This window comes from Saccopteryx leptura, chromosome 3, assembly GCF_036850995.1.
Source record: "Saccopteryx leptura isolate mSacLep1 chromosome 3, mSacLep1_pri_phased_curated, whole genome shotgun sequence".
In the NCBI taxonomy this organism is placed as follows: Eukaryota; Metazoa; Chordata; class Mammalia; order Chiroptera; family Emballonuridae; genus Saccopteryx; species Saccopteryx leptura.
Window position 1 is genome coordinate 70,456,066 of NC_089505.1, and position 102,535 is coordinate 70,558,600.

At 43.2% G+C, this 102,535-nt stretch overlaps 3 protein-coding genes across 12 annotated transcripts; 2 read left to right on the forward strand and 1 right to left on the reverse strand.

Moving 5' to 3' along the window:
* Positions 1-16,105: 16,105 nt before the first annotated feature.
* Positions 16,106-26,379, forward strand: LOC136397431 (N-formyl peptide receptor 2-like). Of its 3 annotated transcripts, XM_066371938.1 has the most exons (3): positions 16,117-16,143; positions 21,795-21,873; positions 24,558-26,379. In XM_066371938.1, the coding sequence occupies exon 3, from the start codon at positions 24,569-24,571 to the stop codon at positions 25,565-25,567; it is 999 nt and encodes a 332-aa protein (XP_066228035.1). In that variant the 5' UTR covers positions 16,117-16,143; positions 21,795-21,873; positions 24,558-24,568; the 3' UTR covers positions 25,568-26,379. The 3 variants fall into 3 exon arrangements, with proteins under 3 accessions (XP_066228036.1, XP_066228035.1, XP_066228037.1); XM_066371939.1 differs by lacking the exon at positions 21,795-21,873 and having other exon boundaries at positions 16,106-16,143; XM_066371940.1 differs by lacking the exons at positions 16,117-16,143; positions 21,795-21,873 and adding an exon at positions 16,918-16,962.
* Positions 26,380-33,110: 6,731 nt separating this feature from the next.
* On the forward strand, positions 33,111-34,156 carry LOC136398208 (N-formyl peptide receptor 2-like). The gene is given in 3 exon segments (XM_066372579.1): positions 33,111-33,770; positions 33,772-34,022; positions 34,024-34,156. Coding segments are annotated over 3 exon segments (1,044 nt in total).
* Positions 34,157-55,288: 21,132 nt separating this feature from the next.
* On the reverse strand, positions 55,289-70,992 carry LOC136399209 (endogenous retrovirus group K member 7 Gag polyprotein-like). Of its 8 annotated transcripts, none has more exons than XR_010750113.1 (3): positions 70,740-70,992; positions 61,783-61,903; positions 55,289-58,544 (listed from the first exon to the last, which is right to left on the reverse strand). XR_010750113.1 is itself a non-coding variant. In XM_066374176.1 (3 exons), exons 2-3 carry the CDS (start codon positions 61,734-61,736, stop codon positions 58,527-58,529), a joined length of 1,260 nt encoding a protein of 419 aa, XP_066230273.1. In that variant the 5' UTR covers positions 61,737-61,903; positions 70,740-70,992; the 3' UTR covers positions 55,289-58,526. The 8 variants fall into 8 exon arrangements, 3 of the variants coding, with proteins under 3 accessions (XP_066230273.1, XP_066230271.1, XP_066230272.1); XR_010750115.1 differs by having other exon boundaries at positions 55,289-60,599; XR_010750112.1 differs by having other exon boundaries at positions 55,289-56,686; positions 57,225-61,903.
* Between the last annotated feature and the right edge of the window lie 31,543 nt (positions 70,993-102,535).

Here is a 102,535-nt window from a genome sequence, read left to right on the forward strand (position 1 = left end):
ATGGCTGCATCTGGCTCGCAGACAAATCTCTAATAAGAAAAATAATAACATTAAAAATATAAAACATTCTCATGTATAACAATCCATTCATTTCCTACCGCTCATGTTCATGGTTGCGGGTGGCTGTAGCCAATCACAACTGTCCTCTGGGACTACACCAAATTTTTATTGGATAATGTGTAATGTACACGGGTCATTGTATGGTGCTCGCAGAATTACATTTTAAAATATGTGGCGTTCATGGCTCTCTCGGCCAAAAAGTTTCCCGACCCCTGATGTGGATGAACTTGAATAATGAAAGAACCCAGACACAAAAGGTCACATATTGTATAATTTTGTTACCAGATGGGACTGGACCCAGAGTCAGTCTGCCTCAGGTTGGCTGGTATTATAGGGGTTCTTGACTTTGTGCAGGAAAGATTTTACAACACAAGTCCAGGTGATTTTTTTTTTACAGGGACAGAGAGAGAGACAGACAGACAGGAATGGAGAGAGATGAGAAGCATCAATCATTAGTTTTTCGTTGTGACACTTTAGTTGTTCATTGATTGCTTTCTCATATGTGCCTTGACCATGGGCCTTTAGCAGACCAAGTAACCCCTTGCTCAAACCAGGTGAACCCACGCTCAAGCTGGTGACCTCAGGGTTTCAAACCTGGGTCCTCCACATCCCAGTCCAACGCTCTATCCACTGTGCCACCGCCTGGTCAGGCAGTCCAGGTGATTTTTAAAGTACATTTATTAAAGCTGGGGAGAGTGAAACAAGGAAGGACTTAGGGTAGAGGAAGCAACAGGTGAGAGACTAGGCAGGGCTCACTGGGAAGTCAGAGAAAAGGGGGCCTTGGAGCCTGGTTCGAGGGTTGGCCCAGGGCGTGGTGCTCCTGCCTTCTGCACCCCTGGTTGCAAGTCTCATGGGAACCATTAGAGATTAGAAGAACACAAGTTAAAAAGTTCATGCCCAAGAATGGGCAAGGGCATGCTCTAGAGTGAGCCCACACTGGCTCTTTGTTTTGAGGATTTTTATTTCTTTTCTGTGGTTGAGAGTCTCAGCAAAGGGCCCCAGCAGAACACTCACGAGCTTTCCAGATGTGTTTTTAATATGCAGATGCATCAAAATGAGCGTATAGAGGAGTTTGGGATCATTCTCTGGTCAGTTTCATTGTTTTACTTTATCTTGGGTCTGGCTAGCTCTAATCAGGTTTTTGTTAGTTGTTCCCCTGACTACATCCGTCCTTGGGTTGGGCTGGTACCAATGGCATTATTGGGTCTCTGCCTCTATCTCCCTGACCGGTGTGATTTAAGCTGTTTATTCTCTGGGAAGAGGGGAGAGGTAGACACCACTTGTTCTCAGGCGTCCTTGGTTAGGGAAGATAAGGTCTGGTGATTCACTAGCTGCCTGTAAATTGGTCAAATTGTTTGGCCTTGTTTAATTATCGTGTCTGTTTCCCCATTCCACTTGCCCAGGAATTTCCCTAGCCTCTTACAATCCTGCCTCAGTTCCACTTAGATGAAATGTTCACAATAGACAAACTCATAGACAGAAAGCAGACCGTGGTTGCCAGGGCTGGGGCACAGGAGATTACTGCGTGGTCAGTACAGTGAACTGTTTGGGGGGATGAAAAAGTTCTAGAGACAGATGGTGGTGTTGATTGCACAACAGCCCAAATGGACTCGGTGTCACTGAATCATATATTTACAGTGGTCAGAATGGTAAATTCTACACCGTGTGTATTTTACCACCATTTTTATGAAGCAAAGAAGGAAGAGAGTGGCTATCAAAGCATTGATGGCAGACAGTTTCAGTGGCTCAGAATTAGGCAGCGATGAGCTGACCTTCTTCCCACGACTGTCTGTCTGGGGGCTATAACATATGCAACTTCTCCATCTCGGATTCTTCCCCCTCTTTCTTTGGGAGCATGAAAGCCCCTTTTTCTCTGCCATGGTGAGAGGTCAGGCTTAATATTTGATTAGTTTCCAAAGTTGAGCAAAATGGATCAGTGAGGGCTAACAGAGGTGTGTAATTAAGTATTATGTCTTGTGCATTCTTGTGCTAGCGGAAGTCAGAGCAGGAAGGAGACCTCCATTTCTGCTCTAGTCTCTATGATTTCTTCACCAGGTAGATAGGAAGCTCTTCCCCATCCATTGGGTGGGCCCAGTACTCCTGGGGTTAAGAAGAGCATGATAGTAATCAACAGTCCAAATATGTGCTGGGTATGAGATTTAGACTGGGTTCTCACAACACGTGCCAGGCTCTTGCAAAGAGCTCATCTTCCCTTCTAAACCTTGCACCAACCTTCCTCCAACATTTGTTGTGATAGTGAAATAGGTTAGTACTGTAAAGCCTGGGCGAGTGATTAACAAACAGTATGTACTAAATTATGTTAGGTTTTCACAACTGTTTTTGCAGATGAGGAAACTGAGACTTAGAGCACTTAAGTTAATTGCTCAAAGTTAATCAAAAGTTCAGGCTATAAAATACCAGCGAAGGTCTGACTCTGCCCTGCCTGGCCGTACTGCTCCTGCAGTTGGGCTATCTAATACAATAGCCACTTGCTGCACAGTTTGAGCACTTGAAAGAGGGTCAGTCCTATTTGAGATGGGCTGTAGGAATAAAACACACCCGATTTCAAAGACTTAGAATGAAAAAATAATGTGAATTACTTGTCAACAATTTTTATATTGACCACATGTTGAAATGCTGATCATTTGGCTATATGAGGTTGAGTAAACTATTTTATAAAAAAAATAAACTTCAGCTGTTTCTTCTTACTTTTCAAAGTGCCTACCAGACAACTTAAAGTCACTTACCTGGTTCACATTTGTTTCTAACTTTGATGCTCTACAGGATGGAAAATATTTTGTAGACGTTTCTTCCACCCCTATCATACCACAGAGACAGCCTGACCAGGCGGTGGCACAGTGGATAGAGGGTTGGACTGGGATGCAGAAGACCTGGCCGGGTTTGAGACCCCGAGGTCACCAGCTTGAGTACGGGCTCATCTGGTTTGAGGAAAAAGCCCACCAGCTTGAACCCAAGGTCGCTGGCTCCAGCAAGGGGTTACTCGGTCTGCTGAAGGCCCGCAGTCAAGGCACATATGAGAAAGCAATCAATGAACAACTAAGGTGTTGCAACATGCAATGAAAAACTAATGATTGATGCTTCTCATCTCTCTCCGTTCCTGTCTGTCTGTCCCTGTCTATCCCTCTCTCTGACTCACTCTCTGTCTCTGTAAAAAATAAATAAATAAATAAAAATTTTGAAAAAACAACAAAAAACCACAGAGACACCCGAGGGTGGTTTGCCCTCAACATTTTCTTACGCAATCATTTGAAAAGGTCAATGCAATGAATAAGGAAGATTCTGCAACGACAGGAGACGCACCAGAAAGGAAATGCTGTGCAACTCGGGGCTCCCCCAAGTGATCGCCGACCAACACAAGTCATGCTGGTTGCCATTTTCTAAGCCCCTTCCATGGGGCAGTCACTGGATCAAATCCTCACCTCTCTTGCCTCTGAGCTAAACAAGCTGGGAATCAACTAAATATCACCGTCACCGAGTGAGAGAAGAAGCTCGGGCTTTAGAGGGGAAGAGACTGGTCTACAGGTTGAGATTGCAGTTTGATGAGGCACAGCCGAGACCTGCTGATGGATCCCGCACAACATCCAGGACCAGTCTTCTCATATGGAGACACCTCTCTGCCCTGGGATGCTCCCCTCTTACACTCATTTCCTCATGACCCAATATAATAATAATTTTGGCCCTTCTGCTTTCCCCCTACAGCTCTGAACCACCTCCATTGTCCCCACTCACAGCTGATGGCCTCACCTTTGATTCACAGTCCTGTCTGCTCTTGCACCTCTGTTCTCTGCTTACACCTCCATCACCAGGAAACAGGTGTCCCTACCCATACTCTACTCGTCCCCAGAATCCGGCTGCTTCATTTCCCCCAGAACCTCCTTCCTTCCCTCGTCTCCTCTCTCCTGCAGCAGCAATATTTTCTCTCTGTCATTCCCATCAACACCTTAATACAGTCTAGAACCTCTTATCTTTAAAAACATAGCCTTCAACTCCATATTGTTTAGTTTTCAACCTATTCCTGGGCTTTCTCTCACACAGGAAAACAGAGTTGTGTGTGTTTGCTGTGTTTGGGGGGTTTTTTTGTGTTCTTTTTTTTTTTTTTTTTTTGTATTTTTCTGAAGTGAGAAGCGGAGAGGCAGAGAGACAGACTCCTGCATGCACCTGACTGGGATCCACTCGGCATGCCCACTAGGGCGCAATGCTCTGCCCATCTGGGGTATTGCTCTGTTGAAACTGGAGCCATTCTAGCACGTGAAGTGGAGGCCATAGAGCCGTCCTCAGCACCTGGGCCAACTTTGCTTCAATGGAGCCTTGGCTGTGGGAGGGGAAGAGAGAGACAGAGAGGAAGGAGAGGGGGAAGGGTGGAGAAACAGATGGGCACTTCTCCTGGGTTCCCTGGCAGGGAATCAAACCCGGGAATCCACATGCCGGGCTGACACTCTACCACTGAGCCAACTGGCCAGGGCCACTATATTTATTTCTTCACCCTGTATTTCTCTACAACTCGCTCCAAAGATTCCTTTGTCCCCACTATTCTACAGAGTGTGCCCTGCTCGAGCTCCTGAGTGCTTCCACAAACTGTGGTCCTTGATCGGGACAGTTCTCCTGAGGAGAGTGACTCTGGCTCTTATGGTCTTAGCAGAAGATACACAAGAGGGACCAGTGAGTGAACTGAACTAGCTAGTGAACTGAAAACAATTGGGTAACAGGAAACCAGGGCTCCTTGTGTTTCTCAGTGGCCCCAGCACACCAAGAATAAACCAACATGGCACTTGTTTTAACAGCATTTAGAGAGTAGACTTAGCCTCTTTAGACCCTTGAGTACCTGATTCTCCCCCTCGATCTTAATCCTCGATAGAATGCCGAAGTTCAAATCTCTCTCAACATCAAGGTCAAAGGATCTGGGTGTCCAGGCCCCCTCTCTCTCAATGAATCAGGATAAATTAAAGAGCAAGCACCGAAGTGAGAAGAATCAGAGGTAAGTGATGAAAGGCAGAGAAGACAGTGAGAGAGACAGGAACCAGAAATGCAGAGAGAGCTCCGAGACGGGGGGCAGAGAAGCTGAGACAGCTGGACAACACAGAGCACTCCCCGCTCACCCACTGCTGCCATGATTAGTCCCATAATCCTCTGCTCCTGTGGAAGCTCACTGGTAGGCTCCTAGCCCAAAGCAATGGTGGCCATCTCCAAAATTTAAGTATTATCCAAAGGTATCAGAATAATATAAGGAATTACGAGGAGATGGAGAGAGATACAGAGGTAGGATGCTTTCAATTATAACTAATTTATAATTTACAATTACACCTAACAGTGGCTTAAACCAAGACAATGTTCATGGTTTACTTGACAAGAATTTTGGAGATGGGTAGTGCTAGGTCAGGTTCTGTCTGAATATCATCAAGAATCACATTTCTCTCAATACAATATAGTGGATTTCTTCCTGGAGATTGTCACCTCATGGCTTCAACATAGCTGCCATCACTCCAGACCTCACACTACAGCATCCAAAGCCAGGAAAATGTGGATGAAATGGGGAATCACTGAAGATTTTTCATCAGAAGTGAGATGTGTTCAGATTTGTATTGTATACAAATTTCTTTGGGGGTCCTACATAAAAGACAAATTTTAGAAGGCTGCCGTGGAAGGAAGGGTAACGTGGGGATGTGACCAAGCATCAAAGAGAAGCCAGATGAAAATGAACAATATGGCAAAGGGCACTGCAACAAATAGAGAAGAAGGGCCTAGATACTGAGGAGAAACAAGAGGCATAGGACCCCAAGGAGAGTAACTGATGGACTTCTGGGTATCTATAAAAGTCTACTAAGTAGACATATTGAAAGGTACTTAATGTCTCTCATCATCAGGGAAATGCAAATAAAAACCACAATGAGATTCCATCTCACACCTTTCAGAATGGCTATCATCAATAAATCAACAAACAACAGCCTGACCAGGTGGTGGCGCAGTGGATAGAGCGTCAGACTGGGATGCAGAAGACCCCGGTTCGAGACCCCGAGGTTGCCAGTTTGAGCGCGGGCTCATCTGGCTTGAGCAAAAAGCTCGCCAGCTTGGACCCAAGGTCGCTGGCTCGAGCAAGAGGTTATTTGGTCTGCTGATATGAGAAAGCACATATGAGAAAGCAATCAATGAACAACTAAGGTGTCGCAATGCGCAACAAAAAACTAATGATTGATGCTTCTCATCTCTCCGTTCCTGTCTGTCTGTCCTTGTCTATCCCTCACTCTGACTGTCTCTCTGTCTCTGTAAAAAATAAAAATCAAAAAAATCAACAAACAACAAGTGGTGGTAAGGATGTGGAAAAATAGAACCCTCATCCATTGTTCGTGGGAATGCAAATTGGTGCAACCACCATGGAAAACAGTACAGAGTTTCCTCAGAATATTTCAAATAAAACTACCCTGTGACTCAGCAATTCTACTTCTGGGTATTTACCCAAAGAAACCCAAAACACTAATTTGAAAGATGTATGCATCCTCATGTCCACTGCAGCATGATTTACTATAGCTAAGATATGCAAGCAACCTCAGTGCTGTTGGATAAAGAAGATGTGGCCCTGGCTGGTTGGCTCAGTAGATACAGCACTGGCTCAGCTTGTGAACATCCCAGTTCGATCTCTGGTCAGGGCTCACATGAGAAACAACCATCTGCTTCTCTCACCCTTTCTCTCCCCTTTCTCTCTCTCTTCCCCTCTCTCAGCCAGTGGCTTGGTTGGTCCAAGTGTCAACCTCGGGCACTGAGGATAGCTCAGTTGATTCAAGCATCGCCCCCAGACAAGGGTTGCCTGGTGGATCCTGGTCAGGGGCGAATGAGGGAGTTTGTCTCTCTATCTTCCCCTCCTCTCACTTAAAAAATAAATAAAAATTAAAAGATATGATGCATATGTACAATGGAATATTACTTTTTTTCAGCCAGAAAAAAAGAATGAACTCTTCACTTTGAAATGTAGCAAAAAGTTTACCTTTGCAGGAATGTCAGGAAAAGCTTACATTAGGGAGGGACCAGACACTTAGGGGAGTTTAAATCACAATGGTTGTTTGTAAAAGCCTAGCCACAGGCCCAGGGGCACCAGGACCCAGCTGTTCCTGGGAGATTCCTGACCCCAGCTGTCTTGAAAATTTACCAAGGACACCAGAATGGACTGTGGGGGACCAAAAAATCAACAGGGTATTTTGCAGTTTGGATTTTTGGGACAAAGGTGTGGGGAACTGGCTGCTGCCCAGCCCCCCCACCCCCCCACTAAGTTGCAAAAGGCTGTGCTTCAATACTCATCCTGCCCTCTGTGTTCCCCAGAAGGACTGGAAGGAAGTTACTTCTTTGTGTAGGTTGGGATGTTTGAGTGTGGTAGGAGATTTTTACACTTGGTGGAGTTATTGGGTTGCCCTGAAAACCCAATTGATTTGCTAATGGCCAACTTTGCCCTGTAAATAAAGAAGGATGCAGTTTCTGGGGGGAAGTCATGTTTTCTCAGCTCTGGTAGGGCGGTAATTTTCTGCTAGCAGGAACTGTGAAGCCCCTCTCGAACCCACCTTTATATTCTTTAATTCTTTGTGTCTATTGTTTTCAATTCTGTACCATTCCCCCTCGGGACCTGAATATACTCCTCACAGCTGGCCTGCGGCAATGGACTACATTGATGAGCCTCTGCTACAGTAGAAAAAAACTTGCAAAGAAGGTGTTTCTTCAGCTGAACCCCCCTCATCCTGCTCATTGTCAAGTCAGTGACCAAGGCCACAAACCAAGATATGCTAATCTGAGCATGTCCAGTAGCACCCAACTCCATGCCAGCAAACGCCTGCAGCAACCCCTATATCAGACACCCCCTTGCAGCTCGGAGCTGACACTCTTTGTTGGTCTCAGCCCATCTGCACCCAGGCATTTTTAAAACAAACTTTCCTTTTAGAACACACTAGCCTTGTGTTTTTGGTTCGGCTCATGGTTTCTGCCTTTCAAAAACAAAAATGGATATACAGAAAACAAACTGATGGCCTCCAGAAAGGAGGGGCTTTAGGGGACTGGGTAAAAAAAGAAGAAGAGATTAAGAAGTACAAACTGGCAGTTACAAAACAGTCACGGGGATATAAAGTACAGTATAGGGAATATAGTCAATAATATTGGAATAACTATGTGTGGTACCAGGTGGGTACTAGAATTGTCAGGGGGAATCACTTTGTAAGTTAAATAAATGTCTAACCACCTGAAACTAATATAATATTAAAAGTCAACTGTAATTGAAAAATAGAAAAGAGAATAAAAGTCCAGCTGTTCTTCTTAGAACTGAGGTATATGCCTGGCATGTTTCGCATAAGCCTTCTTTACTGAAACATGAGCAGGTTTTGTTCCTTGCTACCAAATGGCTTCTGATTAACCAGGATTTGCAGAAAATATGCAAAGACAACATGACTAGGGTGAAGAAAAGTAGAGGTCCTGGCCAGTTGCCTCAGTGGATAGAGCGTCGGCCTGGTGTGCAGACATTCCGATCAGGGCACACATGAGAAGCGACCATCTGCTTCTATCCCCTTCCCCCTCCCCCTTCTCTCTCTCTTTCCTTCTCACAACCAGTGGCTGGATAGGTCTGAGCGTCATCCCTGAGCTCTGCGGATAACTTGGTTGGTCCAGGCATCGCCCCCAGACGTGGGTTGCTGGGTGGATCCCGGTTGGTGCACATGTGTGAGTCGGTCTATCTCCCCTCCTCTCACTTAAAAAAAAAAAGTAGAAACATCTCAAATGGACTCCCATTCGAGAGCAGCCCCACTGCCTAAACTGGGTAAGGCCAAAGGGGAAGTGTCATTGGGGCTAACCTGGGGCAAGTTCTTGCCTGTGCTGCAGAAATATCACTGTTCTGGTGGCAGAGGTCTGAAATGGCCTCTGTGAACAGCCTTGGCTTTCAGTAAATCGTGATGCCTGGGACGGTGAAGCCAGACCTCCGGGCCTGGGCACCCAGGTCTGCCCTTGCCTTGTTCTGTGACTGGTCAAGTTATTCAACCCAGAGGTCAGCATATGTTTTCTGTAAAAATCCAGATAGTAAATATGTTATGTTGTACAAGCCCTCGGTTCTCCATCACAACTCCTCAGCTCGCTGTTGTATCACAAATTCAGCCATAGAAATATGCAAGTGATGGGTATGGCTGTGTGTCAATAAATTTGTTTTTAAGTGAGAGGAGAGGAGATAGAAAGACTCTTGCATACCTTCCAACCAGGATCTACCCTGCACCTTCAACCCCCGTCTGCGGCTGATGCTAGAATCAACCAAGCTATCCTCAGTGCCTGAGGCCAATGCTTGGACCAGTCGAACCACTGGCTGCAGGAGGGAAAGGGGGAGAGAAGAAGGTGAGAAGGGAGAGAGAAGCAGACAGTCACTTCTCTTGTGTGCTCTGACCAGGAATCAAACCCAGGACATCCATATACCTGACCAATGCTCTGTCCACTGAGCCACCAGCCAAGGCTTGTTTTTACATTTTTTTAATGGCTGAAGAAAGTAAAAGAAGAACATTCTGGGACAAATAAAAGTTATATAAAATTTAAATTTTAGTTTTCTTAAATAAAGTTTTATGCCCTGGCTGGTTTTGCCAAGTGGATAGAGCGTCAGCCTGGCATATGGACTTCCTGAGTTCGATTTCTGGTAAGGGCACACAAGAGAAGTAGACATCTGCTTCTCTCTCCCTCCTTCTCCCCCCCTCTTTCCCTCCTGCAGCCAGTGGTTAGACTGATCCAAGCATTGGCCTCAGGCACTGAGGATAGTGTGGTTGATTCTAGCATTGGCCCCAGGGTTGCAGGGTGCATCCTGATTGGGGGGAGTCTATCTCCCCTTGTCTCACTTAAAAAAAGAGAGAAAAAAGTTACCATAGTGTGGTGATTTGAAAGAAAATGGCCACAAAATTTTTTGACACTTCTCCCACTGAGGTAGTATCTATTCCCTTTGTCCTTGAATCAGGGTGGAGTTGGGACTGCTTTGACCAGTGGCATGGGGTAGAAATGATGCCACATGACTACCGAGGTTGGGTTAGAAAAGGCCTTGAAGCTTCTACTGGTTGTCTTGGAATAATCACTCTGCAGGAAGGCAGCCTCTTGCAAGAAACCTGACTGCCTCGAGGCCACCGGCTAGAGGGGCCTTGTGTAGGTCCTCCAGTCAGCGTCATTCCAACCCAGGGACCAGATGTGTGAACGAGGGAGCCTCCGGATGACTCCAGTCTGCAGCCTTCAAGTCACTCCTAAACATTTGAGTCTTTGAGGCAGACACAAACATCTCCTCTGTTCCTTAGTCTAATTTCCAGGATCCATAATTCTTGAACACAATAAATTAGTCATTGTGAGATAATAAATGTATATACTGCTCACAAAAACTAGAGGATATTTAAAAATGAATATGAAACTATAAAATCCTCTCTCTTTTTTGTATTTTTCTGTAGTGAGAAGCGGGGAGGCAGAGAGACAGACTCTCGCATGAGCCCAACTGGGATCCACCCAGCCTGCCCATCAGGGGGCAATGCTCTGCCTACCTGGACCGTTGCTCTGTCACATTCTAGCCATTCTAGCACCTGAGGCAGAGGCCATGGAGCCATCCCCAGTGCTGGGGCCAACTTTGCTCCAATGGAGCCTTGGCTGTGGGAGGGAAAGAAAGAGACAGAGAGAAAGGAGAGGAGGAAAGGTGGAAAAGCAGATGGGTGCTTCTCCTGTGTGCCCTGGCCAAGAATTGAACCTGGGACATCTACATGCCGGGCTGATGCTCTACCACTGAATCAACCAGCCAATTTTTGTAAAAATCAACCCCTAATTTTTGTGAGCAGAAATACATATATGTATTTCAAGATGTAGTATATTGTATATGTGTACATATGTCTCTGCTCCAATATTCACATACACATACAGATATATATATACATATATGTATGTACAACATATATGTGTATATATTATATATATCAATACATATGCCTCCTGGCACAGAGCTCCCCAAACCCTTATAAATTCTCACCAGTACTAGAGCACTAGGAGCACCTTTTGTTCTAATGAGGTAACTGAGTGTGGTCCTGGATGGGGCTGGTCACGAGAAAGACCAAGCCATGATTAGAAGCTTGGAATGCCCAACTAGTGCCCCCGACCCCCACTTGTCCAGAGACAGGTGAGGGTCTGCAACCAGAGTTAGTATTGGCCATGCCCATATGAGAAAGCCTTAGTACAATCTCAACAGTACACAGTTTGGGGAGCTCTCAGGGGGGTGGACATGCCCACAGCTGGAGGGTCAGATACCACAACTCCACAGATACAGAAGTTCCTGTGCCCAGACCATGCCCTATGTATGTCTCCACCTGACTTTCATCTGTATTATCATATCCTTTAATAAAGTGATAAACGTGTTTCCCTGAAATCTGTGAGCCACTCTAGAAAACTAATCAAACCTGTGGAAGGGGACATTGGAACCTCTGATCTGTAGCTGGTTGGTCAGAAACACAGGGGACACGAGGTCGTATTTGACATCTGAAGTGTGTGGGGAAAGGCTGTGGGCAATCTTGTCAAACTTGAGCCCTTAAACTGTGGGATCTGATGCTACCTCCAGAATTTAGTTAGGAGACCTAGGTGGTGTGGGAGACTAGCTTGTTATTCTGGGGAAAATCTCCACACATTTGGTGACCCAAAGTAAAGTGTTCTATGTAAAAGCAAAGGAAACACAATTAAAAAAAAGCACACAATGGGGGGAAACTGGGATTTTCCCTACTCAATTGTTTTACATAACTGTTTCCCGATGGTTTATCATGTAGCAATAGAAACCGAAACCCCGGGCCTGGCCGGTTGGCTCAGTGGTAGAGTGTTGGCCTGGCCTGTGGAAGTCTTGGGTTCAATTCCTAGTCAGGGCACACGGAAGAAGTGCCCATCTGCTTCTCCATCCCTCTCCCTCTTGCTCCTCTCTCTCTCTCTCTCTCCCCCTCTCTCTTCCTCTCCTATAGCCATGGCTCAATTGGAGCGAGTTGGCCCCAAGCACTGAGGATGGCTCCATGGCCTCACCTCAGGTGCTATGAAGAGCTTGGTTGCTGAGCAACAGAGCAATGCCCCAGATGGGCAAAGCGTCATCCCCTAGTGGGCTTGCCAGGTGGATCTCGGTCAGGGTACATGCAGGAGTTTCTCTCTCTGCCTCCCTTCCTCTCACTAAATAAAAAAAGAAAGAAAGAAACTGAAACCCCAATCAAGAAATGTAGCCCTGGCCGGTTGGCTCAGTGGTAGAGCGTCGGCCTAGCGTGCAGAAGTCCCGGGTTCGATTCCCGGCCAGAGCACACAGGAGAAGCACCCATCTGCTTCTCCACCCCTCCCCTCTCCTTCCTCTCTGTCTCTCTCTTCCCCTCCCGCAGTGAGGCTCCATTGGAGCAAGGATGGCCCAGGCGCTGGGGGTGGCTCCTTGGCCTCTGCCCCAGGCGCTAGAGTGGCTCTGGTCACAACAGAGCGATGCCCCAGAGGGGCAGAGCATCGTCCCCTGGTGGGCAGAGCGTCGCCCCCTGGTGGGTGTGCCGGGTGGATCCCAGTCGGGCGCATGTGGGAGTCTGTCTGACTGTCTCTCCCCGTTTCCAGCTTCAGAAAAATACAAAAAAAGAAAAAAAGAAAAGAAAAGAAATGTGGAATTCGGCATGGCCAGGGTGGCACAGTGGATAGAGTGTCGACCTGGGATGCTGAGGTCCCAGGTTCAAAATTTCAAAGTTGCCAGCTTAAACGCAGGCTCACCAGCTTGAGCACAGGATCACCAACATGAATCCAAGGTCACTGGCTTGAGCCCCCGGGTCAATGCACTTATAAGAAGCAATCAGTGAACAACTAAAGTGACGCAACTATGAGTTGATGCTTCTCATCTCTCTCCCTTCCTGTTTCTTTGTCTCTCTCTCTTTGAAAAAAAAAAGGAAAAAAAAGAATTGTGGAATTCATAAAGAGCTCTCCTTCTTCATTTCTCATAACCACCCAGTCTCCAAGGTTGTTGGCTAAGCCTGGACAACTCACAGAACCACACCCCCCATCACATTACTCCTGACGGGGTGGGGGGTGGGGTCTTCAACAGCTTCACCCTGATCTTTTGCAAAGTCTTCCACTCTAAGATCTCTGCCTCCGGTTGGGAACATTCTCAATTCCATCCCTTTGCAGGACTCTAGGACTTCATTTTTCCCTGAAGCACACATCCAATAAGGCCCTATCCTGCTTAAATGGCTTTTCATTTTCTTAAGGAGAAATCCCAAATCATTCTTGTAGCATTCAAGATCCACTAAGCAATGACTCCTGTCACCTTCTACAGATTCGTCACTTATTGTTCTCTCCCTTACCACGTGCCCAATAACCACGTTACCTACTTCTTGGCCCTTTCCTGTGAGTTTTCATTCCCCTGGGCCAGCAAGGCAACCCTCTTTCTCCTCTTTGCCTGAGTCTCTATGACTCAGCCTAGGTGTCACCTTCTCCTGGAAGTGACCCTAGACCATCAGTCTGAGTTGGTTTTTCCTTTTGGGGGATCTCATAGTGACTCAGTTATCTCTCTAGCACTACACAGACTCCCACTCTTCTGTGACTAAGCACTTCATTCTCTAATATCTGCACCTGCTTGGTCAGCTTCTCCAAGGTAGAGCCTGTAACTGATTAATCTCTATATCCCCAGAAGCCAGCAAGGGAGCACCTCTTTTGAGCCAACACCTATACAATACCTACTACCCCTAGTTCCTTGATAACTGAACTCCATTTTATTCAAGCATCAATGTACCTTCATCCTAAGCCAATTCAGTCAATCAAATTTTAAAACAAATTTGCCAGAGATTGATCTATAGATGGGTATGTCACTCAGTTCTGCTATTAAAAGGTAAGAAGAGGTCCTGTATAGCTTCTAGAAAGATTTTCTTCATCATTAAATGAGAGAGGTGTGTGAATAGAGTCAATTCTTCTGACTCTGGAAATTATGTTGATGTGATGTCCGGAACAGTGGCAGCCATTTTGCGGTCATTTTCAAGAAATCCCCCCAAAAAGAAAACCAATAGGATAATAAAATGGAAGAATTAAATTAAACTCAATTCCTATTCAGACTCAGAACGTACTACCTTCAAATTTTTCAAAATAATAAATTTCTTCATGGTTTAAGTGATTCACAGGTTTGTTGTAACTTAGACCTGAAAACATCCAATTGGACAGGGATTTGGGGAAGACAAAAAAATTGTATTCTCTGTTTCTCTTGAACTCTTGTTTTCTGTCTGTCCACCTTTCTCCACAGTTGTATCCACTGGGTTTGAGAACAACACTATAATATATTCTGATAGTACTTAAAAGTTCAGAAAGGGCTCGCCTAACCTGTGGTGGTACAGGTGGATAAAGTATCAACCTGGAATGCTGAGGTCGCCAGTTTGAAACCCTGGGCTTGCCTAGTCAAGGGACATGTGGAAGTTGATGCTTCCTGCTCCTCTCCCCTTCTCTCTCTCTCTTTCTCCTATCTAAACTGAATAAATAAAAAATATATTAAAATTTTTTTTAAATTTTAGAAAGGGTTCATTTCCTCAGGTTCATAAATTACCTTCTTCAGGGGCAGAAGTTTAGAAGCTCAATCTTGGCCATGGTGTCAGGTGAAGGGTCCGTTCTCTGTATTGCTGGTTACTGTTTCTTTTAGCACCACCATAATATAAAAAGGAACCTGGTCTTTGTCTCAGGTTCTTGGGACAAAGCTAAAACCCTTGCAGATTCCTGAGCAATAGAAGGGTCTTATTTTACTCATAAGAAGCCTCTTTTGATCACACCAGGATATTTGCTAATGAGGTGAGTTTTGGTGGGCCCTTAGATAAGCCTCAATGGGACCAAGTGTTTGAAGATTTGGAACTTTTAACCTCATACATCAACTTCTGGGAAGGGGAGATGGGATAGAAGCTGGAGACTAAGCTCTATAAAAACCCTCGAACAATGAGATTCTAGGACAGTGAACACATCAAGGTACTGGGAGGGTGGTGCCCCAGAAAGAACATGGCAGCTCCACAGACACACTCCCCCCATGCCTTGCCCTCTGTGTCTCTTTCATTTGGCTGTTGATGAGTTGTATATTTAATTTCTTTTTTTAATTTTTAAATTTTATTTAGGAAATTAACATTAACATGGTGACATTGATCAATAAGAGTACATAGGTTTCAGGTAAACATTTCTATAGCTTTTGGGCTGTTGATTATGTTGCATACCCATCACCCAATGTCAAATAATTTTCCCTCACCTTATATTTGTCCCTCTTTACACCCTTCCTCCCACCCCCTTTCCCATCCTCCTTTCCCATATCCCCCTCCCCCTGGTAACCACTTCACTTTTATCTGCATACTTTATAATACGCAGGTCAACATATGTAAATTGTCCTAACTTCTATGAGCCATTCTAACAAATGATCAAACCCAGGGAGACGACCAGGGCAACACCTGATTCATAGATATTCAGTTAGAACCGTTTGCAACCTGGGACTTGCAATTGCCAACTCAAGTGGGGGCAGCCTCATGCCATGGGGCCCTGTACTTTGTGGGATCTGAGCCTAATTCCAGACAGGCAGTGTCAGGCTGAATTGAAGTGTAGAACACCCAATTCGGGTCCGCAGAGAACTGGAGAATTTCTTAGTGCAGAACAAACCCACACATTTTGTGTCAGAAGTGTTCTGTGAGTACGAATATAAATTTTTGTTTAACCGTCATCTCTGTTTTTTTGTTGCCTGTGTCTCATTCTCCTTGGCTCAGTAATTGTTTCTTTCGTTTTCCTGAATTTCTGAAAGAGAAAGGGCCTGAACTCCCAGCATCCCTGACCACAGGCTTTTGGAGGACTGAACTCCCGTCTCTCACGGAAGGTGGGAGGGGAGGGGAGTAGACAGACATTAAATTTCTAAGGAGACTATGCTGACCACATATTGAGAGTGCTATATGGAAATTGAAAGAAGCTCTGAGTTTCTGTCACCTGATTGATTTGAGCCCATTGCCCCTCCCTTGACCTTCAATAAAGCATTTGCTAAAGCGTTCTAGCCCCAGTTATTCCATAGGAAGCCAGAAACTGGCCACAGGAACAGAATCTCAGCTGGCGGTAAGTTGGAAGACTGACAATTTAAAATTTTTTATTTGAACATCTCCTAGGTGGCAGACACCTCCTGAACTCTGTGGCAGGCTGTCCAATACGGAATCCACGGCACAGAGGATCAGTGAGCTCCTGTTAGTCTGACCTGAGAGGTGCTGTAGGCAAAAATCAATTTAGTATAGTCAAGACTTAGTACAAAAAAAAAAAAAAAGAATACAAAATAGCTCATTGATGATTCTTATATTAGTTATATGGTCAAATTATATTCTTTTTGCTATGTTGGGTTAAGTCAAATATACAATTAAAATTAATTAATGTGTTATTGACATAAATGTCTTTTACTTTTTAAAAATTTGCAAGTCACACATGTGTCTTGCATGTAGGACTCACACTGATGTTTTCATTAGACAGTTACTATAGAAAGATAGCACTGAAAAAATGGTGATTTTGGGAGCATGCATACTAATGTGGAGGGTATTTAAAATTTTTTAAAAAGCAAAATGGACAAATAAACAAGGACAGTACATGGCGAGACAGGCTGTGTGTGGGGTAGCTGCTTTGCACTGTGGGTCAGGTAGGTCCCCTCTGCGGATACAGTATCTAAGCTGAGATAGGAATGTTGAGAAAGAGCCACATGTGGGAAGCTTCAAAGAAACGGCATAGTGCACAGTGCGAAGAAGGAACAAAGAATGCAAAAGCCCTGCAATGGCAGTGAGCTCAGCACACACACGAAATCGGAGGAAATGAGTGTGGCTCCGTCACAGCGTGTGAGATGACAGCGAATGTGTGAGTTCCAAGGGGTACCCAGGGCAGACCCAGGAGTGCTCGGTAAGCTTGAGTTAGGACTTTAGAAACCACTGGAGGGTGCTGAGAAGAATAATGTTATGCTATGATTTGTGTTTCTAAAAGATTATTTGGCTTACACTGAGAGAATTATGGGGGGGGGCAGCATTGGTGGTAAAAAGAAGCTATTTGCAGCTCTGGCAGGTTGGCTCAGTGGATAGAGCGTCAGCCCAGTGTGCAGACATCCCGAGTTTGATCCTCAGTCAGGACACACATGAGAAGCAGCCATCTGCTTCTGTTCCCCTCCCTCTCCTCCTTCTCTTCCTCTTCCTTTCTCTCAGCCAGTGGCTTGATTGGTTCGAGTGTCGGCTTCATGAGCTGAGGATAGCGCAGTTGGTCCGAGCATCAGCCCCAGATGGGGGCTGCTGGGTGAATCCAGATCAGGGTGCAGGGTGCATGTGGGAGTCTGTCTCTATATCTCCCTTCCCCTCACTTAAAAAAAAAAAAAGAAGGAGGAAGCGGAGAAGAAGAAGCTATTTGCAGGGTTAGTGCAAATGTGCAGCCAGATGAGAACCGTGGACAAGGGTAGTGGTGATAAAAATGATTCCAGGTGTTGACTCAGTTTCTTTGTAGATAGAATCAATTGACTTGGATTGGATTGGATGGTCAGGGAAAGGGAAATCAAGGATAAGTGTTAGATTTGAAAATTTAACAGATGTTTAGGCTCCACACCGACACAGAATATTGGTAGAGTGGCAGATATGAGAGGGGAGATGAATTAGGAGTTTGGTTTAGGCAATGTTATGTCCGGAGTGCTTATGAGATTTCCATGGGGAGATGTCAAGAGTCAACTGGTCAGCCTGACCAAGCGGTGGCGCAGTGGATAGAGTGTCAGATGGGGACACGGAGGACCCAGGTTCGCAATCCCTAGGTCATCGACTTGAGTGCGGGCTCATCTGGTTTAAGCAAGGCTCACCAGCTTGAGCCCATAGAGTGTCAGATGGGGACACGGAGGACCCAGGTTCGCAATCCCTAGGTCATCGACTTGAGTGCGGGCTCATCTGGTTTAAGCAAGGCTCACCAGCTTGAGCCCAAGGTCGCTGGCTTGAGCAAGGGGTTACTCGATCTGCTGTAGCGCCCCGGTTAAGGCACATATGAGAAAGCAGTCAATGAACAACTAAGGTGCCACAACGAAGAATTGATGCTTCTCATCTCTCCCTCTTCCTGTCTGTCTGTCCCTGTCTCTGTCACATACACACATAAAAAAGAGTCAGCTGGTCATATATCAGGCTAGAACTGTGGGGGAGGCCAAGGCTGGTCACATCAATCATAAGTTATCTATACCATACTACAAGCATGACACAGGTGACATCACCTCTGGATCAAGTAGAGAAGGGGGCAATCAAGTAGAGAGGGGTACGAGTCCTGGAACACTCCAATATTGAGAGTTAAATTTAGAGGAGAAAAAGCAAATAGGTAAAACTGAAATGAGGTGGCCTATGGAACTATCAAGACAATCAAGAGTGTGTACATTTTATCCTCTAAAGGCACAAGAAAAATGTGTTTTAAGGAGGAAGGGGTTTGTGGGTTCCACGTCGCTGAGATATCAGGATAAGAACCAAGAAGGCATCATTGGAGGTACGGCATGCGGGCCATGAGCATCCTTACAGGAAGTGTATGTAGTTTGTGGAGCGCTCAGGGCCCAAGTCAATTTGGAGTGAGTTTGCGAGAAAAGCGGAGGCGACAAATGGAGACACTGCCCTCTAGTGTTTGAATGTGAATCGTCTTCACTGAAAGAAGTTTCTTGAGAGAATGGGGCTGACGCTGGAAAGGAACAGGGGCCAAAGATGGTTTCGTTGCGAAGGGAGGGGATGTGATCGTGTGTCTGTGACAGAATGAGCTGTAGAAAGTCTTGGGGATGTGTCAGCAGAAAAGGAAAATGAGACCGCAGGAGGGAAATTCCCGGGAAGGGGACAGAGAGAGGGACCCAGAGCAAACGTGAAGGGGGACATGAACAAGAAGTCTTGATTCACTCACTGAATGAACGGGGATGAACAGGAACCCTCTATTCACTGTAACGGGTACAGTAGATTGGAGGGTGTGGTTGAGAAGAGGCTAAAAATTTCACAGTTATTACCATCTTCTCACTGAAATATGAGGCAAGGGCATCAGCTGGGAGCAGGAATGGAGAGGAGGTTACGACGTGAGAAGATAAAGCAGAACTGAAACAATTATTTCAAAGCATGAAAATATGAACATGATGAAGAAAGAGTCAAATAACAGGGAACTGCTGTGTCTCCACGTGAAATCTGTGGTCACAAATCCAGTTGCCCCCTTAATCCTTGTGACATTGGGCAGGCTACTTCCTCTGCCCAGGTCATGGATGATGACACTGTTCCCAAACCAAAGGTGGTGTTGTTGGAGTCGATTAATCATCCAGTGAATGGCACCTTTTAAGAGTCACCAAATAGCAGCCATCATAATCCATCCGAGGACCAACTGCGCTCACAGGTTCTCACCCAGCCTGCAGTGATGGGGTGGGCCCATGATGTCACAACTCTGCCCCGCTGGCCTTTCCCCACTTGTCACTGCACAATCATCCTCCTTGTTGTACCAAGATTTTTAAGTGGATAACATAGAGCTGATTAAGCTGATCATACCTTCTGAGGTCCTTGTAGGATTTTGACTGGGTAGGTAGAGAGAACTGGTCCTGTTGTGGGTAAGTTATGAGCACATTTCTGGTGGAATCCATCTACCCAAACTCAGATTCAGGCTCTGCCTCCTTTTACCTGGGGGCTTTAAATGACTAATGTAACTAGCTTCAGTCTTCAATTCCTCATTGGTACAACGGTTATGCTAATTGTCACTAACAGGATCCAGTATTTACAAAGTCACAGTATGCTTAGCACTTTCCATAGTCACACATGCAGTCCTCAAGAGCCATAAGAGAGGAGTTGTGATGCAGGTTCACAGGGGAGCTCCTGTCTACTCTGCCATAAGAAAGGACGAAATTCTGCCATTTGTGACAACATGGATGGACCATATTATGCTAAGCAAAAAGGTCAGTTAGAAAAGCTATAAATTATATGATTTCACTCATATGTGAGACATAAAACTGAAACTCATATACACAGACAACTGTATGGTATGGTGGTTACCAGAGGGAAAGGGGTGGGGGGAGGTGCAGGGGGCCAAATACAAGGTGACAGGAGGTGGTTTGACTTTGGATGTTGGGCACACAAAGCAATATATGGATCATGTATCATTGAACTGTACACTTGAGCCTGACCAGGTGGTGGTGCAGTGGATAGAGCGTGGGACATGGAGGACCCAGGTTCAAAACCCCGAGGTCACCAGCTTGAACTCATGCTCACCAGCTTGAGCACAGGGTCACTGGCTTAAGTGTGGGATCATAGACATGACCCCATGGTGGCTGGCTTGAGTCCAAAGGTCACTGGCTTGAGCCCAAGGTTGCTGGCTTAAGCAAGGGGTCACTCGCTCTGCTATAACCCCTGGTCAAGGCACATATGAAAAGCAGTCAATGAACAACTAAGGTGCTGCAACAAAGAATTGATGTTTCTCATCTCCCTTCCTGTCTTTCTGTCCCTATCTGTCCCTCTCTCTGCCTCTGTCACACACAAAAGAAAAATAAGAGAAATGTACACTTGAAACCTATATGATCTTATTAACCAGCAAATTTAATAAATTTACCTAAAAAGAAGGAAATATGAGATAATTATACATTGAATAAAGTAAAAAAAAGATAAAAATATTGGAAAAGAAAAGAAGAGCCTGTGGCACATACAAAAGGTTCATAAGTACCAATTATGATTATTATGAGCATTATTCTTGACCTGATGGTGAGCTTCTTCAATGCGTGGTCCAGGATTGAGTCCCAGGACACAGGACAGAGGCTGGTCAGCACCAAGACTGTCCATGTGTTAAAGACCCTTGGTTCAGCATAAGAGATGGATTCTCATCTAATCCTCATCTAATCCTCATCTAGAGACCAATTTCACCTGAAAACCACCCCACTCTTCCTGTAGAAGAGGAAACTGTAGTTTGAAGAGATGTCCCTGACTAAACACTCGTATCGGGCATGTGTCAGAGAGGAGATTGGAATACAGACTGACCTAACTCCTGAGCCCAGCACTCGACACTGTAACAGTGATTCTCAACTGGGGATGATGTTCACCCCTAGGAGGCATTGACAGTTTGGGTTGTCACATCTAGAAGGGGTTGCTACCGGCTTCAAGCAGAAGGAGGCCAGAGATGCTGATAAGTTTCCTACAATGTACAGGACAGGCCCTACAACAAAGAATTCTCCACGCAAATGTCAGGAGGCCAGGACTGAGAAACCCTGCACTTTGTTACACAATACCTCATAGGAGACTGGGTGGAAGGGACTAGTGAAGACAGGAAGAAAAGAAGAGAGACTAAAAAGGGAGGGAATGAGGCAAACTGTTCTACTAGGGCCAGATCATCTCCAGGTAATCTTGGGGGACCCTTAAAAGGCAGTGTTTACAGTGGCAAAGGCAGGGGCTCTGGGATCGGTTCAATCTGGTTTTAGAGCTTGCTGTGTCCACAGATGGGTTGGGCTCTCGATGGTGAGCAAAGTGCTGGAACCCCTGGGCCATGGCTTCCCCTTGCTCAAAGAGGGACCATAATGGAAGTCTTGTAATGTTATTACAAGCATTAAATGTACAAAAGTGCTCAAAAACTGCTGTTTCTAAGCTGGAGGTGGAATAGCCGAGGTTAAGATGATTCTCAAATGTTGAGGCAGGCCGTAGCAAGTTACCCCAGATTTTATGCAAAGAGATGCTAGGATGGGTTCGTGAATGTGCCTTTTCGCAGCCGCCCTGATGTTTCCCATAAAGCTCACAGCCCACACTGCGAGGAAGTCTGGCCAAGTGGAGTGGAGAGGTGAGTCGCACAGACATCGGGTTGAATCTAGAGGTAATAGTTATAGGTGTGATCTGGTCAGGAGGCAGGCACTATATTTTTGTGGGTTCTAATTTTTTTTATTTTGGGGGGACAGAGACAGAGAGGGACAGATAGGGACAGACAGGCAGGAAGGGAGAGAGATGAGAAGCATCAATTCTTCGTTGCAGCTCCTTAGTTGTTCATTGATTGCTTTCTCATATGTGCCTTAACACAGGGGCTGCAGCAGACCGAGTGACCTCTTGCTCAAGCCAGCAACCTTGCGGCTCAAGCCATTGACCTTGGGCTTCAAGCCAGTGACCATGGGGTCATGTCTATGATCCCATGCTCAAGCTGGTGAGTCCTCACTCAAACTGGATGAGCCCACGCTCAAGCCGGCAACCTTCAGGTTTCAAATCTGGGTCCTCCACGTCCCAGTCTGACACTCTATCCATTGTGCCACCACCTCATCAGGCTGGGTTCTTATTCTTAATAGCAAGAAAATTTATGCTGAAAGCTCACCAGGATATCTTGCCCTGGCATTATTGTCCAGGATTTAGTCATATCCCACTGCTAAAACACTCCTGTGCAAAGCAAAGCAAATTACAACTGCCAGTGAGACTAATCAGGATGTGGCTCCAAAGATGGAGAGGAACATCTTCCCTGAAGAATTAGAACCTAAATAAACTGAGTGTGATCAGCACAGAGAATAGAAGAACAGAGGTCAGGTGGGAATCCAGCAATGTCTGTCACAGCTCTGTGGTGGAGGGAGGACTTGGAAGCCAGATCAAGCTGAGGTGAAGTCCTTCCTCTACCACTTACCAACACAACTGACCTTCTAGGTCTCATAATTGCTCTGAATATCAATGTATCTTTATGAAAGTTAGAAATAATAGCCATTATACAACAGAGTGGTGCCGCGGACTAGCACAGCTCCTAATAACGGTGTGGAATTAAGGAAACACACTTACCAAAACAAAAACGATGGAACCGGGAGGACTCTTCAAAATGCCTGGCAGTATCTGACTGCCCCATAGCCCCAGTTCGCTTTATTATATAGCCATATGCAAATCAAGGACCCTGATACAAAGTTGCACATCCAAGGCTAAGACAGGAACTCTCCCAAGCCATAAAACAGGATTCATTAGTGAAATGTACCAACATCCGAAAACAAAGAGTCAGAGGAAGGGCATGTATATTGCTTCCAGCAACCCAAGGAAGCAAGTGGAGTGGGTGCAAATACTCAGCATCACAGCCAAATATGGAGATGGAGGGGGGAGAACTTAGCCTTTTGCTAAGCCTCAAATCTACAATGGCTTTTTGCCATTTATGGTCCACAACAGAGTAGTATGTAGGTCAAACTGGATGCCCATATACAGGCTGACTTCGGGTTATGAACGATAAGGTTTGGTAGGTTTGTTCTTAAGTTGACATTGTATGTAAGTTGGAACAGATATATTTACCTATTAAATGCAACTTAGATAGATGTTTGTCTTAACAGAGTTTTTAATTTTTGTGTACATAAATACTTAAACATTTTCAAACCTATAGAACCTATCTCACTTGTAACTCAGAACTTCCTATATATACAACTTGACCCTCACTTAATATAATGCATGGTCTCTAATAAGACCTCACAAATATCAACCAAACTTATTACTCTCATATTCATTATGCTGCCAACACTAGAGCTGTATCATGGGTGAAACTCTTTGCATCTCAAACAGAGAAATGCTCCATATCAAACAGAGAAAATGAAAAACAGAGGGTTGAATGTAGAGAAGGGCCCCCTTCGCCGACCTCCTCTTGCACAGAACCACAGGGCTACATATTACCAGCAACTATTCAAGATCCTCTTTAAGTATAAACTTAAACCACACTCTAAAACTTTAAAGACTAGCCAAATAATAGGTCAGAGCTTCTCACAGAGGGGAGGGCTGGCGCTGAGAGGAGTCTGGCAGAGGCTGCAGAGCCTGCCAGCGTCTATGCTTTGTGTCGTGGGTGGAAGAATTGTGACCCTATTGACGTGAGTCTAGTGCTTCCCTCACTCCCATCAGTTTTCTATTGTTTATACACGCTCAGCTTAGGATTCTTATGGGGGACAGAAGCCTTGTAACATCCTTGGTTAACTAATCAGCCAATAGGTATAATGCATATTAATACTCATGGGAGCCTGACCAGGCAGTGGCACAATGGATAGAGTGTCGACCTGAAATGCTGAGGACCCAGGTTCAAAACCCCAAGGTCACCAGCTTGAGTGAAGGTTCACCAGCTTTAGCACAGAGTCGTTGGCTTGAGCGTGCGATCATAGACATGATCCCATGATTGCTGGCTTGAGCCCAAGGTTGCTGGCTTGTGCAAGGGGTCACTGGCTCAGCTGGAGGCCCCTGGTCAAGGCATGTATGAGAAAGCAGTCAATGAACAGCTAAAGTGCCACAACTACCAATTGATGCTTCTCATCTCTCTCCCTTCCTGTCTCTCTCGCTTTAAAAAAAACAAACAAAAAAACAAAACAAAACAAAAAACTCATGGGAATATGGAGAACTGTCCTTTCCCAAAAGAACAGCCAAAAGTATGTCAGACGTGTAGTGACTAGTCACCAGGTTCCTAGAGTGGGTACCCTGTTTGGAAAGAAAGTTATTGTGGAAGTTGATGTTGGCCTGAACAGAAATGCTATAAGGGGCTTTCACTGCTGACATTCTCACTGTCAAATGTTTCAGGTGCAGGCAAGATGGCAACTGGCTACACTGCTCCACAGATCATCACATTGGTGGCCCAAGGGATTACCTGTGTCCTCGGCATCCTGGGCAATGGGCTTGTGATCTGGGTGGCTGGGTTCCAGATGGCACTCACAGTCACCACCTTGTGCTACCTGAACCTGGCCATAGCCGACTTCTTCTTCACTGCCACTCTGCCATTCTTCATGGTTGCAAATGCCATGAGAGCACAATGGCCTTTTGGCTGGTTCCTCTGTATGTTAATTTCCTTCTTGGGGGACACAAACCTGTATGGCAGTGTCTTCCTCATTGCTTTCATTGCCCTGGACCGCTGTGTTTGTGTCCTGTATCCTGTCTGGGCCCAGAACCACCGCACTGTAAGTCTGGCTAAAAAAGTGATCCTTGTGCCCTGGATTCTTGCACTAGTCCTTACCTTGCCAAGTGTCATCTTCACCACTGCAGTACACGATGAAGGGAAGGAATACTGTGGTTTCAACACTGAACTCTGGGGTAACATCACTGAAGAAGAGAAGTTGCAGAAGTTCTTCACCTCATTAGCAAGCATTGGGATCAACCGGTTTGTCGTTGGCTTCACTATACCAATGTCCATCATCGCTATCTGCTATGGGCTTATTGCTGCCAAGATCCGAAAAAAAGGCATGAGTAATTCCAGCCGTCCCTTACGGGTCCTCACTGCTGTCGTGGTTTCCTTCTTTATTTGCTGGTTTCCCTTTCAACTGTGTCTTCTCCTATACACAGTCAGCATCAAAGCACTATTGAAAGGAAAGTACCAAATCCTTTTTCTCCTGTTAGGCCTAACAGGCTCCCTGGCCTTCTTCAACAGCTGCCTCAACCCAATGCTCTATGTCTTCCTGGGTCAAAACTTCCGAAAGAGACTGATCCAGTCCCTGCCTGCTAGTCTGGAGAAGGCCCTGACTGAGGACTCAGACCCGATCAGTGAAACAACCAAATCTGTTTCACCTCCTACAGAGGCCGAGTTACAGGAGATCTGAGGAGGTGATTGGGGTCATTTTTGAGCTCTGACCGCTCCTACTTTGCCCCCCATTCCAGCTTCATCTTACCTTGGGTCATACTGAGTGTTAGGTAAAATTTTCCCAGCAAGACACCACAGAAAGAGGCTGAGAGCCCCATTATTACATTCAGAGTTTATTAAGAGAACATATATGAGGTTCATCTTGGGTGAGATCACATCAATGTCCTTTATGCCACATGGCAGGCAATAAGGAGTTTATAGGACAGGGCAGGATGGCTGGGGGTACTAGGGAATGACCACTTTAGATAAGGAGAAACTGCTTTATATATTTTCCCAGGTCACGGTGAGGGCCTATTGTAGGAACCAGCATGCCTGGGGCACAGGGGAGGGGTTGGACAGTCTCTGAGGGGATTTATGGGAACCATTCTCTGTTCTGGCCTGAATCTACCTGGATTTAGCTAGCAATGTGGCAGCAGACATATCAGTAAATAGTCTATTCTCCACACTGAACCACTCATCATAAGAAAACACTTTGGTGCCCAGTTTGGGGGAAGAAATGGACATATGTGTATATTGCTGTCATTTCTGGTTCTGGCACCTCAGCCTATACCCTGGGGTATGTGGAGGCGGGAAAGGTGCAAAGGGAGAGAAGAGAAAGAATGATGGGAATCTGTAAAGCTTAGAAGAGAGAGTATATTAAGGGGAAATTTTTGGTATTTCACCATGAAGTAAGATGTTTGCTATATATTGTTTTCAGCTATTTTTTTTATCTGACCACAGAAGTTTCCTAGTCCTGATATACTAACAATTTTCTTCTTTTCTTTATCATGAATAACTATTGAATTGTATCAAATGCATGTTCTGCATATATTAAGATGATCATATTATTTTTATCTTTTTACTTACATTATCATAAACTATATTCATTTTTTAATGTTAAACTACCTTTATATTCTTAGAATAAACCACACTTGATCATGATGTATTTTATATATTTCTAATTAATCTCACAAAGTAGGTTTGGAATTTCTGCATTTATTTTTATGTAAAGATGGATCTGCTCTATTTTCCTTGAATGTTTATGTCAGGTTTTACATCAAAAGATGCAAAAACTGCTGGAAGTGATACCTTTAATCCTATTCTCTGGTTTTGCATCCTTTATAAATGTATAGAGAAATTCATCAGTGATGCCAGTTGGGTCATGGGTTTCTTTTAAGACTTCTAAACATGTTCAATTTCTTTAATACTTATTGAACTATTCATGTTTTCTATTCTTCTACTGTCAATTTTGGGGACTTTCAAGAAATTTAGCCATTTTATCCACACTGTCAAATTTATTAGTATGAAAAAGTATGATAACTCTGTACAGTACATGGTATAGATATCTTTACATATTAAGAATATAATCTAAGGACAGGGTTTGGGCTTTATTGTTCATGAACGGATCCTGATATTGTATATGTAAAATAGTGCCTGGCATGTGATAGACATTCAATAAGGAATTATATAATTAATGAACCAATAAGTAATAGTACACCCAGGTATCAACTGAGAAACTATCTAATTTAAATTAGCTCTGAATTAATAATGACTTGTGCCATGTTTATTAAACTGTCAATCTCATTTCCAAAATTTTTATAAACCCTCCTGTGGTTAATATACTTATGAACACCTCAGATTTTGACTTTATGTTTCATATAAAGTACTGTGGCTAACTGTTGACTGATGTCTTTGTTTTGAAATAAATCAACCTGCATTAGTACTCAGTCTTTTTTCTTGGTTTCTGCAAGTAATTATTCCCACACTGCTAACTACTGTGTAACATAACATTCTGATACATTGGCAAAATATGAACTCAAAATAAATATTCAAATACCAAAAAATTATTTGGTCTTTGTTCTTGTTCTTGCAAACAAACACTTGCAATTTTGGCCCTGGCTGGGTTGTCCAGTGGGTAGAGAGTTAGCCCAGTGTACCAACATCCCAGGTTCAACCTCTGGTCAGAGCGCACAAGAGAAGCAACCATCTGCTTTTCTTCCCTGCCCTATCCCCCTTTTTTTCCTCTTCCCCTCCGGCAGCCAGTGGCTCGATTGGTTCAAGCATGTCCCCAGGTGCTGAGGCTCTAGCTCAGTTGTTCCAAGCACATCAGCCTCAGGTGCTAAAATAGCTTGGTACTCAAGCATTGGCCCCAGGTGGGTGAGGGGTGGATCCCTGTCAGGGCACATGCAGGAGCCTGCCTCACTATCTCCCCTCCTCTCGCCTAAAAAATAAGTAAAAATATAACTTGCGGAACCTAACCCTAACTCCAGAGAGACAGTCTCAGAATTGAATTGAATTGTAGGATTCCCAGTTCAGGTCCACAGAAAATTGGAGAATTTCTTGATGTAGAACAAACCCACACATTTGGTGTCAGAATTTTTGTGTGGGCAGAGAAACAAGTATTAGTTTAATGATTATCTGGTTGTTGTTTGTTTTTTTTTTTTTTTGCTTGCTTCCAAATCCTGTCATCTCAGTAATTGTTTCTTTCATTTTTCTGAATTGTTGAAAGAGAAAGGGCCTGGATAACCAGCATCCTTGACCACAGACATTTAGAGGACTGAACTCCTGTCTCCCATAGCAGGTGTGAGGCAAGGGAAATATTCAGATATTATTTCTAAAAAGAATGAGCTGGTTACATATCCAGAGTACTTCACGGAAATTGAAAGAAGCTCTGAGTTTCTGTCACCTGATTGGTTGAGCCCCATTGTCCCTCCCTGTTTTACTTCAATAAAGCTTCTGCTGAAGTGCTCCAGACTAAGTTACTCCACAGGAAGCCAGGAACTGGCCACAGGAACTGGATCTTGGCTAGTGCTAAGTCCGAAGCCTGACAATTTAAAATTATTATTTGGACATCTATGTGGCAGATACTTCCTGAACCCCACAGCTTGACTGTCCAATATAGAAGCTACTCGCCACATATGATTATTGCTCTCTTGCTAGTCTGACCTCAGATGTGCTAGAGTCAAAATGTATTTAGTAGGTTCAAAGGCTTAGTATGAAAAAGAAATGCAAAATATCTCATTGAAAATTCTTAGATTGGTTATGTGTTTAAACTACAGTCTTTTTTTTTTTCAGAGACACAGAAAGAGAGTCATAGAGAGGGATAGATAGGGACAGACAGACAGGAACGGAGAAGGATGAGCATTAATAATTAGTTTTTCGTTGCAACACCTTAGTTTTTCATTGATTGCTTTTTCATATGTGCCTTGGTATAGGGCTACAGCAGACTGAGAAACCCCTTGCTCGAACCAGTTACCTTGGGTCCAAGCTGGTGAGCTTTTTTTTTTTTTTCGCTCAAACCAGATGAGCCCATGCTCAAGCTGGCGACCTCAGGGTCTCAAACCTGGGTCCTCTGCATCCCAGGCCAACGCTCTATTCACTGCGCCACTGCCTGGTCAGGCTAAACTATATTCTTTATGTGTTGAGTTAAATAAGATATATTAAAATTAATTAATATTTTATTAAAATTTATTTCTTTTCATTTTAAAAAACACTGTAACTCACATATGAGGCTTACATTTATGGTTCTATGATACAGAGTCACTATAGAGATACAACATGGAAAGAACTAGGCAGTCGTCTGTAGCATACTTAGTAATGTGGAGGGTCTTTTAAATAAAAAAAAAACAATGAATGAACAAATGAACAAAGACAGTGCCTGGTGAGATAGCTGTGCCTGGGGAATGATACTATTCCCAAACCAAGGACACTGCAACTGGAGTTATATTGTCCATGAATAGCACCCTTTAAGAATCACCAAATAGCAGCCATCATAATCCATCCGGGGACCATCTGCAGGACACAGGTTCTCCCCCAGCCCGCACTGAGAGAGTGGCCCATAATTTTACAACTTTGCCTCACTGGCCTTTCCCCACCTGCCATTAGAAAATTATCCTTTCTTGTTGTATCAACAGTTTAAAACCAATGCTTTAGACATTACTGAGCATGTTATATCTCCTGAATGACTTGTGAGGTGCAGTGTGGGAGGGTAGAGAGAACTGGCCCTGTTGAGGAGTCTGAGGTGAGAGGAGGTTAGGAACGCATTTCTGGTGAATCATCTAGCGGAGCTCAAATTCCAGCTGTACCTCTTTCTAACTGGGGGCTTCTACCTCTTTCTAACTGGGGGCTTCTACCTCTTTCTAACTGGGGGCTTTCAACAATTGATATGACAGTTTGTCTTCACTTCTTCATCGGTACAATGGTTACACTAATTGTAACTATGTGGTTCCATATTTACAAAGTCGCATATATTCACATGTGCAGTCCTCAAGAACCGTAAGAGAGGAGTTGTAGTGAGGGTTAAAAGAGGAGCTCTTGGCACGTGCACTGTGTTCTTGAGTAGTAATTACCATGATTATGAGCATTGTTCTTGATGTGAACTTGAGTTTTCACAATGTGTAAACCCGGACTGAATCCCAGGGCACAGGACAGAGGCTGGTGAGCACCAAGAGCTCCCATGTGTTAAAGACACTTGGTTCAGCTAACAGGATTTCCATGTCTCTTCGCATCTAATCCTCACCTTTAAAGCAGTCTTCACACAAAATCACCTCATTCTGTAGAGGAAATGAAGTTCAAAGATTTTTCACTGTCACTGGGCAGGTGTCTGTGAGATTAGAATACAGACTGACCTAACTCCTGAGCCCAGCACGCCACACTATAACAGTGACTAACTTTCCACCAGGAGACATTGTGAAAAGTCTGTGGAGACTTGGTAATGGCATCTAGCAGATGAAGAACAGCGGTACTGCTAAACTTCCTACAATGTACAGGACAGTCCCCCACAACAAAAAATTCTCCACCCAAACGTCAATGAGGCCAGGACTGAGAATCCCTGCACTTTGTTACACAATATCCCATAGGAGACTGGGTGGAAGGGACTAGTGAAGACAGGAAGAAGAGAGACTAAAAAGGGAAAGAATGAGGCAAACTGTCCTGCTAGGGTCAGATCATCTCCAAGTAATTTGGGGGGATCCTTGAAAGGCAGTGTTTACAATGGCAAAGGCATTGGCTCTGGGATCGGTTCAATCTGGTTTCAGAGTTTGCTGTGTCCACTGACTGGCTATGCTTTCGATGGTGACTAAAATGCTGGAACCCCTGGGCCATGGCTTCCCTTGCTCAAAGAGGGGCCGTAATGGAAGTCTTGCAATGTTATTATAAGCATTAAATGTACAAAGTGCTCAAAAACTGCTGTTTCTCTGCTGGAGGCGAATGGCCGAGGTTAAGATGATTCTCAAATGTTGAAGCAGGCCGTAGCAAGTTACCCCAGATTTTACGCAAAGAGATGCTAAGGTGGGTTTGTGAGCGTGCCTTTTCACAGCCGCCCTGATGTTTCCGATAAAGCTCACAGTCCACACTGTGAGGAAGTCTGGCCAAGTGGAGTGGAGAAGTGAGTCGCACAGACATCGGGTTGAATCTAGAGGCAATAGTTGTAGGTGTGACCTGGTCCACAGGCAGACACTACATTTTTGTGGGTTCTCACCTTTTTTTTAAATTCAATGAGGGGAGGGGAGGCAGAGAGACAGACTCTCACATGCACCCCGACCAGGATCCACCTAACCTCTAGGGAACGATGCTTTCCCCATCTGGGATGTTGCTCCATTGCTCAGCAACCAAGCTCTTAGCGCCTGACAGAGGCCATGGAACCATCGCCTGGAGCCAACTCGCTCCAGACCGCAGAAGAGAGAGAGAAGTGAGAGGGAGAGGGGTGGAGAAGTAGATGGGTGCTTCTCCTGTGTGCCCTGACTGGGAATCAAACCCAGGACAATCACATGCCAGGCCAATGCTCTACCACTGAGCCAATCAGCCGGGGCCAGATTCTCATTTTAAGAGTGAGGAAATGCATCCCAGAAGCTCCCCAGGATATCTTCTAATGTAATTTTGAGAATTCAGTCCTGTACCCCAGGCTAAAACACTCCTGTACAAAGCAAATTCTAGCTGCCAGTGAGACTAATCGGGATTTGGCTCCAAAGATGGTGAGGAACATCTTCACTGGAGAGTGAGTAACTACACAAAATTGAGTGTGGTTGGAATGGAGGAATGGAGGTTGGGTGGAAATCCAGCAATGTCTGTCACAGTTCTGTGGTGGAGGAAGGACTCAGAAGTCAGATCAAGCTGGGGTGAAGTCCTCCCTCTACAAGTTACCTCCTATGTGACTTCGGCAGGACTTAACAATTACTGTACTTGGAATATCAATTTATTCTTAGAAAAACTGGAAACAATGCACATGGCATTGTGTGTAGGTCCGACTGGATCCCTATCTATGTAACTAGATCTGCACTTAGTGTAATGCATGGTCTCTAATAAGACCCCCACAGATATAAACTATATAAATCTGGTAATCTGATATTCTTTTTGCTGCAGACACTAAAGCTACACAATGGATGAAAAACTCTTGGCATCCCAAATGAAAAGAAGCTCCATAGCAAACAGACACAATGAAAAACAGAGGGTTGAATGTAGAGAAGGGCCCCCTTTGCCCACCTCCTCGAGCACAGAATCCCAGGATGTCACACATTGCTACATATTGTGACATCTTAGGACAAGCGGTGCAGGCCACCAGCCATGAAAACTGAGTACATCCAGTACAGGGCTGGAGGAAAAAAGATAAACAACTGTTAGAAATGTAGCAATATTTTCTACTGAACTCTATGTACCCAGATCAAGGAAGCCCTACCCTAAAGACTTAGCCAAGAACAAGGTCAGCTAATCGCACCTCTCCCGCCCTTGTAAACGCTGCTTGCTTGCTCAGCCTAGATAGCCACCCTATACAAAGGAGCCATTTTAGAAGCTCGGGACTGTAGTGTTCCCTTGCGTGGGTTGCCTGCAGTCCCTGCGCAGGTTTGCAATAAAACTTAAAAAATTCACTTTGGGTTTGCTGTGGTCTGTCTCTTGGGATGTAACACATATTATCAGCAACTACTTGGGACCCTCTTCAACTATTGTACAAATCCAAACCACATTCTAAGCCTAACAATATATTCACCCATGCAATCTTCAAGAGCCATGAGAGGAGTTGTGGTGAGAGGAACAACACGATAGGTCAAGGTTTCCCACAGAGGGAAGGGGCAGGGTCTGGGGGAGGGGAGTCTGGGAGGACCTGGGGCTGGCAGAGGCTGCAGAGCCTGCCAGCGTCCATGCACTGTGTCGTGGGTGGAAGCTGTGACCCCACTGACTGTGAGTCTAGTGCTTCCCTCACTGCACTGAAGATGCCTCCCGTCAGTTTTCTGTTGTTTATACATGCTCAGCTCAGGATTCTGAAGGTGGACAGGAGACTTGTAGCATCCTTGGTTAAGTGATCAGCCAAATAGGTAGAATGCATATTAATACTCGTGGGAATGTGAAGAACTGTCCTTTCCCGAAGGAACAGCCAAGAGTCTGTCAAATGTATAGGTTCAGTCGAGTGGGTATCCTGTTTGCAGAGGAAGCTCTAGTAGAAGTTGAGGTTGGCCTGAGTAGCAATGCTTGTAAGATGGTTTCACAGTTGGCCAATTTCCTGTTACTGAAATGTTTCAGATGTGGGCAAGATGGAAACCAACTTCTCCAGCTCTCTAAATGGATCTGTTGAGATGCTCCCTGAGCCTCCCGTGTTCACTGCTCTGAATATCACCTCACTGGCCATCCAAGGGACCACCTGTGTCCTCGGCGTCCTCGGCAACGGGCTTGTGATCTGGGTGGCTGGGTTCCAGATGGCATGCACAGTGACCACCTTGTGCTACCTGAACCTGGCCCAAGCCGACCTCTCTTTTATTGCCACTCTGCCATTCCTCATGGTCTCAATGGCCGTGAACCAACAATGGCCTTTTGGCTGGTTCCTCTGCAAGTTAATTTTCATTGTGGTGGACATCAACTTGTTTGGCAGTGTCTTCTTCATTGCTTTCATTGCCCTGGACCGCTGCATTTGTGTCCTGCATCCCGTCTGGGCCCAGAACCACCGCACTGTCAGCCTGGCTACAAAGTTGATTCTTGTGCCCTGGATTCTTGCACTAGTTCTAACCTCGCAAATTATCCTGTTCATGACTTTAGTAAGGGATTCTGAAGGGAACGTGCAGTGTACTTTTGACTTTAAATCCTGGGCTAACACCACTGAAGAGAGGACAGAAATGGCCATCATCGTGCAGACGACCTGAGGGATCATCCAGTTTATCATTGGCTTCTCTGCGCCCATGTCCATCGTCGCTATCTGCTAGCTACAGGCTCGTAGCTGCCAAGATCAGTAGAAAAGATATGATTGATTCTAGCCGTCCATTAGAGGTCCTCATTGCCGTAGTGGCCTCCTTGTTTGTTTGTTGGTTCCTCTTTCAGCTGATTGCCCTTCTGGTAACGGTGTGGGTCAGAGAGATCCTGTTGGGGCATAAGCACAGAATCCTTATTCTCCCGATACTGCCGGTGAGCTCCCTGGCCTACTTCAACAGCTGCCTCAATCCGATGATCTCCGTCTTTGGGCCAAGACTTCTGCAACAGACTGATCAACGCCCTGCCTGCCAGCCTGGAGAGGGCCCTGACCGAGGACTCAGCCTCAACCAGCAACACAACAACCAAATCAGCTTCAGCTTCTATGGAGGCCGACTGACAGGCAATGCGAGGGCGCCAGGGGACGTTTTCAAGCTCTTCCTGCCCCTCCCCTGCTCCTGGTTTGAGCCTCATCTTACCTGGAGTCATACTGAGCCACTCATCAGGAACACGACTTTGGTGCCCCTGAATGGTGGGGGAAATGGACATAAAGGTATGTTAGGGTCATTTCTGGTTTGGGCACCTCAACCTAAACCTTGGTGTAAGTGGTGGGTGGAGGGAGGGGGTACAAGGGAAGAGAAGAAAAAGAGTGAAGGGGGATCGGTAAGGTCAGATGAGAGTGTATATTAGGGGGGAAACTTTGGCTTTTTGCCGTTTAGTTAAGATATTTGTGGTAGCTTTTTTGTAAGCGCTTTTTTTTTTAATCAGGCTACAGAAGGTATTTTTTCTATTCCCAGCTTACTAAGTTTTTCCCTCTTTAAATTATGAGTAGCTATTACATTGTATGACATGTATTTCTGATCATACTGAGATGGTTTTATTAAACACTGCTCACAAAAATTAGGGGATATTTTATCACTTCGTATTCATTTTTGAAATATCCCCTAATTTTTGTGAGCAGTATATTTATCCTCTTGTTTAAATGATTACAAATCATATTCATTTTTGACTGGTAAACTACTCTTGTATTCCTAGAATAAACCACACTTGGTCATGATGTATTTTTAATTAATCTCAATAGATTGGTTGGGAATTCCTGCATGTATGTTTATGTAAAGATGGGTCTGTTCTTTTACTTGCCTCTATGTCCATGTCATCAAACCTATAATGGCAGCCTAAAAAAAGCTGGGAAGTGATTCTCCTGATTCTATTCTCTGGTGTTGTATATATTTTTTCTTTTGATTTTTTTACTTATTGATTTTAGCCAGAGAGGAAGAGAGAGAAACATCAATCCATTCCTGTATGTGCCCTGACGAGGGATAAAATTGGCAACCGCTGTGCTTCGGGCCAGCGCTCTAACAGACGAAACTATCCAGCCAGGGAATGGTGTTATATCTTTTATAAATACTTAGAGAAATTCCCTAGTGAAGCCTATTGGCTCTTGGATTTTCTTTATGGGAAGGCTTTTAATAACAGGTTCTATTCCTTTAATAGTTATTAGAATCTTCAGATTTTTTTATTTATGTCCGTTTTGATAAATTGTGCCTTTCAAGAAATTTAGCCATTTCTACAAACTGTCAAATTTATTGGCATAAAACAGTATAATAACTATTTACAGTACTTGGTATGGCTTCCTTTACATAATGAGAATGCAAGCTGAGGGCAGGGATTTGGTCGGTACTGTTCTCTAATGAATCCCAATACCCCAAGTGTAAAAGAGTGCTCAACTATGATCGACACTCAGTAAGTAGCTATTGAATTAATGAATCAATGATCATAGTAGCACACAGGTGTCAAGTGAGAATCTTTTCTGTCCAAATAAAATAGTCTCTGACTCTCATATCATCAAGTGATCCATATCCAGTGAACTCTCATACCATGCCCACAATTTTTACAAAATCTCATGTGGTTTACATTTTTATGAACACCTCAGATTTTTTTTTTTTTTAGATTTTATTTATTTTTAAGAGAGGAGAGAGACAGAAAGAGAAAGAGGGGAGAGAAGTGGGAAGCATCAACTCATAGTAGTTGCTTCCTGTATGTGCCTTGACTGGGCAAGCCTGAGGTTTTGAACCAGCGACCTCATCATTCCAGGTCATCAGTTCGTCCACTGCGCTACCACAATTCAAGCAAACACCTCAGATTTTTACTTTCTATATCAAATAATGTCCTCTGGCTGTTGCCTGATGAGTGTTTTGAAATAAATAAATCCACAATATAGTACTCAAGAGTTTTTTCTTGTTTTCTGCAAATAATCACTCACAGATTGTCCTTTATCATGTAACATGTTTCCCTGACTCATGTTAAGTAGTCTTGTTATCAAAAAATCCTTCATCCTGATCAGGCAGTGGCACAGTGGATAGAGCGTTGGATTAAGACGCAGAGGACCCAGTTTCAAAACCCTGAGGTCACTGGCTTGAGCAAGGAGTCACTCGCTCTGCTGTAGCTCCCCTCCACCCCTGTCAAGGCACATATGAGAAAGCAATCAATGAACAACTAAGGTGCCACAACAAAGAATTGATGCTTCTCATCTCTCTTTGTTCCTGTCTGTCCCAATCTGTCCCTCTCTCCTTCTGTCCCTGTCACAAAAAATAAAAGAATGCTTCATCCAGGAGACTAGACTTTGGGTGGTGGTGGGGGGCACACAATGCAATATATAATACATATGATGTATTATACAATTTGTATACCTGAAACTCCTATGTTGTTAACCTGTTACCTTAATAAATTTAATTTTTTTCAAAATCCTTCACTTGTGCTGGCAGCTCATTTGATTAGAGCATCGTCCTGAAGCACAGAAGTTGCAGATTCGATCCCCAGTCAGGGCACATACAGGAGCAGATCGATGTTCCTGTCTCTCTCTCTCTCCCCCTTCCTTCCTCTCTAAAATAAACATTTTTTTAAAAATCTCTCACTCACCTACTGCTTTGCTCAATCAGCCTTTCCCTTTCCTTTATGTCACCACTAAAGTTTTTGCATTTCCAATGCAGAGCAGTGTATCCATTTCACTTACATTCTGGACTCCTAGAAATGCTTTTAATTGCCCAAGAAATATACACTCTCCAATGCCCACATAAGTAAGGTGTAGTCACAGAAAAAAAAAGGAAACAAGAAATGCAAGAAGGCAAAGCCAGCAGCCGAAAAGGATATATACACTCTGGATAAGAGAACCAGTACTTCAAAGTGGCTGATTAAGAAACCGCCTCCAGCCTGACCAGGCGGTGGCACAGTGGATAGAGCATCGGACTGGGATGAGGAAGGACCCAGGTTTGAGACCCCAAGGTTGCCAGCTTAAGCGCGGGCTCATCTGGCTTGAGCAAAGCTCACCAGCTTGGACCCAAGGTCGCTGGCTCGAGCAAGGGGTTACTCGGTCTGCTGAAGGCCCGCGGTCAAGGCACATATGAGAGAGCAATCAATGAACAACTAAGGTGTCGCAATGAAAAACTAATGATTGATGCTTCTCATCTCTCTCCATTCCTGTCTGTCTGTCCCTATCTATCCCTCTATCTGACTCTCACTCTCTCTCTCTCTCTCTCTCTCCCTGTAAAAAAAAGAAAAAAAAACCCTCCATACCTGACCATTTGGTGGTGCAGTGGATAGAGTGTCAACCTGGGATTCTGAGGACCCAGGATTGAAACTCTGAGATTGCCTGCTTGAGTGGAGGCTCACCAGCTTGAGCACAGGGTCGCTGGCTTCAGCATGGGATCATAGACATGACCCCATGGTCGCTGGCATGAGCCCAAAGGTTACTGACTTGAAGCCCAAGGTCGCTGGTTTGAGCAAGGGGTTACTGGCTCAACTGGAGCCCCTCCTCCCATTAAGACACATATGAGGAAGCAATCAATAAATAATTAAGGTGCCGCAGCTATGAGTTGATGCTTCTCATCTCTCTCCCTGTCTGTACCTGTCTCTCTTGCTCCTTTGCTTAAAAGAAGAAAAAAAAAAGAATGAAAGGAAATAAAAAGAAACCTCCTCCACTGCCAGGCAGGGAATTCTTACTATTCCTGCCCTCTGATTTTATTTCATTTCAATACAATTCCATGCTTCATTGGAAATCTCTATTGTAGATGTTTCATTCCTATTGCTCCACTGGATATTGGGAATTTGGAAGCTGAGGATTCTTTTAAGTTTATGAAATATTTACCACAAAGAAACACTTCTAGACCTGAGTCTAAAACTCCAAAATACAACTTTGGGCTGTCCCCTGGGGAAGGATAGGACAACTTTTATTTGAGGAGAAGAGTATACAGGGATGTTGAGTAGACCAAGAAGTAGGTTGTGGCAGAGACGTGAAGCTTCCTGCTCAATATTTGCCACCCTCTTACCTTACCAAACTTTGTGCAAATTTACACACCTAAAACAATTCTTTCTTTGGCCATCCTTTCAGCTAGATATAAATTCAAAGCAATAAGACACAACAGTTGTATCACATCAGTACATAAAGAGCTCTCTCATTGTTTTTAAAGCTTCCATTGTATTCCACTGATGTGATAAAATTTATTTAACCAGTCACACATTAATGAGCATTTATATTACTCTAATCATTTCTCTAGCCTTTGGCTAATATCCATTGTAAATAGTTTCTGATCTTTTGCTGTTACCAGCAATGCTACTATGCATAACTACAGACATGTTCCTTTAAATACATGTGGGCTTACCTGTGGATAAAAGACAATAAATTAAAATTAAAAGTAGTTGATTTTCTTGCATGTATTTACTGCTAGGGCTCTAGAGCCATTGCTCTATCTCTCTTAAAAAAAACTTTTCTTGGTATATACATATGTGTCGGGAGCCGATTAACAGCTGTTGCTTGACACAGTCACAGCAAAGAAGAAAAGGCTTGCTGGCTGACACAGTCACAGCAAAGAAGAAAAGGCTTGCTGGCTGACACAGCCACAGCAATGAAGAAGAGGCACAATGGCACTTTCCCCCTAATTTCTTGGATTTATTTGAATTTTTCTTTCCCCCTTTTTTTCTGGGTGTGTGTGCTATCATTTATGACACAGAGATAATAGCACCATGCTTTCCCTGCAGATTCACAGTAATTTTTCTGGAAATGAGACAGAAGGTGTAAATTCCACAGAAAAGCCTATACACCCCCTTGCCTAGGCCCATAGACATTGGAGGCTGGCTATGATATCCCCCAAAAGGGGCTAAGTCTATGGGAAAACTCCCTCCAATAAATCATATTAGGAAAAAATAGATTGTGACTTATGAATAGGTAGGAAACAGTAGCTAAACACAAAGACACTTTTCAGCCTTCACCTAATTCATTACTTTACCTCCCTAGCTTTTTTCATATAATAGAAGAATAGAAAAACTTTCCATTCCTCTTACATACCTGACCTTCAGGTAGTAGAACACTGAGAAAAATAAAGTTAGAACTTAACTAGTATATAAATATAGTAGACAAATACAATTTTACTAGACAATAGGCCATTAGGTGAGGTAGAGTTATTAATCAATACTGACCTTTTAGAAGCTTGTGCCAATATTGTTGTTGCTGCTCAAGTTACTGTATAACTGTACTTAGAATGGCTTACCACCTGATTTATAGCTTGTAGAAATGTACTAACCTGTTCCTAGAATATTTGCCTATATTGAAGCAAAAACAATTACTAATCAATGTATTCTGCATACTATGTGATTGTAACTTAGTGTATAAAAATAAAGCTATACTATCCATCGGCAGAGATGCCTAGCAGATGAGCTAAAAAGAATTTGGCTCTCTCATTCATTTCCTGCCGACGCCATCCATTCCTGTGGGACCCCTAGATCCATTCTGGGGCAAGACCCCGGCATATATGAAAACCTAGCCAGAAAAAAAAAATCAGTCCAATTGGGCCCTGGCCTGATAGCTCAGTTGGTTAGAACAGTGGTCCCCAACCTTTTTTGGGCCACGGACCAGTTTAATGTCAGAAAATATTTTCACGGACCGGCCTTTAGGGTGGGACGGATAAATGTATCACGTGACCAAGACAAACGTCAAGAGTGAGTCTTAGACGGATGTAACAGAGGGAATCTGGTCATTTTTTAAAAATAAGACATCGGGCCCTGGCCAGTTGGCTCAGTGGTAGAGCGTCGGCCTGGCGTGCAGAGGTCCCGGGTTCGATTCCCGGCCAGGGCACACAGGAGAAGCGCCCATCTGCTTCTCCACCCCTCCCCCTCTCCTTCCTCTCTGTCTCTCTCTTCCCCTCCCGCAGCCAAGGCTCCATTGGAGCAAAGATGGCCCGGGCGCTGGGGATGGCTCCTTGGCCACTGCCCCAGGCGCTAGAGTGGCTCTGGTCGCGACAGAGAGACACCCTGGAGGGGCAGAGCATCGCCCCCTGGTGGGCAGAGTGTCGCCCCCTGGCAGGTGTGCCGGGTAGATCCTGGTCAGGCGCATGCGGGAGTCTGTCTGACTGTTTCTCCCAGTTTCCAGCTTCAGAAAAATACCAAATAAATAAATAAATAAAAATAAATAAAACATCGTTCAGACTTAAATATAAATAAAATGGAAATAATGTAAGCTATTTATTCTTTCTCTGTGGACTGGTACCAAATGGCCCAGGGACCAGCACTGGTCTGTGGCCCAGGGGTTGGGGATCACTGGGTTAGAGCACAGAGATTGCCAGTTCGATCCCCAGTCAGGGCACATACAGGATCAGGTCAATGTTCTTGTCTCTCTCTCCCTTTCTCCCTTCCTCTCTCTCTAAAATCTACAAAATAAACATTAAAAATATCAACCCAATTTAAAAACTAGTTAGTTTCATTGGGTGATAGTGGTAATATGTCTATTATTTTTTAACTTATAGGGGTGGTATTAGTTAATAAAATTATATAGGTTTCTGGAGTACAAATCTATAAAACATTATCTGTATATTGTATTCATTGGCTGATAGTGGTAACATGTCTATTATTTTTAAAGATATCTATTTTGAGATAAAGTAGTATATAATAGAATTGAAACTTCTTTTTTTAATTAAATGCAATATTTTTATTTTATTTTATTTATTCATTTCAGAGAGGAGAGACAGAGATACAGAGAGAGAGAGAAGATGGGGAGGAGCAGGAAGCATCAACTCCCATATGTGCCTTGACCAGGCAAGCCTGGGGTTTCAAACTGGCGACCTCAGCATTCCAGGCCGACTCTTTATCCACTCTGCCACCACAGGCCAGGCAGAATTGAAACTTCTTTTAAAGTATTCCAGAGTAGAAGGCTAGAAAAATAAAATAAAATTGGCAAAATATTTATAATTAATGATACTCCTAATTCTTTATAGTATTTACATTGTGCATCATTGAAGTTTCATTTAAGCCTTTTTAAAATAGACTCTCCTATACCCAGCACCCCACACAGTCTCAGTAATAGGTACTCCTGTTCAGCACTATCTGTTTTTACAAGGGTTCCTTGCAGAATTCTTCATAGTAGAACTGAACTAAATAACCTAAAAGTGCCTCCACAACAGAATGAATGTTTTAGGGTATTCTCATAGTAAACTACTATTCAGCAAACAATTTTTTAAAAACGACATCTACATAGATGAATCTCAGATAGTATCACGAGAAAATAAGACAGTGGAGTATATACAGCATAACTCTATAAATTTTTAAATTAAACTCTACAGCTTAGGTATACCTACTACCTCAGTAGAACTATAAAGAGAAGTGGTGGACCGGTTACCACAATAGTCAAGACAGTGGATACAGGTGGAAGGAAAGAAGAAAAGCGATCAGGAAAAGCGTGTTGTGACTGAGGGCTTCCAGAGTGCAGACAGTGATCTTTGTCTTGACTTGCAGGGGTTCCACGGGTATTTCTTTTACAAAAATGAACTGGTGCTCATGTTTTTCCCTTTACCCCTTGAGTTTGTTATATTCCACATCTTAAAATTAATAATAATAATCATCATCATCATCATCTCACCAAACTCAACTCTTTTTCCTTAATACCAGAAGAGCTTCATAGCTTATGGACTCAAGCTGCTTGAAGTAGGGTGACCCATTCATGTAGACACGCAGCTCTAAATGCGCTTTCACTAGGACAGGGAGCTGAAAGGTCAAGGCAGCAGCCGCGGACGTTCCTAGCGTGACTGGCTTTGGTGTCTCAAGGGCTAACGAAAAGCTCATCGGAAACGGAGCTCCACGTTGTGGCTAAAACACAAAGCAAAGACATGGAGGTCGTGCCACAGCCTCTGCTCCCTGACCTTAACGGGCAGGGGGTGGGGAGGTGGAGACCTCTAGGACCACGTGCTCAGTTTCCCTGTGAGCCGCCCCAGAGGGATTTCTATGCGCCTCTGAACAGGAACCTCCTTCTTCTGAAAGTCCCCCTCATCCCAGAATGCACATTCCAGAGACCAGAGAATCTGGAGGCCTCTCCTGTCATCTCATCCCACCCAAAGAGTTACCACTGCTGCTAGATAAAGAAACTCTGTGTAAATGTTTCCTAATCCTGGGATGCTGAGGATTGGCCAGCGGTGCTTTTTCCTCACATTCCCCTCTAATGCCTCTCCCAGCTCCAAACACCACCTGGGTACCTGTTTCCCAGATGTTGATCTACAACTGATGCTGCTCCATCAGGTTTGTTGGGGACTATTTTTAAAATATAAGTTAGGTTTGTCGATGATATATCTGATACGGGGTTAATATAAAAAATATATAGGCCTTGGCCATTTGGCTCAGTGGTAGAGCGTCAGCCCGGTGTGCGGAAGTCCTGGGTTTGATTCCTGATCAGGGTACACAGAGAAGTTCCCATCTGCTTCTCCACCCTTCCCCCTCTACTTTCTCTCTGTCTCTCTCTTCCTGTCCTGCAGCCAAGGCTCCATTGGAGCAAAGTTGGCCTGGGCACTGAGGATGGCTCCATGGCCTCTGCCTCAGGCGCTAGAATGGCTCTGGTTGCAACGGAGCGATGCCCCAGATGGGCAGAGCATTGCCACCTAGTGGGCATGCCAGGTGGATCCCAGTTGGGTACATGTGGGGGTCTGTCTCTCTGCCTCCCTGCTTCACACTTCAGAAAAATACTATATATATATATATATATATATATATATATATATATATATATGAACTTTTTAAAACTCAAAACCAAAAAAATAAACAAAAATAAAACCTCACAAACAAATCAATTTAAAAAAGGGCAAAGGACCTGAATAGACACTTCTCCAAAGAGGACACGAACATGGTCAACAGACATATGAAAAGATGCTCAGAACCATTATTTGTCAGGGAAATGTAAATTAAAACCACAATTAGGTATCACCTCACACCTGCCAGAATGGCTATCATCAGTAAATCAACAAACAAGTGTTGGTAAGGGTGTGGAGAAAAGGAAACCCTTGTGCACTGTTGGTGGGGATGCAGGTTGGTGCAGAAGCTGTGGAAAACAGTATGGAGTTACCTCAAAAAATTAAAAATGGAACTGTCTTATGGCCCAGCAATTCCACTTCTGGGAATATATCCGGAGAAACCCAAAATATTCTAAAGATTATATGCATTCCTATGTTCACTGCAGCATTATTTACAATGGCCAAGACTTAGAAGCAGTCCAAGTGTCCATCAGTAGATGAGTGGATAAAAAAGCTGTGGTACATTTACATGATGGAATACTACTCGGCCACAAAAAAAGGAAATCTTACCTTTTGTGACAGCATGAATGGACCTAGCGAGTATTATGCTAAATGAAATAAGCCAGTCAGAGAAAGATAAATACCATATGATTTCACTCAGATGTGAAATCTAATGAACAAAATGAATCAACAAGCAAAACAGAGACAGACTCATACACAGAGAGCAGGCGGACAGCTGCTGGGAAGGAGGGAGGTTGGGTGAGGGCGGTGGAGGGATAGAACAGAAAAGCAAGAAAGGACAAAAAAGAAATAAACTTCACACACACAGACAATACTGGGGTGATTGCCAGAGGTGGTGGGGGAGGGTATTAGGGGATAAATGGTGATAGACTAAGACTTGACCTGGGGGGAACACACAATACGGTGTACAGACATGTGTCATAGAATTGGGCACCTGCAACCTATATAATGATGTTAACCAATGTCAACCCAATGAATTCAATAAAAACTAAAAGTAAAGTGTTTGTAAGCAAGCAAAAATTTAAAAATAATAAATATATAATATGGGTTTGGTCATGGCAGCATGAAAGGACCTGGCTGACAGTCTGGTGCAAAACACAGGAATCTGTTTCTTCACAAAGCTCCCCAGTAACCGTGATATGTAACAACATTCCCGATTATTAGATGAATAAATGTTCTCTTCAAGGGAACAGAATAAGACTATTAGATCTTGAAAACACAGATACATCTTTATAGGACACACCGAAGAACAACTAGTCTTCTTCACGTGGGCTAGTGAGGCAGCCATCGGAAGGGGAATGTGGACAGAGATTCAGTTAGCAAAATAAATCTTGCCTGGCCAGGTGGTGGCGCGGTGGATAGAGCTTTGCCCTGGGACGCTGCGGACCCAGGTTTGAAACCCCGAGGTTGCCAGCCGGAGAGCGGGCTCATCTGGCTTGGGCGCAATTTTTTAGGTATTTTGGGTGTTTTGTTTTGGCGAGAGACAGACAAACAGAGAGACAGGAAGGGAGAGAGATGAGAAGCATCAATTCTTCTTAGTTGTTCATTGATCGCTTTCTCATATGTGCCTTGACTGGGGGACTCAAACAACCTTGAGCTTCAAGCCAGCAACCTTTGGACTCAAGCCAGTAACCGTGGGGTCATGTCTATGACCCCACACTCAAGCCCATGACCCCAAGCTTAAGCTGGTGAGCCCATGCTCAAGCCAGTGACCTCTGCGTTTCAAACCTGGGTCCTCAGCATCCCAGGCCAACACTTTATCTACTGCGCCACCGCTTGGTCAGGCATGTGATTAAGCATTGAAAGTATTTTATTTTATTTTATAAGGCCTCTTCCTTTATCAAATAAGAGCTAATACAGCTATGATCATAGCTATGTGGAGAAAAATTTGATCTGTCAAATATTTAAAAAGAACACGTGGTTGACTGGCAGGCTTCTGGGGCTCTGGTGAAGTTTCTATTTATTGATCTGTGTGGGAGCACACAGGTGTTTATTTTACAAGAATGGCACAAACTTTACATTTATGTTTTATTCGCTTTTATGTACATTTGTTATCTTTCACAAAAAAAGATTACTATTATTTTTTAATCAATTAATCTCACCTCCCTTCTGCTTTACACTAAAAAAGATAGGAGGCTTCTTTAGTGTAAAGGAATCGAAAGACAGCAAAAGCTAAATAACGCTGGTGTGACCTGACCTTCACTCTGCTCACCTTCCTTTATTCACCCCAAAAGCTAATGAAAACTCAAGTCAGAACACAGACTCCCCCTAGTGGTCGCTGGCAGTTGAGAGGCAACGAAGGAAGAGGAAGGGCCTCTGGAGAACTTGCTTATTACTTCCCTGTCAGTTTCTCTGCACTGAGTTTTCCCGGCCCTTCTGAATATATAACCTTCCAAGAAATCCAGAATATGCTCATCCATCATCCAGTATGTTCCAGTAAATTCTCCTCAACCCTACTACTAGACGAAAAAAATAATGATGATAAATGTTTTGCAGTCTTGGGACACTCTGTTGTACAACTCTTTTTCCTTCATATCCCCAACCTCTCTGCTCCCCTACCTCCGAATACCATCTTGATCTCTAGTGTGACCACAGCAAGTCAGCTCGGTATGTAGTTGCGACAGACTGAGAAACTACAGTCCTGCTGGGATAGCTTGGTTAGTTGAGCATCGTCCCGAAATGCAGAGGTTACCGGTTCAGTCCCCGGTCAGGGCACATACAGGAGCAGATCAGTGTTCCTGTCTCTGTCTCCCTCTCTCCCTTTCTCTCTCTCTCTCTCTAAAATCAAAACAATAAATATAAAAAAATAAACTCCATATTCTACTATTCAACCATTAAAAAATTCATTTGCAATATGGATCAGGGCATATGCTAAGTGAAATAAATCAGAGACAAATACTGTACTGTATGACCTCACTTCTATGTGGAACCTAAAAACCAACAAGACAGCAAACTCATAGAAACATCAGATTTGTGGTTACCAGAGGGGGTGGGGGAATTTCAGGCAGGTTGTCAAAAGGTAAAAATTCCAGTTATGAGATAAAAGTACTGGGGACACAATGCACAACATGATGACTATTGCTAACACTGCTGTAAAATACATAGGAGAGTTATTAGTAGAATAAATCCTAAGAATTCTCAACACAAGAAGAATTTTTCTTTTTATTAAGTGAGAGGCAGGAAGGCAGACAGACTCCCACAAGCAACCCGACAGGGGTCTACCTGGCAAGCCCCTTTCCAAGTGATGCTCTGCCCATCTGGGGCCACTGCTCTGCTGCTCAGCAACCGAACTTTTTCTAGTACCTGAGATGAAGCCATGGAGCCATCCTCAGTATCCAGGGCCAACTTGCTCGAACCAGTTGTGGGAGGGGAAGAGACAGAGAAATAAGGGGGGGGGAGGGGTGGAGAAACAGATGGTTGCTTCTCCTGTGTGCCCTGAGAATCAAACCTGGGACTTCCACATGCCAGGCTGATGCTCTAGCACTGAGCCAAACAGCTAGGTCCAGAAGAATTTTTATTTTATTTTATCTATGATGGATGCTAAGTTATTGTGGTAATCATTTACAATATATGTGAGTCAAACCATTATACTTGTGTGCCTTAAATTTATATAGTAATGGATGTCAATTCTAACTCTAAAATGGGCAAGTGGCTATATACTGTGAAAGTTCCTCAGCTCCTAGACATTAACCCAAGAAAATCAAAAACACATTTCAACAAAAAGGTTATAAGAAGGTTCATAGGCTTTGGCCTAATAGCTCGGTTGGTTAGAGCGTCATCCAGAAGCCAGAGGTTGCCGGTTCAATCCCTGGTCAGGGCACATACAGGAACAGATTGATATTCCTGTCTCTTTCTCTCCCTCTCTCTCTCTCTTTCACCCCCTCCCTCTCTTTTTCTCTCTCAATCCCATGTCAGGGCACATACACAGATGTTCCTGTCTCTGTCTCTCTCACTAAAATCAATAAATAAAAATATTTAAAATATTTTTTAAAAAGGTTCAGGCCCTGAGTGGATATAGCATCGGACTGGGACGCAGAGGACCCAGGTTCAAAACCCCAAGGTTGCTGGCTTGAGTAAGGGGTTACTCAGTCTGCCGCAGCCTCCCGGTCAAGGCACATATGAGAAAGCAATCAATGAACAACTAAGGTGCTGCAACAAAGAGTTGATGCTTCTTATCTCTCTCCCTTCCTGTCTGTCTGCCCCTATCTGTCACTTTCACTGTCTCTCTCTTTCTCTGTCACGATAACCAAAAAATCAAGGTCCTTCCTAGTTCAGATTCCAAAGATCTGAGACAGAGTATACAGCCATAAGGGGCCAGTCTTCTTCTAAATATCAAGCAGACAGTCCTGACATGAGCAAGGTGTAGTGGAGGAACCCTTAAAGACATTCAGGAAGCTTGTGTCAACTGTTCTGTGTCAGATTTAAAGTTTATAAGTAGAATTCTCAAAATAACCAGTCAAAGCTTCTAATTCCTTATAGTTTTACTCATCTGCCTGGTTTTTATTCACTCACTGTCCTAGACCACCCTCACTGCAGATTTCTCTCTCTACAATCCATGACTCTTCTGGCTCCATCTGGGAGACCGCTGCTAATCTAGAAGCCTAACAGTCTGTATAGAGATAAACGTGGGCCCAAGAGCTTGGCCTTCAGAACCTGAAGAAGCTAAGAAGTATCTGTATCACAGGTAGCGCCTCAGCAAAGTAAATAATTTTCCTCTGGGCAGTTAGAGCAGTCCTCTATCCAGGTTCACGCAGACACAAAGATTCTATCATCTATAAATCTGAACTTCAAAGACACTAAACTGTCGGGAGCCGATCAACGACTGCTAGCTGACAAGGTCACAGCAGGAGAAGACCCACAACTGCTGGCTGACAAGGTCACAGCAGGAGAAGACTCACAACTGCTGGCTGACAAGGTCACAGCAGGAGAAGACCCACAACTGCTGGCTGACAAGGTCACAGCAGGAGAAGACCCACAACTGCTGGCTGACAAGGTCACAGCAGAAGAAGATCAAAAACTGCTGATTGACAAAGTCACAGCAGAGAAGACCAATGGCTGCTGGTTGACAAAGTCACCGCAGTGAAGACCAATGTCTGCGGGTTGACAAAGTCACCGCAAAGGAAAGGCACGATACTTCCCCCTTTTGACTTTTTGAATTAATCTGGCCTTATATCCCCCCTTTTTCCGGGTGTGTGCTATTATTTGTGGCACAGGGATAATAGTACCGTGCTTTCCCTGTAGATTCGTAGGAATTTCTTTGGAAATGAGACAGAAGGTGTAAGTTCCACAGAAAAGCCTGTAAGCCCCTTGAACTGGGCTCATAAACATAAGAGGCTGGCTATGATATCCCTCATAAAGGGTTAAGTTTGTAGAAGAATTTATTCTTATTAATCATGTTAGAAAGAATAGATTGTGACTTGTATATGGGTAGAAGGCAGTGGCTGTGCAGAGCACCTTTCATCCTTCACTTAATTCATCATTTTTCCTCCCTAGCCTTTTCATGTGATAGAGTAGAGAAACATTCCTTTCTTCTTGCTTATTTGATCTGCAGATAGTGGAACACTCTAAGAAGAATATAGTTAGAATTTAGCTAGTGTGTGAATATAGTAAATAAATAAAGTTTGACTAAACAATAGAATCTTAGGTAAGGTGTTATGGAATGGCCCGTTGCGTGGCCTGGGATGGGAACGCAGTCAGCAAGAAAAGAATGTTTTGCTAAGAGAATTGTTTTATGACTGAAGGCAGTTGCTGGGCTTTCTCAGTAAGACACTCTCATGAGATTCATATACTTTCCCAAAATTCTTTCTTCAGATAATGAGAGGTATGGGGGGGCATCCATAGAAGCAATAGCAATTAATGTCTTCTGAAATTATGTTGCTACTAAGCTATCTTGCGAGTGCACTCTATATATCTTTAAGTAAAAGTTACTCTTAATGTTATGTCAATTTCTTAATGGGCAAGCCTTTTGTTATCTTGTGAGAAAAGTTAGGACACTGCATAAACTCAAGGCCATTTGCCTGAGCAAGCTGTGGTCCTTTGCTACTCCCTAATGATTTTGTCTGTTAATCTCTCTCTGCCCCTTGACTCACAACAGTAAAGTTGAGTTATTAGTTAGTACTAATCCTTTAAAAGCTTTTACCGATGTTATCGCTATTCAAACTATTTTGTAGTTGTACTTTGAATGATTTGCCACCTGATTTGTAGTTTATAGATATAAATTAACTGTTATCTGGAAACATGTAAACATAGTGAAACAGAAGCAATGATTAATACCATGTAATTGTAACTTGGTGTGTGTGTATAAAAAAGGAGCTGTTCTAGCATTTGGGAGAGATGCCTGGCAGTAAATGCTAACTAGAGAATAAAGAGAAAGAAAAGAATTTGGCTCTCTCACTCGATTTCGCCGGCGCAGTCTCCTCCTGTGGGACCCCTGGATCCCCCCCAGGGCTGGACCCCGGCACTAAACACTTCGGAGGGCCTATAAATTCTAGCAATTAAAAAAAAAAAAGGCAATAGACTCAGGATTTACCAAGAGATATACAAGAATAATGTCCTTGCTGACTGGCACAACATTGCTGTAATTTTCCAACATTATATCCCAGTACAGGTTCTTCTGAGCAGGATCTAGGAGCTGCCACTCCTTCAAGGTGAAGTCCACAAACACATCCTTAAATAACAATGATACCTGTGACAGCAAATTCTTGTTTCAAGTGATTTTTCAATAATGTGGAAAAAAGGCATAGAACATTACAATCATTTTTGCAATGTGTTAGCTATCCAAAAGGTTTAGTAAAACTAGTTTTGCCTTACATGTTACTAAAGAAACAAAGCTCATTAAAAATATCCTGCCCTTGCCTGACCAAGCGGTGGCACAGTGGATAGAGCATCGGACTGGGATGCAGAGGACCCAGGTTCGAAACCCTGAGGTCGCCAGCTTGAGCGCGGGCTCATCTGGTTTGAGCAAAAGCCCACCAGCTTGAACCCAAGGTCGCTGGCTCGAGCAAGGGGTTACTCAGCCTGCTGAAGGCCCACAGTCAAGGCACGTTTGAGAAAGCAATCAATGAACAACTAAGGTGTTGCAACGCGCAATGAAAAACTAATGATTGATGCTTCTCATCTCTCTCCATTCCTGTCTGTCTGTCCCTGTCTATCCCTCTCTCTGACTCACTCTGTCTCTGTAAAAAATAAATAAATAAAAATTAAAAAAAAAATCCTGCCCTGCCCATGTGGCTCAATGGATAAGGTGTTGACTCAGCATGCCAGAGGTCGCAGGTTTGATACCCACTCAGGGCATGTACAAGTGATCAATGAGTGCAAACTAAAAGGGACAAAGTGGAACACCAAATTGATGCTTCTCTCCCTCTCTCTCTCTACTTCTTCCTCTCCCTCAAATCAATAGAAAAAAAAATTTTTATATCTTACCATTCAAAACTCAATGTAATTCACCACATTGACAAAATAAAGGATAAAAATTCTATCATCATAATGAACACATGAAAAGCATGTAATACAGGCACACGTCAGAACTGTGGAATGGAACTTTGTAAGTCTAGCACTAGCTGTAGTCTGAATATACAGTGTACCTGTAAAGTCATGGTGCACTTTTGACCAGTCACAGGAAAGCAACAAAAGACAATAGAAATGTGAAATCTGCACCAAGTAAAAGGAAAACCTTCCCAGTGTCTGTAGGATAATGTGGCAGTATGTGCGCATGCACAGATGATGACATAACACCGTGTATACAGCGGAGCAGACCACGGCCATGCCAGTCGAGATGTGGACAGTACAGAGATAAGTTCAGTGTGTTCTGTGGCTCGCTAAATTCGAATCCGTGACCAAAGTGCAACGTGAATATCGGCACGTTTATAACGAAGTGCCACCACATAGGAATAACATCACTCAGTGGGATAAGCAGTTGAAGGAAACCAGCAGTTTGGTAGAGAAACCCTGTTCTGGTAGGCCATCAGTCAGTGATGAGTCTGTAGAGGCTATATGGGATAGCTACCTAAGGAGCCCTAAAATATCTGTGTGTGAGCCCATATCGAACTGCACTGAATAGGTATGAAACTGGGAGAGTTTTCCTTTTATTTGGTGCAGATTTCACATTTCTATCATCTTTTGTTGCTTTCCTGTGGCCGGTCAAAAGTGCACCATGACTTTACAGACACACTGTACATTTGCTCTTGTAGGGTGTCTCTCCTCCTGACTCATGGTGTCTTATCAAACATTCAGGAACCCACCGAAGAGCCTTAGCAGACGTAGGAAACACACACATATCCTCGGCCCCACAAGAGAGCAGGGTCCTTCCATTGCACTTCAGGGAAGGCCCTCCTTATTTGATTCCAAATTCTCTCAGCTACTGAATGGCCCTGTACATCAGCATTCAAAAAATTTAAAGTAGAAAGAGCATGATAAAAGAGATTTTCACAAGTCCATGAATATATCTCCCTCTTTATAATCTTTTCTATTTGACCTTTAAGTGTGGGGTGAGCACGCTCCACAATGCCCTGACCCTGTGGATTATAGGGAATACTTGTTTTCAGTAAATTCCAAAAGTTTGACAATGTAACAAAAGCTTTTCCTACATATGCAGGAGCGTTGTTGGTTTTTATCATTTTGGGAGCCCTAAGATGGAGAAGGCACAGACAGTGAGCTATAACATGTTTAGAGGCTCACCTGTTTTGGCAGAGGCTACCATGAATCCTGAATACATATCCATGGTAACATGGACATAGGATTATACCAAAGAAAGGAGTATGAGTAACAGCCATTTGCCAAAGCTGCCCAGGGAGGGAGCCCACGAGGGTTCACTCCAAATGAGGGGACAGAAAAGTAGGACATGTTGGGCAGGTTTTAACAATCTGCCGAGCCACCTCTCGAGAAATCTTAAATTGTTCGCAATGCGGAGGCATTTTGACGATGGATGGCATGGGATTGAGCGGCCTGATCTACAATAGTAGCACCCACGATCTTCTTTTATGTAGGCTTATCAGCAATGGCATTCCCTAGTGCCAAGGCTCCAGGAAGCAGTGAGTTTGAGTATGTCCTATATAGCATGGAGCTTTATGCTGACATATAAGTCTTTGAAGATTGAGGAACTGCTGAAACAGTTTATCTGTAGTCATTCCCAGGACAGCCATTTCTTTTTTTTTTTTTTAATTTTAATTTTTTAATTTATTCATTTTTAGAGAGGAAAGAGAAAGAGGAGAGAGAACAGGGGGAGGAGCAGGAAGCATCAACTCCCATATGTGCCTTGACCAGGCAAGCCCAGGGTTTTGAACCAGCAGCCTCAGCATTCCAGGTTGATACTTTATCCACTGTGCCACCACAGGTCAGGCCCCAGGACAGCCGTTTCTATAGTGGAAACAACATAAGCATATATTTGCTTATGGTTGTTGGTATATAGATTGAAAGAAGAATGTGGTGAATGTTGAAAAGCCAGTTATAGCATGTAATTCTACTCTCTGGGCTGACTTCAGAGCGATGGTTTCAGTATGGACTGACCCATCAATCACTAAGCCTGCCGCCCCTGAGCCAGACCCATGAGTAAATACAGTGGGCACCCCAGGGATAGGTTGGATTACAATTGTTTTTGGAAAAATAAATGTAGTAGTCAAAGAGAATTGAACTAATTTGTCAGCAAGATAATGGGAATCAATCTGGCCTGTAAAATCTGCAAGTGCCACCTGCCAATCCATAGATGTTTCCCACAACCACTGTTGTTGATCTTTGGAAAAGGGAACAATTATAACCTGAAGTTCAGAACCTATGAGTTGCAGGAGACCTCGACACCCATTGACAATCACAGACTTGACAAACTCAAAACAGGGAGATAAAACCCTTAGGAGTGGTAGGTAGATGAATGCATTCAACTGGCCTCAAGGGGTCGCGAACCAGCATGACTCGTGACTTGTAATTTTGCAGGTCTCAGGTGGGAATGGTGGATTAGAAAATAAACATCAGGAAAAAGGACGAAATAGGGAGGTCTTATGGTGGCTGATGGCCTACCAAAAGTGCCTGCACCCCTAGAGGCATTATTATGTAGTGTAAAGCAAAGTCCTTTGCAAATCAAAGAGGGCTCAGATACAAAGTCACATTTCTGAGACAAACCAAGAATTCTCCCCAGTGCAGAAAACCCCCACCATGAATATCTTAACTTCACAAAACAAAGGGTAAAAAGAAAACTGCCTCCCTTCTCTCCGAGGGACATGGGGGATGGGACAGCAGAAACAATCCAGCATCACAGCTAACACAGAGGTGTGCGGAAAGGCGTGTAAATTACCTTTACCAACTTCAACAGAGGTTGTGAAGAGCTTAGCCCTCAGCATTTAGTCAGGCAAGTGAGGTGGGAAGAGGGGCAGCAAGGACCCTGTCAAATTACTGCATCCCCCACCTGTATCCCCCAAAAATCTAAACCATAAGGACCCCATCAGTTTGTAGTCTCCAAAACCAAGGATTCCCATAATAAACCCATAGGAGTATAGTTTGAAGGACAAATTAAGGAAATTGGTTCCTTAAGATTTATGTATTTTACTTGTGCTTTTTGTATAGCCTGTTCTAGGAGTTGCAGTTTGCTACCCTGCAGCTGTAAACAGCCAAGTGGAAGTTGGCTCTGTGGGGCCTCTAAAAATATCAAAAAGCGCTTTCAGTTCTCCTGTTGTCAGTTTCAAGGAGGGCCTGAGCCAATTAATATCTCCCAATAGCTTCTGGAAGTCATTTAATGTCTGTAGATAGTCTGTCCTGATTTCTAACTTCTGGGGCCGAATTTGCTGTCCTGAGGTGAAGACTGCTGTATCTCTCCAGGTGCTATGCAAAGTCCTGCTTCTGTTAAGGAGTGTTCAAGTTGCTGTAAAATAATCAACACCGCATCTTTATCTGGGTGAGCAATAAGAATGTCATCCACATAGTGAATTACATAGCCTTAGGATGTTGCCTCCACACTGGGAAGATGGCTTGGGCAACCTATTTTTTGACACTGTAGGACTACTGGCCATGCCCTGTGGCAAGACTTTCCGTTATGGTTCCATGGGGGCTTGAAAACTGATGGAACTCTGAAAGCAAAACACAATCAGGAGGGCTCAAGGAAATGAACAATCTTTTAGATCAATAACAATGACATGAAAGTCCCATGGAATAGCAGTGGGAGAGGGCAGTCCTGGTTGTAATGACCCATAATCTCCAGTTTCCTTTATCACCCTCAAATCCTGCAGCAATCTCCACTTGCCCAACTTTTTCTTGATAACAAATATAGGTGCATTCCAGGAGCTATTACAGGGCTCATTGTGCCCAAGCTGTAACTGCTTTTGTACTAACTGATCAGCTGCCTCAAGTTTCTCCTGAGAGGGGGGCCATTGGTCAACCCAACGGGATGATCTGATTTCCAAGTAATTGGATCAGCACAATGCATTACTGGGGTAGCAGGAGTTATCAAGGCCCCTATGTTAAATTTTGATACCCTAAACCACATCTCCTGGTGTTAGGTGTTACTTCAATTGGGGGCACAAACTTCCCGCTCTTTCCCCAACCCTTTGATGGGCAGAAACCACTGATCAAGCACCTGGGTGCAGACTAATTCCTTGCTACTAACAAGCAGAACTCCCACACCCTTCAAAACATCTCTGCCCCACAGATTAACAGACAGTCCAGGGAGCACATATGGTTGAAAGTATCCAGAATGACCTTCTTCGTCCTTCCACTGCAGGACTCCAGAGGTCTGCTGAGGGGACTTGCTTTGTCCTCTGCCTTGCAGCTCAGTGATTGCTGCATGAGAAAGCTGGTATCAAAAAGTCCCCTAAACCTGTGCCCCGTATGGAAATTTCCATTTCAGGGCGGGCTTGGCCTACCTTTTGAATCCAATAAACAGCATCAGAAGAGCCAAATTCGCGGTCTCCTCAAGGCCCCTTCTGGAGGGTGCGGCCCTGTCTGGTGAGAGGCAAGAGGACTGAGCAATTTTCTTATCAGGGGAGACATAAACTATATTCCTCGGGGTATGAGCCATGACTTTAATCTCCTCAGTATAATCAGAATCTATTACTCCTGGAAGCACAAAAAATCCTTTCATGGTTAATCCGCTTCTTCCTAATAAGAGCTTCCTATCCTAGTATTACTAGGAAGCAGTCCAAAAATTCCTGTAGGTATAGCCTGAGGTGCCATCTCTGGAGTTAATATGAATAAGGAAGTGGAACTGAGGTCCAGTCCTGCACTGGCTGCGGTTCCTCGAGAAAACTGGGTGATGTTTGGAATGCTGGCATCAGAATGTGTACAGGAAACCTCGACATTGCCCCTACTGTTTGACGGGGCCAAGGAGGCCCCACTGTCTGTTTTCCTGAATCACCAGCTGCCGTGAACCAGAGCGGCTAGTAATTCCAGGTCCTGATTGAGAAAGATGTGGAAATGAAGAAATAAACTCGTAGAGAAAAAGGATGGGATCAGAAGGCCTCTGTAACACCATGATAGCTTGCAAGAGAGAATCTCCATCCCCAAAGCCGCTTTATTTATAGAGCAGGGTAAAGTTGTTAGCAAATCAAAGAGATCTTTAAAATAAAGTCACATTTCCAAGGCAACCCAAGAATTCTCCCCAATGTAGCAAAGTCCCACCATAAAAATAACATCTTAACTTCACAAAACAAAGGTAAAAAGAAAACTGCCTCCAGTCTCTCCAAGGAACATGGGATAGGACGAGTAGAAACAATCCAGCCTCACAGCTAACATAGAGGTGTGGGGGAAACAGCCTTTAGCAACTTAAGCAAGCAAGTGATGTGGAAGGATGGGCAGAAAGGATTCTGTCAACTTACTGCAAGTCCCCCAGACCTCTGTCTCCCAGAAATCTAAACCAAAAAGACCCTGTTGGCTTGTAGTCCCCAACATACCCCCCCCCCTTTTTTTAACTTCAATTTGTGTGCTGTGATTTACACTCGTCTGATTTCCCAGATTCTGATTTGGAGGCAGACTGGAAAAGTACAAAATAAACACAAGATTAATATAGCCAATGCTAACATATCAAAACAAGTGTCTTAATACATTGAAGGGATTAAAGCCTTGTAGATTATCAAGTAAATTCTTAGCCAATACAGCAGGATCTATAAGTCTTTGCTGTTTTGAATGTCCCTAATATGTTGATGCAATTTCACCACGTCCGTGTTGGCACCATCACCGTTCCATTCCCTGCACATACAACCCAACCCCACTTCAGTCCCATAGAGAACTGTCACAAGGAGCAGGAGTCACACTCAGGAAAAGTCCGCAAGGCACCAGAACTGTTGTCACATTCTCATTCTGTAGTTGGTTTCCAAGTCCCATGACCACTGATTCCAGCGCATTAAGCTGTTGCCTTAAGCTTAACGGGCATTCTGGATCTCTGGAACCAGGTTGCTCTCTAGGGGCTGATGTCAATCTATGATGAGGCTTCACCTTCCTTGTTCCTCGCTGGCATCAAAGAGGACCTGTTGATGACAAAATTGGAACATACCCTCGCCCCCAAGTTAGTAATTTGATGGAATTTTGCCACTTAGGGCCAGTTAATATATCCCGGTATAACATGAGAGACTTAGGCTGTTGCTCAGCTGGTATAAAATGCCTCTCAGCTGCTGCAAGGAGGGAATTCCTGAGGAGGGAATATTTAAAAAAATTTTTAAGTAAAATAAGTATTTGCTCTTGTGTGATGAGTCTCTCCTCCTGACTCATGGTGTCTTACCAAATGTTCAGGAACCCACCGAGGAGCCTCAGCAGACCTAGGAAAAACACACACATCCTCGGCCCCACAAGAGAACAGGATCTGGCCCTTGCCTAACTCCTGTGAGCGGGACACTCCATCGTACTTCAGGGAAGGTTTCCTTATTGGATTTCAGTCTCTGGGCTGCTGAATGGCCCTGCACATCAGCATTCAAAAAAAAAATTTTAAGTAAAAAGCATGATAAAGATTTGCAGGAGTTCCAGGTTCTGACTCCCCCCTTTTTATTTGTTATAACTGACCTTTAAGTGTTTGCTGGGCACGCTCTACAATGCCTTGACCCTGAAGATTGTAAGGAATACCTGTCCTCAGGTTAATTACAAAAGTCTGACAAAATATAGTAAATGCTTTTCTTAGTAACACTCTCATACCTTTCAAAACATTTCTACCCCACTGATTAACAGGCAATCTAGAGAGCACAGAAGACTGAAAAAGTTCCTATGACTGTCCCAGTAGAGCCCAAGCTCTACATATATCAGGTGCCCCTGATTCAACTTCCCCATCAGGGGGACACTCCTGCTTATCAGCTTATCAGCAGGGCTGGCAGCCTCTTTAAGACTACTCCTGAGGTGGCTGTGAGGATTCTACTTATCAGTGCTGACACCAAGTGCCACCAGAGGAAAGACACAACCGACACACAAGTTAGTTGCAAGAACCACAGGCAGTTTATTACTCACAAGTCCTTTTGGCGTGCCTGGGTACAGCTGAAGGGGGTCCCATCGGCATGCTTCCCATTTTAATTTCTGCTTGTTCTAAATGGAGTTTAATCAGTTCCTCCAGAGGAAAACTTCTGTTTACTCTTGATCTACTATTTAAGGCAAAGCATGCTTTGTTAAGAAGTGCTTGCAAATTGTTAAATTTTCATGTATTAATGTATGACATTTGACTTTTTATAGCCCATTATGTCTATTATTCCTGATGCTGTTGGGTTATATGGCATATGAAAATTCCAATCTATATTATTTATAGCAGCAAGAGATTGTACTCAGCTGTCTGTAAAATGGGTTCCCTTAATCTGAATCTATGATTTGAGGAGTTTCGAAGCATGTTTTCCACATATTTAATGTCTTAATTGTACTGGCTGAGATGGGTGTTTTGCTACCAAGGCGAACATTATTCCTGTATGTATGTCAAACATCATACATGCATACTTTTGTTGGAAAGGCCATGGCAAGGGTCCAAAAAAATCAACTTGTGCTTGAAAATTTGGTATTTGGAGTCTGTCTAACCCTGGTGGATCTGTTGTCTGGAATGTATATACATTTTTACAGGCTGTACATCTATTAATGCCTCTTTTTTTATATATATTCTATCTTTGCCTTTGAATTCCTGGTTCTAAACCATTCTAACATTGCTGTTTGTCCTGGATGTCCTAACTGGATATGAATTTCCTTTATAAACTCTGGCAAGAAATGTAAGTATTCCTCTTGTATTTTATATTTATCCCCTTCCCTTTTTAACTTGATTGTAGGCCTTGGGGGTATTTTATATTCTCCTGTGTCTTCATCTTTTTCTAACCTTCACTTTATCCCATATGTTTTTGTTGTATCCCTAATATTAGTTTCTTCACCTACCTTAATTCTTGCTAACTTATCTGCTATTTGATTCCCTAGTGTGGTTGGAGACCTAGTGTGGTTGGAGAATTACCTGGGGCATGACCTGATATATGGGTTACACAGAGGTTTATGTGTGATGTTAATTCATCTAGTTTTTTCCCAGTGTTCTCTGGACCAGAGGTCCCTTCCATTCCTTTGCCAATTATTTTGTTTCCATTTTCCTGACCATTCTGTTATTCCCTTATATACTGCCACTGAATCAGTAAAAACATACTTTGGGTAGGCCCTTCTCCACAGCACACTCCACTGTCAGGACTCCTATTAGCTCTGCATGTTGAGCTGAGTCAGTCTTATCTTCCCTCATGAAGGCTGTATTTGTCGCCGGATTGAAAGCTGCTGCTCTCCATGTGGTTGAGTCACTGGCTACGGGGGCTGATCCGTCTGTAAACCAGGCATTTTTCAGTGAGGGTCTATATTTAGACCCTACCACCCCTAGATTCTCGGGTACCCTTCGGTTCTCGACAATCTGTCTTGGGGGGTCTATCTCCAGTTTGGAGACCTCCTCTGTGAGAAGGGCTGGTTCGCCAGTGCTCGTTATTTCTCTGGAGCTTATGTACCATTTCCATGCCAGTTCTTTCTCCTCAATTTGGGTACCTGCCAATTCCTCAGCTGACATTTTAAGCCATGTTTTGAAGGGTAGTAAAGATCTGACTATTATTGGGTTCTGTCCTGTTAGTGGCTCTGTATGGAGGAGCACTGCATATAGTACCCATATGTTTCTCACAGGGTGAATATTTACTGTGGCAGTATGGGAATCTTTGCAACCAAAAGCCTACTGGTATTCTTTTATCACTTGGTCCTTTTTTATATAGGCCCCAAGATCCATGAGTTCCAGTAAATATTATGTCTAATGTGATTGTGTCTCCTGGTTTTGGTGCTGCTAACTTTTTATTGGTGCTCTAAATATTCTTTTAATTGTTCTGGGGCTTCTTGTTGCTCTTTCCCCCATGTAACATCTATTGCCTTCCTAGTTACTTCTGCTAATGCTGACAAGTATGGGATGTGATTTCTCCAGTATGCAAATAATCCCATTAACTGTTGGGCTTCCTTTTTATTACTGGGAGCCTTAATGCTAAGTATTTTATTTACTACCTTTTCTGGTATTTTCCTAGAAATACCCATCGGGGCTCACTGAATTCCTAAAAATTTTACTTCTGTCCCTGGCAGTTGTATTTTTTCTGTATTGTCCATCCTGTTCTTTTCCATTGTTCTACAAGTTTAAGTCTTTCTGAAGGTTTTCTTTATTTTCACTATATGTTGTTATATCATCAATATATGTAATAATTTTAGATTGGTAATCCTTTGGATTTATGCTAGATGCTAATAAATTACGTGCAATTGCTGGTGAATTTTTGTATTCCTGTGTGCACACTTGGGGAGTTCCATCCCCTGCCTTTAGTTTAGTTTTCTTGTACTCAAGTCCCTGTTCAGGTGCTACCTGCTGCAAACCAGCATGGCTATTAATTCTAGGTCCTGAGTGAGAGCACCCCCAAAGCTGCTTTATTTATAGGGCATGGTAAAGTCATTAGCAAAACAATGAGATTTTTAAAACAAAGTCACATTTCCAAGGCATCCCAAGAATCACCCCAAGTGCAGAAAACCCCCCACCATGCATAACATCTTAACTTCACACAACAAAGAATAAAAAGAAAACTGCCTCCAGTGTCTCCGAGGAACATGGGATAGGACCAGTGCAAACAATCCAGCATCACAGCTAACATGGGTGTGGGGGAAAACTTAGCCTTAAGCAACTAAATCAAGCAAATGAGGTGGGGGGTTGGGCAGCCTGTCAGCTTACTGCCAGTCTCCCACACCTGTCCCCCACAAATCTAAACCACAAGGACCCTGTTGGCTTGCGGTCTCCAACAACCTGCCCTTTGGCAGTATATTTAGACTTACACTCACTTGCCCAGTGTTTCCCTCTCCTGCAGCGTGGGCAGAGGCCCGGAGATTTGGGAGCTGACTGTCCTTGCAGGGGAGGCGGAGGCTGGCTTCCTAAGCAGTAGGGCAATTTTTGGCAAAATGCCCTGAACCCCCACACCTAAAACAGGACCCCCTGGCAGATGTGCTCCTTTGGCCTCCCTTTCTTGGCTTGCTTGGTCCTTTGTCAAAATATTGTCCTGGCAGCCTCCCTTGGAGTGCCGCAGCAATGGCCAAACCTAGTATATACGAAGGTCCAATATCAGCACATACTCTTATGTAATCCTCTATATCTCCCTCCTTTCCGTAAGTCCGGAGGGCCGCCCGACAGGCAGAGTTAGCATTTTCATATGCCAGGTGCTTTACTACAATCATTCCAGCCTCCTTGTGTCCTACAGTCCTTTCAACTGCCTGTTGCAGCCGCGAGACAAATTCTTGAAATAGTTCCTCTGGTCCCTGCCGAATGTTGCTCAATTTCTCCGTTTTAGTACCTGTAGCAGGTAGGCGTCTCCACACCTGTGTGGCAATTTGACTGATCTGCAGATAGGTAGCTGGCTGATACTCTAACTGAGCCACCATTGGGGCATACTGACCCTCCCCAGTCAACATATCAGCTGTGATGGCAACCTGTTGTAGTCTTTCAGCCTGTTCAGCAGCTCGTTCATAAAATTCACATTTCCACAGTAAGTAATCACCCCCGGAGAGACAGGCACGAGCAATCGCCTTCCAATCATGTGGTGGAAGGGCCTCTTCACCAATAGTATCTAATAAGTTAAGTGTGAAAGGAGCAGTAGGCCCATATTGAGCACAAGCAAGTTTAAGTTCTTTAAGAGTTTTAAAAGGTAAAGGCTCATGCACCACGTTTCCTTGGCTATCTCGTCTCATCACAACGGGGAAGCGTGCAAAGCCAGACATTGTCTCTCCTAAATCTCGAGCCTGATCTAAGGCTTGCTGGAGCGGGGATCTCCAAGGATCAGAAATAAAAATATCCCGCTCTGAGACAGGTGCACGCCTGTGCTTCCTGGAAGCACCCTGCGGCTCCCGGGGAGGATAAGATGGAGCAGAGGGCTGAACAGAAGCAGCAATGGGCAGCGGAGGCGCCAAAGTTAAGGCATCCATAGGCCTTATCTTGCCAATATCTTCCGAATCATCCTCTGAGTCAATCTCAGACTCAGAAATGTCTAGTTCTCTTCCCTTCTCTTTCCCACATTTTCCTTCTTCCTCCTTCTCTAACTCCCTCTGATACTCTTGCAAAGGTTCCCCATCACGTGATTTTTTAGGCAAAGGTTTAATACCTTTCTTTTCATTCTCTCCCTGTTTGTCTGCTGTGCCTGCAACCCCTGCTACTACAAGAGGGGCTTTCTCTTGTTCATGAGTTGAATAGAGACAATCTCGCAGCAGGCTCCACAAAGACAAAGTCTCAGTGGGTACCTTGGAAGGCCCATGAACTGTATGATTTTGCAGGCACTGACCCACCCGTTCCCATGTAGCCAAATTAACTGTCCCTTCCTCTAGGAACCAGGGGCATATTTCCTGAATATACTGCAAAAAGCATTCCAATTGCAAAGTTCGCACATGGCATCCGTCTGGTTTAAGCAGAAGTGTAAGCATTTGTACAAAAAGGTCCCTTTCTTTTGACCCTTGCTGTCCCATAGCGTTTTACTCCCGACAGTACTCGCCCCCAAAATTTCCAACTTACTGCGTGCACTCAGGGAGTTCCCTCACCTCCACCGTTTGCCTTCAGTTTCGTTTTCTTGTACTCAGGTCCCTGTTCTGGAGCCACTTGTCACAAACCAGTGCAACTCGTAACTGACCAGGTCCTAAGGGAGAATGGTGGGGAATGAGAAAATAGACACAGAGAGACAAGACATGAATTGGGAGGTCTCTGTAGGCTGATGACCTATTAGAGCCCTGATATTTTTAGTCAGCTTTATTGTATAATGCAGAAACCAGGAAGTTAGTCAAACAAGGAAGTCTCTGAGACAAGTCATATTTCTGTAACTTTGCCAGGAACAATCTCACCGTGCATAACATGCTTATTAAGCATAACATCTTAACTTGCATTTCTTGACAAAAGGAAAGGAATGCAGACTGCCTCAAGCAAACTCAATCAAACAAAAAATGTAGAGAAAGGCTAGCTTTTGGCTGAACCTTGTATTGCAAGGACCATGTCCACTTATATAGTCTGTCTCCCACACGTGGGGTCAGAGGCTTGAGTATGGGATCACAGACATGATCCCATGGTTACTGGCTTGAAGCCAGGTTACTGGTTTGAATGGGTCACTGGCTCAACTGGAGCCCCCAAGTCAAGGCACATATGAGAAAGCAATCAATAAACAACTAAATTGCCACAACTAGCCTGACCAGCTGGTGGCGCAGTGGATAAAGCATCGGACTGGGATGTGGCAGACCCAGGTTCAAAACCACGAGGTCACCGGCTTGAGCAGGGACTCATCTGGTTTGAGCATGGCTCACCAGCTTAAGTCTAAGGTCGCTGGCTTGAGCAAGGGGTCACCCAGTCTGCCACAGCCTCCCGGTCAAGGCACATATGAGAAAGTAAATTAATGAACAACTAAGGTGCTGCAACAAAGAATTGATGCTTCTCATATCTCTCCTTTCAGGTCTGTCCCTATCTGTCCATCTCTCTGTCTCTCTCTGTTTCTGTCACACACAAAAAAAATGCCACAACTGCCTGACCAGGCGGTGGCACAGTGGATAGAGCGTCGGACTGGGATGCGGAAGACCCAGGTTCGAGACCCCCGAGGTTGCCAGCTTAAGCATGGGCTCATCTGGTTTGACAAAAGCTCACCAGCTTGAGCCCAAGGTCGCTGGCTCAATCAAGGGGTTACTCAATCTGCTGAAGGCCCGCGGTCAAGGCACACATGAGAAAGCAATCAATGAACTAAGGTGTGGGAAACACAAAATAACATGAAGAAACTGGGTTTGAGAATAGTGCGAGACCTGTGGTGGTACAGGGGATGAAGCCTTAACCTGGGACACTGAGGCTGCTGTTCAAAACCCTGGGCTTTCCAGGTCAAGGCACACAGAAGAAGCAACAATTATGCTTCTTCTCATCTTTCTCCCTTCCTGTCTGTCTGCCCGTCTCTCTCTCACTCTCTCTCTCTCTCTCCAAAAAAACAATAATAATAATAAATGGGAACTTTCTTAATCCAAAAAACCATATATAGCAAAAAACAGAAATCACACTTAAGGGTAAAACAACAAAAAAATTTCCCTACTGTGATCAATATTTCCAGTCTACATTATAGTATATTCCTTGTCCTGGCCAGGATAAAGCAAAGAAAAGAAAGAAAAACTGTGAGGATAGAAAAGAATGAAATACAACTGTCATACTTTCTTTATGTTATGACAGTTTATAAAGAAAAAAAGCCCTAGACTCTTTACATATATTAATAAAATAAACAGTCTTACAACATAGATAAAAATCAATGTAGACTACTGTATATCTATATAGTAACAAGCAATTAAAAATACCAAAAAAATAACTTTTAAAGTGTGTAAAACAAGCCACAGAATGTGAGACCATCTCTGCAATATATGATATATTACTAAATACAGCTCATATGTAATATATATAAATAACAAGTCAATTTTTTAAAAATGGGCAGAAAACTCAGTAAGAATTGGGCAAAAGAATGTCACAAGAAAGAAATCCAATCTTCAGAAAACAGCTTATTGATTACCTATTGATAGGGAAATGTATATTAAAACTACAGTGAGATACTAATTCAAGTCCCACTAGATGGACCAAATGCAAAAGATCTGACAATACTGAGGGTTGGCAAGGATCTAAAGCAAAACAGCCTCCACACACTGCTCAAGGGTGCAAGTTAGAACTCCTGTAGGAAGATAATGGCACTGGCTAGTAACATTGTTATAACCTAGCAACATGACTCCTAAATAAATATCCTAGAAAACTTAAGAGACATTTAATTTAAACCAGGATATGTATACAAGAGCACTCACAATTTATAACAGCCAAAAGTGAGGAACAACTCCAAGTCCTCCCAAAAATGGATGGACTACTATAAGTTTTTTGTTTTTTTGTTTTTAAGTGAGAGGAGGGGAGATAGTGAGACAGATTTGTCAGAAGCCAATCCACAACTGCTGGCTGACAAGGTCACAGCAGAGGACCCACAACTGCTGGCTGACAAGGTCACAGCAGAAGAAGATCAAAAACTGCCGATTGACAAAGTCACAGCAGAGAAGACCAATGGCTGCGGGTTGACAGTCACCCAAAGGAGAGGCACAACAATACTTCCTCCTTTGACTTTTTGAATTAATCTGGCCTTATATCCCCCCTTTTTCTGGGTGTGTACTATTATTTATGACACAGGGATAATAGTACCGTGCTTTCCCTGTAGATTCGTAGTAATTTCTTTGGAAATGAGACAGAGGGTGTGAGTTCCACAGAAAAGCCTGTAAGCCCCTTGAACTGGGCTCATAAACATAAGAGGCTGGCTATGATATCCCTCGTAAAGGGTTAAGTTTGTAAGAGAATTTCTTCTTATTAATCATGTTAGAAAGAATAGATTGTGACTTGTGAATGGGTAGGAGGCAGTGGCTGTGCACAGAGCACCTTTTGGCCTTCACTTAATTCAACATTTTTCCTCCCTAGCCTTTTCATGTGATAGAATAGAGAAACATTCCTTTCTTCTTGCTTATCTGATATGCAGATAGTGGTACACTCTGAGAATAGAGTTAGAACTTAACTAGTGTATAAACATAGTAAATAAATAATATTTGACTAGACAATAGAATCTTAGGTAAGGTGTAGTAGAATGGCCCATTGTGTGGCCTAGGATGAGAGCGCAGTCAGCAAGAAAAGAATGTTTTACTAAGAGAATTGTTTTTTGACTGAAGGCAGTTGCTGGGCTTTCTCAGTGAGATGTTCTCATGAGATTTATGTACTTGCCAAGATTTTTTGATAATGAGAGGAATGTGGGGGAATCCATGGAAGTAATAAAAGTTAATGTCTTCTGAAATTATGTTGCTACTAGGCTATCTTGCAAGTACACTCTGTATATCTTTGGGTGAAAGCTACTCTTAATGTTATGTCAATTTCCTTATGGGCAAGCCTTTTAGAATCTTGTGAGAAAAAGAATGAGTAATAAGATTAAGGACAGACCCTCAGGCCTCCTCTTCCCTTCCCCTCCCTAAGACAGGAAAGTCACCTAGGCCTGAAAACAAAGAAGTCATAGGAATCAGGCATTTGTCACATAAAAGCTAAAGCTGTAAAGGACACTGCATAAACTCAAGGCCATTTACCTGAGCAAGCGGTGGTCCTTTGTTAGTCCTTAATGATTTCGTCTGCTAATCTCTCTCTGCCCCTTGACTCACAACAGCAGTAAAATTGAGTTAATTGTTAGTACTAATCCTTTAAAAGCTTTTACCAATGTTGTTATCACTATTCAAGTTATTCTGTAGTTGTACTTTGAATGATTTGCTACCTGGTTTATAGTTTATAAATATAAATTAACTGTTATCTGGAAATGCGTAACCATAGTAAAACAAAAGCAATAATTAACATCATGTAATTGTAATTTAGTGTGTGTGTATAAAAAAAAAAAAAAAGCTATACTAGCATTTGGCAGAGATGCCTGGCAGTAAATGCTAACTAGAGAATAAAGAGAAAGAAAAGAATTCAGCTCTCTCACTCGATTTTCGCCGACGCCGTCTCCTCCTGTGGGACCCCTGGATTCCCCCAGGGGCTGGACCCCGGCACAGATTCCTGCATGTGCCCCAACCACGATCCACCCAGCAAACCCCATCAAGGACCAGTGCTTGAATCAACCAAGCTATCTTCAGTGCCTGAGGCTTATGCTGGGACCAACTGAGGTATTCTCAGCACCAGAAGCCCACGCTTGAACCAATCCAGCCACTGGCTGTGGGACGGGAAGAGGGAGAAAAGAGGGAGAAAGGGAAAAAGAAGCAGATGGTCAATTCTCCTTGAGTGCCCTGACCCAGAATCAAACTGGGATGTCCACATGCTGGGCTGAAGCTCCAGGGCCTCCTAGAAGATTTTTTTTTTAACTTTTCAGTATTTTCAACATAATAAATATGGGTCATATATGATAACCTCAAGTGGTAAGAAATTATTCACTTAACTTTTTTAAAAAGCATAAAAATCCTAAAATAAGAAACATACCCAAATTTTAACTACTGTTGTCTCTAAGTAGTAGATAGTTTGGGGAAACTGGCTTGTTTCTCATTGCCTGTGTCTTGATCAACCAGAAAAGAAACAGTCAAGGAAAATCTACAAAAACCTTAAGAACAAAAGGCAGAAGTCACACCTTTCATAACACATATTATTGCAGATTATCTTAATCACTTTTGAAAATGAGTACCTCAGATCCAATTCCAACATGTATGCAGAGGCTTCCCCACACTAACAAGCAACTTTTGGTCACCAAGTTTATCTGAGGTTCTGGCCGGTTAGCTCAGTAGTAGAGCATTGGCCTGACCTGTGGGTGTCCTGGTTTAATGCTGAAATGCTGACCAGGGCACAGAGGAGAAGCGCCCATCTGCTTCTCCACCCCTCCCTCTTCTGTTTCTCTCCTTCTCTCTCTCTCCCCTCCTGCAGCCATGCTGTGTTGTGGACCATAAATGGCAGAAAGCCATTATAGATATAGACTAGAGGCTTAGAAAAGGCTAAGTTCTCCCCCCTCCACCTCCATATTGGCTATGATGCTGAGTATATGCACCCACTTCACTTGCTTCCTTAAGTTGCTGGAAGCAATTTACATGCCCTTTCTCTTACTCTTTTGTTTGTTCAGATGTTGGTGACTTCACTAATGCATCCTGTTTATACCTTGGGAGAGTTCCTGTTTTAGCCTTGGATATGTAACTTTGTATAAAGGACTTCCTAGATTTGCCTATGGCTATATAATAAAGAGCAAACTGGGGCTTTGGGGCACTCCGATATTGCCATCAGCATTTGAAGAGTCCCCTGGTCCCATTTTTTTCTTAATAAGTGTGTTTCCTTAATTCCCCACCGTTATCAGGAGACTTGCTGGTCCGCAGCAATGCTGCAAGGCCTTGACTAGGCACTAAAAGTAGCTTGTTGCAGAGCAGCACCCAGAGTAGGGGTTTTGCCTGGTGGGGCAGGGTCAGGAGGTCTGTCTCTGCCTCCCCATCTCTCACTTAATAAAAAATAAATTTCAAAAAGGTTATCTGAAAATTCAACTCAATTCTGACACTACATACCCAGGAAGAGAATCAGATAAGAATCAGGTAAAAGGCTCAGTCCCAGAAAACCACCCTCCACTTCAGCTGCTGAGGTCTAAGGTTAACGGGATGTTGAGCGGATAAAATGTATTATGCTCACTTTGTTAAAGATAACACGAGGAGGCAGTCGCCCAGGTGATATTAATGTGTGTTGGAGATCGTTGTAACCTGGGGCTTGGTTTTGGGATTAAGCCTTTCCCACCCTTTTTGCTGTAGGGCGGTACAATCCTATCATGCCTCAGAGAAGTGACTTTGTATTAGAGACTTCCCTATTATGTATATTGGATTAGGAGTTTGGATTTCTACACTATAAAAGGGAGGCAGAACGGACTCGGCCCTTGGTTCCTGAGGTTAGCATGAGAGAGCGGAGAGAGTAGAGCCAGCAGCTAAAGGAGGCCACGTGGAGTAGGCCAGGAAAAGCAGCCAAGATGGCGGAGTGCTGAGTGAGATGCCAGTTTGTGTAGTTTGTATCTGGGAGAAGGAAGGAGATGGGGAACTGAGGAGTCTGGTGAGCTAGAAACCTTTGATTCTAGGAAACTCGGATAAGTCAGTGGCTTTGTGAGCACTGAGTGTGACTGGGTTTTGGAGCCCAGTGTATGTTTTTACTTGCCCGCCGGGTGCAAGGTAGGATTAAAGGCTATGGCCCATCAGCTTTTGGCTCCGCTGTTTCTTTACCGACTATCCGAATCCAATGCGAACCTGCATGGGCCAGGCTGCTGTGATAGTGGCCCCGGCCCTGCCTGCTGGCTTTACACGGGATCTCCGACCCACTGCATATAAAGAGGTTCCAACAAACCCCTTCTTGTGTTCCATTCATTTTCCATAACAGCTCACAGAAGTCAATAAAACTCACTAGATTGATTCGTTACAAAGAATACTAAAGGATACCCACAAACAGCCAGATAATGAGACACGTAGGTGGAGATCCCAAAGGAGTGAGAAAAAAGGAGCTCTGTCCACGAGGAGCATGAGGCCAAAAACCAGTGGCACACAGAAGTGTTCTGGTTCTCCAGCATGGATGCTTTCTAAGAAAAAGGGGCCAAGAGCAGTCCTTTTGGTTTTTATGCAGGTTTAAGTAGCCATGATTGACTAATTTTCTGGCCACTGACCAGAGATTCATTCAACCTTGCTGTGAACCAGGGCAGCTCCTAATTGTGAAGGTCTTGAGTGGAATCGTGAGGGATTAGGAAATAAACAGAGAGAAAAAGAATGGGATCGGGAGGTCTCTCTATAGGCTGATCCTACAAGAGCCATCTGCACTGCCAAAAAGCTTTATTTTTATAGTGTAGAGCAAAGTTATTTTGCAAAGCAGAGAGCTCAGATACAAAGTCACCTCTGAGGTAAACCAAGAATTCTCCCAAGTGAAGAAAACCCCCCTCCATGCACAATATCTTAACTTCACACAACAAAGGATAAAATGAAAATTGCCTTTAGCAAGCGAGGGATATGGGGGATGGGACAAGTAGAAACAATCAGCATCACAGCTAACATGGGGGTGTGGGGAAGGCATGTAAATTGCCTTTATCAATTTAGTCAAACAATCAGAGGCTGTGGGGAAGAGTTGAGCCTTTGGCTTAACCCTTAAACTGCAAGGATCTTTGTCAGCCTGCAGTCTCCCACACAACCTCAATCCGAGAGGTAAAGTGGGGTTGGGGAAGAAGATTTAAAATCCTAATCTTCACATCACAAGGCTGCTTCTCCTGGCAACCAGCCGCCATCCTAGGGTGGGGCGCAAAAGTCACCTCATTAACTTAAAACACTCTTAACATTCTTCACATTTATATTCCAAAGGTTTGGAGAGCTGTAAACCAGGAACCGTAAAGATCTAATGTGGTAAAACTGCAATATCGCAACTTGAAAGTATTTCTATTTTTCACAGAAAGAGAGAGAGGTGGGGATGACTTGGGGGTCCCACTGAGAGTTGAAAACAGCTCTAGGTAGAAGACGAACAATGCCGCACTCAAGATCTGTCAGCTATGAGGATTACAGACCCAGAATGCTTGTTCCTATGATCTGAATCTGTGGACTCAAAATTACTGAACCTTCCGAGCCCATCATACTTCAATTACCACAACCATCAAACACCGACTACCAAAACTCCCCAAAAAGTAATCCCTAGCCCCTTCTGAGGGAGGAGAAACCAGAAGCATGCAGAGGAGAGGGGGCCTGCAATGTCTGGGGTCTTACACTCCCGTCTGTGACCTCAATGTTCTTGACTGAGGGAACAAGGGCAGACAGAAAAGTTTGAAAAGCAAACCGCCTGACCTTTTTTTTTTTTTTTTTTTAATTTTATTTATTTATTTTTTACAGAGACAGAGAGTGAGTCAGAGAGAGGGATAGACAGGGACAGATAAGACAGGAACGGAGAGAGATGAGAAGCATCAATCATTAGTTTTTCATTGCGCATTGCAACACCTTAGTTGTTCATTGATTGCTTTCTCATATGTGCCTTGACCGTGGGCCTTCAGCAGACCGAGCAACCCCTTGCTGGAGCCAGTGACCTCGGGTCCAAACTGGTGAGCCTCGCTCAAACCAGATGAGCCCGCACTCAAGCTGGCGACCTCGGGGTCTCGAACCTGGGTCCTTCCGCATCCCAGTCTGACGCTCTATCCACTGCGCCACCACCAGGTCAGGCAAACCGCCTGACCTGGTGGTGGCGCAGCGGAAACGGGCGTCGACCGGGAACGCTAAAGTCGCGGGTTCGAAATCCCAGGCTTCCCGAGTCAAGGCACATCGGAGAAGCAACCATGAGATGACGCTTTCTGCTTCTCTCCCACCTCCCACTCTCTCCTCTCTCTAAAATATCAATAAATACAATCTTTAAAAAGGAAAAAAAGCGAGAAACACTTTAAAAAAGAAAAACAACAAACCACGAGTGTGGCCCTTGCTCGTTATCAGCTCCTTGAAATGAACTTGCAGCTCCAGTAAAAAGAATGAGTAATAAGATTAAGGACAGACCCTCTGGCCTCCTCTTCCCTTCCCCTCCCTAAGACAGGAAAGTCACCTAGGCTTGAAAACAAAGAAGTCATAGGAATCAGGCATTTGTCACATAAAAGCTAAAGCTGTAAAAGTATATAAGATGTAAGAAATCTAACTTCGGGGAGCATGGCTTTTGTTACCTCTTTTAGGGGTCACGCAGCTCCTCCGGCTAAATAAATCCTACTTCCTTCACCAGGTGGTCTGGGAGTTTTTGCCCTCCTTTGATTCCTGCAATACTTCTGGCCCAGGCCCGCAACTGACCGCCATAACCTGACCCTGTCCCTCGACACCGCCACTCACAGCCCAGCCTCACCGTCGGTCACTCTCCACAGTCGGATCCCCCAGCCAACTGCCAAGCGCCCCCACGCTGTCCTCAGCGAGTACGAATGCCAACAACGTCCTCAAGTCGGTTCTTATTAAAGGTCTCACCAGCACACGGGGAACTCCAGACCCGCACACGGGGAACTCCAAACTACACTGCACTACGCGGGAGATTTAAGAAGCATTCCATTACTTCCGCTGCCGGTCCCCACACTGGGCGGAACTCCTCTTTGCTCCGCGGGGGCAGTTTGATGAAAAGGGCCGCTTTCCTGCCAAAGACCCGAATTCTTTTCGGCGGAAAAGTAATATGGCCGCCCCCATTATGACTTCATAATGGGAGCGAACATCTTGAAAGATGTATCCATGGAAACGAACGAGCTCGAGGACCACGCCTCGGCAGAGGCCTCACGCATGCTCAGTAGCGTGCCAGAACTCGCCCATACCCACCCAAGACCATAGCAGCGCCTGCCCCTCAGTAAAGGCCGCTGGCTATTGAGACGCCTGGGACCAGGGAAGTTAAGCACGCCTCTCAGCAAATGCCATCATATTCGAGTGAACGTAGTTGTGCCTACAGCAGAGATGAGGTTCTTTACCCAAGAAAAGAGAAGGCTTGTGATAAAAGAGGCAGTGTTCTGGGAGCACACTGTAGGCAAGTGTATTGAAAAGTAATTTAGGATATTTGGAAGGGGGAAATGGAGAAGAATCACTGGGCCTGATAAGAGAGAGAAGCCATCAGCCAGGACAGGGTTCCTCGATATTCATTAAGTCGGGTCAGTGCAGGAGGTGGAGCGCAGATGTGGTGAGCTCTGGACATTGCCTAGAGACCAGCCAGTTCTAGGAGTGGGGCAGGGGGGTGGGCAGTATCAGGAATGTGGTTTCTTGTCGCTAGAGTAAGAACTGTTGAGAGACCTAAACTGCCTGACCAACTGCCTGACCAACTGCCTGACCTGTGGTGGCACAGTGGATAAAGCATCAACCTGGAAACGCTGAGGTTGCTGGTTCAAAACCCTGGCTTCCTGGGTCAAGGCACATATGGGAGTTGATGCTTCCTGCTCCTCCCCTTCTCTCTCTCTCTCTCTCTCTCTCTCTCTCTCTCTCTCTCTCTTCCCTCTATAATAAATAAATAAAATCTTTAAAAAAAAAAAAGTGGAGATACTTCTGAGCGCATCTCGTGGCCTCTACAATTAAAACCAGCCAGCCCTACTCCGAACGTTAGCTTGTTAATATGGTGCGAAATTCTGGCCAGGGCACACAGAAATGTCCATCTGCTTCTCCACCTCTCCCCTTCTCTCTCTCTCTCACACTCTCTCTGCTCTCCTTTCTCCTGCAGCCATGGTTCATTTGAGCTAGTTGGTTCCTGGTGCTGAGGATGCCACCAATGGCTTTACCTCAGGTGCTAAAAATAGCTCAGTTGGGGAGGAACAAATTAACAGCCCCAGATGGGCAGAGCATCCCTAGTGGGTTTCTGGAGTGGATCCTGGTGGGGGCACTTGTGGGAGTCTGTCTCTCTGCCTCTCCACCTCTCATAATAATAAAATATGCTGGGAAATGATACTTCATCTGAATGCCTCAAGCCTAACTGTGATTTGGTGATGTCACATTAAGTATGTGATTTAAATTCCTCTTCAAATTTCAGAAGATTTTTTTGAAGATTTTTTTTGACTTTCTGATGACAAAGTGGAGACTCAGGCTCAAATAGGATTTGTCATGTGTTGGGCAGATAAAATATATTAAGCTCACTTTGTTAAAGATGGCACTGCTCATGTGGAAGCCCTTTGCCCAAGTAATATTAGTTGCCCTTCTTGGCATGGGCGTGATTATATTAATGTGTGTTGGGGGCGGTCTGTGGGCAGGCAGGATCCTTGTTGCCTGGGGCTTGGTTTTCGGACTAAGCCTTTCCCACCTTTTTTGATGTGGGGTGGTGCACTCTCATGAGAATCTCATTATGCCTCAGATAAGTGACTTTGTATTAGAGGCTTCTCTATTTGTATATTGGATTAAAGGTTTGGATTTCTATACTATAAAGTGGGGCAGACTGGGAGCTTGCTCTCTCTCAGCTCCTGAGATTAGCATTAGAGGAGAGAGCAGAGAAAGGCCACGTGGAGGAGAGGAGAGGTAGCCAAGATGGCGGAGTGTTGAAGGAGAAGCCAGTTTGTGCAGTGTGTGCAGAGAGGAGATGAGGAGCAGAGGTGAATGAGACTGGTGAGGTTAGAAACCTTTGATTCTAGGAAGCTCAGATAAGTCAGTGGCTTTGTGAGCACTGAATGGGTTTTGGAGTCCAGGGTGTGTTTTTACTTGCCCGCCAGGTGCAAGCTAGAATTAAAGCTAATGGCCCACCAGTTCTTGGCTCCATTGTTTCATTACTGTCTGTCCGAATCCAATACAAACCTGCGTGGGCCAGGCGGCTGTGATGGTGGCCGTGGATACTGACCATGCATCATGTTAATGTGACTTGCCTGTTGTCCACCTACAGCAAAATCTGGTGTATATATGGAAAACCCAGGTTCCTGAGCCCACCATAGGGTCTCTCTGAACCTGGATGGTCCATTAATCTCCCATTTTCAGTGGGTTACTCAGTTGATTTTTTTTTTTTTTTGCTCAGTTGATTCTTATGCAGACTAAGGTCTGGAAAAAAAATGTTTTTGAAAGCCATCTGAACTAAAGGATCCTGTCTCTTAAAGTGTGTGTGCTGTGCAGTGGACTACAGTTTCTGGCATAGAGATCCTAAAACTTTTGAAATTTCCTAAAGAATGAGACAGAAAACAAAATATTAGTTATTTACCTTGATTGCTATTGTCTGCTGTTGACGAGGAATTTCTATGAGTTCAGAAAAAGCCACTAAGGAAGAATAAAAATAAACATACCAGAAATTCCAGGATTTTCAGGGTGAGCATTTAGAACAGGGGTCGGAAACCTATGGCTCACGAGCCAGATGTGGCTCTTTTGATGGCTGTATCTGGCTCGCAGACAAATCCTTAATTTAAAAAAATGTTAAAAATATAAAACATTCTCATGTATTACAATGCATTCATTTCCTACCACTCATGTTCATGGTTGCGGGTGACTGGAGCCAATCACAGCTGTCCTCCGGGACAACACCAAATTTTTATTGGATAATGCGTAACATAGATGGGTCGTTGTGAGATCAGAAATTAAACTTCCCTCCTTTTAACCAAGTAGTCAGCTAGCTAATTGCAGAAACCTTTTTGATGAATAAGGTGTGTTGTTGTGGTCAGGGGCGCCCAGAGAGAGATAAGCAGACAGAATCATCAAGGACTAGCAAAGGACCACCGCTCGCTCAGGCAAATGTCCCTGAGTTCATGCAGTGTCCTAATTTCATTCACAAGACTTCAAAAAGCTTGTTTACTGAGAAATTGGCATAACATCAAGAGTAACTTTTACTTAAAGATACATAGAGTGCACCTGCAAGATAGCTTAGTAACAACATAATATCAGAAGGCATTAATTGCTATTGCTTCTATGGATCCGACAACATTCCTCTCCTTATCTTAAGGGATAAGGAAAGTACAGAAATCTTATGAGAATGTTTTACTGAGAAAAAAGCCCAGCAACTGCCTTCAGTCACATAGACTTGTTTCAGTGACTCGCCTTCAAGTCACAAAACAACTTTCTTGGCAAAACATTCTTTTCTTGTTGGCTGTGTTCCCATCCAAGGCCATGCAATGGGTTATTCCACTACATTTCCCCCTTTTTGTTTATGCTGAATGTTATGAAGCACCACAGAAAACACAGCCTTCTGTCGTTCATCCCTTATTTCTCTTGCTTTGATTCATCGACAGACTACAGATAAAAGAAAACATAGAATTAATACTATTATAGAAAGTCCTACAGTGAATCCCAAAAATCCTTGGGAGATGACGTCAGAGTAATGGCGGGGTAGGAAGCGATACCGATAAATCTCCCCCAAAACCCAAAAATCCTTTAATATATTCAATAGGATTTAATTGAGATAAATTATCCATTAACCCCTTCAATATAGGTTGACCTGTCAAAATTTCTAATTTTCTTTGAAAAGCTTCATGAATAAGTTTTTGTAATTCAATGATTTCTTTAGTCATGTTATCATGGTTTAACAAATGTCTCTTAACACGTTCCCATGGAAAAGCTGTTTGATTATATTCTACGGGTATTATACAAAAATTACTTTGATTCCAATCACACTTTAATTTAATTTGATTTTTTAAGCTAGATAATTGATCCCCTAGCAGGATCACAGTTTCTCTCAAACCAGTGAGTTCATTTTGTATTTCAGTATCAATTTGACGTTGAGAAGACCATAACTTTTCAGGATTTTCATGCCAGGTATTTACAAATTCAGCTGTCTGCACAGACTGTTGTAACGCTGTCCCAGCTGCTGCAGCAGTGGCAGTGATAGCAATTGATCCCATAACAATGGCTATTATTAATCCTACTAGCCTTTTGCCTCTTTTTAATAATTGTTTAGCTACCAAATCCAATACTGATGTAGCAGGACTATCTTGCCAGAATCGATTCATTTGTACAGGAATCCATAAACCAGTCCTGGGTCTTAGAAGGTAGATTGTCGGGAGCCGATCAACGACTGCTGGCTGACAAGGTCACAGCAGCAGAAGACCCACAACTGCTGGCTGACAAGGTCACAGCAGGAGAAGACCCACAACTGCTGGCTGACAAGGTCACAGCAGAAGAAGATCAAAAACTGCTGATTGACAAGGTCACAGCAGAGAAGACCAATGGCTGCGGGGTGACAAAGTCACTGCAGTGAAGACCAATGGCTGCGGGTTGACAAAGTCACCGCAAGGAAAGGCACGATACTTCCCCCTTTGATTTTTTGAATTAATCTGGCCTTATATCCCCCCTTTTTCTGGGTGTGTGCTATTATTTGTGGCACAGGGATAATAGTACCGTGCTTTCCCTGTAGATTTGTAGTAATTTCTTTGGAAATGAGACAGAAGGTGTAAGTTCCACAGAAAAGCCTGTAAGCCCCTTGAACTGGGCTCATAAACATAAGAGGCTGGCTATGATATCCCTCGTAAAGGGTTAAGTTTGTAGGAGAATTTCTTATTAATCATGTTAGAAAGAATATAGCTAGAACTTAGCTAGTGTATGAATATAGTAAATAAATAAAGTTTGACTAGACAATAGAATTTTAGGTAAAGTGTTATGGAATGGCCCGTTGCGTGGCCTGGGATGGGAATGCAGTCAGCAAGAAAAGAATGTTTTGCTAAGAGAATTGTTTTATGACTGAAGGCAGTTGCTGGGCTTTCTCAGTGAGACACTCATGAGATTTATAAACTTTCCCAAAAATTCTTTCTTCTGATAATGAGAGGTATGGGGGGGGGGGGGGCATCCATAGAAGCAATAGCAATTAATGTCTTCTGAAATTATGTTGCTACTAAGCTATCTTGCGAGTGCACTCTATATATCTTTAAGTAAAAGTTACTCTTAATGTTATGTCAATTTCTTAATGGGCAAGCCTTTTGTTATCTTGTGAGAAAAGTCAGGGCACTGCATAAACTCAAGGCCATTTGCCTGAGCAAGCGGTGGTCATTTGCTAGTCCTTAATGATTTTGTCTGTTAATCTCTCTCTGCCCCTTGACTCACAACAACAGTGAAGTTGAGTTATTAGTTAGTACTAATCCTTTAAAAGCTTTTACCGATGTTATCGCTATTCAAGTTATTTTTTAATTGTACTTTGAATGATTTGCCACCTGATTTGTAGTTTATAGATATAAATTAACTGTTATCTGGAAACATGTAAACATAGTGAAACAGAAGCAATGATTAATACCATGTAATTGTAACTTGGTGTGTGTGTATAAAAAAGGAGCTGTACTAGCATATGGGAGAGATGCCTGGCAGTAAATGCTAACAAGAGAATAAAGAGAAAGAAAAGAAATTCGGCTCTCTCACTCGAATTTCGCCGACGCCGTCTCCTCCTGTGGGACCCCTGGATCCCCCCCGGGGCTGGACCCCGGCATTTGGCGCCCGATACAGGGACCTACAGGTAATCCCCCCTCGTTGTCTTGGGACGGCTAGGACTCCACTCAGGGTGCTGCAGACCCCCCTGTAAGAAAGACAGGGTGAGGATAGGTGGAGAATTTCAGAACTTAAGATTTTAAGAAGTCATGGGCCATACTGAGTCTAAAGAAAGAAGACTCTTTATAAAAGTCATTAAGTATACACTTTCCCAAAAAGGAGTTAAGGTCTCCTCTAAACAAGTAGCTCGTTTTATGAAATTCGTACAAAAATGTTCTCCATGGTTTCCAGATGAGGGAACGCTTAGTTTCGAGAAATGGGTTAAAGTTGGAGAAGATTTAAAACTTTATTATGAGCTACATGGACCAGAAAAGGTCCCAGTTGATGCATTTGCTTTATGGAGCTTGATTAAAGATGCCTTAAATCCAGAACATGAGATGCATAAACTTTCTAAGGCAACTGCTCCTCCAAAAGAAGAGACTCCGTTAATTAGAAATAGAAGGCAGTCTCAAGATACTACAAATCATGCTATGGCCTCTTTAAAATTAAGTAAACATCAGGATGATAGTGAAAATCTTTTATCTCCAACAAATGAGGCTGAATTAGAAGATGAGGCAGCTAAAAATAATAGGGATAATGAGGATTGGAAGTCAAAAACAGTCTTGCCCATATTATATTCCTCCAAGACTGACAAAAAGGATGAAAATAAGGCTATTAAAATGTCTTTGCCTCTACCAGTACAATCACCAGATGATAATGAAAAGAAAAAATCATCAGGGTTAACAGGGTTGCAGAAGGCAATTCAAGCTTCTTGCGACCAAGGGGAAACTGATTTGGCATTATGTTTCCCTGTGGCTGTGGCTGGTGAATATGATGAGGAGGATCCTACATGGGAGCCGCTTTCTTATAAATTATTGAAAGAGTTGAAAATGGCTTGCAGTCAATATGGACCCACCTCTCCTTATACTATGTCTTTGATAGAAACAGTTTCTCATAATTGGATGACTCCTTATGATTGGGAACAAGTGGCTAAAGCTTGTTTATCTGGAGGAAATTATCTCCTTTGGAGAGCTGAATATGAGGAGCAAGCTAAACAGCAGGCAGTTGAGAATCGGAGGACTCATGATCCTGTGATTGGAGGAATGATTGCGGGAGAGGGAGAGTTGGCTGATGTTAGTGAACAGTTAAAACTTTCTAAACCAGCTTTGATACAAGTGAATAGTTGTGCTATATCAGCTTGGAGAAAGTTGCCAGCTTTGTCTGGTGGAGATGTTACTGTGGTAGGAGTAAAACAGAAAGGTGATGAACCTTATGAGGAGTTTGTTGCTCGGTTGATTCAAGCAGTAAGAAGAGTTATTTCAAATGAGGCGGCAGGAGATATTATAATTAAACAGTTGGCTTATGAAAATGCTAATTCCACTTGCCAGGCTATGTTGCGGTCAGTGAGGAGAGAAGGAACGATAGGAGATTTCATCAAAGCCTGTCAGGATGTAAATCCTGCTTTTGTTCAGGGAGTAACTATTACTGCAGCTTTAAAAGGAGAAACGTATCCTCAATTTATTAAGACTATGTATCAAGGAAAAATGCCTTCTGTCAATGAAGCTTCCTCTAAGGGAAGTCTTACTTGCTTTACTTGTAATCAAACGGGCCACTTTAGCCGACAATGCCCTAACAAGAGTGGGCAAGCAGGCCCAGGAGTGCAAGGGACAGCTCCCATAATTAATAATGCTAATAATAATGTCCCATTGCCTAAGACTTTGTGTCCACGCTGTCAAAAAGGATATCATTGGGCAAAGCAGTGCCGTTCTAAATTTCACAAAAACGGACAGCCATTAGGACCAAAGTTAGGAATAGAATGGCAGCCCCCACAAAATCAAAATCTAGCAAGCAATCCAAGTAGTAATCAGGGAAACTGGCAAGGGGGCCAGCCTCAGGCCCCGATAACAATTGGGGCCAGCCTGAATCCATTTGTCAACTCTGGTCCATCTCAGACCTCACCAGGGCAACCCCAGGCAGCGCAGGACTGGACCTCTGTTCCACCGCCTCAGCAATATTAACCCCTGACAGTCCTGCAGTTGCATTACCAACAGGAGTTAAAGGTCCCCTTCCTAAAGGAATGGTTGGATTATTAATTGGCAGAAGTTCAACATCTTTAAAAGGAATATACGTAATGCCAGGAATAATTGATTCGGACTATGAAGGGGAGATAAAAATAATGATTGCTCCCCCAATTAAAACGCTTGAGATTTATCCTGGTCAAAGAATTGCTCAGCTTTTACTATTGCCTTACTGTCCCATCGGAAAGCCTATATCTGAACAAAAACGGGGAGAAGGTGCCTTTGGCTCCAGTGATTTTGTGTTTTGGATACAAGAAATTAAGAAAGTTCGGCCACTAAAGAAATTAAAGATTTCTGGAAAAGAAATCGAGGGGCTTTTAGATACCGGGGCAGACGTCTCCTGCATTGCTGGCAAAGATTGGCCTTGAGCCTGGCCGACTCAGTCAACTCCAACCTCATTAGTTGGACTTGGCCAGGCTTCAAATGTTGCTAAAAGTTCTCAAATATTAACCTGGCAGGATGAAGACAATAACCAAGGAACTTTCTGCCCCTATGTAATTTCAAGTATACCATTATCTCTCTGGGGGAGAGACATTTTAGAACAAATGGGTGTTTTCATGTACAGCCCGGATTCAAAAGTAACTGCACAAATGTTACAGATGGGTTTTGATCCTAATCGAGGGCTAGGAAAGAAACAGCAGGGCCAAGTATATCCAAGTCAGACGTTGGAAAATCAAGGAAGACATGGTATAGAATATACAAATTTATAGTTGGGGCCACTGAGCTATTTGCTGCCAATCCTATTAACTGGAAATCTAACAACCCAGTATGGGTAGAACAGTGGCCCCTGAGTTCAGAAAAAATTAAGGCAGCCAGAGAATTAGTTATGCAGCAATTACAGGAAGGACATATAGAAGTTTCTAACAGTCCATGGAATACTCCTATTTTTGTTATTAAAAAGAAATCAGGAAAATGGAGGTTGCTACAGGACCTTAGGGCTATAAATGCCACTATGGAAGATATGGGGTCATTACAACCTGGACTCCCCTCACCAGTTGCGGTGCCTCATGGCTACAGTGTAATTGTTATAGATTTACAGGACTGCTTTTTTACTATACCATTAGCTACACAGGATTGTCGAAGGTTTGCATTTAGTCTGCCATCAGAAAATTTTAAACAACCTTATGAGAGATATCAATGGAAGGTATTACCCCAGGGAATGAAAAACAGTCCCACGCTTTGTCAAAAATTTGTGAATCAAGCTTTAGATCCAATAAGATTAAAATATCCTGATCTTTATTTAATTCACTATATGGATGACATTTTGCTTGCTCTGCCTGATCGGGAAAAATTGCATAATATTTTACAAGAAACAACTCAGTCTTTACAGAATTTTGGATTAAAAATTGCCCCTGAAAAAATTCAAGTACAGCCACCTTTTAATTACTTGGGACGTGTTCTGTCTACAGACATTGTCAGTCCTCAAAAGTTACAATTAAGAAAAGATCATTTAAAAACTCTAAATGACTATCAAAAATTATTGGGAGACATTAATTGGATCAGACCCTATTTGAAATTAACTACAGCAGAGCTTAAGCCATTGTTTGATATTTTGAGAGGAGATGCTGATCCAACTTCTCCTCGAGAGCTCACAGAAGAAGCAGCAAAAGCTCTTAGAAAAATAGAAGAAGTAATTAATAATCAACATTTAGTCAGAGTTATTATAGAGGAACCATGGCAGCTTGTGATTTTAGCCACTGAACACACTCCAACCGGATGTTTGTGGCAAAATGGCCCTCTAGAGTGGCTTCACTTACCTGTCTCTCACAAGAAAGTTATTATGCCCTATACTGATTTGGTGGCTACTCTTATAATTAAAGGAAGAAACCGCAGCAGAGAGTTGTTTGGTAAAGAAATGGCGGAAGTCATTGTTCCTTATAATAAGGATCAATTTCAAGCATTATTACAGCTAAATTCAGAATGGCAAATTGCTTTTAGTAATTTTACAGGGCAGGTTTTTTTTTTTTTTTTTTTTTTTTTTTTTTTAAAGATTTTATTTATTCATTATAGAGAGGAGAGAGAGGGGGGTGAAGGGGGGAGGAGCAGGAAGCATCAACTCCCATATGTGCCTTGACCAGGCAAGCCTAGGGTTTTGAACCGGCAACCTCAGCATTTCCAGGTTGATGCTTTATCCACTGCGCCACCACAGGTCAGTACAGGGCAGGTTTTATTTCATCTTCCTGCTCACCCACTGCTGCAATTTCTAAAAAGACAATCAGTAATTTTTCCCACTAAAACTTCTAGAAATCCGCTGCCGCCACCAGCTGCACTGGTTTTTACTGATGGCTCATCTAATGGTAAAGCTGTAACAATTATAGGGGATGAGCATATTATCACTGAAACTCAGGAGAAATCAGCGCAAAAAACAGAAATTATTGCTGTTATAACAGCATTTCAAAAATTGAAACATGTTCCCTTTAATTTGTTCACTGATTCACAGTATATAGTTAAAATGTTTCCTCACATTGAAACTGCTTCTTTACCACATCATCTAACCACGATTTTTTCACTTTTAAACAGCCTACAAAAGCAGATTCATTCCAGAACTCTCCCTTTCTTTATCGGCCACATTCGCTCTCACACTTCTATTCCAGGACCACTACACGAAGGAAATCGTCTTGCTGATTTTCTTACACAGCAGAAAGCAGTGTTTACAGCAGTAGAAGAAGCAAAACTTTCACATGCTTTACATCACCAGAATGCATCTGCACTCCGGTGGCAGTTTCAACTATCTCGTGAAGCTGCTCGAGCTATCGTGCGTAGCTGTAACACTTGCCCTACTCACTTTTCTAATCGTAGTTTTGGAGTTAACCCACGAGGACTCCGACCCAATGACCTTTGGCAGATGGATGTCTGTCATATTTCATCTTTTGGCAAACTTTGCTATGTACATGTTTGTGTTGATACCTTTTCAAATGTTGTTGCTTGTACTGCACGAACTGGAGAGGCCTTTAAGGATGTAGTACAACATCTTTTTCACTGCTTTGCTATTCTAGGAATGCCAAAGGCTATTAAAACTGATAATGCTCCAGCATATACATCAGCTGCCTTTAAAAGGTTTTGTAACACCTTTAATATTTCACATATTACTGGCATCCCTTACAATCCACAGGGACAAGGTATAGTAGAAAGGACTCATCAGACCCTGAAAATGCAGATTCAAAAACTACGGGAAGGTGAGTTAAAATATAGTTCCCCACATCAGCTTTTAAATCATGCTTTGTTTGTTATTAACAATCTTAATTCAGACTCTCAAGGCCACACTCGCATGCTGAGACACTGGAATCTGGATCTGGATAAGCCTAAACCAATGGCAAAGTGGAAGGATTTATTGACAGGTCAGTGGAAAGGTCCAGATGTAATTCTAACTCAGGGGAGAGGGTATGCTTGTATATTTCCACAGGACGCTGACTCACCTCTCTGGATCCCAGACCGGCTGATTCGCCATGTCTCACCAGAAGCCTCTACTGCCACTGCTGCCCCCTCCCAGCCAGAAGAAGACTCCTATGCCACCCGCATCACCAATGACTTTCCAGCAAAAGCCATCAAGGAACTCTCTGTATAATCCTGTTACTCGAGGGATACAGCGATTGTCACTACAGGAAGCTAGACGACCTCCCTATCATAGTCAACGGATGATTCACTCTACTCGAACTGTCAACCCACCAACCTGGGACCAGTTGAAGGCATTGACTGAAAGGGCTGATTCAATTTGTCGTCAACAAAATATAGAGCGTAACCCTGTTAATATGTTTATTGCTATGCTAGCTGTACTTTCAATTCAGGTACTTAATGTTGAAGCTATTGGACAAAACAAATCTTTTTGGGCTTATATTCCAAATCCACCATTAGTTAAGCCTGTTACTTGGGGAGGAAATGATATACCTGTGTTTAATAATCATACTAAGTTTTTGGGAGGATCATGTAGTTCTTTTATTATGCATAAAACTGATTCAAATTTCTCATTTCATGGAAAAACGGATAAGGTACCTATATGTTTTATGTTTAATAATACTCACAAGATTTCTGGGTGTTTTCCTACTACACTTAAGACTATTTTGACTGACTCTCCTAAAAATAATAAACCTGGACACCCAACAAGAGACTTATGGTCTCTCACAATTTTAATGCCTGGAGGCCCTGACACCCATGAGTATAATCCTGTTACATTGCCTCCTAAGGGATTTCACCCATGTAAACTTTATCCTCCAAAAAAGGCAACTCAAGAGCCTTACTGGTGGTCTGTGGAGAATAGATTTGGTTTTCCCCCATGGCAAGAATGTGCATATTACAATTATATGAATTATACTGCATATGCTGTTAATTTCACTGTACAAGATTGGTCTAGTCCTTATTTTGAATATGATTATAGAAAATTAGTGCAGAAAATGAGAGACGATTACAGTTGGTCAGATAAATATAATCCTTTAAATAAAATCATCACACGTTGGCAGTCTGCTGGATAGATACCTGCACAGCTGACTTATCAGGATGAATTAACCACCAGGTATCAAACAAAGCTTTGGCAGCTAATTGCAGCTGCTGCACCAGCATATTTGGTTAGGCCTTACCCTTATCCTGTTCAGAATATTTTTGTTCAGGCTTGTGTACAGGCTCCTTATGTACTCTTGATTGCTACAATGGACAGTAATCTTTCTGTTAGTACTTATAATTCTATATTTAGCATTTCCTGCTCTCGCTCTGTTTTAACAAATTGTCTATCTATTGACACCAAAGCTCAAGTTATGTTTATTTTGCGACAGCCACCTTATGTGATGTTACCTGTTAGTCTGTCTCAGCCTTGGTATGATGACCCAGGGTTGCATGCACTACAGGCTGCTTCTGAAGCGCTTGCTTACCATCGAGGAAAGCGATTTGTTGCCGAATTGATTTTGGGAATTACTGCTCTTATTGCTATTATAGGATCTGTAGCTGCTTCCACCACTGCTTTAGCTCAATCAGTTCACACTGCAAATCATGTGGATAGTTTATCTCGTAATATATCTCTTGCATTAGCAGTACAGGAGACTATAGATAGGAAGTTAGAAATGAAAGTGAATGCTTTAGAGGAGGCTTTTATTCACATATGTAATGAGCTGTTAGCTATGAAAGCTAGAATGACTCTTAGATGCCATGCAGGATTCAGGTGGATATGTGTGACTCCTTTAGAATACAATCAGTCTATCATAGCATGGAATAATGTACAGAATCATTTGTTAGGTGTATGGAATAATAGTGATATTAGTTTAGATTTGAGGGAATTACATCAGCAGATACAAAACTTAGGACATTCAGGCTCTTTAGTCTCTGCCTCAGAAGTAGCTGATCAATTTGTTGAAAACATTAAAAGTATGTTTTCTATGCATGGCCTGACCTCTCTGGCTACTGATATAGGCATAATAATAGCTGTGGCAATTATCACTCTTCTTGTCCTTCCAGTCATGTTCCGACTTTTAAACAACAATCACAGGGAAATAGCGGTGAAAATACAAAAGCTTTATTTAAATAATAAAAAAGGGGGAGATGTCGGGAGCCGATCAACGACTGCTGGCTGACAAGGTCACAGCAGCAGAAGACCCACAACTGCTGGCTGACAAGGTCACAGCAGGAGAAGACCCACAACTGCTGGCTGACAAGGTCACAGCAGAAGAAGATCAAAAACTGCTGATTGACAAGGTCACAGCAGAGAAGACCAATGGCTGCGGGGTGACAAAGTCACTGCAGTGAAGACCAATGGCTGCGGGTTGACAAAGTCACCGCAAGGAAAGGCACGATACTTCCCCCTTTGATTTTTTGAATTAATCTGGCCTTATATCCCCCCTTTTTCTGGGTGTGTGCTATTATTTGTGGCACAGGGATAATAGTACCGTGCTTTCCCTGTAGATTTGTAGTAATTTCTTTGGAAATGAGACAGAAGGTGTAAGTTCCACAGAAAAGCCTGTAAGCCCCTTGAACTGGGCTCATAAACATAAGAGGCTGGCTATGATATCCCTCGTAAAGGGTTAAGTTTGTAGGAGAATTTCTTATTAATCATGTTAGAAAGAATATAGCTAGAACTTAGCTAGTGTATGAATATAGTAAATAAATAAAGTTTGACTAGACAATAGAATTTTAGGTAAGGTGTTATGGAATGGCCCGTTGCGTGGCCTGGGATGGGAATGCAGTCAGCAAGAAAAGAATGTTTTGCTAAGAGAATTGTTTTATGACTGAAGGCAGTTGCTGGGCTTTCTCAGTGAGACACTCATGAGATTTATAAACTTTCCCAAAAATTCTTTCTTCTGATAATGAGAGGTATGGGGGGGGGGGCATCCATAGAAGCAATAGCAATTAATGTCTTCTGAAATTATGTTGCTACTAAGCTATCTTGCGAGTGCACTCTATATATCTTTAAGTAAAAGTTACTCTTAATGTTATGTCAATTTCTTAATGGGCAAGCCTTTTGTTATCTTGTGAGAAAAGTCAGGGCACTGCATAAACTCAAGGCCATTTGCCTGAGCAAGCGGTGGTCATTTGCTAGTCCTTAATGATTTTGTCTGTTAATCTCTCTCTGCCCCTTGACTCACAACAACAGTGAAGTTGAGTTATTAGTTAGTACTAATCCTTTAAAAGCTTTTACCGATGTTATCGCTATTCAAGTTATTTTTTAATTGTACTTTGAATGATTTGCCACCTGATTTGTAGTTTATAGATATAAATTAACTGTTATCTGGAAACATGTAAACATAGTGAAACAGAAGCAATGATTAATACCATGTAATTGTAACTTGGTGTGTGTGTATAAAAAAGGAGCTGTACTAGCATTTGGTAGAGATGCCTGGCAGTAAATGCTAACAAGAGAATAAAGAGAAAGAAAAGAAATTCGGCTCTCTCACTCGAATTTCGCCGACGCCGTCTCCTCCTGTGGGACCCCTGGATCCCCCCCCCGGGGCTGGACCCCGGCAGTAGATACTGTCTCTGCTAAAGTTTAATGAGAAAGAGTTATTAATACATGTGTACAAAGAACAATTATGACAAAAAATAGCTCCATTGCTATTATTCCAGACTATTTCCCCAACTAACATGACGTAAGGCAAAGGAACACAAGCTTGTATATAAAAAGTTCTATTAACAGTAAAAGAAAGATTAAAAATCCCATTATGATTAACCATATGCCCATACCAATTTCTTAAAGGTTTCAAAACAGCTCCTATCTTCCATATGTGTAGATGTTTAAAGTATCCTAGCATGAAATGATTGGGGGGAGAAAAACCACCTCCGTGCCACTGAATAATTTCATTCGCTGATGTAGATATACTATTCTTTGCTTTATGCCACCTAAGATCTTTTCCACTATGTACTGTGCGTGCAGAGCCCATAGGACTCCAATCTATGACACTTCCATAGAAAGTATTAAGCAATGCACGCGTCTTTTCTCCATTGCAGTTAATCCACAACGGCCTTTCAATCAAGTGAGTTAAAACAGGAGTATGGCACGGAGGATAATCATAACCTCCCTCTACTATTTTATCAGAAATATTTCCTTTAAAACCATTGGTAGATAAGATCATTAACATATTATGATTTGGTGTTTTAGTAACATTGGCATATATAGCCAACCATGCCTCCAATTGTAATTTTAAACAGTGATTACCGGCACCTACACAGCTAGGAAGACCAGTTACTCCAGTTTCATAAAAATTCATTTTAGTCCCTTCTTTGCTTGGAACCATTGGTCCTCTAGAATCATAGAGTCCGGGCATCAAACGGGAATCGTTAGTAATGATAGGAACTGGTCCATCAGTCCAAGAGACCCCTCTTAGTAAGGGTGGGTTAGGAATGTAAGCCCAATATACATATTTATCAGCATTTACCTGTGTGGTTACAATAGCAAGCATAGCTAGAAATAATGATGATGCATTCAGTGGAGCCACTTGGCGATTAACAAGGGCTTTTCCTTCATTAGTTAACTTTTTAATTTGCCCAAAGTTGGAGGTTTTGTAGCCAATGTGGAGTCCAAAGGAAGAGTGTACTGTTGTCCTTTTCCACTTAATCATCTCCTGCATCTAGTCCTCCAGATTGGCCATTGGAAAGGTGCGTTTCATCTTACTTCTCGGGCTTTGATGTTTTTCGCAGGAACCCACAATTTCTCTGCACCTGTAGAAATATAAGCATAACCTCGACCCCAGCGCACTATGGTAGCTGGTGACCAAGCATTAGTAATTTCATTTTTATAATATATAGGTTGTTGATAATAATCATCAGTTTTATTCAAGCTCCAATGTTTTTGAGCAGCTGTTACATTATCATCATCCAAATTCAAAAAATTAAGAGTAAACAAGGCTTTCATTAATCTGTCTCGAGGGCTACACAGTATTTTTTCTTTTTGTTTAAACAGCATGTCTTTCAGAGTACGATTTTTTCTCTCAATGATGGCCTGGCCTGTACTATTACCAGGTATGCCTGTTAGATGTTTTATGTTATATCTTCAGAAAAATCGTTGACACTTGCGTGATAAATAAGCAGTAGCATTATCAGTTTTGATTGTTTTTGGAATTCCCATAACAGAAAAACAATGTAAGAGATGAGAAATTACTGCATCAGCCTTTTCCGAGCTGTGAGGAGTGGCCCAAGCAAAGCCAGAAAATGTATCAACAGAATGATTAACGTATTTTAATTTTCCAAATGCTGTGTAATGAGTAACATCCATTTGCCATAATTCATTACTTTGAGTTCCTCTAGGATTAACTCCAGGAGAGAACGTTGGAACATTGATTAATTGGCATGTAGGACAAGTTTCTACAATATTATGTGCTTGAGCCCAAGTTATATTATGTGTAGCTTTTAAAGCTTTGGCATTAGAATGATGTAATGCATGTTCTTGTGTAGCAGCTCGTACACTTCCTACCAGTGCATCAATAGTGGAATTAGCCTTGACCAGTGGACCAGGTAATAGTGTATGAGCCCTAATATGTGTAATAAATAAAGGATGGTTTCTGTGTCTGATGGACGTTTGTAATTTTAGAAATAGTTGATATAATTCATCTTGAGAATAAGGAATGGTGGCAGTTTTTATGTTTTTTACTGTAAATTCAGCATACTGAGAGTCCGTAACAACATTGAGTGGTACTGAGTGAAAATGTTCAACTGCTAAATAAATTGCATATAATTCAGCCTTTTGGACAGAGTGATAAGGACTTTGTACTACTTTAGATGTTACAGAATTAGTAAAACCAGCCATTCCAGCTCTATTAGCATCAGTAAAAACAGTAGTAGCATTAAAAATAGGTTGATTAACAATAGTTTTTGGCAATATCCTTTGAGTCCGTTTCAAAAACTGAAAAAGTTTAGGCCCTGGCCGGTTGGCTCAGCGGTAGAGCGTCAGCCTGGCATGAGGGGGACCCGGGTTCAATTCCCGGCCAGGGCACATAGGAGAAGCGCCCATTTGCTTCTCCACCACCACCACCCCCTTCCTCTCTGTCTCTCTCTTCCCCTCCCGCAGCCAAGGCTCCATTGGAGCAAAGATGGCCCGGGCGCTGGGGATGGCTCCTTGGCCTCTGCCCCAGGCGCTAGAGTGGCTCTGGTCGCAGCAGAGCGATGCCCCGGAGGGGCAGAGCATCGCCCCCTGGTGGGCAGAGCATCGCCCCTGGTGGGCGTGCCGGGTGGATCCCGGTCGGGCGCATGCGGGAGTCTGTCTGACTGTCTCTCCCCGTTTCCAGCTTCAGAAAAAAAAAAAAAAACTGAAAAAGCTTAATAGAGGGATAATGATTTGAAATTTTTCCTAAATAATCAGAGAAGGTACATTGCCAATCTTCATTAAGCATCCATAATTCTTGGATTTGTTTTTGTGTGAAAGGAACTACAATTTCAGAGGGATCCTGTGCACACAATTGCCTTAAACGAATACGGGCCTTAATGATAAGATGTGAAACTTTTTGTATATAAGTCTCTAATTTTTTGACAGATTTATGTGGCAGAAAAACCCATTCAATTATATCCTCTTGTTGTGCTATGATGCCTGTAGGGGAATGTGTAGTATTAATAATCAGTAATGAAATAGGTTGTCCTAATGTAATACGAGACAACTGTGCCTTATGCACTTGTTCAATCCAATTTAATTCAGCTTCCGCTTCAGGTGATAAAGTCTGAGGACTGCTGAGATCAGAATCTCTCTCTAGGGCAGTGTTTCCCAACGTGGGGCCCACGCCCCACAGGGGGGCAATTCGATAGTTAAGGGGGGCAATTTGAAAATGGACTCAACACGACTTTAACTCTTTCGCCCCGGGCCATTTAAATGCAATGCTAGATATCGGTGCCAAATTTAACAAAAAATACAATTCTTAAATAATTGTGGTAAATAATTATTAAGTATAATTTCGTTTGACGAGACCAAAATATCAACTGGGTGATTGGCGTCGTCAAGTAAACTTCGTCCTGGGTTCACCGCGGAGCGTGCCGTCTGCCACGGGGAACCCCAGACGTTTTAAAAACTCACTAAACAACGCAGTTATTCTCACCTAATTGGCCCATCGCAACTTCTGTAGTGTTTCACATCATTCAGTTGGTGTTAATTTGAAATAAGTGTCAGTCAAAACTGTTGTAAAAGCTCATTGATTTAATAAATATACATATATATATTGTATAGATATAATTGGTAAGTATTTGATTTTATTTTATCAATATTAAACTCTTTATTAAGTACTTCTTGCATCGGGGCTAGGAAGCACTAATATTTTATAAATATTATTGGGGCTATAATAGTGTATGCACGACTATTTTAATTTTAGAAGCATAACTTTCCAGAAAATTTTGTCAAGTGGAAAAAATATAGATACCTTTTGATTTCCAGTGGTAGTGTAGTAAATGTGTTATATACATTTAAATAAATATGAATTTTTAGTATACGTTTACTCTATGTCACATTGAATATATTTTAACACATATTTTAATATTAGTTTTTAATTGATCTTATTTTTATTTCTTATAGCCCATAGTAAAATGAGTGGTGCAAGCAAGAAAAAAACTCGTCAATATTCGGAGGAATATTTAAAATTTGGGTGCATACCTGCTGTTCACGATGAGCGGATTCCTTTTTGTCTTTTATGCCAGCATTGCTTGACCAACGAATCAATGAAACGAGGTCATCTTGAGGCGCATTTGAAGGCGAAACATAGTGCTCATATTAATTCAGATTTGAGTTACTTTAAAACTTTAAAGAAAAATTTTGAAAAAAGAACAACATTAAAGTCTCTATTTACTGCTCATACTTCAACTAATAATCGTGTCCTTGAGGCTAGTTATCAAATTTCTTTATTCATCGCTAAAACTGGAGAAAATCACACTATAGGAGAGAATTTAATAAAACCATCAATATCAGCATTTCTTAAAACGGTTCTTGAAAAAGATGACAAAGATGTAAAAGCTATGCCACTCAGTGACAATACTGTTAGCAGAAGAATAGACGAAATGAGTAAGGATATTGAAAAACAACTTATTTAAAAGCTGAAAACAAGAAAATTCTCCTTGCAAATGGATGAATCAACTTTGAGAGACAGTGAGGCAGTATTGATAACTTACGTAAGATATATCGATAAAGGACATTTTGCTGAAGAAATGTTGTTCTATAAAAGATTAGAAATCACCACTACCTCCAAAGATATATATAATAAGCTAAAAAACTACTTAGATGTCAATGATATACCAATGAAAAATATAACATCTTGTGCTGCAGATGGTACTCCCAATATGATGGGCAAGAAAAATGGCTGCTTAAAATTGATGTAAGATGCGAATCCAGAAATGATTCTTGTGCATTGTGTTATTCATAGGGAAAACTTGGTAGCTAAAAACATCTCGCCTGTTCTGAATGAAGTATTACATACAGTAATAAAGTGTGTTAATGCTATTAAAGCTAGTGCCAAATGTGAGCGTCTTTTCAAGCTATTTTGTGAAGAACAAAATGAAGACCATGTGAGACTTTTACTTCATACTGAAGTAAGATGGCTAACTAAAGAAAACTGTGTGAAAAGATTTATGGAACTGTTTGATACTCTGAGTGATTTTTTAAGCGACAAACCTGAAATGAAGTATCTGTTAACAGTAGATGGTAAAGCATTTGTGAGTTATTTAGCCGATATCTTTGAAAAACTAAATATTTTAAATAAGCAACTTCAAGGAACAAATAAAACTCTTATGGATGCAAAAGCAAAGATATTTGGTTTCATTAACAATATTGAGTTATGTCAGAAACATATTAACAACAAAAACTTTAAACAGTTTCATTGGCTCCAAAAATGTGAAGTAACTGATACCGCTTTACTTGTTATTGTCAATCATTTGAATATTCTATCGGCTGATTTAAAAGAAAGATTTTCTGATTTAAAACAAATTGATTTGGCCCTGGCTTGTTGGCTCAGTGGTGGAGCGTCGGCCTGGCGTGCGGGGGACCCGGGTTCGATTCCCGGCCAGGGCACATAGGAGAAGCGCCCATTTGCTTCTCCACCCCCTCCCCTCCTTCCTCTCTGTCTCTCTCTTCCCCTCCCGCAGCCAAGGCTCCATTGGAGCAAAGATGGCCCGGGCGCTGGGGATGGCTCCTTGGCCTCTGCCCCAGGCGCTGGAGTGGCTCTGGTCGCGGCAGAGCAACACCCCGGAGGGGCAGAACATCGCCCCCTGGTGGGCAGAGCGTCGCCCCTGGTGGGCATGCCGGGTGGATCCCGGTCGGGCGCATGCGGGAGTCTGTCTGACTGTCTCTCCCGGTTTCCAGCTTCAGAAAAATACAAAAATAATAATAATAATAATAAAACAAATTGATTTCCCAACATGGATGATGCAGCCAATGTTAGTGGATTTGTCTGATATATCAAATATGCAGTATCAAGAAGAACTCGCAGAATTGCAAAATGATGAGTCAGTTAAAGCTTTATTTAATATCAAAGGAGCGATGGCATGGCTTTGTGAGGAAACAGAAATCAAATACCCAAATTCAACCAAATGTGCAAGAAAACTATTGCTACCGTTTCCATCTTCATTTTTAGCTGAATGTGGATTTAGTGCTGTAAATGATTACTGGTAAAAAAAAGAAATCGGCTGGATATAACACAACATGGAGACTTGAGACTAAAGCTAACCAAATTGGAACCTAATATAAAATCTCTGTGCAGCAAGCATCAAGCGCAAGGATCACACTAAATTAAAATAATAAATTAATATAGAAAAATCTGTATTAAAATTATTTGGAATTTAAATTTCTGTTTTTTATATGTTTTGAAATTTTACTTACTGTTTTGTTAACAATTTCATAGTGATTTCTTTTTTTTTTTTTTTTTTTCATTTTTCTGAAGCTGGAAACAGGGAGAGACAGTCAGACAGACTCCCGCATGCGCCCGACCGGATCCACCCGGCACGCCCACCAGGGGCGACGCTCCGCCCACCAGGGGGCGATGCTCTGCCCATCCTGGGCGTCGCCATGTTGCGACCAGAGCCACTCTAGTGCCTGAGGCAGAGGCCACAGAGCCATCCCCAGCGCCCGGGCCATCTTTGCTCCAATGGAGCCTTGGCTGCGGGAGGGGAAGAGAGAGACAGAGAGGAAAGCGCGGCGGAGGGGTGGAGAAGCAAATGGGCGCTTCTCCTGTGTGCCCTGGCCGGGTATCGAACCCGGGTCCTCCGCACGCTAGGCCGACGCTCTACCGCTGAGCCAACCGGCCAGGGCTCATAGTGATTTCTTCCTAGAACCTATCATTTATGTTTATTAAGTGAACAAATCAATTTTTTAATGTTAAAAATTATATATGTTACATAGGGGGGGACATAAAAATTTTAGAAAGGTTAAGGTGGGGCATGGCACAAAAAAGGTTGGGAAACACTGCTCTAGGGTCTTATTTATTTTTTTATTTTTTTACAGAGTCAGAGAGAGGGATAGACAGGGACAGACAGACAGGAATGGAGAGATGAGAAGCATCAATCATTAGTTTTTGTACCGCATTGCGGCACCTTAGTTGTTCATTGATTGCTTTCTCATATGTGCCTTGACCGTGGGCCTTCAGCAGACCGAGTAACCCCTTGCTTGAGTCAGTGACCCTGGGTCCAAGCTGGTGAGCTTTTTGCTCAAACCAGATGAGCCCATGCTCAAGCTGGTGACCTCGGGGTCTCGAACCTGGGTCCTCCGCATCCCAGTCCAACGCTCTATCCACTGCGCCACCGCCCGGTCAGGCTGCTCTAGGGTCTTAAACAAATTAGTCAATTGATATGTAGGAATACCTAATGAAGGTCGAAGCCAATTAATGTCTCCCAACAATTTCTGAAAATCATTAAGTGTTTTAAGAGAATCTCTTCTAATTTGTACTTTATGAGGCACAATAAAAGTATCCTGTAATTTTTGTCCCAAATATTTCCAAGGTGAGGTCTTTTGCACTTTTTCCTCAGCTATTTGTAAGCCATAATCATTAAAAAGTTTTTTACTAAATGTAAAAATCTCCTGTAACTGTTGCATATCCTCATGAGCAAACAAAATATCATCCATATAATGGTAACATAACAGTGCTGGATATTTTTGTCTAATAATGTCTAAAGGTTGAGCAACAAATTCTTGACACATAGTTGGACTGTTTAGCATGCCCTGTGGTAAAACTTTCCATTGATATCTTTTTGTAGGCCCTTGATTATTAAGAGATGGAATAGTAAAAGCAAATTTAGCACAATCATCAAGATTCAATTTAATTGTAAAGAAACAGTCTTTCAAATCAATAATGACAATATGCCAGTGGCGGGGGATTAGGGCAGGATTTGGGACTCCTGGTTGTAAAGCTCCCATAGGTACAATATTGTCATTTATTTTTCTTAAGTCTGTAAGCATTCTCCATTTACCAGATTTCTTTTTAATAACAAAAACTGGAGAATTCCAAGGGCTATTACTAGGTTCTATGTGGCCTGCTTGTAACTGTTCTTCTACTAAATATTTTAGCGCTTCTAATTTTTCCATAGTAAAGGGCCACTGTTCTATCCAAATAGGTTTTTCTGATTTCCAAGAGAGTTTGGAAGTGAAGTGCTCAACAGTAGCCCCTGCTAAAAATTTGACTCTATATCAGGAAATCCTATCCCTCTTTTGTCAGAATGCTGCCTAACTTCTTGAATTATATCACTGGAGGTTTCTGTTAAAGGATTATAGCCCATAGAGAACATAATATTTTTGGCATTTTGAGATATGGTGGGAATAGACAGTATAGCTCCCCACTGTTGTAGTAAATCTCGTTCCCATAAAGTCATAGCAACATCAGCCACATAAGGTTTCAGAGTAGCAGGTTGACCTTCCGGTCCCCTGCATTGTAATTGATTTGTACTCTGAGCTATTTGATTTAATGTGCCAAGACCGATAAAAGTAGCCTGCACAGTTTCATAAGGCCACGAGTGAGGCCATTGTTTGGCAGCTATTATTGAAACATCAGCACCAGTGTCAGCAAGTCCTGTTATGGATATTCCATTTTCAAACATCACAGTTAATTGGGGGCGAGAATCATTAATTAAAGTATGCCAAAAGACATGATGATCAGTACTGCCAAACCCTCCAGTTCGATTATTTGGAGAAGCTTTCTGAGATAGATAAGGTAGAAGTATATAAAATTTGAGCTATATGCTGATCCTTAGTAAGAGTAACAGGTGTGGGAGAAGACATCATAATCTGGATTTCTCCAGTATAATCAGCATCTATAGCACCTGTATGAACAATTATTCCTTTACTAGTTAAGCTACTTCCTAACAAAAGTCCTACCGTACCCTTAGGCAACGGTCCATATATTCCTGTAGGAACTTGAATGTATTGGGTACGTTAACTTCAAAATTGCCTGGGCTGGGAATATCTAAGGCAGCACTGCCTTCAGTGGCATGCATTAAATTCGCGACTGAAAGCCGTTTTGTTGTTCCAGCTGTTTGTGCTCGACTCCGTTGCTGACTGGAAACTGTAAGTGCTGCTGATTCGGTATTTGTTCTGGGTCCTGAACCTGGCCCTCTAGGCAGTTTCCTGGCAAAATATTGCCATCTTTGTCTTTAAAAGATTTACATTCACTGACCCAATGTTTGCCCTTTTTGCATCTACGACATAATCCTGGAAATGATCTTTTGGATGAATTATTAAATTGCTGTTGTTCTCTTCTACAATCCTTTTTTATATGACCTAACTTGCCACAGTTATAACATTTAGGACGATTATTAGAAAGACCAGCCTTTAGCGCAGAAGCTAGAATATTAGCTTGAAAAGTCTGTGAGCCAACATCCCTGCATACCCTAATGTACTCCTCTAGTGCTTTTCCACTTTGTTTTAAGGGTAATAAAATCTTTTTGACAATCAGCATTTGCATTTTCAAAAGCCAAAGTCTGCATAAGAACCTCCTGAGCCTGTTCATTAGAAACAGCACAGGGAATAGCTGCCTGTAATCTTGATAGGAAGTCAGTATACTGTTCATCATTCCTCTGTCTAATTTTTATAAATGACTTTTCTCCTGCTTCTCCAACTCCAGTGATCTGCATCCAGGCTTTAAGACAAGCAGATCTAACTGAGGAGCCACTGAGCCATTTCACCTGCAGGTGTTGTGAAGTACCAAAGGCTACAGAATTAATATTAATATTTTAGGAGGCTTAGAGAACATTTTATTAATTTGGGTTAAGGTGTGCAGAGAAATTGTGAGCATAGTCTCTGTACTGTGTGATTGGCATAACCAGGATGGCTCTTGCCATTGTATTGTAAATGAAAAGGGAAGGAAAGCATAGATTCCCTGACATTCCACCACACCTGTGGGGAAAGGAGTGAATGGCTAGCCAGGTGCAGGAAGAGAAAAGCCAAAATAAACCTTTTCTTATAGCAATGAGCCATTTGCGGGCATTTGTCCCCACCGAAACTACCTCTCCTATGTAAATGCATGTGTGACTCTGGACAGAGAGATGGCAGATAAACACTAGATAATATAGGAATGCCTTTAATATGTAAAGAGACATCTTTTTACCATTGTGTTGGCTTGTAAATTTTGTTTTCTCCAAAATAATGTATGGTTTGCAAATTGAATGTGGTCCTATCATGTTAGAGGACATATGACTATAACCAATAGCGGTAAGGGGCTCCTAATTGCAATTTTTGCTTCTGTACTTCCCACTTACAAAACTATAAAAACTAAGTAGAACAAAGGGCCGGTGCACTCTCCGTCAGATTTCTGTCGGAGTTCCCGCTGCTTGGCCAAGCTAGACAATAAAGCTTTAATGTGTAAACGACGGACCTTGCTCCTGTCTTCCATATTTCGGGTCCCTCCGAATTTGGATTAACACTAACCTGAGCTATAACAGCATCAGTATAACCAGCTTGCTGTTCCACAGCTGCATAAGTGCCAGCGCCTATGAGAGGAAGGAGAGGGGGAGGGGTGGAAAAGCAGATGGGCGCTTCTCCTGTGTGCCCTGGCTGGGAATCGAATCCGGACTCCTGCACGCCAGGCCGACACTCTACCACTGAGCCAACCAGCCAGGGCCTCTATTCCTCTTAATAATACTCATTTCCTTCACACCAGTCTTATATACAAAATTCAGAAAGGGGCCACTGGCTGTGAGAGAGCCAGCACTCTCATAGGAGATTACCCCTCAGCTACAAACTGAGCAAACAAGCTACACTAAACCTACTATTCCCAGCTTGACAAGCTCCTTCCACAGCCCTTTCCAACCAACGACTCACACCTATCAATCCTCCCTGGGGGCCAGGTCTACAAGAGGACATGGGGAAAACCCCTCTCCAGCCTACCTGGACAGGGCCCCATACTGTTATCCTGTCCACCACTACCGCCATCAAAGTGGAAGGAGACTCACACTGGACTCACCTCTCCCACGTTAAGCCTTATCCCACCAATACCCCTAAAACCTACATCTCCACCCCCACAGGTCCTCTGTCTCTCAAAATCTCCACATGTTCCCCTATCCCAGAAGAACCAGACCAGTCCATCTCATGATGCTCCTCCAAGAGGCCATATCCCGCCATACCGCTTAGTCCAGCAGGCACTCACAACAGGCAACCGCCAATTACCACCTTGCCAGATTCTTCTACTTCTGTCATCAAGCCTCTGGGGACCTCTCCTGGTATAGGCCTCACTCCAGTAAAATTGATAAACTCCTTAATTAAATATGGGACTTGGCCTGACAAGATTCTCTACTTATTCTCCAAAAAACTAGCAGCTTTTTTTAATTTCTTGTTCTCTTCCTCTTAATAACCCCTAAGCCCAACCACCATGCCCCCAGTTCTTGATCTCCTAACACCAGTTCACTCTCTCTCTTACTGGGCACCACATATGCCACCCCATCGCCTCTCTCCTAGAGGCCACATATATAGAACGCTCTTTTAACCTCACTCAAAGACTTCCTATTAAAGTTAATTCTTCCTATGCAGTTAATTGCTAGATGTGTATGTCTATGTCCTCCTCAGCCTACTCTGCCCTCCCTATCCCAAACAACAACACCCACCTTCTACAGACAGTTCTCATATACCAAACCCAAAAAGGGGCTTCCTTCTTTGAGAGAGCCGACACTCTTGTAGGGAATTATCCCACTTCAGCCACCAACTGAGCAAATAAGCTATATCAAACCCATTATTCCCAGCTTAAAAAATTAATACCCCAAATTCCCCCTGCTCGGGGACCAGTCACCCTGAACACCCCCCTGCTTTCACCTGCCCCTTTATGCTTTACTGCTCAAGGCACCGTCCCAGTGGGTCACCTCCCTTCTAACCTCTGCAACACCACAATAACTATCTAATTTCCCAAAAACTATCACAATCATCAAGTCAACTATCAATTTTCTCCAAAAACAAACAGATTATTTTCTAATCCCGTTCGATTCACAGGACGCCCTACTCTTACAGCTTCACAACATAAATGCTCCTATCCCACCGCACAGCTATGTCCCTGGCTCACTACCCCTTCCACACAGTTGCAATGCTCAAAGCAGGCCTCTGACCATGTCTCCCCCTAGTCGGGGCTGCACTTTCCTCCACCTTGACCGTCTGGAGTTCAGAGCTGGACAGACGTAACTGACCCCTTGTCCATCTATTCTCTATCCACCTCTCAGCCTGCCTCACCCAATCAGGGGCTTTCTACTTGAGTGGGAACAACAACTATATGTGTCTCCCTACTAATTGGACAGGAATCTGTACCCTAGTCTATCTTACCCCAAATATCAACCTAATCCCACCCCATGAGCCTCTTTCAGTTCCTAGTACACTACCCGTCAGTCTAAGGACCAAACGAGCTATACAGGTAATTCCTCTTGTTGCTTTAAGAATTTCTATAAAAATAGGTCTAAGAGCAGGGGAACTGGCCACTGCCCTGTCTTATTCTCTCTCTCTCTCTCTCTCTCTCTGAAGCCCAGCGAATTTGTGAAAAACAAACCAAATCATGGAATCAGTGGTTTCACACAAACTGGGTGTCTTGACTATTGCCTTTCATTAGTCCACTCACTCTCCTATTTATTTTTCTATCTTTTGGACACTACCTCTTACGTTTTTTCAGTAGTTTCTTACAGAACCACATGCAGACCTTCGCCAATCAGAAAATTGGAAAAATCTACCTAACCCTACACACCAACCCTAAAACCTGCCCTCACAAAACAGAAAAATCTGGAACCCTATAAATACACCCCTACCCGACAAGAAGCCATCACTGCGTCTCTCTACCCCTCACTGAGAGTAATCCTTAGAGAGGCCATAACCCCTCACCGCCCCTACTCAGCAGAAAGAAGTTACAGAAGATGATGACCTCTGTCCCTTTTCCCTTGAGGCCTCTCTAGGAACCACTCTCTTTCCTTTTTTTTATATATCAAATAGTCGGAATCTTAGTTTTCATTTCTTTAACCCTGCCAGTAAGTCTGTTTCAGGGCTTGCGGCAGATGACCAACCGCAAAGGAATGTCTGACGTCACAAGCCGAGAAGTCCTGGATGATTGAAAATTGCTAGAAGTTAAACATACTCAAACTTCCATAAAAGAACATCCTTTGTCCAGTAGCCAATCGAATGATGCCCCACGACCCTTCCTACTCCCCCTCCCCTAACCCTTAAAAAGCACGATCCTAGCCTGTGCCTGGCGCGACTCTCCCTTACGAGGCAGCCCGGCAGGTTTCTTTTCAATAAAGCCTGTTACACTGGTCTTTTCAGACTTCAATGGATTCTACCATAGATAAAGTGTCAATCTAGAAAGCTGAGGCCACCAGTTCAAATGCCTGGGCTTACCCAGTCAAGGCACATGTAAGAAGCAGCTACTATTAGTTGATGCTTCCTGCAGCTCCCCCCTTCTCTCCTCTCTCTAAAAATGAATCAATAAATTTTTTTAAATGCACTACCATGGCCCTGGCTGGTTTGCTCAGTGGTAGAGCATTGGCCCGGCGTATGGGCATCCTGAACTTGATCCCCAGTCAGGACACACAGGAGAAGCAGCCATCTGCTTCTCCACCCCTCCCCTCTTCCTTCTCTCTCTCTTCACCTCCTGCAGCCATGGCTCAGTTGGAGCAAGTTGGCGCCAGGCTCTGAGAAAGGCTCCATGGCCTCACCTCAGGCACTAAAATACCTCAGTTGCCGAGCAACAGAGCAACAGTTCCACATGGGCAGAGCATTCCCTGTAGGGGGCTTGCTGGGTGGATTCTGGTCGGGGTGCATGTGGGAGTCTATCTGTCTGCCTTCCCACTTCTCACTTAAGAAAAAAATGCACTGCCACAACCATGGCAATGATATGGACATGTAAAACCCTGAAAGAAAACTCATCTCTATAAATAGAAACACTCAGAAAAGCACTCCCTTTTTTCGCAAAGAGCTTGGAGGAAATTCTATTATTTTTTCTTTATCTTTTTTTTTTTTTTTTTTTAACAGAGACAGAGGGAGAGTCAGAGAGAGGGATAGATAGAGACAGACAGACAGGAATGGAGAGAGATGAGAAGCATCAATCATCAGTTTTTTGTTGAAACACCTTAGTTGTTCATTGATTGCTTTCTCATATGTGCCTTGACCAGGGGGCTACAGCAGACCAAGTAACCCCTCGCTCAAGCCAGCGACCTTGGGTCCAAGCTGGTGAGCTTTGCTCAAACCAGATGAGCCCGCGCTCAAGCTGGCGACCTTGGGGTCTCGAATCTGGATCCTCTGCATCCCAGTCTGATGCTCTATCCACTGCGCCACTGCCTGGTCAGATTCTTTATCTTTTATAGCACTACTTTGCCGCTGGTTTGGCCTAGTGCCAAAGTGCCTGACATCATGGGAGAGTAACAGTGAAAGAACCCCATCCTTCTAGCCAGAATACTAAGAAGTACTAGTAAAGGGGACCCCAGGGAATCAGAGACTTTGGGGGGAGGATACAGAAAGAAGAAAGCTGAAGAAGAATTCCCTAATTCTGTGTATGAACTGACATCAACCCCAGACTTCAGACTCAGCCCTGCGTCCCATGTTAAAAGCACAATAAGAAGCATAGTAAATTAAAACTTTTTTTACTATAATATAAACCAGTACCTAAGGCCTAGACAAACACTAAGTGGTTCCTCTGAGGGGCACACCCAAAAAGCATAAGAGGGACTTTCAAAATTGCACAGACATTGGGCCCACCACTTACAGAAGAATTTCTGTGTGAATATAACCAGGTTGATTGCATTCTAAAACAAAAAGCATTAACATTCTGCAGAGGATTGTAACAGGACAGACTCTCACAACATTACAATTAAATTAAAACATTAATAAATAACATTATAAAAAAAATAAGACAATTATCAGATGACAAACCTGTGATGACTGAAGCATTAGTACCACTCATGGGAAGACTTTAAAGTGGCTATGATGACAGTACTGCATGAGGTACACTCTTGAATGGAAAGAGTTCTCATGTTCTCAGTGGAGAATTAAATGCAGTAGAAAAGAACTCAAGAGAAATTTTACAATTAAAAATTTTTTGGAAAAAAAAGATATATTAGAGCTACTATACATAGCAGAAAATGAAATGAAGTTGAAGAATACCAACAGAAAATTTTTTACTATGATCATAATTACTAAAAAGAATTGAGCAATGGCCTGACCTGTGGTGGCGCAGTGGATAAAACATCAACCTGGAACGCTGAGGTCGCTGGTTCGAAACCCTGCACTTGTCTGGTCAAGGCACATATTGGAGTTGATGCTTCCTGCCCCTCCCCCTTTTCTCTCTCTGTCTCTCTCTCATTCTCTCTCCTCTCTAAAATGAATGAAAAGAAAGAAAGAAAGAAAGAAAGAAAGAAAGAAAGAAAGAAAGAAAGAAAGAAAGGAAGAAAGAAAGGAAGAAAGAATTGAGCAATATTTATATACTTCTATGATGCTCAAAATATAAATGAATAAATACTGATGAAATAAAGGAGGAGAGGAATATTATCAGTGCAACTGAAGTACACAGACTTCCCCCTGACCAAATATCCCCTTATCCTCAATCCCCAAATAGTAATAACAGCTCTCATAAATTTTATCTTCTTACTGCTTGTTGTTGTTGTTTTTAATCTTTACTCATTGATTTTAGAACTTTTAAAATTCATTTTAGAGAGTGGGGAGAGAGAGAAGGTTGGGGAAGAGCAGAAAGCATCAACTCCCATATGTTTCTTGACCAGGGTTTTGAATCGGCGACCTCAGCGTTTCAGGTCAACGCTTTATCCACTGCGTCACCACAGGACAGGCTTTACTCATTGATTTTAAAGAGAGAAACATTGATTTGTTGTTCTGCTTATTTATGCCCTCATTGGTTGATTCTTATATGTGCCCTCACCAGGGACCGAACCCATAACCTTGGTGCATCAAGATGACACTCTAGGCCCTGGCCGGTTGGCTCAGCGGTAGAGCGTCAGCCTAGCGTGCGGAGGACCCGGGTTCGATTCCCGGCCAGGGCACACAGGAGAAGCGCCCATTTGCTTCTCCACCCCTCCGCCGCGCCTTCCTCTCTGTCTCTCTCTTCCCCTCCCGCAGCCAAGGCTCCATTGGAGCAAAGATGGCCCGGGCGCTGGGGATGGCTCTCTGGCCTCTGCCCCAGGCGCTAGAGTGGCTCTGGTCGCAACATGGCGACGCCCAGGATGGGCAGAGCATCGCCCCCTGGTGGGCAGAGCGTCGCCCCATGGTGGGCGTGCCGGGTGGATCCCGGTCGGGCGCATGCGGGAGTCTGTCTGACTGTCTCTCCCTGTTTCCAGCTTCGGAAAAATGCAAAAAAAAAAAAAAAAAAAGATGACACTCTAACCAACTGAGCTACCTGGCCAAGGGCTTGTTCTTATTTTTAGTTGTATATGTTTGTCTTCAAATAAAAAAATATAGTTGTTTTATAGATTTATCGAACTTAAAGTATTTTATCAGTCAGGATTCAGCAGGAGGGAGAAAGCATATCAGTAATTTGAAGAGTTCTTAATACAAGTTAGATTACTATTTTTTTTCTGGCAGAGACAGAGAGAGTCAGACAGAGGGACAGACAGACAGGAAGGAAGAGAGATGAGAAACATCAATTCTTTGTTGCGGCTCCTTAGTTGTTCATTGATTGATTTCTCATATGTGCCTTGACTGGGGGAGGGGTACAGCAGACTGAGTAACCCCTTGCTCAAGCCAGCGACCTTGGGCTCAAGCTGGTGAGCCTTGCTCAAACCAGATGAGCCTGCACTCAAGCTGACGACCTCGGGTCTCAAACCTGGGTCCTCTGCATCCCAGTCCGATGCTCTATCCACTGCGCCTCCGCCTGGTCAGGCAAGTTAGATTACTATTGAAAGGACTCCAAGCAATACAGAGAAAGCAAATGCAAAAAAGAGTTACTACCTCCAGAACTAAAGGAGACTAAGAAAAGAAAGAAC

Bases quoted from the DNA above. Each gene is read 5' to 3' on its own strand.
- LOC136399209 (XM_066374174.1), bottom strand. From the start codon at position 61,736: ATGGGACAGCAAGGGTCAAAAGAAAGGGACCTTTTTGTACAAATGCTT.
- LOC136397431 (XM_066371939.1), top strand. From the start codon at position 24,569: ATGGCAACTGGCTACACTGCTCCACAGATCATCACATTGGTGGCCCAA.